Source organism: Pristiophorus japonicus, chromosome 26 (genome assembly GCF_044704955.1).
Source record: "Pristiophorus japonicus isolate sPriJap1 chromosome 26, sPriJap1.hap1, whole genome shotgun sequence".
Classification (NCBI taxonomy): domain Eukaryota; kingdom Metazoa; phylum Chordata; class Chondrichthyes; family Pristiophoridae; genus Pristiophorus; species Pristiophorus japonicus.
In genome coordinates this window covers 22436735-22566073 of record NC_092002.1, presented here as the reverse complement: position 1 = coordinate 22566073, position 129339 = coordinate 22436735, and the positions used below count along the sequence as shown (strand labels likewise).

The window sequence follows — 129339 nt, the reverse complement described above, 5'->3', positions numbered from 1 at the left end:
AACGACTCAGCATCCACATCCCTTTGGGGCAGAGAATTCCAAAGATTTTCAACCCTCTGATTGAAGAAATTCCTCCTCATCTCAGTCTTAAATGGCCGACTCCTTATCCTGAGTCTATGACCCCCCCAGTTCTAGACTCTCCAGCCAGGGGAAACACCTCTCAGCATCTACCCTGTCAATCCCCCTCAGTATCTGATATGTTTCAATGAAATCGCCTCTCATTCTTCTAAGCTCCAGAGAGTATAGACCCAATCTACTCAATAAGTCCTGTGCATCACTATTGCTATGTATGTAAATGTTGTAACTGTGTAAGACTTGCCACCAGAGGGCGCACCTGTTGGAGGCCCACGGGTCACCTGCACACCTCATGCAAGCGAGTATAAAAGGTTGTCTGCCATGCTGCTTTGGCACTCTGGAGTTTTATTAAAGAGACTAAGATCACATCAGTTTAAGCTTACAGTACTCAGTCTTGTGGAGTTATTCTAAACATAACAACTATAATCCTGGTTTAAAATGAGCTTTACTTTAGTGTCAGCCGTGGCTCAGTGGGTCGCACTCTCACCTTTGAGTCAGAAGGTTATGGGTTCAATTTCCACTCCAGAGACTTGAGCACAAAAATCTAGGCTGACACTCCAGTGCAGTGCTGAGGGAGCGCTGCACTGTTGGAGGTGTCATATTTCGGATGAGATGTTAAACTGAGGCCTTGTTGGCTCTCTCAGGTACATATAATAGATCCTTAAAAGGACTTCTACTCATCTGATGTCTACCTTCCAGCAGGCGTCACAAGTCAGCGATTGGGAGCCTGAGTGTTACCAGGAGGAATGGCCGCTTTTTCTTGTTCCTTGCCTAAGGACCCCGAGGTTAATTGTCACACCCCAACTGTGATGCCAGCTGAGGAGCCCAGCCAGCAAAGACCAGGTGGCACCCTGACCGAGGAGACCATCAATGGAGAACACATATCATTTTTAATTGGCTCATAGCTATAAGTTTGAAGAATATACAGAGGAAATTAATACTGAACGCTGTAGATTTTTTATAGTTTCTGTTTATCAAGTTGGGTCAGTGTGAGTGTAAGTTTCACTATTGACTCAGAGTCAGCACCAAATACTCCAGGTCAGAAATAGCAGAGCATGGACGTAACAAGAAAGACTTGCATTTCTGTAGCGCCTGTCACAACCTCAGGATGTCCCAAAGCGCTTTACAGCCAGTGAAGTACTTTTTAAAGTGCGGTCACTGTTGTAATGTAGGAAACACGGCAGCCAGTTTGCGCACAGCAAGCTCCCACAAACAGCAATGTGATTCTTCGAATCATATTTACCTCCATACATAGAGTAGATTGGGTCTGTATTCTCTGGAGTTTAGAAAAATGAGAGGTGATCACATTGAAACGTACAAGATTCTGAGGGAGATTCTGAGAGGTTATTTCCCCCGGGCTGGAGAGACCAGAACCAGGGGGCACAGTCTCAGGATAAGGGGTCGGCCATTTAGGACTGAGACGAGGAGGAATTTCTTCACTGAGGGTGGTGAATCTTTGGAATTCGCTGCCCCAGAGGGCTGTGGAGGCTCAGTCGTTGAGCATATTCAAGGCTGAGATCACTAGATTTGTGGACTCTAGGGGAATCAAGGGATATGGAGATCGGGCAGGAAAATGGAGTTGAGGTTGAAGATCAGCCATTATCTTACTGAAAGGGGCGCATGCTCAAGTGACCATATGCCAACTCCTGCTCCTAATTCTTATGTTCTTATGTTTTCTGCTTGCTAACTAGTTGGTGTAAACATAAAGCGGGGAAACCTACCTTATACTCACGATGAATTTTTCATGAACATTGGCAAACAGGAAAGTACATCCCTCGCTGCCAGGAGAGGAGATTTACAACCAACAAGTTCTGACGAAAGGTCATCGACCTAAAACATTAACTCTGCTTCTCTCTCCACAGATGTTGCCTGACCTGCTGAGTATTTCCAGCATTTTCTGTTGTTATTTCAGATTTCCAGCATCTGCAATATCGTGCTTTTGTTTACAACCAACTTATCTTCAGTGGATCCTAGATGCAAACGATTCCAGTGCATTGCCAAGTTCCCGGGGCACTATTAAGCTATTTGACAAAAGCAAATCAATAATTCATTCAGAAAATACTAGCACATCTCCAGTGGCATTGCTCATGGTAAACAGTAGACGCCTCAAATCGCTGAAGAAACACCACCAACGATGTCTCCGCAAGATCCTGCAAATGCCCTGGGAGGACAGATGCACCAACGTCAATGTTCTCGATCAGGCCAACATCCCCAGCATCGAAGCACTCACCACACTCGACCAGCTCCGTGCCACATTGTTCGCATGCCTGACACAAGACTCCCAAAGTAAGCGCTCTACTCGGAACGCCTACACGGCAAGCGAGCCCCAGGTGGGCAGAGGGAACATTACAAGAACACCCTAAAAGCCTCCCTGATAAAGTGCAACATCCCCACTGACACCTGGGAGTGCCTGGCCAAAAACAGCCCTAAATGGACGAAGTGCATCTGGGAGGGCGCTGAGCACCTCGAGTCTCGTCGCCGAGAGCATGCAGAAAACAAACGCAGGCAGCGGAAGGAGCGTGCGGCAAAACAGACTCCTCACCCACCCTTTCCTTCAACCACGGGGTCTGTCCCACCTGTGACAGAGACTGCGATTCCCATATTGGACTGTTCAGTCACTTAAGGACTCACTTTTAGAGTGGAAGCAAGTCTTCCTCGATTTCGAGGGACTGCCTATGATGATGATGATCATGGTAAGTCAGAGGATGTGCTGTTTTATAGTGACGGGCATTATACCATGTAACGCACAATGTATCATAGGTGGAACTGTGTGTAACTGCATACTCCTCTAAAGCCACAAGCTTGTCGTCAATTCGAGGCGAATGCTGTGAAGTGCATTCTGTGGTCAAGTTGAGCCTAATTGCTGTTGCTCAGGAAGTTTCTCGATAGAATGGCAGTTGCTTGTAAATTCCCTGCTCATCCCAATGTCAGAAGAAGCAAGCAGAAAATGATTGGCTTTGCATTTCTTTCAGTACAATGCAGAAATTTGCAGGTGTGATGGACAAATGCAATGAATGTATACTGAACATGAGACTTTATAAAAAAAAAATGACTTGCATTTATATAGTGCCTTTCACGACCACCACACATCTCAAAGTGCTTTACAGCCAATGAAGTACTTTTGGAGAGTAGTCACTGTTTTAATGTAGGGAATGAGGCAGCCAGTTGGTGCACAGCAAGCTCCCATAATGTGATAATGACCAGATCATCTGTTTTAGTGATGTTGATTGAGGAATAAATATTGGCCTTTTATCCCCCTGGCGATAATTCTCATGCTCTGCTTTGAAATAGTGCCACTGGATCTTTTGCGTCGCCTGAGTGAGCAGGCTGGGTCTCGGTTTAATGTCTCATCTGAAAGATGGCACCTCCAACAGTGCAGCGCTCCCTCAGCACTGCACTGGGAGTGTCAGCCTAGATTTATGTGCTCAAGTCCCTGGAGTGGGACTTGAACCCACAACCTTCTAACCCAGAGGTGAGAGTGCTGCCCACTGAGCCACAACCTTCTTCATATACACATCTCCCCCATGGTATTGGTCACAGATAAAAATACGTGAAAAAATAAAATGAGTAATTAACTTCCTTACTCACGGCAGATAGATAAAGAAATAAATATATTTCCTTCACAATTACATAAATCAATCAACCTGTGCGCACAAGAAGATGTTGTTGAACAGACAAATATCGCCTCAAATGTAGTGAGTTGCATAATTTGTTCCAGGTTTGAACCAATCAGATACATTTCAAGTTTTAGTTTGTTTTGATGTTTTCATATTCATCTTCACGGTTGTAATAATAGCTTCCAGGGTTCAATTAGTGTTGCCAAACCCATAATATTGAAGAATGATCTCCAGGGCACTGTGGTGAGTGATCCTGGAGAGAAATCAGGTGACAAAGCCTCCGGGAATACAACTAACCAGAGTATGCAACCCACCTTTCAATACTTTCACTCCTCAGATTATCGATTGCTGAGGTGGTGGGCGTGTGTGGGGGTGTGTGGAGGGGCGGGGGAGTGTGTGGGGGTGGGGGAGTGTGTGGGGGCGTGTGGGAGCGGGGGAGTGTGTGGGGGCGGTGGGAAGTTTGTGGGGCGTGTGTGGGGGGGGCGTGTGGGGGCGGTGGGAAGTTTGTGGGGCGTGTGTGGGGGGGGCGTGTGGGGGTGTGTGGAGGCAGGGCCGCGTGTGGGGGGGTGTAGGAGCTGGGGGGGGCGTGTGGGGTGTGTGGCAGTGTGTGTGGGTCGGGGAGGTGGTTGGGGTGTGTGGGGGTGGGGGGGGTGTGTGGGGGCGGGGAGGGGTGTGGGGGCGGGGGGGGTGTGTGTGGGGGGTTGGGCGCGGGTGGGGGGGGTGGGACGGGGAGGGGATTGGGGTAGTACAAACAGCAAATCTCAAAATACTCTATGAAACATTAATACAATTGTGATGGGTTTCACACTCATCATCATAGGCAATCCCTCAGAATTGAGGAAGACTTGCTTCCACTCTTAAAATGAGTCCTTAGGTGAATGGACAGTCCAATACAGGAACCACAGTCCCTGTCACAGGTGGGACAGACAGTGGTTGAAGGAAAGGGTGGGTGGGACTGGTTTGCCGCACGCTCCTTCCGCTGCCTGTGCTTGGTTTCTGCACACTCTCGGCGACGAGACTCGAGGTGCTCAGCGCCCTCCCGGATGCTCTCCCTCCACTGAGGGCGTTCTTTGGCCAGGGACTCCCAGGTGTCAGTGGGGATGTTGCACTTGTAACGTTGTAACGTTTCCTCTGCCCATCTTTGGTTCATTTGCCGTGAAGGGATTCCGAGTAGAGTGCTATAGTATAGTTACACACTATCCCTCCCTCACCTCACCCTCCCCCGCCCCCCCGGCCCTGTCCAAAACGTGGGGCCCAAGTTTCCACATGATTCGCGCCTGATTTTTAGGAGCAACTGGTGGAGAACGGACTATTTTAGAAATCGCAATTCTCCACATTTTTTTTTCTGCAGTTCTAGTCAGGTAGAACAGTTCTAGTTTGGAACAGAATTTTTTCTTCAAAAGGGGGTGTGTCCGGCCACTGACGCCTGATTTGAAAGTTTCCACAGTGAAAACGTACTCCAAACTAAAGTAGAATGGAGCCAGTGAAGATTTTTGTAGAACTGAAAAAACCTGTTCTACACATTAAAAAATCAGGCGCAGGTTACAAATTAGGCGCCCAGAACGAGGTGGGGGGAGAGGGGGGGGAAGGGAACTCATTAAATTCGACAATAAATCCTTATTTATACTTCTACAAATATTATACAAATAAATCCAACCTGAATAAACATTTATAAGCCAAGAAAAGATTAAATAAGCCATCTTCCTACCTGTGTGAAAGTGCTTCAGCCAGGGAGAATTTTGCAGCCATTCGTGCCGCTGAACGGGAGGGGGGGGAGAGAGAGAGAGAGGGGAGAGAGAGAGGGGGAGGAGGGAGAGAGAGAGAGGGGGAGGAGGGAGAGAGAGAGAGGGGGAGGAGGGAGAGAAAGAGAGGGGAGGGAGGGAGAGAGAGGGGGGGAGGGAGGGGGAGAGAGAGAGAGAGAGAGGGAGGGAGAGAGAGAAAGGGGGGGAGGGAGAGAGAGAGAGAGGGGGGGAGGGAGGGAGAGAGAGGGGGGAGGGAGGGAGAGAGAGAGAGAGGGGAGGGAGGGAGAGATGGGGGGGGAGGGAGGGGGAGAGAGAGAGATAGAGAGAGGGAGGGGGAGGGAGAGAGAGAGAGAGGGAGGGAGGGAGAGAGAGGGGGAGGGAGGGAGAGAGAGAGAGAGAGAGGGAGGGAGGGAGAGAGAGGGGGGAGGGAGGGAGAGAGAGAGAGGGGAGGGAGGGAGAGAGAGGGGGAGGGAGGGAGAGAGAGAGAGGGGAGGGAGGGAGAGAGGGAGAGGGGGAGGGAGGGAGAGAGAGAGAGAGGGGGAGGGAGGGAGAGAGGGGAGGGAGGGAGAGAGAGAGAGGGGAGGGAGGGAGAGAGAGAGAGAGCGGGGGTGGGGGAGAGAGAGCGGGGGGGGCGGAGAGAGGGGGGGGCGGGTCGGGTCGGGTCAGTCGGTCGGGGGGGGAGCGGGTGTCGGGGCGGGTCTGGTCGGCGGGGGGTGGGGGGAGCAGGTGTCGGGTCTGGTCGGGGGGGGAGCAGGAGCTGGCCGTGGGAGGAGCCTCATTCACACAGCCCCAGTGAGGCCATTCAGCCAGGGCTAGGGGCTGCGTGCTTTGGGCCCCTCCCACACAGTTCGGCGCCTGGAGCTACTGCACTTGCGTGCCGACTGTAGCGCGCATGAGCAGAGGTCCCGGCTCCGCCCCCACCACAGCTCGTGCTGGCTACGCCGAGGGCCAGAGGACCTGTAAGTAGGTGGAGAATACCGAGGATTTTTTTAGGCGCCGTTTCAGGCGCTGGGCGCCTGTTTTTTTTCTTGTGGAAACTTGGGCCCGTGGTTGCTCAGTAGAAAAAGCCATAAGCGCATTCTGGGAGACTTGTTCCATGGTCCATTCAGCTGGCAATGATAGCTGTGGGAAAGCAGAGGAATCCAAGTGCAGTTTTCTCAGGCCACCAAAGGAAAACATTTTTGGAGGTATTTTGAACGCACAATATGCAACAGTTTCGGTGAGCTCAATTAATTTTGTGTGAATTTTCAATTAAAAAAAGTTTCGAGAACCATGGTGAGAAACAAAACTGGCACAATTTTCAAAGTACATTTTGAACAATTTCGTTGGTTCCTTTGTGATTTGGAGCTATTTTTTAAATGGCAATTCTGATTGGTGATTTTTATTCCCACAACTTGTTGATTAGCACAATTCATTCTGATTCACTTGCGATTTGTTCGTGTTTTATGAAAACAATATTTAAATACAACCTACCGTTTCAGCTCCCCATCCCGAGATGTCTGTGCTCCTCTAATTCTGCCCTCCTGAGCATCCCTGATTATAATCGCTCCACCATTGGTGGCCGTGCCTTCTGTTGCCTAGGCCCCAAGCTGAAGAATTCTCTCCCTAAACCTCTCCACCTCTCGACCTCTCCTTCCTCCTTTAAGACGCTCCTTAGAACCTACCTCTTTGACCAAGTTTTTGGTCACCTGCCCTAATTTCTCCTTGTGTGGCTCAATGTCAAATTTCTTGTCTTGTAACACTCCTGTGAAGCGCCTTGGGATGTTTTACTACGTTAAAGGCGCTATATAAATACATGTTGTTGTTGTTGAGAGAAACTTTGAAGTTTGATGGTTGTGAGCATGTCTTGATGTCCCAGGGCATTGTTCACAGTGAGTCGGAGGGTCCATTGTTTTATGCTTTGGTGATGAAATAATTAAAATTGCATTTTTTATTTCAAAATATTATAGGAGTATTCACAATGTTTTAATGCTCAAACAATGTGATTCCCACAATTTCATGCAAATTATAAGTGGCTTTGACTATAATTACATATTTGTTTTTATCCATATGATAAGAATATAACATAAGAATTAGGAGCAGGAGTAGGCCATTCGGCCCTTCAAGCCTGCACCACCATTCAATAAGATCATGGCTGATCATTCACCTCAGTATTCCTTTCCTGCTTTCTCTCCATACCCCTGCATCCCTTTAGCCATAAGGGCCATATCTAACTCCCTCTTGAATATATCCAATGAACTGGCATCAACAACTCTCTGCGGTAGGGAATTCCACAGGTTAACAACTCTGAGTGAAGAAGTTTCTCCTCATCTCAGTCCTAAATGGCTTACCCCTTATCCTTCGACTTTGTCCCCTGGTTCTGGACTTCCCCAACATCGGGAACATTCTTCCTGCATCTAACCTGTCCAATCCCATCAGAATTTTATATGTTTCTATGCGATCCCCTCTCATTCTTCTAAATTCCAGTGGATACAGGCCCAGTCGATCCAGTCGCTCTTCTTATGTCAGTCCTGCCATCCCGGGGATCAGTCTGGTGAACCTTTGCTGCACTCCCTCAATAGCAAGAACGTCCTTCCTCAGATTAGGAGACCAAAACTGAACACAATATTCCAGGTGAGGCCTCACCAAGGCCCTGTACAACTGCAGTAAGACCTCCCTGCTCCTATACTCAAATCCCCCAGCTATGAAGGCCAACATGCCATTTGCATTCTTCACCACCTGCTGCACCTGCACCTTTCAATGACTGATGTACCATGACACTCAGGTCTCGTTGCACCTCCCCTTTTCCTAATCTGCCGCCATTCAGATAATATTCTGCCTTCGTGTTTTTGCCACCAAAATGGATAACCTCACATTTATCCACATTATACTGCATCTGCCATACGTTTGCCCACTCACCTAACCTGTCCAAGTCACCCTGCAGCCTCTTGGCGTGCTCCGCACAGCTCACACCGCCACCCAGCTTAGTGTCATCTGTAAACTTGGAGATATTACACTCAATTCCTTTATCTAAATTATTAATGTATATTGTAAATAGCTGGGGTCCCAGCACTGAGCCCTGCGGCACCCCACTAGTCACTGCCTGCCATTCTGAAAAGGACCCGTTTATCCCAACTCTCTGCTTCCTGTCTGCCAACCAGTTCTCTATCCACATCAGTACATTACCCCCAATACCATGTGCTTTAATTTTGCACACCAATCTCTTGTGTGGGACCTTATCAAAAGCCTTTTGAAAGTCCAAATACACCACATCCACTGGTTCTCCTTTGTCCACTCTATCAGTTAGAGCCTCAAAGATTTCTAGAAAATTTGTCAAGCAGGATTTCCCTTTCATAAATCCATGCTGACTTGGATCAATCCCGTCACTGCTTTCCAAAAGCGCTGCTATTTCATCTTTAATAATTGATTCAACATTTTCCCCACTGCTGATGTCAGGCTAACCAGTCTATAATTACCCGTTTTCTCTCTCCCTCCTTTCTTAAAAAGTGGTGTTTCTCCTCCAGTCCATAGGAACTGATCCAGAGTCGATAGACTGTTGGAAAATGATCACCAATACATCCACTATTTCTAGGGCTACTTCCTTAAGTACTCTGGGATACAGACTATCAGGCCCCAGGGATTTATCGGCCTTCAATCCCATCAATTTCCCTAACCCAATTTCCCGCCAATAAGGATTTCCTTCAGTTCCGCCTTCTCACGAGACCCTCGGTCCCCTAGTATTTCCAGAAGGTTATTTGGATCTTCTTTCGTGAAGACAGAACCAAAGTATTTGTTTAACTGGACCGCCATTTCTTTGATCCCCATTATAAATTCACCTGAATCTGACTGCAAGGGACCTACGTTTGTCTTGACTAATCTTTTTCTCTTCACATATCTATAGAAGCTTTTGCAATCAGTTTTTATGTTCCCAGCAAGCTTCCTCTCATATTCTATTTTCCCCCTCCTAATTAAATCCTTTGTCCTCCTCTGCTGTATTATAAAGTTCTTCCAGTCCTCAGGTTTGCCGCTTTTTCTGGCCAATTTATATGCCTCTTCCTTGGATTTAACACTATCCTTAATTTCCCTTGTTAGCCATGATTGAGCCACCTTCCCTGTTTTATTTTTACTCCAGACAGGGATGTAGAATTGTTGAAGTTCATCCATGTGATCTATAAATGTTTGCCATTGTCTATCTCCCGTCAACCCTTTAAGTATCACTTGCCAGTCTATTCTAGCCAATTCACATCACATACCAACGAAGTTACCTTTCCTTAAGTTCAGGACCCTAGTCTCTGAATCAACTGTGTCACTCTCCATCTTAATAAAGAATTCTACCATATTATGGTCATTCTTCCCCAAGGGGCCTCACACAACAAGATTGCCAATTAGTCCTTTCTCATTACACATCACTCAGTCTAGGATGGCCAGCCCACTAGTTGGTTCCTCAACATATTGGTCTAGAAAACCATTCCTAATACACTCCAGGAAATCCTCCTCTACCGCATTGCTAGCAGTTTGGTTAGCCCAATCAATATGTAGATTAAAGTCGGCCATGATAACTGCTGTACTTTTATTGCACGCATCCCTAATTTCTTGTTTGATGCTGTCCCCAACCTCACTACTACTGTTCGGTGGTCTGTACACAACTCCCACTGGCGTTTTCTACCCTTTGGTATTCCGTAACTCCAGCCATACAGATTCCACCTCATCCAAGCTAATGTCCTTCCTTACTATTGCATTAATTTCGTCTTTAACCAGTGTTGGAGTGGATTTTCGGACATAGCAAAGCATGGGGTAAGCCAACTATCTGCCTTTTCACTAAATGAACTTTGTACCAAGAAGCCAAATGAACTCTGCAGCAACAAGTGACTCATGGCCAGGTGCAGGCCACTGTTTCATAGAAAGCTTTGCAACAGAATAACTAACCACAAAAGAAGATACAGAGGAAGGGCCCCCAAACTCGCGCCATGCTATCAGGTTTCACTCGGACTAAAAAGTTGTGCAACAATATGATTGGTTGTATGTAAATGAATTGCGTTGCCATATCGATTGATTGGTTGTATGTAAATGAATTGCGTTGCCATATGGATTGATTAGTTGTATGTAAATGAATTTAAATGATTGTATTCCGCCTTCTGTATCACTTGCCAGTCTATTCTAGCCAATTCATATCACATACCATCGAAGTTACCTTTCCTTAAGTTCAGGACCCTAGTCTCTGAATCAACTGTGTCACTCTCCATCTTAATAAAGAATTCTACCATATTATGGTCACTCTTCCCCAAGGGGCCTCACACAACAAGATTGCCAATTAGTCCTTTCTCATTACACATCACTCAGTCTAGGATGTCCAGCCCACTAGTTGGTTCCTCAACATATTGGTCTAGAAAACTATTCCTAATACACTCCAGGAAATCCTGGGTGGAGATTAGAGATCGTAAGGGGAAAAAGTCACTGGTCGGCGTATTTTATAGGCCCCAAATAATAACTTCATGGTGGGGCGGGCAATAATCAAGGGAATAATGGAGGCATGTGAAAAAGGAACGGCAGTAGTTATGGGGGATTTTAACCTACATATCGATTGGTCAAATCAAATCGCAGGGGGTAGCCTGGAGGAGGAATTCATAGAATGCATACGGGATTGTTTCTTAGAACAGTATGTAACAGAGCCTACAAGGGAGCAAGCCATTTTGGATCTGGTCCTGTGTAACGAGATAGGAAAAATAAACGATCTCCTCGTAAAAGATCCTCTCGGAATGAGTGATCACAATATGGTTGAATTTGTAATACAGATTGAGGATGAGGAAGTTGTGTCAGAAACGAGCGTACTATGCTTAAACAAAGGGGACTACAGTGGGATGAGGGCAGAGTTGGCTAAAGTAGACTGGAAACAAGGACTAAACGGTGGCACAATTGAGGAACAGTGGAGGACTTTTAAGGAGATCTTTCATAATGCGCAACAAAAATATGTTCCAGTGAAAAAGAAGGGCGGCAAGAGAAGAGATAACCAGCCATGGATAACCAAGGAAATAAAGGAAAGTATCAAATCAAAGACCAATGCGTATAAGGTGGCCAAGGTTAGTGGGAAACTAGAGGATTGGGAAGATTTTAAGCAACAGCAAAGAATGACAAAAAAAGCAATAAAGAAAGGGAAGATAGATTACGAAGGTAAACTTGCGCAAAACATAAAAACAGATAGTAAAAGCTTCTACAGATATATAAAACGGAAAAGAGTGACTAAAGTAAATGTTGGTCCCTTAGAAGATGAAAAGGGGGATTTAATAATGGGAAATGTGGAAATGGCTGAGACCTTAAACAATTATTTTGCTTCCGTCTTCACAGTGGAAGACACAAAAACCATGCCAAAAATTGCTGGTCATAGGAATGTGGGAAGGGAGGACCTTGAGATGATCACTATCACTAGGGAGGTAGTGCTGGACAGACTAATGGGACTGAAGGTAGACAAGTCCCCTGGTCCTGATGAAATGCATCCCAGGGTATTAAAAGAGATGGCAGAAGTTATAGCAGATGCATTTGTTATAATCTACCAAAATTCTCTGGACTCTGGGGAGGTACCAGCGGATTGGAGAGCAGCTAATGAAACGCCTCTGTTTAAAAAAGGGGGCAGGCCAAAAGGCAGGTAACTATAGGCCGGTTAGTTTAACATCTGTAGTGGGGAAAATGCTCGAAACTATCATTAAGGAAGAAATAGCGGGATATCTGGATAGGAATAGTGCAATCAAGCAGACGCAGCATGGATTCATGAAAGGGAAATCATGTTTAACTAACTTACTGGAATTCTTTGAGGATATAACGAGCATGGTGGATAGAGGTGTACCGATGGATGTGGTGTATTTAGATTTCCAAAAGGCATTCGATAAGGTGCCACACAAAAGGTTACTGCAGAAGATAAAGGTATGCGGAGTCAGAGGAAATGTATTAGCATGGACAGAGAATTGGCTGGCGAACAGAAAGCAGAGAGTCGGGATAAATGGGTCCTTTTCCGGTTGGAAATCAGTGGTTAGTGGTGTGCCACAGGGATCAGTGCTGGGACCACAACTGTTTACAATATACATAGATGACCTAGAAGAGGGGACAGAGTGTAGTGCAACAAAATTTGCAGATGACACTAAGATTAGTGGGAAAGCGGGTTGTGTAGAGGACTCAGAGAGGCTGCAAGGAGATTTGGATAGGTTAAGCGAATGGGCTAAGGTTTGGCAGATGGAATACAATGTCGGAAAGTGTGAGGTCATCCACCTTGGGAAAAAAAACAGTAAAAGGGAATATTATTTGAATGGGGAGAAATTACAATATGCTGTGGTGCAGAGGGACCTGGGGGTCCTTGTACATGAATCCCAAAAGGTTAGTTTGCAGGTGCAGCAAGTAATCAGGAAGGCAAATGGAATGTTGGCCTTCATTGCGAAAGGGATGGAGTACAAAAGCAGGGAGGTGTTGCTGCAACTGTACAGGGTATTGGTGAGGCCGCACCTGGAGTACTGCATGCAGTTTTGGTCACCTTACTTAAGGAAGGATATACTAGCTTTTGAAGGGGTACAGAGACGATTCACTAGGCTGATTCGAGAAATGAGGGGGTTACCTTCTGATGATAGATTGAGTAGACTGGGTCTTTACTCCTTGGAGTTCAGAAGGATGAGGGGTGATCTTATAGAAACATTTAAAATCATGAAAGGGATAGACAAGATAGAGGCAGAGAGGTTGTTTCCATTGGTGGGGGAGACTAGAACGAGGGGGCACAGCCTCAAAATACGGAGGAGCCAATTTAAAACCGAGTTGAGAAAGAATTTCTTCTCCCAGAGGGTTGTGAATCTGTGGAATTCTCTGCCCAAGGAAGCAGTTGAGGCTAGCTCATTGAATGTTTTCAAGTCAAAGACAGATAGATTTTTAAGCAATAAGGGAATTAAGGGTTACGGGGAGAGGGCGGGTAAGCGGAGCTGAGTCCACAACCAGATCTGTCATGATCTTATTGAATGGCGGAGCAGGCTCGAGGGGCTAGATGGCCTACTCCTGTTCCTAATTCTTATGTTCTTATGTTCTTATGTTCTGTAAACTGCTTATAACCCCACGGCACCAGGCACTCGGGGAGAAGGTGCTTCGCAGGTCGCGGGACCTCAACTCTTCTCCCAGAGCTCTGTTAGCAATAAAGTTGTCTCTCTTACTTTACCAGAGTCTATGTGAATTTATTTTCACTAACAAATTGGCGTCACGATCAGGATACTGCGGAGCTGGATAGTCGTATGACCCAGTAGAACGGGACAGTGGTCAATTTCTGACCACCCAGAAATTATACTGGGGGAAACGGATGGCCGGCGAAGTGGTATCAAACGAATAAAATAGATTAAGTGAGGAAAGAGACATAACTTGATAGTATGTGATAGTATGTGATAAGAGTTAAGAAATTCAGACTGTAGTGGCGTACAACGCAGACTGAAAGTAAAGTAATTAGTGATGCGGGGGTTGATTATTTTAGTCCAATGTTCATAGAAGGTGATATAGAAATCGGTGCGGAAGGAAGCTGATCACTCCAACCAAGAGCCGGACTCCGGTGGTAAGGAAACACGTTAATCTTCGCGAGCAAGACAAGAGGTCTCTGCGAGGTGAATCGTGGCCGTGAGTATTTAAGTTCGGAAATTCCATAAGCTAAAGGGGAATACAGGAACATAGAATAAACATCTTCAATGGCAGGTAAGGAAACGGACGTAAAATGTGGTCCGCCCGGGTCCCTAATTAACTCTTACATGACCGATCGACAAGTCTTAATTAAAAAATGCAGAAAGACGGCTGGGATGTATCCCAGACATTAGAACAACAACGAAATTGGATGGCAAAATAAAAGAAAGATAAAACCAAAAAGGCCGGAGTATTACTAGTACATCAGTTAGCAGGACTAATTGAGCAAGTAAAGGACGGACTATCCGCTGCACACCAGACCATTATAAAACTGGGAGTAATTGTAACCCAGGATTATGATGAACTGGTCGAGTGGGCTAGTGGCGTCCAGGGAGGGGGCGATGAAAAATCCCAAACAAAGATAAAACAAGAAAGGATTTTTGCAGCAGGGACGGGGGGAGGACAGAAAAAGGGGACATGCCATAACTGCGGGTAGGTGGGTCACTTTGCCAAAGAATGTAAGAGGAAACGCATGGAAAAACAATGCACATATTGCGGCAAAAAGGGACATTTAGTAAAAATGGCTATCCTAATAAGGCAAGGACCCTGTCAGAACAAGAATACCAGCAGTGGCAGGAGTACAAAGCCACCCTGTGATGCCCGGTGGCCCCTGTACAAAGTAAAAAGGAGGGAAGGACATATGTGTCTGCATTAGTCGGGGGCCGACAGTGTGAGATGCTAGTGGACACTGGAGCCTCAATATCCATGACCAATCTACCCCTTCCCGTAACCGACAAAGAGGCTTTAATAAACGGAATAGATGGACGGCCAACACCGGCCTACCTGAGCACCACTCAAGTGGTGGAAATTGATAATTTATGTATACCCATGAGATTTTACGTATGCAAGAATCGTGAGGGAACAATATTGGGGAATGACGTAATGAAGGAATTTCAGGCCCTGATTGATTGTGGCGAGGGGAAATTAACATGGCCAAAGACAGATGGCAGTAAGGGAGATTTGGGACCGATAGCTCACCATATGGAAAGTTTAGGTGTAGCAACAGCCACAAAAACCAACTGGCATACCCAGACTGGAGGGTATGGCGGCATTTGTGCCTCTGTGCCCGGGGTTTGGGCACAGACAAAATTGGATACTGGAAAGGCGGACATGGACTCTATTAAGGTCCCTGGACCACCTCATAAACCACACCAGCAATACCCTATAAGACCCGAAGCCAGAACAGCAGTTGTAGAAATAGTAAAGGGACTAGTGGAAAAAGGTATCTTAAGAGAAACTGTTAGCACCACTAACTCCCCAACATGGCCAGTAGGGAAGCCAGATGGGAGTTATAGACTAACCATTGACTACACCACCCTTAATAAGGTCACCCCCAAACTATACCCGATAGTGGCCAGTCCCTCCACAATCCTTAATGGATTATCCCCTGAACATAAAATCTTTACAGTCCTGGACATAGCCAATGGCTTCTGGGCACTTCCCCTCGACCCAGAATCACAAGAGAAATTCGTCTTCACGGTGGAGGATAAACAATATACTTGGACCCAATTACCACAAGGGTTCCATAATAGTCCTGCCATATTCCACCGAGTCATGAGCGACGTACTAAAACAAATAGAAGTACCGGCAGGAAATAGTATTTTACAATCTGTCGACGACATATTAATAGCTTCAGAAACCAAGGAGGGACATCAGGCAACCCTATACCTGGTGTTACGAGCTTTGGAGATGGCAGGCCTTAAGGTCAACCCCAAGAAAGCTCAGGTAGGGAAAACCCAAGTCCTGTACCTAGGGTACTGCCTTTCAAAGGGGTTGAAAGAAATGCCCTCGGATAGGAAAAAGCTGTCAAGGACTTGCCTAGACCAGTAACGGTAAGGGGGGGGGGGAGTGAGGAAGGTACTGGGTCTCTTTAATTACAGCCGGAACTTTATCCCTGAGTTTGCAAAGATTGCCGAGCCTATACAAAGACTCGTAAAGGGAGGAAAACCGGCCCTAGACCTTATAGAGTGGGGCCCTGAACAAGAACAGGCGTATAGTAAACTCAAGTCAGAGCTAGTCTCCGCACCTGGATTGGGACTGCCTGACATGGGTAAAGATTTCCACATCCACTGTACCAATGAAGATGGGTTCTATACAGCCGTGGTCACCCAAGATCACGGGGATAAAAGGAGACCTATAGCCTATTACTCCACCGCCGAAGGTCCGGTGGTGACCAGATTATCCAGAAGTATAGCTGTACTGGACTGCACAGCTTGGACAGTAAAAATAAGCGAGCCTGTGGTAATGACCAGAAACATCATTCTCCACACCAAACACACGTTGGTAGAAATGTTAAACACAGGAAAACTGAGAACTGTTTCTAATATGAGACGGGCAAAGTGGGAAGCAGTCCTCTTGCCACCCAACAAAGCAGTAACTATAATTAGAGATGTCGGGGAAAACCCCGCGGAGGGCATAGTGCAAGAGGGAGAGCCCCACGATTGCGGGGACATGGATATGGACATGGAAGAGGATAGAATAAAAGACATGCCCCTTCAAACCACAGAACAAACCTTGTTTGTGGACGGCTCGCGAAAATACGTAGAGGGACTACCTCGTACCAGATGGGCCGTAGTTAACCAGGATCTAGAGACAGTCGAATCAGGGCGAATTAGTGGGGGGTCGTCAGCTCAGGTGGCAGAACTGGTAGCCCTCACCTGGGCACTGGAACTATCAGAGGGTAAGATCGTTAATATCTATACGGACAGTAGATATGCATTCGGGGTAGTACACGATTATATGACAGCATGGGGGAGGAGGGGTTTTATCATAACCAGCGGACATCCCATAAAACACCAGCTGAGAATAGAAGCTCTCTTAGCAGCCAGTAATAAACCAAAACAGGTCGCGGTCATTAAAATTAAAGCCCACCAAAGGGAACCGGAACGAACCAGTCCAGATTGGCTGAGTCACCTGGGAAATCAAGCTGTGGACTTAGCTGCACAAGAGGCATTAGAACAAGAGGAGTGTGAGGAAGCCTCAGTCAGCGCCGCTGGAGTCCGAGACGAACAGATAAGTATCGAGAAACTACACCAGGACACTTCTGAGGAAGAAAGGGGTATGTGGACAAAGCAGGGCGCAACGCAAGGGAAGGATAACGTTTGGAGACGAAACGACAAGGTAATGGCGCCTGAATGCATACAGAATACCTTATTGGAGTTGCACCATGGCCTGTCCCATTCGGGACGAGAGGCCATGACCGGGAGTCTTGGAAGAGATTGGTGGTGGAAGGGGATGGGGAGAGATATTGCCAAACATTGCCATCAATGCATTACGTGCGCACAAAATAATCCAGGCAGGCCCATTAAAATTAAAATGGGACACTAGCCCCGTCCACGGAGGCCATGGGAACATTTACAAATTGATTTCACAGGTCCTTTGCCCCCATCCCATGGAAAAAGATATTGCCGAGTGATTATAGATCAATTTACCCGGTGGGTGGAAGCTTTCCCCACACGTGATTGCACTGCCTCAACAGTGGCAAGGATATTGACCGAGCCGGTGATTCCCCGATGGGGAGTGCCTCAACAGTGGCGAGGATATTGACCGAGCCGGTGATTCCCCGATGGGGAGTGCCTCAACAGTGGCAAGGATATTGACCGAGCAGGTGATTCCCCGATGGGGAGTGCCTCAACAGTGGCAAGGATATTGACCGAGCAGGTGATTCCCCGATGGGGAGTGCCTCAACAGTGGCGAGGATATTGACCGAGCCGGTGATTCCCCAATGGGGAGTGCCTCAACAGTGGCGAGGATATTGACCGAGCCGGTGATTCCCCGATGGGGAGTGCCTCAACAGTGGCAAGGATATTGACCGAGCAGGTGATTCCCCGATGGGGAGTGCCTCAACAGTGGCAAGGATATTGACCGAGCAGGTGATTCCCCGATGGGGAGTGCCTCAACAGTGGCGAGGATATTGACCGAGCAGGTGATTCCCCGATGGGGAGTGCCTCAACAGTGGCGAGGATATTGACCGAGCAGGTGATTCCCCGATGGGGAGTGCCTCAACAGTGGCGAGGATATTGACCGAGCCGGTGATTCCCCGATGGGGAGTGCCTCTTCAGATAGATTCCAACCAAGGCACCCACTTCACCGGGAAGATTGTAAAAACAATATGCCAGCTGATGGGCATAAAACAAAAATTCCACATCCCCTACCACCCGCTGAGTTCTGGAATGGTAGAACGCATGAACCGTACCCTTAAGAATGCCCTGGCCAAGGCCATGCAAACGTCAGGAAGAACGTGGACAGAAGTATTACCTATTATATTAATGAAGTTAAGAGCCACGGTAAACCAGACAACCGGATTAACCCCTTATGAACTAATGACAGGAAGGGCGATGCAATTACCAGAAAGCATCATAACAGGTGGGGCCGACGTAGGTCCATTAAAAGACAAAATTAAACGGTATGTTTTGGAACAAGCACTCAACTCAAAGGGATGCGTAAATTAGTAAGGGACGTCACGTCATGGTAAAAACATTACCTGAAAAACCAGGGTTTGCACCAAAATGGAATGGTCCATATGAGGTCATAATCAATGGAGACACCTGTGCCTGTCTGGACATAAGAGGGAAGAGTGTATGGAAACATTGGACCCAGTTGAAATTGTACAAAGAAACTAATGAGTAAACATAAGACATGTGATTCACGATAATGTAACCAGGATACTTGTTTATGCACCCCGAACAGGTGACGACTGCAAGCAAGTCCAAATTACGGCTACTGCTAATGTGTAAATATTGTATTGTTTGAGCGTAACAAACATGTCTAAGATAGCGTATATAATCGCGTTACTCTATGTTGTCTAATAGGATTAGAAGACCTATATACGTTTACATGGCAATTGAACCGTGTGTTACCCACTAGCCCAATCAGTAGAGGCCCTGTTCGTGGCCACCCCTGGGTGGACCCCCTGTGACTTATATACGGCGGATACCTCGGACGCACCCTGTGAGGGACAAACGGGCGAAGATGGAAGGGGTATACAGGGAAGATGCGTGGAATTAATAAATCCCACAGATCCTGTGTGCAGGGGGTCCTGGGGAAAGGACGAAACAGTATGCTCAGACAATGCAAGCTACCTGCTTTGCTTCTCGGGGCAAGGATGGGGGTGTGCATATGCCCTGGTCCCCGAGAACGCCACCTGTGTGCAGACGCAGTGTGCCCGTCAGCACTGTCGAGTGCATAGAGGCCAGTTTACTTGCACCTGTAACAAGCAAAGATGCCTGAACGTGACCGCAGGGAGGCAAGTTATCTGCGGTCAGTGCAACGGAACTCATGTCAGCTCAGAAACATGGGCATACCCGTTTGATGCTTACCAATTGGTAGGATCGGGCTCAAATTTAAGGGAACCGAGCAATTGGTGGTATAAGCAGTTCACGAGTGTTAGCAACACCGACGTAAAGTGTTATAGAGCTAAGGAGGGATTCGTGTTCCTCCTCAACGGCACCTTCAAGACCACAACACCGACCCTCCCGGTCCTCTTTGCAGTAGGAACTATAGGACCACTCACTATTCCATGCCCCCAAAGGGGGCATACCCGGAGAAGGATAGTAACACGGGCCATCAGCAAGGAATAGTGCCGGTTGCCAGCGTAATCACCGGAAAAGAACATCTGATGGGAACACCCGGAGACGCCGAGGAAGACGGAGCGGACGACGCAGGCATAGACCACTACCAATGAAGGTTAGGCTAGAGCTACAGGCAAGGTGTACATACGAAATGTCAGGGAAGTAACTTGCCTCGAAGGCCGCATATTAGGCACTGAGCCACCTTCATTGTGGTCATCTGGATTTCGTGAACATCCTCCAGGACCAACAGGGGGAACTGTTGGAGTGGATTTTCGGACATAGCAAAGCATGATGGGGTCAGCCAACTATCTGCCTTTTCACTAAATGAACTTTGTACCAAGAAGCCTAATGAACTCTGCAGCAACGAGTGACTCATGACCAGGTGCAGGCCACTGTTTCATAGAAAGCTTTGCAACAGAATAACTAACCACAAAAGAAGATACAGAGGAAGGGCTCCCAAACTCGCTCCATGCTATCAGGTTTCACTAGGACTAAAAAGTTGTGCAACAATATGATTGGTTGTATGTAAATGAATTGCGTTGTCATATGAATTGATTGGTTGTATGTAAATGAATTTAAATGATTGTATTCCGCCCTCTGTAAACTGCTTATAACCCCGCGGCACCAGGCACTCGGGGAGAAGGTGCTTCGCAGGTCGCGGGACCTCAACTCTTCTCCCAGAGCTCTGTTAGCAATAAAGGTGAGTCTCTTACCTTTCCAGGGTCTATGTGAATTTATTTTCACTAACAACCAGCAATGCCACCCCACCTCCTTTTCCTTTCTGTCTATCCTTCCTGAATGTTGAATACCCCTGGATGTTGAGTTCCCAGCCTTGGTCACCCTGGAGCCATGTCTCCGTGATGCCAATTACATCATATCCGTTAACTGCTATCTGCGCAGTTAATTCGTCCACCTTATTACGAATGTTCCTCGCATTGAGGCACAGAGACTTCAGGCTTGTCTTTTTAACACACTTTGCCCCTTTAGAATTTTGCTGCATTGTGGCCCTTTTGGCCTTTTGCCTCAGGTTTCTCTGCCCTCCACTTTTATTTTTCTTCTTTCTATCTTTTGCTTCTGCCCCCATTCTACTTCCCTCTGTCTCCCTGCATAGGTTTCTATCCCCCTGCCATATTAGTTTAACCCCCTCCCCAACAGCACTAGCAAACATTCCCCCTAGGACATTGGTTCCGGTCCTGCCCAGGTACTGGTCCCACCTGCCCCAGAACCGGTTCCAATGTCCCAGGAATTTGAATCCCTCCCTCTTGCACCACTCCTCAAGCCATGTATTCATCTGATCTATCCTGCGATTCCTACTCTGACTAGCACGTGGCACTGGTAGCAATCCTGAGATGAGATTCTGGCTGATCTTCTACCTCAACTCCACTTTCCCGCACTATCCCCATATCCCTTGATTCCCTTAAAGTACAAAAATCTCTCTATCTCAGACTTGAATATACTCAACGACTCAGCATCCACAACCCTCTGGGGCAGAGAATTCCAAAGATTCACCACCCTCTGAGTGAAGGAAATTCTCCTCACCTCAGTCCTAAATTTTAAATCTTACTATTTTTTAAAGCCTTGGATCTAGAAGGAAACGGTTCTTGCGGCAGGCAGCTAAGAGACGGGTAGAAGTACTGAGGAATGCGGTTGTAGTCATTTTGATCTAGTGTTGTGGGAACTCTGGGAGGGAGTGGTCTGTGTGGGGGAGAGCAGAGGAATTGGGAGTATTAGTGAGGGGGATCCTTGGATGTAGGAGTACTAGGAATGGCGTGTTGAGTGTGTGGAAATGGTGCTACTGGGGTATAGCAATGTTTGGAGAGTCTTTGTAGGAAGTTGCAGCATTGTGGTTGGGCGTGGGAGCACAATGTCAATAATGGATGCTGAACTATGTGATCCAGATCTCTCTCTTATAAGGTTACTGGTGGCACAAATTCTCCCCCTTTCAGCAATTACTCACCAAGTAGTAATTATGTGGCAGGAAATTACAATTTTGCAATTCCTTCTCAGTTTATTTTAAATTCAATTCAGAACGTTGATGATTCATGCAAGAATTTATAAGAACATAAGAATTAGGAGCAGGAGCTGGCCATTCGGCCCCTCAAGCATGCGCCGCCATTCAATAAGATCATGGCTGATCTTCGACCTCAACTCCACTTTCCTGCCCGATCTTCATATCCCTTGATTCCCCTAGAGTCCAAAAATCTAGCGATCTCTGTCTATTTCTGTCTTAAATTTATTCAATGACCCAGCTTCCACAGCTCTCTGAGGCAGCGAATTCCACAGATCCACAACCCTCTGAGAGAAGAAATTTCTCCTCATCTCAGTTTTAAATGGGTGGCCCCTTATTCTAAGATCATGCCCTCTAGTTCTAGTCTCCCCTATCAGTGGAAACATCCTCTCTGCATCCACCTTGTCAAGCCCCCTCATAATCTTATATGTTTCAATAAGATTATCTCCCATTCCTCTGAATTCCAATGAGTAGAGGCCCAACCTACTCAACCTTTCCTCATAAGTCAACCCCCTCATCACTGGAATCAACCTAGTGAACCTTCTCTGAGCTGCCATCAAAGCAAGTATATCCTTTTGTAAATATGGAAACCAAAACTGCACGCAGTACTCCAGGTGTGGCCTCACCAATACCCTGTACAACTGTAGCAAGACATCCCTGTTTTTATACTCCATCCTCTTTGCAATAAAGGCCAAGATTCCATTGGCCTTCCTGATCACTTGCTGTACCTGATGAATTACGGCTGCCTCCGATGCCAAGCCAGTTTGCTGGTAGCTCCTCGGAGGTGGGGGAGGAGATGCAATGAGGAGCAAGCCTGGCCTGGCGCAGCCCGCAGCATGTTTAGTGGCCAGTTTTTGTGAGGCCTCCCATGGTCCCTTTAAGAAGTGAGGGTTAAGCCACTCAAGGCCTGATACAGCTAAGCGGAGCTTGCTCCGAGCGTGCACCGCCCATTTCATCGAAGTTTACAGCACGGAAGGAGGCCAATTTTTCGCCCATCGTGTCCATGCCGGCCAACAAGAGGCTATCTAGCCTAATCCCACTTTACAGTTTGTACCCTAATTTTGCATCGGAGTACATCGACTGGTGGTAGGACGGCGATTTGTACATGCAAGGCGCCTAAAACCTGGTTCAGGGGGTCGCCCTGTACAGTTTGCAGGGACCCGCTTCCAATATGACAATTGGCTCTGTTGCAGAGCGAATCAGACATGGGTTCATCCCCGTATCATTCATTTTACACCCAAATAATAGCAGAAACGAAGATACTTTCACTTTTTTTATTCATTGGCTGTGAGCGTCGCTGGCAAGGCTGGTATTTATTGGCCATCCCTAATTGCCCTTGAAGAGGTGGTGGTGAGTCACCTTCTTGAACCGCTGCAGTCCGTGTGGTGAAGGTACTCCCACAGTCCCCTATCGGTTTGGTACAACTGAGACACTTGCATGGCCACTTCAGAGGCAACCACCTTGCTGTGGGTCTGGAGTCACATATCGGCCAGAACAGGTAAGGGCGGCAGATTTCCTTCCCTAAAGGTCATCAGTGAACCAGATGGGTTTTTAACAACAATCCGGTATTAACATGGTCACCATTACTGATACTAGCTTATTCCAAATTTGTTTAACTGAATTTAAATTCCCCGGCTGCCGTGGTGGGATTTGAAGTCATGTCTCCGGATCATTAGTCCAGGCCTCTGGATTAGCTAGTCTAGTAACAGAACCATCATGTTACCATTTCCGCTTGTGGGTAGACCAAAACTAGGGGCCATAATTATGAGTCACTAATTAATCCAATAGGGAATTCAGGAGAAACCTCTTTACCCAGAGAGTGCTGAGAATGTGGAACCCGCCACCACAAGGAGTGGTTGAGGCAAATAGTATTGATGCATTTAAGGGGAAGCTGGATAAACACATGAGGGAGAAAGGAATAGAGGATATACAGATATGGTGAGATGAATGTCGGATGGGAGGAGCATAAACACCGGCATAGACCAGCTGAGGCCTGTTTCTGTGCTTACATTCGATGTAACTCTGTGGAGGTACATATTGTTGTAGATGCTTTCTAACAATCCATGGTAACACATAGGGTAATAGGAACAGGAGCAATGTTCCCTCCAATAGTTATTTTTGGGTGCACGGCCCATTCATACTTCTGCGTATGCGCGGTTTTTCCATTGAGAAACTGGCAAGTGGCCTGTGCGGGAGCTTCAGACAGCTGTGTGGCGCGCGGCTAAGCAGGAATATTGAACAGGAATACATAAGAACATAAGAAATAAGAGCAGGAGTCAACCATTAGGCCCCTCGAGCCTGCTCCACCATTCAATAAGATCATGGTTGATCATCGACCTCCATTCCACCTTCCCTCCATATCCCCATTATCCACTGATTTCCTTAGTGTGCAAAAATCTATCCACCTCAGTCTTGAATATACTTAATGACTGAGGATCCTCAGCCCTCTGGGGTAGAAAATTCCAAAGATTCACAAAAGATTTGCATTTATATAGCGCCTTTCATGGCAACCAGACGTCTCAAAGTGCTTTACTGCCAATGAAGTAATTTTTGGAGTGTAGTCACTGTTGTGATGGAGGGAATTTGCCGGCAGCCAATCTGCGCACAGCAAGATCCCACACACAGCAATGTGATAGTGACCAAATCATCTGGACTTAATCGCATCATTCTGAAACTCGATATAAAAATCTATATTATGATCTCTCTTCCCCAGATGATCCTTTACTGCAGTGTAGTATCATGGGACTCAAGTTTCGGCCTGAGTTGCTCCTATTTTTTTGGAGCAACTAGTTGAGAATGGAGCATCTTAGAAATTGCAATTCTCGCCATTTAGTTTGCTCCAGTTCTAGTGAATTGGAATAGCTTCATTGTAGAACAGATTTTTTTTTCAAAAGGGGGCTTGTCCGGCCACTTACGCCTGTTTTGCAAGTTTAGGCAGCGAAAACTTACTCCAAACTAACTTAGAATGGAGTAAGTGTAGATTTTTGTACACTCAGAAAAACCTTGCATACACTTATAAATCAGGCGCAGGGAATGAGAGATGGGGGGGTGGAGGAAGGGGGGTTTACAAGCATTAAACACTTCACTTTTACAAATAAAGAGCCATCATCAATAATAAATGATAAATAAATCAACAAATCAACCAATAAAATAAAAAAAATAAAAAAATAATAAAATATCAATCAATAAATAAAAAATTAAGTTTCTACTCACCGACTGCAGCACCGGGAGCCCTCCAACAGCATGCTGGGACAACCCACCCCCCCCCCCCAGTGTCTCTCTCTCTGTCTGTCAGTGTCTCTCTCTCTCTGTCAGTGTCTCTCTCTCTCTCTGTCTGTCAGTGTCTCTCTCTCTCTGTCTCTGTCAGTGTCTCTCTCTCTCTGTCTCTGTCAGTGTCTCTCTCTCTCTGTCTCTGTCAGTGTCTCTCTCTCTCTCTGTCTCTGTCAGTGTCTCTCTCTCTCTGTCAGTGTCTCTCTCTCTCTGTCTCTGTCAGTGTCTCTCTCTTTCTCTGTCTCTGTCAGTGTCTCTCTCTCTCTGTCAGTGTCTCTCTCTCTCTGTCTCTGTCAGTGTCTCTCTCTCTCTCTCTGTCAGTGTCTCTCTCTCTGTCTCTGTCAGTGTCTCTATCTCTCTGTCTCTGTCAGTCTCTCTCTCTCTCTCTGTCTCTGTCAGTGTCTCTCTCTCTCTGTCAGTGTCTCTCTCTCTCTGTCTCTGTCAGTGTTTCTCTCTCTCTCTCTGTCAGTGTCTCTCTCTCTGTCTCTGTCAGTGTCTCTCTCTCTCTGTCTCTGTCAGTGTCTCTCTCTCTGTCAGTGTCTCTCTCTCTCTCTCTGTCAGTGTCTCTCTCTCTCTGTCTCTGTCAGTGACTCTCTCTCTCTCTCTGTCAGTGTCTCTCTGTGTTTCTGACAGCAAGGGGAAGGGGAGGGAGGTGGAGGAGAGGAGGGGGAGAGAGAGGAGGGGGAGAGAGAGGAGGGGGAGAGAAGGGGGAGGGGGGAGGGAGAGGAGGGGAAGAGGAGAGGGGGAAGAGGAGGGGTAGGAGAGGGGGAAGAGGAGGGGGGGGAGAGGGAGGCTGAACGGGCCGCGCTGAAGATTTCGGGTGGGGCGGGCGGGACCCGCAGAGGACGTAGAAGCCGGGCCGAGCCGCCGAAGACTTTGGGCGGGGCCTGCCCCCAGCAAGATGCCAGGCGGGCGGGCCCTGCCGCCGACAACGTGGAGGGGGGGCGGGGAGAGGAGGGGTGGGTGAGCGGGAGCTAAACGGGAGGGAGGGAAGGAGGCCCGAGTCTGATCTTTGCCCTGGCAGCCCACTCGGTCAGGGCTAGGGGTGGCGTGCTTCGGGCCCCTCCCACACAGCCTCGGGGGCGTGGAGCTACTGCACATGTGCGCACACTCTAGCGTGCATATGCAGAGGTCTCGGCACTGTTTTCAGCGCCGGGACCTAGCTCCGCCCGCCACGCGTTGTGCTGCGCTGCGCCAAGGGCCTGGATCGACCAGACGGAGGGGAGAATACCAAGATAAATAATAGGCGCCATTTCTGTTCTAAAAAGTCGGTGCACCACACGGAGATGTGCCGTTCTAACCCTGGGGGCAAACTTGGGCCCATGGTCATCATTCATGATGGTAGCGTTTTATTTAATTAATTAACTGAATTTAAATTCCCCAGCTGCCGTGGTAGGATTTGAACTCATGTCTCCAGATCATTAGTCCAGGCCTCTGGATTACTAGCCCAGTAACATTACCACTATAATATTGTAACCCTGATAGGGCGACTTGTGGTGGGAGGGAGATTGGGGGAGAGAAGAATGAAGGATGGCCAGGGGGAAGTTTGTTCAGGGGGAGCTCCCTTGGGAGCTGCCATCCCGTCCGCCATCTTGGTCTTGCACTGCAGTTAAGTCCCCCTACAGTCCAAGCACTCAAGGCCCTACACCACCGCTGGCCAAGAATGGGGAGGCACTCCTTAAGGACACCGAGGCAGTCAGGACCCGCTGGAAGGAGCACTTCGAAGATCTCCTTAACCGAGACTCTACCTTCGACACGAGTGTCCTCGACTCCATCCCGCAGCATGCTACCCTCCACCAGTCTCATTACACAATATTAGACCTATAATAACTTGTTCCCTAGTTGGTTCCTTGAAAATTGTTCTAGATAACTGTCTCAAAAGCATTCCATGAACACACTCTCCAAGCTACTTTTGCTAATTTGGTTTTCCCAGTCTATATGAAGATTTAAGTTCCCCATGATTATTGCATTACCCTTGTTACATGCTCTCCCAATTTGCTGATTAATACGCTGTCCAACACTGTAACTACCGTTCGCTGGCCTATAAACGACTCCCACCAGTGTCACCTGCCGTTTACTCTTTCTTATCTCCAGCCACACTGATTCTACATTCTGATTTTCTGAGCAATGATCCTTTCTCACTGCTGTCCTTATCTTATCCTTCATTATCCTGGCTACCCCATCTCCTTTTCCATTTTGCCTGTCTTTTCTAAAAGACAAGTACCCTGAAATATTTAGATCCCAACCTTTGTTACCCTGCAATCACATCTCAGTAATGGCTTGTAGAGTTGCAGCATTCATGGGCGAACCCCCCAGTGTTTGGACTCATTGGAAAGGAAATTTAATTTGGAACTATCTACCAGAAAGTTTGGGATCCTAAAATGCTTATGGAAGAAATCTACGAGTTTTAACCAAGTTTAGGATTTTTAAAAGGTGAATGTTGGATCTGCAAGAAAAGGGGTGGGGTCAATCTCTAAAAGGCCAGTTTGGACATTGGAGCTAATCAAATTGTCTGGGAACTGTTTACCCCCGAAACCTGCCCCAAGAAAACATTAGCATTTAAACAATCGACCACGGAAGAAACATTATCACCCCACCCAGAGGACCCAAATGTCATATACATATTCCAACACCTTTTCAACAGGCATAGAAACATCTGTCTCAGGCCAGACTTCCGGAAGCAAAAAAAACAGCGCTATCACAATGGACAAGAGCTCATCAACTCAGAAAAGTCTATTAATGCCAGGTTAAAACTTAATCAAGTTTCAGTTAGCTGGGCTGCAAAACCTAAACAAAGAGCCAAGGTTGATTTGGGGACAGATAAGGGAGTCTCTCAAAGTATAATTAAGGCCTGTTTTTACAGCCAGGACTGCACTTGGCTTCTACACCAGCTTCGTATGCTTCAGACCTGGCAGACTTCAAGACCAGCACAGCAGCTTCGTTAACCTGGTTCTTCAGAACATCAACCAAGACAGCATTGCAAACGACCAGGACACCAAACACGCCGCGGCAGCAAGAGGCTCACAAAGCAACCACCAAGTTATTACCAGCAACCAAATTGGTAATATTGAGCCACCGCGACCAACAATTTCCAAACCGAAGTCAACTCGACGATGACCCAAAGATTCGCAAGATGTTTCCACTCTACAAACTACCCCTGAGCTACCAATGGGTAAAACATTACCTAAAAGAACTTTAAAACCTACTGCTGAAGGAAGAAAGTGGGTACTTACCCCACAGATCCAATACACGCCCTACCGCATCAGCGGACACCACCCAACTGAGGAACACGCAGCAAGAGGTCCTCTCCTACATTCAGGGTATGGCTAACAGAATCGACAAAATCCAACTCACCCCGAAACTGTGACCCATTAACGACTGTCAAGGAAGGATTGGTGAGCATAGTCCCTGAAGCCCCAGAGCCAAACCTAATTAGGTAAGGGGAATTAGGAGGTGGGAGGTGTTGTACTGCTGTGTATTCTCTTGTGTTTGAGTAAAGGATTCCCCATTAGAGTGATAAGTTTTCTTTCATTTAAAGTGATAAGTTTTCTCAGTTTTAATAAAAGGTGTATTCATTCTATTTGAATAAAAACCATAAATTTTTTTGTACAAAACAGTTGTCTGCTGTACTTTATCACACCCTGATTAATAAATCCAGGCTTGAGAACCAGAGAGTGGGAGCTCTGGGTCAGGGTAGGCAAGCTGACCCCACTGACACCACCCCCTACAGGCTACTAGATCAAACCCAATTTTTTTTATTCGTTCATGGTCCGCATGCCAGACACGAGACTCCCAAAGCAAGTGCTCCTTCACGGCAAACGAGCCAAAGGTGGGCAGAGGAAACGTTACAAGGACTCCCTCAAAGCCTCCCTGATAAAGTGTGATATTATCACTGACACCTGGGAGTCCCTGGCCAAAGACCACACTAAGTGGAGAAAGTGCATCCGGGAGAGCGCTGAGCACCTCGCGTCTCGTCGCCGAGAGCATGCAGAAACCAAGCGCATGGGTGTCGCTGGCAAGGCCAGCATTTATTGCCCATGCCTAATTGCTCTTAAGAAGATGGTGGTGAGCCTCCTTCTTGAACCGCTGCAGTCCGTGGTGGGGTGAAGATACTGCTTCGAAGACGGGCAGGGGCGTTCTCCCTGGTGTCCTGGGACCAATATTTATCTTTCAACCAACATCATTAAAAAAACAGATTATCTGGTCACTGATCACATTGCTGTTTGTGGGAGCTTGCAGGGTCTACACTTTAAAAAGTGCTTCATTGGCTGTAAAGCACTTTGGGACGTCCATAGGTCGTGAAAGCAAAGAATCATAGGATGGCTAGAGCTGAGAAGGTGGCCATTCAGCCCGTCGAACCCATGTAAAAGCACCTCAGCTAGTCCTCCTCCCCCGCCCTATACCCGTAGCCCTGCGAATTCTTGTCCTCCAGTTACTTACCCAATTCCTTTTTGAAAGCTATGATTGAGTCTGCCTCCATCACCCTCTCGGGCACTGCATTTCAGATCCTAACCGCTCGTTGCGTAAAAAAAAAATGTTTCCTCGTGTCACCGTTGGTTCTTTTGCCAATCACCTTAAATCTGTGTCCTCTGATTCTCCACCCTACCACCAATAGGAACGGTTTCTCTCTATCAGCTGTGGCTCAGTGGGTAGCACTCTCGCCTCTGAGTCAGAAGATTGTGGGTTCAAGTCCCACTCCAGAGACTTGAACACAAAAAAAAAACATTGAGGCTGACATTCCAATGCAGTGCTGAGCGAGTCATCATCATCATCGGCAGTCCCTCAGAATCGAGGAAGACTTACTTCCATTCCTGAAGTGCGTTCTTAGGTGGCTGAACAGCTCAATACGAGAGCCACGGACTCTGTCACAGGTGGGACAGATAGTTGTTGAGGGAAGGGGTGGGTGGGACTGGTTTGCCGCACGCTCTTTCTGCTGCCTGCGCTTGGTTTCTGCATGCTCTCAGCGATGAGACTCGAGGTGCTCAGCGCCCTCCCGGATGCTCTCCCTCCACTTAGGGCGGTCTTTGGCCAGGGACTTCCAGGTGTCAGTTGTGATGTCGCACTTTATCAGGTAGGCTTTGAGGGTGTCCTTGTAATGTTTCCGTTGCCCTCGTTTGCAGTGAAGGAGCTCCGCATTGCTTTGGGAGTCTCGTGTTTGGCATGCGGACAATGTGGCCCGCCCAGCGAAGCTGATTAAATGTGGTCAGTGCTTCAATGCTGGGGATGTTGGCCTGGACGAGGACACTGGTATTGGTGCGTCTGTCCTCCCAGGGGATTTGTAGGATCTTGCGGAGACATCGTTGGTGGTATTTCTCCAGCGACTTGAGGTGTCTACTGTACATCGCCCATGCCTCTGAGCCATACAGGAGGGCGGGTATTACTACAGCTCTGTAGACCATGAGCTTGGTGGTAGATTTGAGGGCCTGGTCTTTGAACACTCTTTTTCTCAGGCGGCCGAAGGCTGCACTGTTGAATCTCCGCATCAATGTTTGCTTTGGTTGATAAGAGGCTCCCGACATATGGGAAATGGTGTCGAGAGCCGGGCTGTGGATTTTGATGACTGGGGGGGCAGTGCTGTGCGGCGAGGACAGGTTGGTGGAGGACCTTTGTCTTACGGATGTTTAGCGTAAGGCCCATGCTTTTGTATGCCTCAGTAAATCGAGGCTGACACTTCCAGTGCAGTGCTGAGGGAGTGCTGCACTGTCGGAGATGCTGTCTTTCAGATGAGACGTTAAACTGAGGCCCCGTCTGCTCTCTCAGGCAGATGTAAAAGATCCCATGGCACTATTTTGAAGAAGAGCAGGGGAGTTATCCCCGGTGTCCTGGTCAATATTTATCCCTCAATCAACTTAACAAAAAAACCCAGATTATCTGGGTCATTATCACATTGCTGTTTGTGGGAGCTTGCTGTGCGAAATTTGCTGCCGCATTTCCCACATTACAACAGTGACTACACTGCATTGGCTGGTGAGTGCTTTGAGACGTCCGGTGGTCGTCGAACTGCAGTGCGCGGACGACGCCTGCGTCTGTGCGCACGCAGCGGCGGAACTCCAGGACATGGTTGACGGATTTGCCGGGGCGTATGGAAGCGTGGGCCTTGTGCTCGGCATCGGTGGGACAGGCGTCCTCCGCCGACCTGTCCTCGCCGCATGGCGCTGCCCCCCAGACATCGAGATCCACGGCATGGCCTTGGACAGCATGGACCACTTCCTCCTGTCAACGGGGGAGGGCATTGACGACGAGGTCCAACACCGCCTCCAGTGCGCCAGTGCAGCCTTCGGCCGCCTGAGGAAAAGAGTGTTTGAAGATCAGGCCCTCAAAACTGTCACCAAGCTCATGGTCTACAGGGCTGTAGTAATACCTGCCCTCCTGTATGGCTCAGAGACATGGACCATGTACAGTAGACACCTCAAGTCGCTGGAGAAATACCACCAGCGATGTCTCCGCAAGATCCTACAAATCCCCTGGGAGGACAGATGCACAAACATTAGCGTCCTCGTCCAGGCCAACATCCCCAGCATTGAAGCACTGACCACACTTGATCAGCTCCGCTGGGCAGGCCACATAGTTCGCATGCCAGACACGAGACTCCCAAAGCAAGCGCTCTACTCGGAGTTCCTTCATGGCAAACGAGTTAAAGATGGGCAGAGGAAACGTTACAGGGACACCCTCAAAACCTCCCTGATAAAGTGCAACATCCCCGCTGACACCTGGGAGTCCCTGGCCATAGACCGCCCTAAGTGGAGGAAGAGCATCTGGGAGGGCGCTGAGCACCTTGAGGCTCGTCGCCGAGAGCGTGCAGAAACCAAACGCAGGCAGCGGAAGGAGCGTGCGGCAAACCAGTCCCACCCACCCCTTCCCTCAATGACTATCTGTCCCACCTGTGACAGGGACTGTGGTTCTCGTATTGGACTGTTCAGCCACCTAAGGACTCATGCTAAGAATGGAAGCAAGTCTTCCTCGATTCCAAGGGACTGCCTATGATGTTGAGATATAAATGCAAGTCTTTCTTTCTATCTACTCTACCCCAGATCCCTCTCTGAGGCTTTCAGCACAGTTTCTGTGTGTGTGTGTGTGTGTGTCTGGAGCCCCCCTCTCTGTGCAGAAACACCATTGTGTTTGTGTGTGTGTGTCTGGAGCCCCCCTCTCTGTGCAGAAACACCATTGTGTTTGTGTGTGTGTGTCTGGAGCCCCCCTCTCTGTGCAGAAACACCATTGTGTTTGTGTGTGTGTGTCTGGAGCCCCCCTCTCTGTGCAGAAACACCAGTGTGTGTGTGTGTCTGGAGCCCCCCTCTCTGTGCAGAAACACCAGTGTGTGTGCGTGTGTGTGTTTGTGTATTTGCAGCCTGAGGGAGAGCAGACAGGACACACAGCCGTCAATCACAAGGGAGGCGACGTGCGCGCGGCCGCGAGCCCACCTAGCGTCGGGGAGCGTCACGCACGCACATGCCCACGCCCTCTGAGGCAGACCGAGCGGCGCGGCGACCCTGCACACACACGCGCGCACGACCCCGGGCACGCTCACGCCGGCTGACGCAGAGCGCGGGGGCGCGCCCGCAGCAGCTCTGCCCGCTGTTGGCGTGAGAGAGAGGGAGAGGGAGAGCGAGAGCGAGAGCGAGTGGCCGGGCCGGAGCCTGAGCCGAGCCGTCCTGTGGTTGGCGGTGAGTGTGAGCCCGCGGGACGGGGCGGGGAAGCCACGGACTCCCCGCCGGCGGCGTGACCGACCCGTCCATCGGTTGTTGTTTTTAAAATAAAAATAACTGCGTTGGTTCGGTGGGGGGCCGCCGCCACCCATTGCGCCTCAAACTCGACGGCAGGCTGGCAGTGCGCAGCTAGGCCGTGCCCGGGGGCTGGGGGGAACCCCAGCCTCTCCTCTCCTCGGCTCCTGCTCCTGCTCCCGCCCGGGGAGGGGCTTTGTTCACATTCCCCAAAGTGCCAGGAGACACGCACGGTCCCTGTGGGCAGCTGCGCTCCTGCTGCATGGAACTCAAAAAGTTAGTCTGCAGGTCCAGCAAGTGATCAGGAAGGCCAATGGTATGTTAGTCTTCATTGCAAAGGGGGATGGAGTATAAGAACATAAGCAATAGGACCTGGAGTTGGCTATACGGCCCCTTGGGCCTACTCCGCCATTCAATAAGATCATGGTCTGATCATGGACTCAGCTCCACTTCCCCGCCCGCTCCCCATAACCCCTTATCCCCTTATTGGTTAAGAAACTGTCCATTTCTATCTTAAATTTATTCAATGACCCAGCTTCCACAACTCTCTGAGGCAGCGAATTCCTCAGACCCTCTGAGTGAAGAATTTTCTCCACATCTCAGTTCTAACTGGGTGGCCCCTTATTCTAAGAAACATAGAAAATAGGTGCAGGAGCAGGCCATTCGGCCCTTCGAACCAACACCGCCATTCAATATGATCAAGGCTGATCATTCAACCTCAGTACCCCACCCCAGTCTAAGTCTAAAAGCAGGGAGGCCACACCTGAAATATTGTGTTGAGTTTTAGTCTCCTAATCTTGAGGAAGGACGTTCTTGCTATTGAGGGAGTGCAGCGAAGGTTCACCAGACTGATTCCTGGGATGGCAGGACTGACATATGAAGAAAGACTGGATCGACTCGGCTTATATTCACTGGAATTTAGAAAACATAGAAACATAGAAAATAGGTGCAGGAGTAGGCCATTCGGCCCTTCTAGCCTGCACCGCCATTCAATGAGTTCATGGCTGAACATGCAACTTCAGTACCCCATTCCTGCTTTCTCACCATACCCCTTGATTCCCCTAGTAGTAAGGACTTCATCTAACTCCTTTTTGAATATATTTAGTGAATGAGAGGGGATCTCATAGAAAAATTCTGATGGGATTGGACAGGTTAAATGCAGGAAGAATGTTCCCGATGTTAGGGAAGTCCAGAACCAGGGGTCACATAAGGGGTAAGCCATTTAGGATCGAGATGAAGAGAAACTTCTTCACTGAGTTGTGAACCTGTGGAATTCTCTACCACAGAAAGTTGTTGAGGCCAGTTCGTTAGATATATTCAAAAGGGAGTTAGATGTGGCCATTATGCCTAAAGGGATCAAGGGGTATAGAGATAAAGCAGGAATGGGTACTGAAGTTGCATGGTCAGCTATGATATTGAATGGTGGTGCAGGGTCGAATGGCTTACTCCTGCATCTATTTTCTATGTTTCTATGAAATCCTGCTACAACTGTACAGAGTATTGGTGAGGCCACCCCTGGAGTACTGTGCACAGTTCTGGTCTCGGTGTATAAGGAAGAATATATTTGCATTGGAGGCTGTTCAGAGAAGGTTCACTAGCTTGATTCTGGAGATGAGGGCGTTGTCTTAAGAAAGGTTGAGTCGGTTGGGCTACTCATTGGAATTCAGAAGAATGGGAGGTGATCTTATTGAAACATATAAGATACCGAGGGGGCTCGACAGCGTCGATGCAGAGAGGATGTTTCCCCTCGTGGGGGAATCTAGAAGTAGGGGGCATAGTTTCAAAATAAAGGTCCGTCCATTTAAAATGGAAGTGAGGAGGAATTTCTTCTCAGAGGGTTTTGGAATTCGTCACCTCAGAGAGCTGTGGAGGCTGGATCATTGAATATATTTAAGGTGGAGATTTTTGAACGATAAGGGAGTGAAGGGTTATGGGTCAGAGACCATGATCAGATCAGCCATGATCTTATTGGATGGCGGAGTAGGCTCGGGGGGCCAAATAGCTTGCTCCTATTCAGGCTATGTTTCTTATGTCTGCCTGGGCGGTTTTGGTATTATGTTTTTTATCTACAGGCTGAACTTTTATTTCGGAGGCATTGACTTATTAAGGGATACAGGCGCTTTACTCTCGACAGGTACTTTCCTCCCCAAGTATTTCTGTGTGTATGTGCTTTGTCAGTGAGTGCCAGCAGCTGTTCAATTACATGGGCAGCACACTGAACCCAGTATTTCTCCTCCACCCAATGTCAACATGTCTGCACTTTAGGCAAGGTTTCTGACTATCAAATTCGAAAGAACGTGCATTGATATAGCATCTTTCGCGACCACCGGATGTCCCAAAATGCTTTACAGCCAATGAAGTACTTTTTGAAGTGTAGTCACTGTTGTAATGTAGAAAACACGGCAGCCAATTTGGCCTTAGCATGCTCCGACACACATAGAAATTTACAGCGCAGAAGGAGGCCATTCCGGCCCATCGTGTCCACGCCGGCCGACAAAGAGCCACACGGCCCTCGGTCAGCAGCCCTGAAGGTTACATATAAACCAATGAACAACGGCGGAAAGGTAAAGAGCATCCAACCCAACCAGCCCGCACCACAACTGCGACGCCCCTTGCACCGAAACATTCTACACTCCACCCGGAGCCATGCGATCTCCTGGGAAAGGCAAAAACCTAGGCCAATTGGGGGAAAAAAAAATCTGGGAAAATTCCTCTCCGACTCATCCAGGCGATCGAAACTAATCTTGGAGCTCACCCTGGCCGTATTCTATTCCCTGCAGTACTTACCATCGTATCTACACCAGCCAACAAGAGGTTATCCAGTCTAATCCCATTTACCAGCTCCAGGTCTGTAACCCTGCAGATTACAGCACTTTAAGTGCCCATCCAAGCAACTTTTATATGTGGTAAGGGTTTCTGCATCCACCACCCTTCCAGGTAGTGAGTTTCAGACCCCCACAATCCTCTGCGTGAAGAAGCCTCCCCTCAAATCCCCTCTGAACCTTCCACCATCCACCTTAAAATTATGACCCCTCCACCAAGCGAAATATGTCCTTGCTATCCACTATATCCAGGCCCTTCAAAATGTTGTACACCTCAATGAGGTCTCCTCTCAGCCTCCTCTGTTCCAATGAGAACAAACCTAGCCTATTCAATCTTTCCTCATAGCTAAGATTCTCCATTCCAGGCGGCAGCCAAGTAAATCTCCTCTGCACCCTCTCTAGTGCAATCACGTCCTTCCTATAATACGGCGACTAGAACTGCATGCAGTACTCCAGCTGTGACCTAACCAAAGTATTATACAATTTAAGCATAACCTCCCTGCTCTCATATTCTATGCCTCGGCCAGTAAAGGCAAGCATTCCATTAGCCTTCTTAACCACTTTATCCACCTGGCCTGCTACTTTCAGGGATCTGTGGACAAGCTCCCTATGTTCATCTGCCACAATAGTCTGTGGACAAGCTCCCTTTGTTCATCGACACTTTTAAGTGGCCTATCGCTTAATGTGTATCCCCTTTTCTTATTAGCTCTCCCAAAAAGCAGTGTGATAGTGACCAGATAAGCGAAATAGTATAATGGGATCTTTTACATCTACCTGAGAGAGCAGGTTAATGTCTCATTCGAAAGACGGCACCTCTGACAGTGCAGCACTCCCTCAGCACTGGACTTTTTGTGCTCAAGTCTCTGGATTGGGACTTGAACCCACAAGCTTCTGACAGCGAGAGTGCTACCAACAGCTGACACTGGGATGTTGTAAACTGAAGATAGCAAAATGTACTAGTTATATTGTGTGGCCCATTTGGAGAATCATTTTTAATTTCTTGGTTTTTGTGAGATGTACATAACACAAACATGAAGGTTTAGTCTGAACTGTGTGCTGACAACCTGATTTCATTTTGACAATCTTAAACTGCGCAATCTGAACTATTTTGACACTTTTGTGCATATAGTGATTGTTTTTGATAATGGTTTCCCATCATAGTATTTCTGTACTTAATTCCCTAAATTCAGTCTTAATTTTATCACTGCCTGGAAATAAGGGGCTTGGGTGGTTTTGCAATGCTGACCTGTGTCCGACTTGTATTCAGGTGGTCCTGATTTCAAGTCCCAACCAATCATTCAAATTTTATTACCGGCTCTGAGTTTTGGAGGAAAATGGGGATTAGACTGGATAACCTCTTGTTGGCTTTGGATTTACGGTTCCTGAAGCTCTCAAACTGTTGTTTTCCTTGTGTCTGTCTGCTGTAGACGAATTGGAGTTTGATTGCTGTGATTAGTCAATAACACCATTATCGTTGTATCATACGACTACCAGGATGGCAGAAGGCGATCTCCGAGTAAAAGATCCTCTCGGAATGAGTGATCACAGTATGGTTGAATTTGTAATACAGATTGAGGGTGAGGAAGTAGTGTCTCAAGCGAGCATACTATGCTTAAACAAAGGGGACTACAATGGGATGAGGGCAGAGTTGGCTAAAGTAGACTGGGAACACAGACTAAACGGTGGCACAATTGAGGAACAGTGGAGGACTTTTAAGTAGCTCTTTCATAGTGCTCAACAAAAATATATTCCAGTGGAAAAGAAGGGCGGTAAGATAAGGGATAACCAGCCGTGGATAACCAAGGAAATAAAGGAGAGTATCAAATTAAAAACCAATGCGTATAAGGTGGCCAAGGTTAGTGGGAAACTAGAAGATTGGGAAAATTTTAAATGACAGCAAAGAATGAAAGCAATAAAGAAAAGAAAGATAGATTACGAAAGTAAACTTGCGCAAAACATAAAAACAGATAGTAAAAGCTTTTACCGATATATAAAATGGAAAAGAGTGACTAAAGTAAATGTTGGTCCTTTAGAAGATGAGAAGGGGGATTTAATAATGGGAAATGTGGAAATGGCTGAGACCTTAAACAATTATTTTGCTTCGGTCTTCACAGTGGAAGGCACAAAAACCATGCCAAAAATTGCTGGTCACGGGAATGTGGGAAGGGAGGACCTTGAGACAATCACTATCACTAGGGGGGTAGTGCTGGACAGGCGAATGGATCTCAAGGTAGACAAGTCCCCTGGTCCTGATGAAATGCATCCCAGGGTATTAAAAGAGATGCCGGAAGTTATAGCAGATGCATTGGTTATAATCTACCAAACTTCTCTGGACTCTGGGGAGGTACCATCGGATTGGAAAGCAGCTAATGTAACGCTTCTGTTTAAAAAAAGGGGGCAAACAAAAGGCAGGTAACTATAGGCCGGTTAGTTTAACATCTGTAGTGGGGAAAATGCTTGAAGCTATCATTAAGGAAGAAATAGCGGGACATTTAGATAGGAATAGTGCAATCAAGCAGACGCAACATGGATTCATGAAGGGGAAATCATGTTTAACTAATTTACTGGAATTCTTTGAGGATATAACGAGCATGGTGGATAGAGGTGTACCGATGGATGTGGTGTATTTAGATTTTCAAAAGGCATTCGATAAGGTGCCACACAAAAGGTTACTGCAGAAGATAAAGGTATGCGGAGTCAGAGGAAATGTATTAGCATGGATCGAGAATTGGCATGCTAACAGAAAGCAGAGAGTCGGGATAAATGGGTCCTTTTCGGGTTGGAAATCGGTGATTAGTGGTGTGCCACAGGGATCGGTGCTGGAATCACAACTGTTTACAATATACATAGATGACCTGGAAGAGGGGACAGAGTGTAGTGTAACAAGATTTGCAGATGACACAAAGATTAGTGGGAAAGCGGGTTGTGTAGAGGACAGAGAGAGGCTGCAAAGAGATTTAGATAGGTTAAGCGAATGGGCTAAGGTTTGGCAGATGGAATACAATGTCGGAAAATGTGAGGTCATCCACCTTGGGGGGAAAAAAAACAGTAAAAGGGAATATTATTTGAATGGGGAGAAATTACAACATGCTGTGGTGCAGAGGACCTGGGGGTCCTTGTGCATGAAAAGTTAGTTTGCAGGTGCAGCAGGTAATCAGGAAGGCGAATGGAATGTTGGCCTTCATTGCGAGAGGGATGGAGTACAAAAGCAGGGAGATCCTGCTGCAACTGTACAGGGTATTGGTGAGGCCGCACCTGGAGTACTGCGTGCAGTTTTGGTCACCTTACTTAAGGAAGGATATACTAGCTTTGGAGGGGGTACAGAGACGATTCACTAGGCTGATTCCGGAGATGAGGGGGTTACCTTATGATAGAAACATAGAAAATAAGTGCAGGAGTAGGTCATTCGGCCCTTCTAGCCTGCACCGCCATTCAATGAGTTCATGGCTGAACATGCAAATTCAGTACCCCCTTCCTGCTTTCTCGCCATACCTCTTGATCCCCCTAGTAGTAAGGACTTCATCTAACTCCCTTTTGAATATATTTAGTGAATTGGCCTCAACTACTTTCTGTGGTAGAGAATTCCACAAGTTCATCACTCTCTGGGTGAAGAGGTCCTAAATGGCTTACCCCTTATCCTTAGACTGTGACCCCTGGTTCTGGACTTCCCCAACATTGGGAACATTCTTCCTGCATCCAACCTGTCTAAACCCGTCAGAATTTTAAACGTTTCTATGAGGTCCCCTCTCATTCTTCTGAACTCCAGTGAATACAAGCCCAGTTGATCCAGTCTATCTTGATAGGTCAGTCTCACCATCCCGGTAATCAGTCTGATGAATCTTCACTGCACTCCCTCAATAGCAAGAATGTCCTTCCTCAAGTTAGGAGACCAAAACTGTACACAATACTCTAGGTGTGGCCTCACCAAGGCCCTGTACAACTGTAGCAACACCTCCGTGCCCCTGTACTCAAATCCCCTCGTTATGAAGGCCAACATGCCATTTGCTTTCTTAACCGCCTACTGTACCTGTATGCCAACCTTCAATTACTGATGTACCATGACACCCAGGTCTCGTTGCACCTCTCCTTTTCCTAATGATAGATTGAGTAGACTGGGTCTTTACTTGTTGGAGTTCAGAAGGATGAGGGGTGATCTTATAGAAACATTTAAAATAATGAAAGGGATAGACAGGATAGAGGCAGAGGGATAGACAGGATAGAGGCAGAGAGGTTGTTTCCACTGGTTGGGGAGACTAGAACTAGGGGGCACAGTCTCAAAATATGGGGGAGCCAATTTAAAACCGAGTTGAGAAGGAATTTCTTCTTCCAGAGGGTTGTGAATCTGTGGAATTCTCTGCCCAGGGAAGCAGTTGAGGCTAGCTCATTGAATGTATTCAAATCACAGATAGATAGATAGATTTTTAACCATTAAGGGTTATGGGGAGCGGGCGGGTAAATGGAGCTGAGTCCACGGCCAGATCAGCCATGATCTTGTTGAGGGGCTAGATGGCCTCCTACTGTTCCTAATTCTTATGTTCTTATGAACTAGACGAACCGTGGTCGTTTTGTGTCTAGCAATTCCGATCTAATTTCAGGATCCTGGATGGAATATGGCCCTACTGTGGGGCAGGAGAGCAAGATCTTGTGTCCTTTGCTTCCTTGTAGGCCCTCTTCAAACGGAATGCAATCGCAGAGCTCATCATATACCATTGACAATGGTCCAGTCAGTCCAGACTGGACAACATAGTTACGTTGCGAGGTATGGGGCACGAGTTGGATTAATGTGAAACGAGAGATAAAAGGGTAGAAAAATACTCTCCTGATGACTCAGTTGGCAAAACCATTAAAGCAAAGAAAGAGTTGCCTATGTATAGTTGCTTTCACGATGTCACGGCATCTCAAAGTGCTTTACAGCCAGTACTTTTGAAGTGTGGTCGCTGTTGTAATGTTGGAAACTTGGGGAAAAACAAACTCCCACAAACAGCAATAAGAACATAAGAAATATGAGCAGGAGTAAGCCATATGGTCCCTTGCGCCTGCTCCGCCATTTAATACGATCGTGGTGATCCGATCATGGACTCGGGTCCACTTCCCTGCCCGCTCCCCATAACCCCTTATCCCCTTATTGGTTTACAAACTGTCTATTTCTGTCTTAAATTTATTCAATATCCCAGCTTCCACAGCTCTCTGAGGCAGTGAATTCTACAGATTTACAACCTTCTGAGAGAAGAAATTCCTCCTCATCTCTGTTTTATATGGGCAGCCCCTTATTCTAAGATTATGCCCCCTAGTTCTAGTCTCCCCCATCAGCGGAAACATCCTCTCTACATCCACCTTGTCAAGCCCCCTCATAATCTTACACGTTTCGATAAGATCACCTCTCATTCTTCTGAATTCCAATGAGTTGAGGCCCAACCTACTCAACCTTTCCTCATAAGTCAACCCTCTCATGTGATAATGACAGATAATCTATTTTTGTGATGTTGGTTGATGGATAAATATTGGCCACTGGGGAGAGGTTTCCTGCTGTTCTTCGAAGTAGTGTCATGGGATCTTTTATGTCCACCTGAGAGGGCCTTAGATAAATGGTAACCTGGATTTTATGCTCAAGCCCCTGGTGTAGGACTTGAGCACACAAAACAACTCATATGCCATATGCAGCGGTTCAGGTACAGAACGAATCACGAGCTGGTGGATCAGTATTGTTGAAGCATGTATTTTGCCAGGAGGAGGCTCCTGCGTGTCCCTTGTCACTCTGCACACATTCCCTGTTTGCAGAAAGCGCTGAGTGTCTCTGTCACACAGTGTAACAAATAAACCATGCAAGAATGCACTGCCTGAAAGAGTGATTGAAGCAGATGCAATTCCTTTTAAAAAGGAATTGAATATTTACTGGGAAAGGAAAACAATGCCATCATCATTATCACAGGCAGTCCCTCAAAATCGAGGAAGATTTGCTTCCACTCAAAGTGAGTTCTCAGGTGACTGTACAGTCCAATACGGGAATCACAGGTGGGACAGACAGTGGTTGGAGGAAGGGGTGGGCGGGGAGTCTGGTTTGCCGCACGCTCATTCCGCTGCCTGCGCTTGTTTTCTGCATGCTTTTGGCGACGAGACTCGATGAAAACAATGCAGGGCTATGGTGAAAGAGCAGGGGAGTGGGACTAATCGTACAGCTCTTACACAGAGCCGGCACAGGCATGATGGGCCAAATGGCCATCTGTGCTTTGATTCTATAAGTACTGTGCATTCTTTTGGATAAATAATCGTACTGCAATCCTTGATGGAGGAATTTTAGTATAAATTATTCCGAGGCATAACACAGATTTTCACTTTCCAGTGCAATATTGCCGTGCATTATGTAAGGCTGGTAAATGTAATTTGTTCCATTTGTTGATTTATTTTCAATTCCTGTTTTATTATATTTTTCCCAATTATTTTTCATCCGATTGTTTCCTATTACTCTTTGTGTTAACTTCAGATTTAAATTTGATTCCTGTGCATGTGCTGAGATTCTGACTCTCCGCAGTAGCGGGGCAACACTTGGTTCCATCAGCCTTCAGCAAGGGAGGGGAAAAATCTGACAACAACATCTGGCATTTATAACACCTTTAATGTAGTAAAACATTCCAAGGCGCTTCACAGGAGCGTTATCAAAACAAAATTTGACCTTGACCACGAGATATTAGGACAGATGACAAGCTTCGTCCAAGAAAGGTAGGTTTTAAGGAGCGCTTTAAAGGAGGATAGAGGTGGAGAAATTTAGGGAGGGAATTCCAGAGCTTGGGGCACAGGCAACTGAAGGCACGGCTGCCACTGGTGAAGCGATTAAAATCAGGGATGCGTGAGAGGCCAGAATTGGAGGAGCACAGATATCTGTGGGTTGTAGGGCTGCAGGAGGTTACAGAGATATGGAGGGGCGAGGCTATGAAGGGATTTTAAAACAAGGATGAAAATTAAAAAAAACGAGGCGTTGCCTATTTCGGTCCGTGAGCACAGGGGTGTTAGGACACTGACATAGAGTTTTGGATGAGCTCAAGTTTATGGAAGGTGGAAGATGGGAGAGTGTTGGAATAGTCAAGCCTCAAAGTGATAAACGCATGGCTGCGGGTTTCAGCCGCAGGTGAACTGAGGCAGGAGTGGAGATGGGCTATGTTACGGACGTTGAAGTAAGCGATCTTGGTGATGGCGCGGATACGTGGCCGGAAGTTCACCTCGGGGGTCAAACACGTCCCGAGGTTCGGCCTCTGGATTCCCACTTATGATTGCTATCCAGTCATCCCAACTGAAAAACCATATGCATGGATGCTGGGTGAGGATGGTAACCGGCTCTGCTGTGATATTTCCATGGCCGAGTAGCCCGTCAATGCTCCCTCCTGAGGCTCACGTGAAGAATGACCGCACAGTAAGGTGATTGGCATCTGTGGAACTGTACTTAAACAAGAGGCAGCGACTGCCGAAAAAGAGTTGGTTTCTTATCTGGGTTGTTGGTGTTGTCCTGTCAGCATTTTGCTGCTGTTATTTTGGAAGATTTTGTTGCTACTTGTCCTCCATTAGAAATGTTGTGATTTCTCTCCCATTGCAAAGGTGCAAACAAATTGATAGTCTTGGGATAAGCATGCTGAACTGCAGCCCCCTTTTACATGGTGGTTTGTTTTGTGATGGGACCTTTTTGCTTCTTCCTATCCTGGGTACTTTTAAAAGTTTTACAAAGAAGCAGGGAATGTGAAATACATTTGTGTGTGCTTTTAGTACTATTTTTTGTACTCATTAAAATGAGGGATGTTTGTGCCGGGAAAGGAAATGTTTCCCTAGTTTGGGCCAGATTCACATGGGGGAAGAGTGAAACCGTGCCACAGAGAGCTGCACTCCGAAGCATTCCCACATTGTTGTCCGCTACTCCAACAATACATCTCAACCCCAACCTTGCAGCAGCAATGTGACATTTTTCCACTTATGCCGCCATGATGCTTGAGTGAGATTACCAATTTAGGGTCACTATATTTCTGGAACTGTACTTGTGAAGAGCTGTGATGCGACTGCTGAACATTTTGTGTTGCCAGGGGAGAAAGGATAAATTATTCCCATCAATTTTGGCTGGATATAAACCCATTTCTGAGGTCAGGGGAATGCTAACACCGATTGCACCAGCCAGCCTCAACGCTTGCAGACACTTCTGTTTCGAGCTCATCGATTGACACTTTCACGTCGATTTTTCCACAAAAGTCCTGATCTAATTTAAAATAACATCATATAAAATTCTGAAACCATAGCTAAAGACTAGCATCTGAGTGATTCATAAAATGCAAGAGACCGCAAATTCTGGAATGTGAAGTGACTTGCTGGAAATACACAGCAGGCCAGTCAGCATCTGAGCAAGGAAGATGGGTTAACGGTTGGGTGTGACCCTTCTTCGGCTCATCACTGCTGGTGAAGGACTGTTAATTCATCCATCTCGCCATCAGTTGCCGACTGATGTATATTCGCAGCAATGCCTGATTATTGTGTTAATGTTTCATAAGGTGCCGCATAGTAGACTTGTCGGGGACAAGTCGCAGAATGGATAGCAAGCTGGCTACAGAACAGTAAACCAAGGGAAGGGGTTAAGGGTAGCTGCTCAGACTGGTAAAAGGTGGGAAATGCTGTGCCACAAGGATCGGTGCTGGGACCACAGTTTGCTTAAAGGATTTGGACTCTGGAGTCGGATGTTCAATTTCAAAATTTGTGGTCGACACCAAATTGGGGGAAGGCATAGTTAATACTGAGGAAAACTGACAAAATACAAGAGGACATTAATAAACTTGCAGAATGAGGATGTAATCGGCAAGTTAAATACAATATAAATAATTGTGAGACGTTATATTTTGGTAGGAAGAATAAGGAGACTACATACTTCTTGGGGGGTGGGGGGGGGGGGGGGGGGTGGTGGTGAAGGGATAGAGAAAAAGTAAGAAAATAGGGTATGGTAGCAAAGTGGTTGTGTTACTGGACTAGTAATCCAGAGCCTGGACTAATGATCCGCGGTCTTAGTTACTTATTTAAATCTGGAATAAAAAGCTAGCATCGGTAATGGTAACCATGAAACTAATAGATTGTTGTAAAAACCCATCTGGTTCACTAATGTCCTTTTTAGGGAAGGAAATCTGCCGTCCTTACCCGGCCTGGCCTGTATGTGACTCCAAACCCACAGCAATGTGGATGAGTCTGACCTGCCCTCTGAAATGGACAGACCACCTGGCATCGACCTATGCACCTGACACGACAAAGGCACACGCAGCCCAGACGACCCTGCAACATCCTTCTCACTAACATCTGGGGACTTGTATCATAATTGGGAGACTCATCAAGTAATAGCCTGACACAGTCGTACTCCGAATCATACCTTTCAGCCAACGTCCCAGACTCCTCCATCAGCATCCCTGGGTGTGTACCGTCCCACTGGCAGGACAGACTGACCAGAGGTGGTTGCACTGTGGTGCACAGTCGGGAGGGATGGGGCCTGGTAGCAATGTTCCCTGTAACTTTTTCCAGCGCTGGTAGCCCCTTCAAAATATTGTGCGTGCACGATTTTTGCATTGAAAAGTTGGCTGGGTGTGATCCCTTGAGCAGTGTGTGGCCGCAAAGCTTAAAGGGAACTTAGCCTGGGAGTCCTCAACATTGACACCAGACCCCATGAAGTCTCGTGGCTTCAAGTCTAACATAGGCAAGGAAACCTCCTGCTGATTACCACCTACCACCCTCCCTCAGCTGATGAATCAATACCCCTCCATGTTGAACACCACTTGGAAGAAGCACTGAGAGTAGCAAGGGCACAGAATGTACTCTGGGTGGGGGACTTCAATGTCCATCACCAAAAGTGGCTCGGTAACACCACTACTGACTGAGTTGGCGAGTCCTGAAGGACCTAGCTGCCAGACTGGGCCTGTGGCAGGTCGTGAGAGAACCAACACGAGGAAAAAAATTTGCTTGACCTCGTTCTCACCAATCTACCTGTTGCAGATGCATCTGTCCACGACAGTATTGAAAGGTGTGACCACCACACAGTCCTTGTGGAGGCGAAGTCACATTTTCACACTTCGTGTTGTGCGGCACTACCACATGCTGAATGGGAGAGATTCAGAACAGATCTAGCAGCTCAAAACTGGGCATCCATGAGGTGCCATGGGTCATCAGTAGCAGCAGAATTGTATTCTACCAAAATCTGTAACCTCGTGGCCCAGCATATCCCTCACTCGACCATTACCATCAAGCCAGGGGACCAACCCTGGTTCAATGAGGAGTGTAGTAGAGCATGCCAGGAGCAGCACCAGGCGTACCTAAAAATGACGCCAACCTGGGAGACCTGCAAAACAACTACATGCATGCTAAACAGCGGAAGCAGCATGCTCTTGACAGAGCTAAGCGATCCCACAATGAACGGATCCGATCAAAGTTCTGCATTCTTGCCACATTCAGTCGTGAATGGTGGTGGACAGTCAAACAACTAACAGGAGGAGGACTCTCCACGCACATCCCCATCCTCAATGGTGGCAGAGCCCAGCATGTGAGAGCAAAAGACAAGGCTGAAACTTTTTGGTCTTCAGCCAAAAGTGCTGAGTGATTTATTCATCTCTGCCTCCTTCTGAGATCCCCACCATCACAGAATATGATCGTTAGCCAATGCGATTCGCTCCACGTGATATTGAGAAAACAGTTGAATGTACTGGATGCAGCAAAGGCTATGATCCCCAACAACATCACAGCTGTCGTCCTGAAGATTTGTTTTCCAGAACTAGCTGCGCTTCATTCATCAGCAAAGTGCTATCAAGCAGCACTTACCAATAACCTGCTCACCGATGTTCAGTTTGGGTTCCGCCAGGACCACTCTGCTCCAGACCTCATTACAGCCTTGGTCCAAACAAGGACTAAAGAGCTGAATTCTGGAGGTGAGGTGAGAGTGACTGCCCTTGACATCAAGGCAGCATTTGACCGAGTGTGGCATCAAAGAGCCCCAGTAAATTGAAGTCAATGGGACTCTGAGGGGAAAAACTCTCCACTGGCTGGAGTCATTACTAGCGCAAAGGAAGGTGGTTGCTGGAGGCCAATTATCACAGCCCCAGGACATTGCTGCAGGAGTTTCTCAGGGCAATGTCCTAGGCCCAACCATTTTCAGCTGCTTCATCAATGATCTTCCCTCCATCATAAAGTCAGAAGTGGGGATGTTCGCTGATGATGAACAGTGTTCAGTTCCATTCGCCGCTCCTCGGATAATGAAAATCCAATTTGTTTAGGAAAATGTGGAACTCGCTACCACATAGAGTAGTTGCATCACAACAGGGATCATACAGCAAGTTTCAGTCCTTCACAAGCTGAACATTAGATCATACAGTCGGTCCCAGTACACTACGCAGCGAACATCAGAGCAGGGAAGCATGCAGCAGGTCTGGCATGCCCTGCCTGAAAAGGTGTTGGTAGCAGATTCAGTGGTAAATTTCAAAAAGAAATTGGATATAGCCTTAAAGAGAAATCATTTGTAGGGCTATGTGGAAAGAGCAGGGGGGGACTACTTGGAGAACTCTTTCAAAAATCCAGCACAGCTACGATGGGCCAAATGGCGGCCTCCTGTGCTGTCAGATTTTGAAGCCCATAAAGAAAAAATTTGTTGGGGCGGCTTGGTTCTTCCCAACACAGTGATGGTAGTTGTCCCAGGCCATATTCTTGCATTTTCTAATGGTCGGTGGCAAAGATGGGAAAAACAAATTTTGTTGAGAAAAACTTTGGTTTTCCTCATTGGCACTGTAGTTCAGGAATGAGCCATAAAAAGAGTGCAACAAAGGTTCACCAGACTGATTCCTGGGATGGAGGGATTGTCCTATGAGGAGAGATTGAGTAGACTAGGCATATATACAGTTTAGAAGAATGAGAGATGATCTCATTGAAACATACAACATTCTTACAGGGTAGCTGCAGGGAGGGCGTTTCCCTCAGACGGTGGGGAATCTTTGGAATTTACCCCAGAGGGCTGTGGAGGCTCAGTCGTCCAGTATATTCAAGACACAGATCGATAGATTTTTGAATATTAAGGGAGTCAGGGATATGGGGATAGTGTAGGAAAGTGGAGTTGAGGTAGAAGATCAGCCATGATCTTATTGAATAGCGGAGCAGGCTCGAGGGGCCGAATGGCCGCCGACTCCTAATTCTAATATTATAAATATCTACTTTCATCCCATAGTGGGTGGGAGTTTGCAGTTGCTCTCAATGTTTCTAGGTTGAGATGTTAAGATCTGCCACTGCCTCTATTCTTGATTTGCTCTCCAGCTTCCTCGTCCTCAGTGTGCAGCTGCTGGATGTGGGTGAGGATAGGATTGCTTGTAATGCTCCCTATGGTTGAACAGGCCCCCAAAGGTCATTATCTAGGCTTGCACATGGGAAATGGTCACTTGAGCAAAGTTTAGAAATGGGGGGGGCAACACACGGAGCTACGCCTTAACCTGAGTCAAGGACTTCAGAAATGGAGGAGAGAAACTTTGGTGGGGAAGAGTACGGTTCTTGACGTTCAGGACCAGAAGGCCAAACTTTCAAAACTTGACAACCAGAAATAAATTATATTTTGGCAGCCATACATTTTGGATATATCTGTACTACAAAATAAGGTGACATTTTTACTAACTCCAATAATTAAGCCAAGCAACAATTTTTGGAACCGAGCCGAGTCAATCCGTGTGAGCTCTTGCTTATTTGTTTCTGACTACTTTAAATGTTCTAATTTTATTACTTCTTTTCTTCACTCTGATTCTCTCATTTATTCTGTCTCAATCTTTCTCTCCCTATGTCTCTGGCATTCCCTCACTGCTTCCTTGTTTTCTGCATTTCCCCAGTCCCTCACTTGCTTTCTAATAACATAAGAAATAGGAGCAGGGGTCGGCCATTTGGCCCCTGGAGCCTGCTCCGCCATTCAATAAGATCATGGCTGATCTGATCATGGACTCAGTTCCATTTCCCTGCCTACTCCCACTCCAGAGCACAAAAATCCAGCTGACACTCCAGTGCAGTACTGAGGGAGTGCTGCACTGTAGGCGGTGCTGTCTTTTGGATGAGACATTAAACCTCAGGTGGATGTAAAAGATCCCTTGGCACTATTTCCAAGAAGAACAGGGGAGTTATCCCCGGTGTCCTAGGCCATTATTTATCCCTCAATCGACATCACTAAAAATAGATTATCTGGTTATTATCACATTGCTGTTTGTGGGAGCTTGCAGTGCGCAAATTGGCTGCTGCGTTTCCTACATTACAATGGCGACTGCATTTCAAAAATACTTCATCAGTTGTAAAGTGCTTTAGGATTTCCGGCAGTCATGAAAAGTGCTAAATAAATTCAAGTCTTTTTTTCTTTTCTATGTATTAATGTTGTACTGCAAGTTGGCAACATTTTGTTAGCAACAAGGCGTTAAACCCATGTAATACAATTTTATCCTGGTCTGCATTTGGGATGGTCAATTTTTCCGGTGAAATTTATTTCTACTCATTTCAGTGCATTAGTCCTGTGTTGTATTGATGGGATGCCTTGATCACAACACAGATTTTATTCTACCTAAATTAGTTTGAAATATACCCTTACTAGTGGATTATTTTGTATTGTGTCCTCGAATACTGCTTGTTGAAACTTATTTGTGTGGGTCCAAAGTCGATATTTCATATACAGGCAACCCTCGATTATCCGGGTCCCTCGGGGATTGGGCTCTGCCGGGTAAACGATTTCTCCGTTAGAGCAATTGACATTCTAAAGTTAAAACCCGATCCCTTCCCGGGCTGAAAGGACTCCGAGCGCACCGGCCCGATCCCTTCACGGGCTGAAAGGAGGGAGAGAGAAAACGGGTAATTATAGACCGGTTAGCCTGACATCAGTAATGGGGAAAATGTTGGAATCAATTATTGAGGATGAAATAGCAGCGCATTTGGAAAGTAGTGACAGGATGGATTTATGAAAGGGAAATCATGCTTGACAAATCTTCTGGAATTTTTTGAGGATGTAACTAGTAGAGTGGATAGGGGAGAACCAGTGGATGTGTATTTGGACTTTCAGAAGGCCTTTGACAAGGTCCCACACAAGAAATTGGTGTGCAAAATCAAAGCACATGGTATTGGGGGTAATGTACTGACGTGGATAGAGAACTGGTTGGCAGACAGGAAGCAGAGAGTCGGGATAAACGGGTCCTTTTCGGAAAGGGAGGCAGTGACTAGTGGGGTGTCGTAGGGCTCAGTGCTGGGACCCCAGCTCTTTACAATATACATTAATGATTTGGATGAAGGAATTGAATGTAATATCTCCAAGTTTGCAGATGACACTAAACTGGGTGGCGGTGTGAGCTGTGAGGAGGATGCTAAGAGGCTGCAGGGTGATTTGGACAGGTTAGGTGAGTGGGCAAATGCATGGCAGATGCAGCATAATGTGGATAAATGTGAGGTTATCCACTTTGGCGGCCAGAACACAAAGGCAGAATATTATCTGAATGGTGGCAGATTAGGAAAAGGAGAGGTGCAATGAGACCTGGGTGTCATGGTTCATCAGTCATTGAAAGTTGACATGTAGGTACAGCAGGCGGTGAAGAAGGCAAATGGCATGTTGGCCTTCAAAGCTAGGGGATTTGAGTATAGGAGCAGGGAGTTCTTACTGCAGTTGTATTGGGCCTTGGTGAGGCCTCACCTGGAATATTGTGTTCAGTTTTGGTCTCCTAATCTGAGGAAGGACGTTCTTGCTATTGAGGGAGTGCAGCGAAGGTTCACCAGACTGACGTATGAGGAGAGACTGGATCAACTGGGCCTTTATACACTGGAGTTAAGAAGGATGAGAGGGGATCTCATAGAAACGTATAAGATTCTGACGGGACGGGACAGGTTAGATGCGGGAAGAATGTTCCCAATGTTGGGCAAGTCCAGAACCAGGAGACACAGTCTTAGGATAAGGGGTAGGCCATTTAGGACCGAGATGAGGAGATACTTCTTCACTCAGAGTTGTTAACCTGTGGAATTCCCTACCACAGAGAGTTGTTGATGCCAGTTCATTGGATATATTCAAGAGGGAGTTAGATATGGCCCTTACGGCTAAAAGGATCAAGGGGTATGGAGAGAAAGCAGGAAAGGGGTACTGAGGTGAATGGTCAGCCATGATCTTATTGAATGGTGGTGAAGGCTCGAAGGGACGAATGGCCTACTGCTGCACCTATTTTCTATGTTTCTATGAAAGGACCCCGATGTCAGCGGCCCGATGCCTTCCCGGTCCGAAATTTAAAATCCCGTTACAATAGTTTCCCGTTGGATCCATGTGCGGATAATCGAGAATTGCCTATATAATCAAATGTATGCTTATCGGGTGTTCTACTAGGGTAGGGTAGCATAGTAGTTATGTTACAGAACTAGTAATCCAGAGGCCTGGGCTGATGACCTGCAGATGTGAGTTCAAATCCCACCACGGCAATAAATCTGCAATAAAAAGTTAGTGTCAGTAATGGTGACCATGAAACTACTGGATTGTTGTAAAACCCATCTGGTTCACTAATGTCCTTTTGGGGGAGGAAATTTTCCGCCCTTACCCAGTCTGACCCGTATGCAACTCCAGACGCACAGCAATGTGGTTGACTATCAGCTGCCCTCTGAAATGGCCCAGCGAGCCACTCAATTGTATCAAACCGCTACAAAGAAATATACTCACTGTGGGAGTACCTTCACTACACGGCGGCTCACCACCGCCTTCTCGAGGGCAATTAGGGATGGGCAATAAATGCTCGCCTTGCCAGCGACACCCACCTGTAATGAATTAAAAAAAACTTCATAAACTTGTAATTTTTAAACCTGATATTTTGTCCACCCAGGCTCAAGTGAAATACTGCATATAAAGCCACAGAGACCTCTAAATAAAAAGTTCCATATACCCTGTGTCTTATTTTAATTCTCCTTTCCACTTCAGGCTTTCACTGAATCCACAGGATGTCGGACAGCGATGGCAGCAACTTCACCGATGATGAGAGCTCCCGCAGCAGCGAGGCAGAGGAGCAAGAGGAAAATGAGGTATTTGAGACTGCGCAAATCTCCACAGGACCGGAACCAATGTCCTAGGGGGAGTGTTTGCTAGTGCTGTTGGGGAGGAGTTAAACTAATATGGCAGGGGGATGGGAACCAATGCAGGGAGACAGAGGGAGACAAAAGGGAGGCAGAGGCAGGAGACGGGGGGGGGGGGTGGGGGGGCAGAGAGGCCCGGGGCGGGGAACAGGAAGGGCCACTGTGCGGCAGAATTCTAAAAGGACAAAGGGTGTTAAAAAAACAAGCCTGAAGGCTTTGTGTCTTAATGCAAGGAGTATTCGCAATAAGGTGGATGAATTAACTGTGCAAATAGATGTTAACAAATATGATGTGATTGGGATTACAGAGACGTGGCTCCAGGATGATCAGGGCTGGGAACTCAACATCCAGGGGTATTCAACATTCAGGAAGGATAGAATAAAAGGAAAAGGAGGTGGGGTAGCATTGCTGGTTAAAGAGGAGATTAATGCAATAGTTAGGAAAGACATTAGCTTGGATGATGTGGAATCTATATGGGTAGAGCTGCAGAACATCAAAGGGCAAAAAACATTAGTGGGAGTTGTGTACAGACCTCCAAACAGTAGTAGGGATGTTGGGGAGGGCATCAAACAGGAAATTAGGGGTGCATGCAATAAAGGTGCAGCAGTTATAATGGGTGACTTTAATATGCACACAGATTGGGCTAGCCAAACTGGAAGCAATACGGTGGAGGAGGATTTCCTGGAGTGCATAAGGGATGGTTTTCTAGACCAATATGTCGAGGAACCAACTAGGGGGGAGGCCATCTTAGACTGGGTGTGGTGTAATGAGAGAGGACTAATTAGCAATCTCATTGTGCGAGGCCCCTTGGGGAAGAGTGACCATAATATGGTGGAATTCTGCATTAGGATGGAGAATGATAGTTAATTCAGAGACCATGGTCCAGAACTTAACGAAGGGTAACTTTGAAGGTATGAGGCGTGAATTGGCTAGGATAGATTGGCGAATGATACTTAAGGGGTTGACTATGGATGGGCAATGGCAGATATTTAGAGACCGCATGGATGAATTACAACAATTGTACATTCCTGTCTGGCGTAAAAATAAAAAAGGGAAGGTGGCTCAACCGTGGCTATCTAGGGAAATCAGGGATAGTATTAAAGCCAAGGAAGTGGCATACAAATTGGCCAGAAATATCAGCGAACCTGGGGACTGGGAGAAATTTAGAACTCAGCAGAGGAGGACAAAGGGTTTGATTAGGGCAGGGAAAATGGAGTACGAGAAGAAGCTTGCAGGTAACATTAAGGCGGATTGCAAAAGTTTCTATAGGTATGTAAAGAGAAAAGGTTAGTAAAGACAAACGTAGGTCCCCTGCAGTCAGAATCAGGGGAAGTCATAATGGGGAACAAAGAAATGGCAGACCAATTGAACAAGTACTTTGGTTCAGTATTCACCTAAGGAGGACACAAACAACCTTCCGGATATAAAAGGGGTCAGAGGGTCTAGTAAGGAGGAGGAACTGAGGGAAATCTTTATTAGTCGGGAAATTGTGTTGGGGAAATTGATGGGATTGAAGGCCGATAAATCCCCAGGGCCTGATGGACTGCATCCCAGAGTACTTAAGGAGGTGGCCTTGGAAATAGCGGATGCATTGACAGTCATTTTCCAACATTCCATTGACTCTGGATCAGTTCCTATCGAGTGGAGGGTAGCCAATGTAACCCCACTTTTTAAAAAAAAAGGAGGGAGAGAGAAAACAGGGAGTTATAGACCGGTCAGCCTGACCTCAGTAGTGGGTAAAATGATGGAATCAATTATTAAGGATGTCATAGCAGCGCATTTGGAAAATGGTGACATGATAGGTCCAAGTCAGCATGGATTTGTGAAGGGGAAATCATGCTTGACAAATCTTCTGGAATTTTTTGAGGATGTTTCCAGTAAAGTGGACAAAGGAGAACCAGTTGATGTGGTATATTTGGACTTTCAGAAGGCTTTCGACAAGGTCCCACACAGGAGATTAATGTGCAAAGTTAAAGCACATGGGATTGGGGGTAGTGTGCTGACGTGGATTGAGAACTGGTTGTCAGACAGGAAGCAAAGAGTAGGAGTAAATGGGTACTTTTCAGAATGGCAGGCAGTGACTAGTGGGGTACCTTATTGTACATTGTACATTAATGATTTAGACGAGGGGATTAAATGTAGTATCTCCAAATTTGCGGATGACACTAAGTTGGGTGGCAGTGTGAGCTGCGAGGAGGATGCTATGAGGCTGCAGAGTGACTTGGATAGGTTAGGTGAGTGGGCAAATGCATGGCAGATGAAGTATAATGTGGATAAATGTGAGGTTATCCACTTTGGTGGTAAAAACAGAGAGACAGACTATTATCTGAATGGTGACAGATTAGGAAAAGGGAAGGTGCAACGAGACCTGGGTGTCATGGTACATCAGTCATTGAAGGTTGGCATGCAGGTACAGCAGGCGGTTAAGAAAGCAAATGGCATGTTGGCCTTCATAGCGAGGGGATTTGAGTACAGGGGCAGGGAGGTGTTGCTACAGTTGTACAGGGCCTTGGTGAGGCCACACCTGGAGTATTGTGTACAATTTTGGTCTCCTAACTTGAGGAAGGACATTCTTGCTATTGAGGGAGTGCAGCGAAGATTCACCAGACTGATTCCCGGGACTGACATATCAAGAAAGACTGGATCAACTGGGCTTGTATTCACTGGAGTTCAGAAGAATGAGAGGAGACCTCATAGAAACGTTTAAAATTCTGACGGGTTTAGACAGATTGGATGCAGGAAGAATGTTCCCAATGTTGGGGAAGTCCAGAACCAGGGGTCACAGTCTAAGGATAAGGAGTAAGCCATTTAGGACCGAGATGAGGAGAGACTTCTTCACCCAGAGAGTGGTGAACCTGTGGAATTCTCTGCCACAGAAAGTGGTTGGGGCCAATTCACTAAATATATTCAAAAGGGAGTTAGATGAAGTCCTTACTACTCGGGGGATCAAGGGGTGTGGCGAGAAAGCAGGAAGGGGGTACTGAAGTTTCATGTTCAGCCATGAACTCATTGAATGGCGGTGCAGGCTAGAAGGGCTGAATGGCCTGCTCCTGCACCTATTTTCTATGTTTCTATTGGGTTTATTTGTATTTGGGGAAAGTGCGATTGTTACTATTCTTGACTAAATATGCCCCCACTCCCCTCCCCGCCCCCCCCCCCCCCAGCGGTCGTATGTGTAACTGGAGTTGAACTCTGGTTTATGAACCTTTGGGGCGCACACATGCTGCTGTATTGGTTAGCATCCTCCACAGACTAGCAGAATTCATGGATTATCTCTGGTCTCAAGTACGGGTGTAATGTTTAGCTGCTAACCTTTGATGTGTCACTTTAAGGTTAATACTGGAAGACTCCGACAGCTATTTCAGTTGATAGCTACTTATAAATTGCTCACATCAATTTGAGGTCAACAAATTACTTGCGTTTCAGGCTCCAAGTAAATGTTTTGCTCTTTTGTAAGTGTGTTTTTGCACCGGTTGCAAAGTATAATGTGTGATTGACAGGAGCTCGACAAAATAATTATGTAAAGGGTGCCATTATATACAAACAAATTCAATGAAAAGTTATTTTAACTTGTGACATTGGAGCTTGTAGTCGCCTAAATCCACTCATCCTCTTCCCCTCCCCCCCCTCCCCTCCCCTAAATTCCATGATATGCAGTATTTGGTGGAGTGTTGTGGATTGTGATTTGGCCTCGGCAACCTGTGCATGTTGATGCATTTTCATCGTGGAGAGTCTAACCTGCCTCCAGTTCAACATCAGCAAAATCAGAGCTGTCCATTTTAGCTCCAGTCACCTCCCTCACGCTCCCAAGTTGATTTTGTGAGTTGCAGCATTCCATCCTGAGCTTAGCTCCCGTGTCTCATATGTTGCCAAGGCTTCATTCTTCTGCTTCTGAGACATTTCCTACTTACACCCTAACTCTTCCCCATCACTGTGAAATCCTAATCATGTCTACATCATCTCAAGAACAGACATCTCACTGCCTCCGCCCTTCAGAAGCTGCAATTAATTAAGAATTCCGTGTCCTGTCCCACACAAAGTTCTCCATGCTCCTCAATCCGTTGTATTTCCATGATCTGGTTCCCTTTCCCCCAGTGAATGAAAAAAATCTAAAACTCAACTGCCCGTGTCCTAACTTGCACCCAGTCCCGCTCACCCACCATCCCTCGCTGACCTACATTGGCTTCCGGTTAAGTCACGCCTTGATTTCAAAATTCTCATCCTTATTTTCAAATCCCCCCATGGCCTCGCCCCTCCCTATCTCTGTAATCTCCTCCAGCCCCACAACCCCCCGAGATGTCTGTGCTCCTCTAATTCTGTCCTCTTGAGTATCCCTGATTATAATCGCTCAACCATCAGTGGCTGTGCCTTCTGTTACTCTGGAACTCCCTCCCTAAACCTCTCCGCCTCTTTCCTCATTCAAGACACTCCTTAAAACCTACCTCTTCCCTGTGCTAATTTCTCCTTCTTGGTCTCGGTGTCAAATTTTCATTGCGTAATCTCCTGTGAAGCGCCTTGGGATGTTTCACTATGTTAAAGGCGCTTTATAAATACAAGTTGTTTATTCTCACCTTCGAATACCAGAATTGCCTTGTCTCCCCCTGACTGGCGCAATCTTCAGCTTAACATTGGCATCGTCACTCTCTGCTCCCCTGACTGCAGATTACTGCTTTTCCATTGCTATCTCCACTCCATCATCAGAGGTCACTCATGTCCTCTAGAATTCTACCCCTAAACCCCTCCAACTTTCTACCAGCCTCTCTGCCTTCAAAAACCCTCCTTAAAATCCCATCTGCAACTCGAGTCTCTTTCTGTGTTCCACTTTAAAAAAAGAATCTTCCCTTTCCTGCTCTGAAACACTGAGTGCTTTTAGAATAGAATTGGTTATAGTTCGAGTGTAATGCAGCTCAAAATCCCTCTCTAAATATAACTCAAGTTTGGAAGGACAGGATCTACAATTATAGTGTTTATCACACGCACAGAAATCTTAATGGCTGGTTATTCTACTGCAGCATATACATGAGTTTCTCCAGTTTGATTAAGACTGTATGTTAGGGAACTGAATTTCAGAAGGTTTTCAAGGATTGCATCGACTGCAAGCAGAGAAGTAGGTTATTTGAGCCAGCTGGCCTTTGCTGGATTTTATACACCACACGAACCTTCGCCCACTCTAACTACCTCTGCCTACCCTGCCCCTGAATCCTTCTATTCCCTACTCAAGTGTGCATCAAGCCTTCCCTTAAATGCATCAGTACTATCTGCTCGAACCGCATTCTTAACATTCTCTGTGTAAAGAACGTAGGAGCTATAACATTCAGCCCTGTTCTGCCAGTCAATGAGATCATGGCTGATCTGCGACCGAACTCCACATACCTGCTTTGGCACATATCCCTTAATACCAGCATCAATTGACGTTTGTGGAAGAGAGTTCCAAACCTCCACCACCCTTTGAGTGTAGAAGTGTTTCCTAATTTCACTCCTGAAAAGTCTGCCCCCTCGTCTGAGAATCCCCAACCAGCGGAAATAGTTCCTCTCTCTCTACCCTATCTGTTCCTCTTAATACCTTGAAAATTTCGATCAGATCACCCCATAACCATCTAAATTCTAGGAAATACAACCCTGATTGGTGTAATCGCTCCTCGAAATTTAACCCTTGTAAATCTGGTAAACCTACGCTGCACTCCCTCCAAGGCCAATACATCTTTCCTAAGATGTGGTGCCCAGAATTGCTCACAGTACTCCAGGTGTGGTTTATCCAGAGGTTTGTATAGATGCAGTATAACTTCTACCTCTTTGTATTCTAGTCCGCTAGATATAAAGGCCTGCATTCCATTCGTCTTTTTGATTATTTTCTGTACCTGTTCATGATATTTTAATCTATGTACCTGGATCTCCACGGTTTATAACTTTTCACCATTTAGAAAATGCCCTGTTCTATCCATTTTAGGTCCAAAGTGGATGACCTCACCTTTGCCGACATTGAAATCCATATGCCAAAGTTTTGCCCATTCGCTTAATCTATTAATATCCTTTTGTAATTTTATGATTTCATCTACACTACCTACAATGCCACCTATCTTTGTCATCGGCAAATTTAGATATGTGATCCTAAATTCCTCTTAAATTCTTTATTTGGTATGTTAGTGGCTATCTTATATTTATGCGCTCTTGTTCTGGTCCCATCCACAAGTGAAAACAGTTTCTGCACATCCCTCCTATCGGATTCCTTCATAGTTTAATGGACCTCTAGCAGCTCTCCTTCGTCTTTTATTTCCCCCAGAGTGGTCTGCTCATTCTTCCTTGGTAGTTGCTTCCAATGTTCCCTTGCTAACGTTTTTTTACCCACACGGGCCCTTTTATATCTGCTGCGTGCCCGCGGTTGTGCCGCATCTCTTCCAGCGGCTGGTGAGCGGCCTGCAAGGGTCCACGCGATCGAACGGTTGTTGCATCCCCTCGATTCTGATAAAGGAATGTTGACTGATTCCATTTTGACTCTTAATTTGGCCAGGGTTTTGCCCGCCATTAATCTTGTCTGTGTGCTTTGCTGCAGGAGGAAGAGCAAGCCAGTCGGGGTGGCAGCGAGAAAGCGGAGGGCGAAGGCGAGGGCGAGTTAGAGGAAGAGGCAGAAGAAGCTGATGAGGAAGAGGAGGAGGAGGAGGAAGAGGAGGAAGAAGAAGAGTATGACGAGGAAGAAGATGATGACCGACCCAAGAAGAAACCCCGACACGGAGGATTCATCTTGGATGAAGCTGGTACTGAAGTTGATTTATATTTTTATACAGTTCTATCCCTGGATGTGGAGTGTTGATCATCTTGCATCATTATAGAGCCGCGTAAATTCTGATCTGCATGTTTGTAATATTGTAGAATATCTCTTCGGTTTTGTGATCTTTATTTTGTTAAAATATTGCCACATTTTCTTGAGGAAATGCCACGTGTTTTAACAGGTTTTTGCTTCAGGTTAGGGTTATTGTGATGGGACAGAACAGTTTGTTGGTTTTAAATGTCTTGTTTTAAACTTGTTAAACCTTGTGCTTGAGATTTGCTATTTAACTAAACCCCTAGAATTAATTACATGGTATAATAACTCTTCAGAATGCATTCACTAGAATTTGCACCATTTCCCAGTAAGCTTCCTACTGAAATACTGCTGATGTGTAAAAAGATCATCCTTATTTAGAATCCCAGATAGAATCACAGAAATTTACTGCACAGAAGAAGGCTGTTCAGCCCATCATGTCCGTGCCATCCCACTTTCCAGCTCTTGATCCGTAGCCTTGCAGGTTATTTGATTGTTGATGGGGCAGAACATAATTATAGATGAGAAGAGATGCATTTTATTTCAGTGAGCCTGTTATGCTATCAGATTTGTGTCGACTTAAAACTGTTTTGACTTCACGTCAACACACTGCCGTGTGAAGCACAGAGTGCAGTTTGCCCAGCGAGCATTGCCAGGAGCTCATCTTGTGCTGCTTTGGCTTCACACCAACTGCAGTCTGACTGCAGTTAAGAATATAAGAAATAGGAGCAGGAGTCGGCCATTTGGCCCCTCGAGCCTGCTCCGCCATTCAATAAGATCATGGCTGATCTAATCTTGGCCTCAATTCCATCCCCATAACCTTTTCGTTCAAAAATCTGTCTATCTCCACCTTAAATATATTCAGTGACCAGCCTCCACAGCTCTCTGGGGCAGAGAATTCCACAGGTTCATGACCCTCTGGAAGAATAAATTCCTCCTCATCTCCGTTTTAAATGGGCGACCCTTTATTCTGAAACTATGCCCCCGAGTTCTAGATTCCCCCATGAGGGGAAACATCCTCTCTGCATTTACTATATCCAGCCCCCTCAGAATCTTATATGTTTCAAGTTGTGTGCAAAGTGAAATTTCAACGGTTCTCACAGCCCATTCAAATCTTTTTAATGTTAAGGCGTTGACAAGGCAGTCCATGCTCTTCTAGCATTAAATTTCAGCTACCATTTGGATGGCTGTGAGCAGAGCTCCGTATCTGCGTGAAAGCGCACAGCGTTGCTGTAGAATTTGCTGACAGAACTTCAGTCGCCGCCCCCCCGACGCAATGCTCCATTGGCAGATGTGATTTGGAAGTGAGACCGATATTTTTACTTTTAAAACTGCGTGGCTTAAAATGGTTACTCTCCAATGATCCGTGCAACGGATACCACTGCCGTGCCCATGAGAAATGCCCACGAGAATCATTCTCGGTGATGACGTTGATCACCAACATTATTAAGGTTATTAATATTAAGGCTTGAACATTTGCTTTTGAAAGGTAATTAATGGCCAATTGAATATCAAACAAATTGAACTCTTTCTTTTTAAAGATGTGGACGATGAGTATGAGGATGAAGATCAGTGGGAGGATGGAGCAGAGGACATCCTTGAGAAAGGTTTGTCGAGTGCTAACATTACCTACTTTGCAATGGCAATATATATAACTTGGTGCAAATGTGGCTTTAGCCATCTCTTCTGGATTGTTCCTTGTTGGAACACTGCAAGTTATTTAACAAAATGTGTCAGATGATTGCTCTTTCACCTTGTGTTCCCACTACATATAGTACTGAAAATGTAATAATTGGGGAGATTGTCTCTTTCATCACTTGGTCAAATAATAGGTTCACAAGTTAGACCTTGATTTCATTAATAATGTTGCTGGTATCCATATATTAATAACCTACATAGTTATACGTATGTTAAAAATATACAGGTAGAAGTGTTTGTCAGAATCCAGTTAATCACATTATTCACAGGCACAGTAACTCAATTCATGTGCTAGTGTTTCTGGGTTAGGCTCACCAGCTATGACTTTAGATGGCAACCAGTTGATCTCCGCAAGCATCGTTCATGGGCAAGAATTTTTTTTAAAGTTCTTCACCTGTGCCTCTGCTTCTATCCCACTCCCTCTCTGTGTCTCTGCCTCCCTCTTTGTCTTCCACACTTGCGCTCTCTTTCTCTCTCTCTCTCTCTCTCTTTCTCTCTCTCTCTTCCCCACCCCCCCTCTCTCCCCTCTCTCCCTTTGCCTTTCACCTACTTTCTCTCATTTCTTTCTCTCTCTCTCTACGTCTCTCCTTCCATCTATCTACTCTGTCCAAGTCTCCCATTCTCTGTGCCACTCCTGCGTTTCTTTTTGCTAGTTATTCCATGAGCTGCTGTAAAATGTGGGTGTGAGAGAAAATGGGGGCTGGCAATAGGAGGGAACCAGTGGACTCGACTGAGCCAGGTCGTCTGTCTGGCACTGTCATGGTGAATTAAGAGTCGTGGCATTTTTCCGTACTAGCATATTTGGGAGTTGCTACAGTACTCGTGGGAGAGAAACGAGAAGTCTGAGTGGTGATGCTATTTGCAGATGATGAATATTGGGGTCGGGAGAGCGGCGATGCTTTCTTTCAGATGAAACATTCAACTGAGGTCCTGTCTGCCTGTTCCGGTGAATGCAAAAGCTGTAGTGGGGCAGTGATTGGATTGCTAATCTGCAAGGATATGATCAAACGGAGCGAAAGGGATCCATACCTATCCTGTGAAAAATTATATATAAACCTAACTAGCTGTGTAATTATTCTCAATTGTGCAACACCGCAGTCAGCTTGAGGTCAGCAAGCAGATTAGTCTGGTTTTAAGGATCACGAGTTGGTGAGTTGACCGTATTGAGCTGGATTAAAGGACTGAATCATGTTGGCTTCATCTGTGGTCTTGCATGTTATTACATCCTGTCAAATTATTGGTTTAACATTTATGTTTGCTTCCTTTTTGTTATTGTGTAAGGGACAACTGAACCCAAGAACAACACACTTCAAAAGAAGTGTCTCCCCTTTTATTAATTTCTGTACACTCATTTATATAATGAGCCTGTATTTGTTCCGACATGTGTTACTAGTGTAATGTGCGTATAAATATTTTATCTTGGTATCTAAGGCCAGGCCTAAATTAGCCAGTACAGTGAAAGTACCCCTTTTTTTAAAAATCAACATTTTTGATTCTGAAGTTTTTATTAAAAAAAAACAAATCCAAGTTGCCACTTTTGCTAACTTATTGCAAGTACCAAATTAAGATACCAGCAAAATTTCCACTAATGTGGTACATTCTACATTATCTATACAATGTGTACACCCATCTCCCCTGTGCTCTCTGACCTACATTGGTTCCCAGTTAAGAAAGGCCTCGATTTTAAAGTTCTCATCTTTGTTTTCAATCCCCCCATGGCCTCGCCCCTCCCTATCTCTGCAATCTCGCTAGACCTCTGCGCTCCACCTGTTCTGGCCTTTTGAATACCCCCGATTTTAATCGCTCCACCATCGGTGGCCATGTCTTCAGCTGCCAAGGTCCTAAGCTCTGGAATTCCCTCCCTAAATAGCTCTACCTCCACTTCTCGTTCCTCCTTTAAGACGTTCCTTAAAACCTTCCCCTTCGACCAAGATTTTGGCCGTCAGCCCTAACATCTTGTATGGCTCGGTCAAATTGTGTTTTTTTTTTATAACACTCCTGTGAAGCGTCTTGGGCCTTTTTTTAATATTAAAGGTGCTTTATAAATATAAGTTGTTGCATAGAATTAGAGAATTTACAGCACAAGAACAGGCCACTTGGCCCAAAAAGTCTCTGTGGTGTTTATTCTTCCCACCCTATCACCATATCCTTTTATTCATCGATGGCAATATATTAAGTTTCCTTGCAATGTAAAATGGCATAAAATTCAGGACTGTAGAAGCAACTTCATCGCAATTTGTTTTCTGCAAAAAGAAAAGCCATTGCCTCCGCATTCCTTTGTTTCTCTCGCAGTGACTGTGGGAAGCAGTCGTGTGTGCAGAAATAAAAACATAAAATGCTGGAAATACTCAGCAGATAAGGCAGTATCTGTGGAGAGAGAAACAGAGTTAACGTTTCAGTTCGATGATCCTTGTGCCGAAATCTGGCTCCAACCAATCCTGCAGTGTTCTGTTTCCCTACTAACCTCGATGGCTAGGGACCAAGCAGCGCAGCACTCCAGGGGTCTTGAACAGCCGGCTTGCTGGCTTTTCAATACAAAAACTGCGCATGTACGGTATTTTGAATGGCCTGCACAGCCCCTTAAAAGGGTCGTGCGGCACCAAAAGAAATCAGAGGGAATACTTGCTCTGAAAGTCTAGCTTTTGATCCTGCTTAATTCCTGGTAGAAAATGTCCGAGTGCGGACAGGATCAGTCTCAGCTATGCAATCCAAAACTCTGCTGCCCGTATCCTCGCACCAATTCCCGTTCACCCGTCATCGCTGACCTACATTGGCTCCCTGTCCAGCAACGCCTTGAATTTAACATCCTCATCCTTGTGTTCGAATCCTTTTATGGCCTCGCCCCACCTTGTCGCTGTAACCTCCTCCAACCCTCCAAGAACTCTGCATTCCTCCAATGTGCATCTTCTGCCATGTCCCAACATTGGCAGCCTTGCCTTCAGCCATCTAGGCCCTAAGCTCTGGAATTCCCTCCCCAAAACTCTCTGCCTCTCTCCTCCTTTAAGATGCTTCTTAAAACCTACCTCTTTCACCTGTCTGTCTGTGGCTTGGTGTCAAATTTTGTTTGTTGCCGCTCCGGTGAAGCACCTTGGGACATTTTACTCGGATAAAAGGGGCTATATAAATTCAGGTTGCTGCACTCATGGTCAGTTAGCACACTGACACATGCGGTGCTGATTTGGATATGAAGGATGACCACTTGGTTGAGTTAGCAGATGGCTCTTAGAACTTGTTGGACCAAACCCCAACTAGAGTACGCACCTTCAGGGAAGGAGGGGAGAAACGTGGGGCAGGGCAGAAAGCCGTACTACTTTCCCTAATGATCTCAGTGATTTTCAACTTAGAAAAATGATTTTTCTATCACCTTGTGTTTGATCGAAGATATTTTCGATGAGTTGAATGGGTCCAGTGAGCCACGGAGGAACAAATACAGGCATGTAAATAAGAATCAAACATGCAGAGAAACTGAAAGCAAGATTAAAAGTTTAGGATTTTTTGAAATAGTTTTAAAAAAATTAATAATTTTCCTTGCCCTTCTGCTTCTATGCCTTATTTTCTAAATTGTTGTCCTTGCCGTATAAGCTTACCACAATGAGAGGAACACTCAGAATATATCCCCACTCCTTTCATAATTGACTTCAGCTTCTATATTTTGAGCTGTCTTGCACTAACAATAATTCTGTACAATAATTTTTTTTTCTGTCAGGCAGGAATAAGAATTGCAGTAATACACCGCAATTATCCCATACATGGGCTGTTCAGATGCATGCAAATGAAAATATTTGGTACTACTGGTAGTGTGTATTTTTTTAAAAACACAAATATTCATGGAACAATATGTAGGACCTGGTCTGATCCTATTCTAAGGAGGTAGTTGTGGTGATCTCCGGATATCTGATGAACACCCAATGCAAGATAATTCAGTTGGAGCATCAAAAGCTGCCTTTTTTTAAAGTGTACCTTCGCAGGAAATGATGAACTTGAAACATCACTGTGTGATATCCACTGTTCAAAAAACTTAACACAGTCACATAAAATCCCTGTCTTTGCTATTTTAATATCATTTAAAATGAACAGATTATAATAGCAGGCAAAGAAACCACATGGTAACTGATACTACACAGTGCAATTTCAAGGCATAAAATGGATGACATCTTTTCCACTTGTATTGGTGTACTTTTGCAGTTGAATTTCTTGCTATACATTTAGTTATATAGGCCTAAAACTAGACAGCTTTCATATTTCTAGTCCAAAAAAACATATATCCTATAAATTGTATTTCTCAATCTCGCACTCTAGTACCTTTTATGTCTCCATGTGTGGGTCAGCAATTTGGAGTCAAGTTGGTGCAGAGACATACCATGCAAAGCTGCTCGGAGGCAGGCTCTACCAAATGACCCTGTCAGAGCCGTTACCAAATCAGTGCGTAAAATAGTTATATTTCCATTAAAAAAATCTTACAAACACCATGCACTTGCTCCTGTGTGCAAACCCCACTGTTAGCTCGATTTTTGGTCCCCCTGTTCTGTCAACGTTTGCCGTTGCTAATTGCTACGTCAGTGTTTCCAATTCAGTTTTGCTGCGTCAGCTGCAGGCTTTGGCCAGTAGGTGGCTCTGGGTCAAGTCTTTGAAAACACTTCCCGACTCTGGAGCCGTCTTGTGTGTGTGTATATATTATATATTTAAAAAAAGCTAATGTTAATCAACTAATTGGTCATTGCCATGTGCTGGAAAAAATTATATTCCATGTCAGGAAGGCACAAAGGCTTGCACTTGTTGATAAAACCACCAGAGACTACACGTTGATGTGTGTTGGTGGAGTACCAGGTGTTCTCACTGGGTAACACTGCAGCTATCGATCCAAGTAGAACAAGATTCCAATCACCATGCTCAAGCAGATTCATTGGGGATGTTTTTTGAAAACCAAGTACGTTTTGTTTTAATCGGGCCTGGGTTTAATCAAAGTGAAAGAGTGAGAGAGCGCTCTCTCTTTGAAAACATACCGTTTTGCCTGTGAGAATTTTTTTCATTTTGGTTTTAATACATCATACATACCTGCATATGTGCCATGTTTTAATTTTTATCCTTACATTTTTTTTTGTTCCCCATTCATCATGTGATTGATTTTGGTGGTATTGTTTGGCTCTTTACTGTGTTGCCTTGTGAACAGAAGAAATTGAAGGTACGTGCACGATTCTGCATATTGTTTTAGAGCTTAGTATATATTGGTCTGTGGGTCATAATTATTCAGGGCTTTGAAATTGCACTGTGTGAATATTAGCAAAAATTCCTCTTTTTCATTAATGGGTGAGTTGCTGAGTAAACATTACTGTTTAAATCGCAACAGGAGCATCATTCGAGTATGTTGAGCATTTATTTGGGCCAACACCCATACGCTGTTTAAAAAGCATGCACACTTATGAAATAATTCAACACTAATATTTGCACAGGGTAATTTCAAGGCCCAAGTGTGCTTACTTACGCAATCTTTGGGTTGATTTACATAGGCTGTAATTTAAAATAATGTACTACATTAAACCATCTGGCAATATACATCGCTTCCCTACCAGCAATGTGTTGTCTATCTTTTAATTTCTTTTGCTCGGTGGGCTGTTAAGGTAATGGTTCAAGATCCACTATTGCCTGATATTCAGACTGAGTAAGATGAACTGTGCGTGTTCATCTTCCTCAAAGATTAGGTGTGATGGGCAGGGATTGGAATTGCTGGTTAAGCTCTTTGGCCCACACATCAGCTGATCTGTCTTTCAGTACCATTTTCATAGGAGGCATCTGAATCATTTCAGTCAGAATCTTTAGCTTCCCCACTAAAGAAATTGCTTTTTAAAATCAAATACCAGAAAAGAATAGAAAGCTAAGATGGGAGGACATCCAGCAATTGACTTTTAGTATGAGTTGATAAGAACATAAGAAATAAGAGCAGGAGTAGGCCCTCGAGCCTGCTCCACCATTCAATAAGACCATGGCTGATCAGCGACCTCAACTCTACTTTCCTGCCCGATCTCCATATCCCTCGATTCCCCAAGAGTTCAAACATCTATTGATCTCAACCTTGAATATAATCAGAGACTCAGTATCCACAGCCCTCTGGGGCAGAGAATTCCAGAGATTCACAACCCTCTGAGTGAAGAAATTCCCCCTCATCTCAGTCTTAAATGGTCGAGCCCTTATCCCGAGAATATGCCCCCTGGTTCTAGACTCTCTAGCCAGGGGAAGCAACCTCTCAGCATCTACCCTGTCAATGCCCCTCAGAATCTTATGTTACAATGAGATCACACCTCATTTTTCTAAACTCCAGAAAGTACAGGCCCCTTCTACACAATCTCTCATCATGAGACAGCCCTCTCACCCAGGAATCAATCGAGTGATGGTTGCAAGTGTTTCATACATGCAGCTTCCTTCCGATCTTAATGATCCTCCTTGCACCATTCTCTGCTCGAAAAGGTGGTGGACAACCTGCTCCAAGATCTCCACCAGTCCCACTCTCGATCTGAGAGCAGCCTGGGATTACTTGTCGATCACTTCTGCTTCCTTTGATGAAGCTCTCGGCATTGACTTTGTAACAGGAATTTGCCGCATGGGGAATTGCTTGCTGCATTGCCCATGTTCCTTGAACAGGCGATTGCTACACGCTGGTCGATTCATGAATGACCATGCAGAAAAGGTTGTGAGGAAAAAAAAATACAATGTCTGAATACGGCCTGTGTAAATATCTCCAAATTGGAAATCTGAAAGTTTTTTTTTAAAAGTTTAATGGGCTGACAAACACAACAGACTTGAAGATTTTTATTGCTTTGTGATAATCGATTGACGCACTGAAGAAGCATTGACTAACTGATTTGCGAACAAGGGCAAATCTTAAATACAGATGGTGACATCCATGCTCTTCATGGATAAGTCGACTTTGTATTTTTTCACTCTTTCCCTCTCTCTCCCCCCCCCCCCCCCCCCCACCCTTTCCAGTCTATTTCCATTCTTGGAGTTTCCCGCCACTATTTGCTGCTTCTGAAAAGGGTGACATGCTGGAGGCTTGCTTCTGAGTCTTTGCCAGTGCTGTTTTATAGCTAGTTCCGAAGAGACGGATAACTAGCTCGGAGACTGCCTCCTTGTCTCCACCTCTTTTGTGGACAAGTACTTATTTTCGGCTAGGCACCTCCCTGAGGTCGGGCGTACAGAGTGGGGAATTGTGAAGCTGTAGTGTTCCATTGAGGATTGATGCTGGGCTGTGCGGCTGTGCATTTCTTTTTAACCTTTGCTGCATGCCTGCTGAATTGTACTTCCAGCTAATTGTGCTCTTCTGACTTCATGGAGAACTGATTTAATTGGCTGGACATAGCGCTCAAGCCCATCAAGACGGATGCAGACTGAAGATGTTAATTGCTGTAGTTGCAGGGCTTGGCATTAATAGCAGGCTTTACATGGTGGCAAATGGGACAAAGTATTGGCTCGCCTAGTTTTGCCGCATTGGATCAAATATGGCGGGATTAATTAACTGCCAAGTTCAAAATAGATTGCTTCTGTGTAGATTGAGTTGACATAAATTATAAAATGGGGTTCAAGTCCCATGGCTACCTATTACTTCGAAGTGCTTGCCGTCGATGTTTTATGAGTTATTGCTTGGGATACAGAATGCCTATCTTGTGGGAAATGTGTCCTTATCCATGATACTACAGCACAAGTGTGTCCTGTTTCCTGATGGCATTTACAAAGAAGCTTGTAGCTTTAGCTCTCTGCAAGCAGCGATCACAATTAGATCAGCAACTCCCAGCCTCTGCTAAAAAGCATGGAGTAAGTATAATGACTGAGCTCTAGTGTGTCAAGTAACATTCGCGCCGCACACATGCACAGCAATGACTTTCTCCAATAAGAGAAAGTTTAACCATCTCCCCTTGACATTCAACGGCATTACCATAGCCAAATCCCCCACCATCAACATCCTGGGGGTCACAATTGACCAGAAAGTTAACTGGACCAACCACATAAATACTGTGGCTACAAGAGTAGGTCAGAGGCTGGGTAATCTGTGTCGAGTGTCTCACCTCCTGACTCCCCAAAGCCTTTCCATCATCTACAAGGTATAAGTCAGGAGTGTGATGGAAAACTCTCCACTTGCCTGGCTGAGTGCAGTTCCAACAACACTGAAGAAGCACGACACTATCAAGAACAAAGCAGCCTGCTTGATTGGCACCCCATCCCACTACCTTTAACATTCACTCCCTCCACCACCGGCACACTATGCAGTGCGTACCATCTACAAGATGCATTGCAGCAACTAGACAGCACCCCCCAAAACTGCGACATCTACCTCGAAGAACAAAGGCAGCCGGTGCATGGGAGCACTACTACCTCCAAGTCACACACCTTCTGACTTGGAAGCATATCGCCATTCCTTCATTGCTGGGTCAAAATCATGGAACTCCCTCCCTAACAGCACTGTGCCTTCACCACATGGACTGCAGCTGTTCAAGAAGGCGTCTCACCATCACCATCTCGAGGGGAATAAGGGGTGGGCAATAAATGCTGGCTTTGCCAGCGAAGCCCACATCCTGTGAAATAATTTTTTTTAAATTGCAGTTGTTTAAGTCACTTCTATTCTGTGGATACAATTTCAAATAAAATCCTTACAAATTTTCAAGTTGCTTGTCACTAAAATAAAATCTAGGGATGTAGCTTTACATTAGGCTTTCCTGAAGTAATTTAGGGTTAGCACTGTGTTTCTATCTCATTTAACAATGCTTTCTAATTGAGCAAATAGTGGGATTCATTCCTGAATCTTGATTTGAGCCTGAGTTTATGCTTGGTTGCTGGGACATGAGTTGATCTGTCTGTCTTTATAGATATTCAACCCTTGTCTTGTTAAGGGAACTGCTACTTTGAAGAGGCAAAAAATGAAAGTCCAGCCATGCAATGATATCTAATTATCGGTGGACGAGTGGGGTTTAATTTGGCTGCCGATACGTTGCCTCTTCATCCTCTTTATTATACTCTGTAGCCTCCAACATTGACAACCTGGTCCTTGATGAAGATCACTCTGGAGCAAGAAGACTGCTGAATCACTGGAGGTAACCTTTTTTTTTGTCCTTCCTTCCTCTTAAGTTTTAGGGATAACACCTCTTTGCCACCTCCTCCCCCCCCCCCCCCCTCCCCCCAGCCTAATGTTGTCACCTTTGGCCCAGAAAGTGGACAACCTACTGCAAGGCTTCCAACAATACTGGCCAAAAGGAGGTACTTGAGAGCAATGTTCCCTCTAATTTGCGGTCTAAGTGCACGGTCCCTTTAAATTAGTGGCCGCGCATGCGCAGTAACTTCCAGCGGTAGCGGCTTGTGAGCGACCTGCGCGGGACCTCCCGATTGGTGCCTCGCTCTGCACCTTGCGGGGGGGGGGGAACATTGCGTGAGTGAATCCTTGCTTTGCCTCCCTTTGATACCTTCTCACGGTGACAAAGCTGAGGTGGGAATTCATGTTCACATGTATATGGGAGATTAAATATATTCTACAAATCCTTGTAGTACACTCTGAATTTATTCTTTCCCATAAAACTGCAGATTAATCTATAACTGATATGTTATGGTCATTGGACATGTATTGCAACACCGATTATAACCATGATGTAAAGTTTCCCCATTTAGTTGACAGCATGTTTCACGATTGTTCATTAAATATATTTGGAAATGTACTGTGTTAGCAGAATTTCCCCTGCTGATCAGTAATCGGCACCCCTTGTTGGAAAGTGGGTGTGGAGTTGTGGTGAGGCCAGGATCGCTCTCCTTTCGTAGAATAGCACAGCACAGAAGGAGGTCATTCGGCCTGTCGAGTCTATACTGGCTCTTTTGAAGAGCATTTCAGTTAGTCCCACTCCCTACTCTTTCCCCACATCCCTGCATTCTTTCTCTTTCAAGTATTTATCCAATTCCCTATTGAATCTGTTTCCAACACCCACCATCAGGCAGTGCATTTCAAACCCTAACCACTCGTCGCACAAAATAGGTTTTCCCTCCTGCTGCCTCTGGTTCTTTTGCTAATCACCTTGAATCTGTGCCCTCTGGTTATTGACCCATTTCTCTTTATTTACTTTATCGAAATCGTTCATGATGTTAAACACTTCTATCAAATCTTCTCTCGGCCTTCTGTGCTCCAAGGAGAACAACCCCAGCTTCTCCAGTTTATCCACGTAACTGTAATCCCTCGTCCCTGGAACCATTCTAGTAAATCCTGTACCCTCTCCAAAGCCCTCATGTCCTTCCTAAAGTGTATTGCCAGAATTGGACACAATACTGCAGCTGGGGCCCAAGTAGTGTTTAATGTAGGTTTAGTATGACTTCCTGGCTTTTGTGCTCGATGCCTCTATAAAGTCCAGGATTCCATCGGATTTATTAACTGCTTTGTTAACCTTTCCTGCCACCTTCAAAGGTTTATGCAGAAACACCCCCAGGTCTTTGTTCTAGCACCCTCTTTAAAATTGCATTATCGAGCTTGAATTGTCTCTCCTCATTCTTCCTACCAAAGCATGTCACCTCACACCTTTTTGTGTTGAATTTCATCTGCCCCGTGTCCATCCATTCCACCAGCCTGTCTGTCTTCCTGAACTCTATCACTATCCTCCTCACCGTTTACTGCACTTCCAAATTTTGTCATCTGCAAATTGTGAAATTGTGCTCTGTACCCCCATCAAAGTCATTAATGTATATCAACAACAGCAGTGTCCAAGTATTGATCCCTGGGGAACACCACTGTGCACCTCCCTCCAGTCTGAAAACAGCCAATCACCACAACTCTGTTTTCTATTTTGTAGCCATGCTGCTTAACTACCCTTTTTATCTCAATTTTGCTAACAAGCCTATTATGTGGTAGTTTATCAAACGCCTTTTGAAAATACACATCAACTGCAATGCCCTCATCCACCCTATGTTACCTTATTAAAAACCTCAGTCAATTTAGTCAAACAAGATTTTCCCGTATCAAATCTGTGCTGGCTCTCCTTTATTAGCCCACACTTGTTCAATAGTTGTGAATTTTCTCATGAATTATTGTTTCTGAAAGCTTTCCCCACCACCAACATTAAACTGACTGGTCTGCAGTGGCCAGGTTTATCCTTCTCCCCTTTTTTGAACAAAGGTGTAACATTGGCAATCTTCTGTGCCTAAGAAGGATTGGAAGATTGTGGCCAGCACCTCCGCAATTTCTTACTTCCCTCAACCAACTGCGCATGCATCCCACCCGGACCGGGTGACATATCCATTCAAGTACTGCCAGCCTTTCTTGTACCTCTTAATCTATTTTCATCTCATGCAGTATCCTGACAACCTCCTCATTTACCGTAGCTTTGGCAAAGTCCTTTTCTTTGGTAACCACCGATACATAACACTCATTTAGTACCTGCCTTCTGCCTCCACCAATAGTTCTCCGTTTTGGTCCCTAATTGGCCCCACTGTCGCTTTTGCTGTTAATATGCCTATAGCAGGCCTTTGGATTCCCTTTTATGGTTCCACAGTCAGGTAGCATGCTGAGACTCACTGTCCCAGATGACGGACGGGGTCCTGGTCACTTGGGCGGTGTATTGGAAGGTGCCTTGCACCTGCGGCACTGCAGCACTGTGAAACACTGCAACGTTAGGTGATTTTAGAAACTTGCTTTAATGAATGCTAAAAGTTTTTTTTACACAAAATAGCAACTAACTTGGCTTCCATCACTGCAAAAAACAAACCCCTTCTGAATGAAGACCACTCAATGCTGTTGCTTTTTCCTGCACTATCTTACCAGCACTTCAATGTTAATATTTATATTTTGCAGTCGTTGTGCTTCACTCTTGCACAGAATCGTTGTAGAGAACAGGTACAGGCCAGGGCTCTGACCATCCCTCCTTTTGTTTTAAGTTTGGTGTTTGCAGTTAATGTGGACAGCTCACCAAGCATTGGGAACTGATGACAAAAGAACATAAGAAATAGGCGCAGGAGTTGGCCATAAGGCCCTTCGAGCCTGCTCTGCCATTCAGTAAGATCATGGCTGATCTGATCATGGACTCCGCTCCACTTCCCTGCCCGCTCCCCATAACCCCTTATCCCCTTATCGTTTAAGAGACTGTCTATTTCTGCCTTAAATGTATTTAATGTCCCAGCTTCCACAGCTGTCTGAGGCAGCGAATTCCACAGATTTATAACCCTCAGAGAAGAAATTCCTCCTCATATCTGTTTTAAATGAGTGGCCCCTTATTCTAAGATTATGCCCTCTCGTTCTAGTCTCCCCCACCAGTGGAAACATCCTCCCTGCATCCACCTTGTCAAGCCCCCTCTTAATCTTATACGTTTCGATAAGATCACCTCTCATTTTTCTGAATTCCAATGCGTAGAGGCCCAACCTACTCGACCTTTCCTCAAAAGTCAACCCTCTCATCTCCGGGATCAACCTAGTGAACCTTCTCTGAACTGCCTCCACAGCAAGTATATTCTTTTATGAATATGGAAACCAAAACTGCGCACAGAATTCCAAGTGTGGCCTCACCAATGTCCTGTACAGTTATAACCAGACTTCCCTGGTTTTATACTCCATCCCCTTTGCAATAAAGGCCAAGATACCATTGGCCTTCCTGATCACTTGCTGTACCTGCATACTCTCCTTTTGTGTTTCATGCACAAGTACCCCCAGGTCCCGCTGTACTGCAGCACTTTGCAATCTTTCTCCATTTAAATAATAGCTTGCTCTTTGATTTTTTTTCTGCCAAAGTGCATGACCTCACACTTTCCAACATTATACTCCATCTGCCAAATTCTTGCCCACTCACTTAGCCTGACGAAAGGGGCCATGATTCTTGGGGAGGGTGGGGGGCGGGTGGGGGGGAGGGTGGTGCCACCTTTAAAGTTCTGCACAGTCCCAGCTATAGTGAGATTTACTGATGAATGTAACTGAACATGTTGAAATAACCATGTCATACATTTGTGTTATTGCCCATGTTTGGATGCTGCAGCTGATAATTAAATGCATTTTACAGAGACAAAAGAGAAGAGGAACTGGGTGAATATTATATGAATAAATATGCCAAGCCAACTTCAGGAGACCAGTAAGTATTCTGTTTCTTAGACATGTGTTTTTTAAATTTAGTAAATCGTATGATTCTATACCCATTGTATTGTAGACGTTGATGGCACATATAAAGGTTTTACTGCTGTGGTATTGATTTCTCAAGAAAGGGGATTGAGGATTTATAAATGGTAATTGATTTGTTCGATTCACACAGCACGGGAGGAGGGTGCGGGAGATTGGGGGAGTTGCCTGGCTCCGTGATTGAGGTAGTTGTGCATGGACAGTGGAAAGAGTGGGCTGGATGGGACCAACGCCTTTCTCTTATTCCAAGCTTCCTTGAGTTTTAACCAACTTATCATCTGTCCTGGGGGAGTCTTATCATACATAGATGAGCCCAGGAGTCTGTAGCTTTGAACACACTCCCAAGCAGGATTTTGTACAAAAATATTACACCGCATTCAATCTGGTAAGCTGAACCTGAGTGTATCTTTCATGGCTGAAGGCTTTTTTCACAACTCCCTGTCATACAAGACCAGGCAATATCAGCTGACGGGAATACGGAACTGTAGAGAGACACTGTAATCTTTGTTGGAGATTTGAATTTGAATTTTACGCGATTGTATTGTATCAATTCTTTTTCACCGGTGCTTAGCTTGCTCTGATCCAGTTCAGTGCACCTTTCTACAAATAAGGCTCTTTGTGTCAACGGTGATGTCTGTGCTCTGAGCAGTTTTGTGGCGGCCAACTTCTCCCTCTTGTACTTTTAGTTTCTACGGTGCGTCGGATGAACTCTCGGATGACATTACGCAGCAGCAGTTACTGCCTGGTGTAAAGTAAGTGAATCTGCACTCAACGCAAATTAAACTTTTCAAAATTTGAAGTCCATGTAATTATATTGGCCAAAATCGGCATGCATTCTCTGGTCTCATTTTGTTTCATTTTTTCCCCTCTATTTACACAGGGATCCCAATTTGTGGACCGTGAAATGTAAGGTATGGCTGTTCACTTGCTTGTACTTGTGAGGCTTGTGCATTTTTGGGGAGTTGGGAAATAACCTTTCAAAAAAACCAACATAGTTCAGGAAAGACTTCTACAACAATTTTCTAAATATCTAGCAACGTGATTGCTGTTTTAGTCATCAAACTATTGCCATTATTCCAGGCTGTTGTGCCACAGATAGTTCAACCTTTGAAAAGATAACTTTTGCTGCAGACTTCAAATGCTGGATCTTCAATCAAAGTAGTAGTGATGCATCCTCTCTTCCTGCCCGTTTTCTCATATCCTGGAGGTGTTGATTCCTTGCTCTGGGGTATGGTTCCACAGACCTGTGCACACTCCAGCACCTTGCTCAAGTGCCCATTCTGTTTGTGTGAACCCTGCAATTCAACAGTGGGAGCATCGTGAATGTCCACAATGTGCAGTTTGCAGCCAAGGTTGCTGCTTCGTGATCAGGAGCAGCACTCCTGACCGATTATTCTCCTCCCTCGGAGGGGCATCCTATTGCATTTTTTCATTAGCTACCGGAATTTAGTGGGAAGGATACCTGTTACAAAAATGGAATTTATTTGGTAACTGGTTGTTTAATTATTTGAATTCAACTGGAACATGTATTTGGTTGTGTCACAACAGTTTGCACTATGCACTCACTGATGTCATAGCAGGATGGTGAGTCCTTACCAACGTTGATCCTTACCAACGGATCCATTACAGACCCAATCCACGTCCAGACCGGTGTCAAACAGGGCTGCGTCATCGCCCCAACCCTCTTCTCAATCTTCTTCGCTGCCATGCTCCACCTCACAGTCAACAAGCTCACCGCTGGAGTGGAACTAAACTACAGGACCAGTGGGAAGTTGTTCAACCTTTGTCGTCTCCAGGCCAGGTCCAAGACCACACAAAACTCTCTCGTCGAGCTACAGTATGCGGAGGACGCCTGCGTCTGCGCACATTCAGAGGCTGAACTCCAGGACATGGTCGAGGTATTAACTAAGGCGTACGAAAGCATGGGCCTTACGCTAAACATCCGGAAGACAAAGTCTTCCTCCAGCCTGTCCTCGCCGCACAGCACTGCCCCCCAGTCATCACGATCCACAGCGCAGCCCTGGACAACGTGGACCATTTCCCATACCTCGGGAGCCTCTTATCAACAAAAGCAGACATTGATGAGATTCAACACTGCCTCCAATGCACCGCCTTCGGCCGCCTGAGGAAAAGAGTGTTCAAAGACCAGTCCCTCAAATCTACCACCAAGCTCATGGTCTACAGGGCTGTAGTAATACCCGCCCTGCTGTATGGCTCAGAGACATGGACCATGTACAGTAGACACCAAGTCGTTGGGGAACTACCACCAATGATGCCTCCGCAAGATCCTACAAATTCCTTGGGAGGACAGGAGCACCGACATTAGTGTCCTCGACCAGGCCAACATCCCCAGTATTGAAGCACCGACCACACTTGATCAGCTCCGCTGAGCAGGCCACATTGTTCGCATGCCAGACACGAGACTCCCAAAGCAAGCGCTCTACTCAGAACTCCTTCATGGCAAACGAGCCAAAGGTGGGCAGAGGAAACGTTACAAGGACACCCTCAAAGCCTCCCTGATAAAGTGCAACATCCCCACTGACACCTGGGAGTCCCTGGCCAAAGACCGCCCTAAGTGGAGAAAGTGCATCCGGGAGGGCGCTGAGCTCCTCGAGTATCGTCGCCGAGAGCATGCAGAAAACAAGCGCAGGCAGCGGAAGGAGCATGCGGCACACCAGACTCCCCACCCATCCTTTCCCTCAACGACTGTTCCACCTGTGGCTCTTGTATTGGACTGTTCAGCCACCTAAGGACGTATTCTAAGAGTGGAAGCAAGTCTTCCTCGATTCCGAGGATCTGCCTATGATGATAATGATGAGCCCAGTTCAAATCCCCCAAATAACCGGGAATATATAATTTCTACTAAATCAAATGAGGTGTTTGTCCTGTGAGGAGAGAGTGGGCCTGTACTCTGGCGTTTAGAAAAAGGAAAGGTGATCTCATTGAAACATATAGGAAAAGCCAAATACTGCGGATACTAGAAACATAGAAACATAGAAAATAGGTGCAGGAGCAGGCCATTCAGCCCTTCTAGCCTGCACCGCCATTCAATGAGTTCATGGCTGAACATGAAACTTCAGTACCCCCTTCCTGCTTTCTCGCCATAACCCTTGATCCCCCGAGTAGTAAGGACTTCATCTAACTCCCTTTTGAAATAAAAGCAGAAAATGCTGGAAATACTCGGCAGGTCAGGCAGCATCTGTGGAAAGAGAAACAGAGTTAACGTTTCAGGTCTGTGACCTTTCGTCAGAACTCTCAAAAGGTCATGGACCTGAAACATTAACTTGAAGTTTCTCTCTCCACAGGTGCTGCCTGAGCGGCTGAAGATTGTAGGGGGGTTGACAGGGTAGATGCTGAGAGGCTGTTGCCCCTGACTGGAGCGTCTCGAACCAGGAGGCATAGTCTCTGGATAAGGGGTCGGCCATTTAAGGTTGAGATGAAGAGGAATTTCTTCACTCGGAGGGTGGTGAATCTCTGGAATTCTCTGCCCAGAGGGCTGTGGAGGCTCAGTCGATGAGTATATTCAATGCTGTGAGAGATAGATTTTTGGACACTAGGCGAATATAGAGATAGGGGGACTGGGTGGGAACGTGAGGTTGAAGTCGAAGATTAACCGTGATATTGAATGGCAGAGCTGGCTCGAGGGGCCGTATGGACTGCTCCTAATTCTTATAACATAAAAAAAATACATATTAGAAGCACAATCTAAGGATCTAGGTGGCTTGATTGATGCAGTCTGGCTTCCCACACTTTCGCTGCTAGTTGTTATGCTAGCTTTGTTGTGTTGCTACCCTGTAACTAGCTACCTGTTGCAATTAAACTTGCTGCTTTACTTATATTGGTAACTATCATTTAAGCTGTGGCCAGTGCTGAGGCATTAGTTAAAATCTGTGCTCAAGTCTTTCAAAATTCAATATTTTTAATCTGGAAATGCAACTTTGCAACTCTGCCAGTATTAACGATGACTCTCTGTCTCTAAGATTACTGGCTATTCAGGGAATTAAGGGTTACGGGGAGCGGGCGGGTAAGTGGAGCTGAGTCCACGGCCAGATCAGCCATGATCTTGTTGAATGGCGGAGCAGGCTCGAGGGGCTAGATGGCCTACTCCTGTTCCTAATTCTTATGTTCTTATGTTTTATTACGATGATTTCACAGAATCACGAGGCAGGTTGTAGAGCTGCTGATGGGTCCAGGCGATATTGGAGTAGGACCTCAGTCCTTTGGGGCGAGGTTGGAGAGTGGAGATTATCTTTTGCAGTCCTCTGAAGCCCTGTGTCCCGAGGACATTGGGACGTATCGGGACAGGGGTCGTTAAAGTCCATCCATTGGTGCGCCATGGGTAATCAGGAGCTTGTTTCATTGCCTGAGGGTGACGGGATGAATTTTGCAGCATTTTTCCTGAAGTTGGCCACATTAAAATTCACACTTTTTTTTTGATGCCTTACGTGGAATTGGCATCACTAGCAATAGGGGAGTACAGTGCTCCATCTAACGGATATCATGGGCATCGCTGGGCTCAATTGGTCATTCTATACCTTTTTTATGTTTGTAGTTGAATTTGATAGAGAGGAAGGAACAAGTTCAGGTTTATTTTATAGGGAATTATCAGCTTGAAACTGGTTTTGAAAAAAAATCTGCAGTCCAAAGAATTTTCAGCATGCCATACCTTGAGTTATGGCCCTAATTTAACAGCAACATGTTATTCCTGTCGTTGAACTGTGCTAAATGGGCCTAGATAGAGTGGACAGGAAGGACCTATTTCCCTCAGCAGAGAGGTCAATAACCAGGGGGCGTAGATTTAAAGTAATTCGTAGAAGGATTCGGGAGGAGTTGAGGGGAGCATTTTTCACCCAGAGGGTGGTAGGAGTCTGGAGCTCTTTGCCTGAAAAGGTAATGGAGGCAGAAATCCTCATTATGTTTAAAAGTACTTGGATGTACTTGAAGTGCAGTAACCTGCAGGGCTGCTGACCAAGAGCTGGAAAGTGGGATTAGGGTGGATCGTCTTTTTTTTGTCCGGCACTGACAACGATGGGCCAAATGGGCCCCTGTGCCATTAGTTTCTATGATTCTAAATGTCTTTCAAAACAGTGACTGAAGGATCCAATCAGTGCAGTGATTGATGGTGGTGCATTGTGTCTCCGGGCAGATTAGCATTTTCTTGGGATTCTGGCAAATTCATAGATTGCTTGAACTTGGCATCTCGAGAAACCCATGTGCCCCACCAGCACAGAACACACTCCCATTCATGTTTGGTACCACATGTATGATCAGCGGTCAGCACTAGTTATTGCAACGCCAGGAAAAGTCTCCTGTTTTTTTTTAAAAAAAGATGATGTAAAATTCTGGATTTGTAGTTGGTGAAATTCAGGATTGCAACTTTATGTACTTTTCCTTTTTGCAGATTGGTGAGGAACGTGCCACTGCTATTTCGCTGATGAGGAAGTTTGTCGCCTATCAGTTTACAGATTCAGTAGGTACCTTTTCATCATTCTCTCGCAGCAAGTTTACTCTCGGTCTCTGTTTATTGTTGATGGAGCTAGCTATAGACACGTGAGAATTCTGGGGTGAATTTTCCATACTGCTGCTTTTGTTAAGGATTAGACTGTTTTGTGTTTTTCTTCCCAGAAATCCCCATTGTTCAGTTGAGTAGTAAAATATTCAGTCTTATGGTTATGATCAATATTTTTTCTACTTTAACGAAAAAAACAATGTATACATTCTTCAGAATAAAGCAGTTTACAGGCAGTTTTGTCAGCAGTTTTGAATGAAGGCATGCGCTCAATTCTTGTAGGTTTCTCTCTCCAACTTAACACAAAAGCCTTTTTTTGTTACACTATTTTCTATCAAACTCGAAGTGGCTTTGCCTTATTTGGTGGTCTCTCGTCAACGCACCATCCTTCAGCCGATTCTTATGCACACAAGTTTACATTTTTCTACAAAATTTGTATATCAACATCCTTATGCGTAGGTTGCAGGAACATGCTATTTGCAGGAATCGCAGTCTCAGTCCCATGGTCCTGAACCTGGTCACTTGAACAAAGTGAAATCCGTATCTCTTTCTCCCTTCAATGATGCCAATCACTTTTTTTTGCCCTATATTGAATGAGCTAAACATGACACTTTTCAGAAGCCAAATTAGCTGAGTTCCATGTACCAACATCATTATCCAAAATAGTTTTTAAATGACCTGTGATATGGAAATACCTCAAAAGTTCTGAACAATGAATTATTGCACACCAAGAAAGTAGCCGCTGTGATGTCCTCGTGCCATGTGTTATTCAGCATGAAGAATGTGGGTTGCCGGTGCCAGGCCTCTCCCGAAGGTGTAGTGAAACCAACTGTGAGAAGGTGTGGGAGGGGGATAGGAGATGACTTTGTCCTATTAAACGCACCCTCCGTGGCCTAGCCTTTACTTGGTGTTGATCACACCAATACAGTCGAGATGAGTTCACCATGTCGGGCAAGTCATGGGTTCAAGCACATCAGCACATGTCTTGCCGTTCCATTTTTTTCTCTCCAATTTTCTCCTCATTTCTCTCAAAGGCACTGACTAATAGTGGGATACATTTCAGGAGTGCCAGCAGCCTTATTTCAGGTACCCGTTCTGCCTGTCAGCCCATATCTCGCCTCAGAGCCAGAGGGTTGTAGGTTCAAGTCCCGCTCCAGAGACGAGCACAAAATCTCGGCTGACATTCCAGTGCTGTGTTGAGGAAGCATGCCACTGTCGGAGGTACCGTCTTTCGGATGAGAATTTAAACCGAGGTCGCGTCTGCCCACTCAGGTGGCCGTATAAGGTCCCATGGCACTAATTGAATAAGAGCAAGGGTGTTCTCCTACTGTCCTGGCCAATGTTTATACCTCAATTAACACCTTTTTTAAAAAAAACAGATTATCTGGTCATTTATCTCATTGTTCTTTGTGGGACCTTTCTGTGTGCACATTTGCATCCATGATCCAACATTACACAACACTTCTAAATGTACTTCATTGATGTAAAGCACTTTGGAACATTGGGGTTGTGAAAGACGGCATATAAATGCTAGTCTTTTCCTTTATCAGCAGGCTATTCGATTGTCAAGATCATAGTCAAGCTCCGTCTTGTCCAGTTATGTCCGCTCTCTCACTTTTCAGCAGAATAGAGAGTGGCAACCCTGGCTGTTCTCCCCCCCCCACCCCCGTCCCCTGTCCCTCCCGTCCCCCTCATGACCCAGGCATGCTGAGGTATTGCTGCAAATGCCTGCACCATCAACCCACTCGGCAAGCAACAGAATTGAGCAGACCACCTTGTCTCTGTGGCCTAATACCACATGCAACGCCCCTTTTTTTTAAAAAAGAAAGAATTCTTCGCTAGCTTTTGTTTCTTTTGGCGCCTTTCCCCTGCTTCCCCAAATTATGTTTACCACCTTCAAAATGTGGGGAATTTTAATTTCTTGTTTTTCCTGCTTATCCATCTAAATCATAAACTTGTGCAGATACTTGAAATGAGGGAGAACATGTTCAGTAGTGAACATATTTCTTGGTACCATTGGAATTCTCACTTTTGTCCCAAAAAAGTCACGCTTGCTTAACTCTTGTACTCGTAAGGAAATAGAAACAGCGTGAGCACGAGGTGCTGCGATTCGTTGATTATGATGTGCATTTGCTGCTCAAGGTTTCTTTTGAAAGGTTGATTCTGAAATTTTAGATTTTTTTTTTCTCTCTCCCCGTAGCCCCTCCAGATCAAGTCTGTCGTTTCCCCCGAGCACGTGAAGGGGTACATTTACGTTGAGGCGTACAAACAGACTCATGTTAAGCAGGCCATTGAAGGTGTGGGGAACCTCCGGATCGGGTTCTGGAACCAGCAGATGGTCCCCATCAAGGAAATGACGGATGTGCTGAAGGTGGTGAAGGAGGTGACCAACCTGAAACCCAAATCCTGGGTTCGGCTAAAGAGAGGCCTGTACAAGGATGACATCGCACAGGTAAAGCTTTCTCTCTCGCCGTTTGTGCAACTTCAGCGGTCTTACAATCATTGTGTTGTGTTCCGAAAATGAAAGGGTTCATTCTGAAATCATTGCATTCCCCTTTGGGCTTAGATTCCCCCCGCCGCCCCCCCCCCCAGCCCCCCCAAAAAAAACTGGTCTCCCTTTCTAGAATGCTGTCAGCAGTTTCAGTTCCTGGGCACCATCGGGTGATTATGTATTGGTGGAGTTAAAGGGGATGGGATAAATCTAAGCATCGTGGCTCGTGGCATGAGGACGATGGAGATCATTGCCCAAGTGTCTTGCAGTGGGACTTGGAATAAAGTGCAGCCTGTGCACCTCGGTTTTGGCCCCGATTTTTGTTAGTTTTGCATTCTGCCAACTTGAATCCTTCGTTCGTCACGTGCCCCAAATTGAAAAGAATATTTTTCATATTGCTTGCCTCGAAGGATTCTTAAGTCTTTCTAATGTATTTAATCTTGCCAATGCTGGATGTCTTTGTAAACCGTTGTCACCAGCTGGGGTAACCTCGTTGGGAGGGGAGGTTGGGGTAAGTAAGTCTTTGTGGTTGACTTGACTAAGGTGACAAGTCTGGTGATGGAAGACTGGAAACACACCAGCCCTTGATGGCAGCTTGGTAATTCAATACATGAGGCAAGCAGGTCTGCATTATTCCAGGGGACTGTGAAAGATAGCTAGCTTCCTGGTATATTTAATGCAAACAGCGCAGATCTGTCACTTGGGCGCTGCAATTCTTCCCACACGGCTTCTAATGACCCTGGAAAGCAAATAAGCCAATGGACTAATGGGGTCTCATATGGTTAGAAATGGGAAGCTTACTGGTGATCTGTGCTGGGAGTTGCACAGTTTTAGCTGATTACATTTCAGCAGTACCTTTTTTGAGAGGGAGGCGCATCCTTAAATTTTGGCTCTTAGAACTTGCGCACAAGTTCATGTGGCGAGCTAAGTATGGTGCACCTTTGTGGTGCTAGAGAGTAACCCTGTGTATACTAGTGTAGCGGTTATACAGAGCTTGAAGGTTCAAATCCCACTGTGGTTATTTGTGAAATTGATGATCTGGTCATGTGTGAGCTGACTCCAGAACAAGTGACCATGACAGCTGCTGGATGGTTATAAGAACTGATTGATGCACGCATGTCCTTCAGGGAAGGAAAGCTGTCCCCTTACCTGGTACTACAACAACAACAACAACTTGTATTTATATAGCGCCTTTAATGTAGTAAAACATTAAAAGCACTTCACAGGAGCGTTATCAAACAAAATTTGACACCGAGCCGCGTAAGGAGATATTGGGACACATGACCATAAGCTTGGTGGAAGAGGTAGGTTTAAAGCAGCGTCTTAAAGGAGGAAAGAGAGGTAGAGAGCCGTAGAGGTTTAGGAAGTGAATTCCAGAGCTTGGGGCCTTGGCAACAGAAGGCACGGTCACCAAGGGTTGAGTGATTAAAATCATGGATGCTCGTGAGGCCAAAATTAAAGGAGCGCAGAGGGTTGTAGAGCTGGAGGAGATTACAGAGTTAAGGAGTACGAGGCCATGGAGGATTTGAAAACAAGAATTTTAAAATCGAGGTGTTGCTTAACCGGGAGCCAGCATAGGTCAGCGAGCACGGGTGTGATGGGTGCGAGTTCGGATACAGGCAGCAGAGTTTGGGATGGCCTCAGGTTTACGGAGGGTAGAAGGTGGGTGACCAGCCAGGAAGAGTCAAGTCTGGAGGTATGGCCTACATGTGACTCCTGTTCTATGTGGTTGACTCTTGACGCTCTCAGGGATACAAGTTACAGGCAATATGTCGTCCATGTCCCAGGAGTAATTAGATACTCCAGATTAGGTTAACAAACACTACTGGTGTGGTTTTCTCAATAGATTGGTTTCTGTACAATGTGTCACCATGTGGGAAGTGTTGATGTTTAGTCTCGTTTGCATGAATCCAAACTATATTTTGATTTGTGAAAGTTTTTGAAAGAAAAGCTTTTTAAAAAGGATAGGCAAGGGTTTGTTTTTGTCAAGCAAAACGAATTGTTTTCTCATTTCCAGCTCAATCCACCTGTGGTTGGCCAGTGTTAGCGTTGCACTGCCTTTGAACCGGGGCCAGTTATGTCTAGGATGTGATGATTGAGCACACTTGTTCAGTAATGGCAGTGTAGTATAGGAAGCTATAAACCACAATTGATGCTTTCTACAGATCAAAAATCAATGTGTCAAACTGTTAAAAACCTAAAGTTTGTTTAGTGGCCACAATTGTTCATTAAAACATTTCCTGAAAGGCTGAAAGCATAAATGTTGCTGTTTATCTTGGATTATCGTGGTGCCCTACCTCACCTAAATGACCTTCACAAACACATGACTTGTTTTTTCAGGTGGACTACGTTGAGCCAAGCCAGAACACCATTTCTCTCAAATTGATCCCAAGAATCGATTATGAACGCATCAAAGCTCGAATGAGTTTGGTAAGAGCTCGCCTTCAGATACTACTTGATATTCCCTGTCGATGATAGACTGAGGCTGTCTCCAAGTACGCTGACATGCACTTGGTGTCATTGTTGCTATAAAAATGTCCACCTGTGTTTGGCACTAACAAACACCTTTTTTAAACAGAGGCGTTACGGAAAGCAGCTAATGTAACGCCTCTGTTTAAACAAAGGGGGCAGACAAAAGGCAGGTAACTATAGGCCGGTTAGTTTAACATCTGTAGTGGGGAAAATGCTTGAAGCTATCATTAAGGAAGAAATAGCGGGACATCTAGATAGGAATAGTGCAATCAAGCAGACGCAACATGGATCCATGAAGGGGAAATCATGTTTAACTAATTTACTGGAATTCTTTGAGGATATAACGAGCATGGTGGATAGAGGTGTACCGATGGATGTGGTGTATTTAGATTTCCAAAAGGCATTCGATAAGATGCCACACAAAAGGAGTCAGAGGAAATGTGTTAGCATGGATAGAGAATTGGCTAGCTAACAGAAAGCAGAGTTGGGATAAATGGGTCCTTTTCGGGTTGGAAATTGGTGGTTAGTGGTGTGCCACAAGGATCGGTGCTGGGACCACAACTGTTTACAATATACATAGATGACCTGGAAGAGGGGACAGAGTGTAGTGTAACAAAATTTGCAGATGACACAAAGATTAGTAGGAAAGCGGGTTGTGTAGAGGACACAGAGAGGCTGCAAAGAGATTTAGATAGGTTAAGCGAATGGGCTAAGGTTTGGCAGATGGAATACAATGCCGGAAAATGTGAGGTCATCCACCTTGGGGAAAAAAAACAGTAAAAGGGAATATTATTTGAATGGGGAGAAATTACAACATGCTGCGGTGCAGAGGGACCTGGGGTTGCATGAATCCCAAAAAGTTAGTTTGCAGGTAATCAGGAAGGCGAATGGAAGCAGGGAGGTCCTGCTGCAACTGTACCGGGTATTGTTGAGGCCGCACGTGGAGTATTGCGTGCAGTTTTGGTCACCTTACTTAAGGAAGGATAAACTAGCTTTGGAGGGGGTACAGAGACGATTCGCTAGGCTGATTCCGGAGATGAGGGGGTTACCTTATGATGATAGATTGAGTAGACTGGGTCTTTACTCGTTGGAGTTCAGAAGGATGAGGGGTGATCTTATAGAAACATTTAAAATAATGAAAGGGATAGACAAGATAGAGGCAGAGAGGTTGTTTCCACTGGTCGGGGAGACTAGAACTAGGGGGCACAGCCTCAAAATACGGGGGAGCAAATTTAAAACCGAGTTGAGAAGGAATTTCTTCTCCCAGAGGGTTGTGAATCTGTGGAATTCTCTGCCCAAGGAAGCAGTTGAGGCTAGCTCATTGAATGTATTCAAGTCACAGATAGATAGATTTTTAACCAATAAAGGGAATTAAGGGTTATGGGGAGCGGGCGGGTAAGTGGAGCTGAGTCCACGGCCAGATCAGACATGATCTTGTTGAATGGCGGAGCAGGCTCGAGGGGCTAGATGGCCTACTCCTGTTCCTAATTCTTATGTTCTTATGTTCTTAATTGCAAAGTAGGGGAACTGTGTTGAAGGTAAGATTGGCTCCAGCCTGGAACCTCCTGATCCTCTGTGGTCACCTGCCACTGGAGACTTGTTGCTTACTGTTGTTTATTTGGTATCTGATTTTCAAATGAAGTTCAAGATTTTAATCTAATAGTTTAAGAGTCTGAGTATGTCAATTTACATTTTTTTTAACCTTTCAATCCACAGAAAGACTGGTTTGCTAAAAGGAAGAGATTCAAGAGGCCACTCCAGCGACTTTTTGATGCAGAAAAAATCAGGTATGACAAACTTAACTAGGGGATTGTCCTATGAGGAGAGATTGAGTAGACTAGGCCTTTTTCTCGAGTTTAGAAGAATGAAAGATGATCTCATTGAAACATACAAAATTCTTACAGGGCTTGACAGTAGATGCAGGGAGGATGTTTCCCCCTGGCAGGGGCATTTCGAACCAAGGGGTCACAGTCTCAGAATAAGGGGTCGATCATTTAGGACTGAGATGAGGGGAAATGTCTTCACTCAGAGGGTGGTGAATTTTTGGAATTCTCTACCCCAGAAAGTTGTTGAGTATATTCAAGACAGAGGTCGAACATTAAGGGAATCAAGAAATATGGGGACAGTGCAGGAAAGTGGAGTTGAGGTGGATGTTCAGCTGTGATCTCATTGAATGGTGGAGCAGGCTTGAGGGGCCGAATGGCCTACACCTCCTAAATTCTTATGTTCTAAGCTGCACCTGCTTTAGAGTGATACAGTACAACTGCTCCAGATATTTGTATCCTGAATGCTGAGTACTGAACTCAGTAAACAGTCGATTGTCAAATTGGGTCCCCTCGACAAATTCCTGGGAATACCAGGAAAGGTTCGTCAAGGAAAGGTTCCAAGTGGTCTCCGATTTCCGACTTTTTCTGTATTCATTTCAGTTGCAGAGTACTATTTCTACAATGATGGCACTCCTTTCTTTATGTTGGCTGTTGAGGCTGGGATCCCCTGGGTTTTGTGTCAATATTTGGATAGGGCGGTGGCAACTAAAATAGAAGAATTTGAAGACTCCCAAAATAAACTGAAAACTAGCCACATAACTTTTAAAAAAAAGTCTTGCAGAAATACAGCTGCAGCTCTAGATATATAGTACTAGTTCTAAAATATTACAAATATCATGACGGTTCTCTTTAGGGAGAAAAATTCCCCAACTTCAAAATGGATACTATGAGAATTAGTTGGTGATAAACTTACTCAGACATATCCACCTTTTAGTGATCTATAGGAAACCTATTATCTGATTTGGTTAATAGGACTATAATAAAACTGCACTTGTAGAAGATTTAGCTACACTGCCTCCAGAGTGACGGCAAGCTTTCATTCTATTAATTTGTTTGAATTGAAATGTTTCTACAACTGCACAGATCACTGGGTGGCGATGTTACCACAGATGGAGACTTTCTCATATTCGAGGGCAATCGCTACAGCAGGAAAGGATTCTTGTTCAAAAGTTTTGCCATGTCTGCAGTTGTAAGTGATGCTGCCTACAGAATTTTCTCTGTGCCAGTGTGGTTTGAAATTTTGTTTGTAAAGACCGTTCTCCAAGCGTCGCCAAGCCTCTTGCTGGCTGTGGTGACTTGGTCAGCACATCTCAGGATTGGAGTTATACTGCTGCTTCTGCACTGATGCAAAAGTAGCAGTGCAATTGAGAAAGAGCACTTATAGCCATCGTGACGGCCACTCCAGGATGCCATGTTGAGCTGAATGCGGTTTATCACTGATCTTTGGATGTTGGTTCTGTTCTGTAGCAATTTTTAATGTATTAAGAATAGTCTCGGGTTTAGCACACGCTTCCTATAAATGTCACACTTACTTCCTGTCGCAGGTTACCCCATTTGTTGCACTTTGTAGTTACAAAACAATATATCCTAAGACTCTCCCTGAACAACGCCAACATTTCCCAATCTCTCACCATTTAAAAAATACTCTGTTTTTCTATTTTTCCTACCAAAGTGGATAACTTCACATTTGTACGGAGCAGTGGAGCCCAGGGAATTGCCTGTGAACTGCCACACACTGGGTTTTACTCTGGGTCTTCCCGTTCTTCCCTCCCCATCTTCCAATATTAAGAATTCGACAAAATTCTACCCGCCAAATAAAACTTCAAACAAGTTCTGTCATTGTACAATTTGCTCTTTTTCATGGCCAAGCGGTTGGTGAATGTGTTCCAAGGCTTCCACCAATCCCAGCCTGATTTAGCTGCTGGGATGTGTGCGAGAGGTGCTGGATACCCTCCTCTTTGATTTTTAATGTCTGCAAAGCACCATGCTTCTATGTAAAACCCAGAGTAAAACCCAGTGTGTGGCGGTTCACAGGCAATACCCTGGACTCCACTACTCTACAAATGTGAAGTTGTCCACTTTGGTAGGAAAAATAGAAAAGCAGAGTATTTTTTTTAAATGGAGAGAGATGAGGAAATGTTGGTGTCAGAGGGACCTGCGTGTCCTTGTACACGAATCACTGAAAGTTAACAAGCAGGTACAGCAAGCAATTAAGAAAGCAAATGGCCTTTATTACAAGAGGATTTGCGTATAAGAGTAAAGATGTCTTACTACAATTATATAGGGCCCTGGTGAGACCACACCTGGAGTATTGTGTATAGTTTTGGTCTCCTTACCTAAGCAAGGATATACTTGCCATTGAGGGGGTGCAACAACGGTTCACCAGACTGATTCCTGGGATAGGGGGGATTGCCCTATGAGGAGAGATTGAGTACCCGGCCTTCGAAGAATGAGAGGTGATCTCATTGAAACGTACAAAATTCTTATAGGGCTTGATGGTCGATGCAGGGAGGATGTTTCCCCGGGCTGGGGAGTCTAGAACCAGGGGTCACAGTCTCAGAATAAGGGGTCGGCCATTTTGGACTGAGATGAGGAGAAATTTCTTCACTCAGAGGTTGGTGAATCTTTGGAATTCTCTACCCCAGATGCCTGTGGAGGCTCAGTATTTGAGTATATTCAAGGCAGAGATCGATAGATTTTTGGATATTAAGGGAATCAAGGGATATGGGGACAGCAGGAAAGAGGAGTTGAGATCGCAGATCAGCCATAATCTCATTGAATGGTGGGGTAGGCTCAAGGGGACGAAGGGCGTACTCTTAATTCTTATGTAGTGCTGTGCAATAAAGCACCAGTGCATCTTGAGCCTCCTGTTTCATTTTTTTCCTACAGCTCATACTTTTTGTAATAACTGGAGTGACTCTTTGTTACAGATTACTGAAGGAGTCAAGCCGACACTTTCTGAGCTGGAGAAGTATGAGGATCAGCCAGAGGGCATTGATCTGGAGGTTGTGACCGAATCAACAGGTACGTGCTTTGATTCCAAGAAAGAAAATGCAGAGCTGCACGATAGAGGGCTTTGCCTCCTATATGCATATTGGTGTTTTCATTGCCTCAGATTAATTTTTAATTTAGTACACCCCCCGCCCCCCCCCCCCAATCCAGTATCTATGTTGGTAAATGCCTTGTACAGTTGAGCCCCACACATCAGCAGGCTGTTCCTTTCCTGATGTGGCTGAGCTTGTGAAACGTGTGCCACTGTTATCCTTGGTGCCCTGGGGTGAGGGAGGAGGAAAATTGGGCAGAGGTCCCTCTCCCGACTGCGAAGCCACTGGCCCTGGCTGACAAGTGCGGCAACAAAACTGGGCACTGCAATGTAACAATCTGGCTGGCAGTCAAAGAGCCCGCGGACATACACGGAGAGCGGCCACTTTAGAAAAGTACTTGAGGGCACTTAGTGCCCACGGGAATGTACCCCGCCAACGTGATCCTTGAAGAGAATGGGGAGGAAATGGGAAGGCGGAGGGAAATCTAACTGCAGCTATCTCTTTAAAAACCTGCATTGCCTATAGCATTTCCGCAAGTGCCTTGAAGGATATGTCGCTGTCCATGTAGAACCTTCCACCAGACATTTGAGAAGGTTTTAATTGTGTATAAAAGTGTCAGATGGGTACATTTTTTACATGCCTTGGTGTTTTTGGGTCCGATGCTCAATGTAATTGATACATTTGTCATTCCTTTTCAGGCAGTGCCGGGGGCAGGGTGGGTGGGGTTTGGGGGCGGGGTGCTGAGTATTTAGTGCTAAAATCAGTGGTGACTATCTAATAATGTCGCCCACAAAGGTAACCTGAAAAAGACTCTACAATGTTCTGGTCAGCCACAATTTGGAGTGCTGTGTTCAATTCTGGTCCCCATTCCAACACAATCTGAACGTGTAGTGGTGTGGGCGCAGAGAAGAGCAACAAAACTGATACCAAGCCTCAAGGCAAAAAAATGTTTGGAGAAGAAAAGAAAGACTTGCATTTATATAGCGCCTTTCACGACCTCGGGACATCCCAAAGAGCCTTACAGTCAATGAAGAACTTTTTGAGGTGTGGTCACTGTTGTAATGTAAGAAACACGGCAGCCAATTTGCACACAGCACACTCCCACAAACAGCAATGTGATAATGACCAGACAACTGGTTTTAATAATGATTGAGGGATAAATATTGGCCAGAAGCTGGAAAGACTGGTGAAGGAGAGACCCCCATTGATATAAAATAATTTAGATGAGGCAAACCCAGCATATTACAGAAAAGTAGGACAAGTTTAAATTTGTGAAAAGTAAATTGGAAACCGCGATTAGAAATGTTTGGAATAATCAGCCAGGCCGGTTATTGGAGCCAACAGCCACGGGGATGTTCGAGAGGGAGTTGGATCTTCTCACACTTCGGGTAATGCTATAGGAGTTGGATGCTGCAGTGGAAGAGTTGGGGAATGGAAATGATCAGCTTTGATGGGCTGATTGCCCTTTTGTGATGTTCGACTTTTCTCGTGTTCTTGATTGAATCTTAAGTTGGACATTTTGGCTTTTTTCAGGCAAAGAACGAGAACACAACTTGCAACCTGGCGACAATGTGGAAGTTTGCGAGGGTGAATTGATAAACCTGCAGGGTAAAATTTTGAGTGTGGAGGGCCACAAGATCACCATTCTGCCCAAACACGAGGATCTGAAGGTACTGAGGAATGTGACTTGAGATTCAATTCATCTCCACAGGTCAACGAGCAGTGGCTTTTTTGTTTTAATCAACAGCTGATGATTCTGCATGTGTCCATCTGGCTTCTGTTCACTTGCTGTAGCAACCGAAGCCTATTTAAACTGAGCCAGCCTGTCGAAGGAAATGTCTGGTCTAATCTCCACATCAGCTGAAACCAGTAATAAAATAGACTATGTTCTTATCATTTGCAAATCCGATGGAGGGGAAATCCACTCCTTTGGGGGGGGATCTAATCAACTGTTGATTAGCAAACCAAGTCAAACAGATGGGCCAGAGTGGATCACACAGCAACTCCTGCTGGAAGTGCGACTGTGCACGTCAAGTGAGACCAGATTTGGGCTCAGCTGAAATGCTCCCTTTCCGTCCAACGAGTTGCTGACGTTCACTGCCAAGGTTCATGCATGGATCCTGGCCGCTTCGGGCCTGGTATCTTAGCTGGGAGCCAAAGCACTGGGAAGGGGAAAACATTGATAAGAGGAAACTATAAGTAGATGTCGGCTCTGTTTGACCTCGGAGGCGTCATTTCATCTATTGCAATGGTGTGGTTTTTATAAAGGATTTATAATCAGGCCATTGACTGTCAAACCGGGTATTGGAATACGCACATGCACTCTCCAGTTTTAACATTTGTTTATTTGCAGGATCCTTTAGAGTTTCCAGCCCATGAATTGCACAAATACTTCAAAATGGGAGACCACGTGAAGGTGATAGCGGGGCGTTACGAGGGAGATACGGGACTGATTGTGCGAGTGGAGGAGAACTTTGTCATTCTTTTTTCGGACCTGACGATGCATGAGGTAATGTTCTGAAGACTACATATTCTAAAATGACGCACATACTTTGAAGTAATGGTGGCAAGAGGGCTGTCCATTTGAGTTTAGGGCAACAAGAGTTTGCATTTATATAGTACCTATAACGTAGGAAGATGTCCCAAGGCGCTTTACAGGAGTGTTAAACAAATATTAACACCGAGCCAAAGAAGGACAGGTGACTTAAAAACTTGGTCAAAGAGGTAAGTTTTAAGGAAGGTCTAAAAGGAGGAGTGAGCGGTGGAGACATGGAGAGGTTTAAGGAGACAATTCTGGAGTTTGGGGCCTAGACAGCAGAAGGCACAGCCACCAGTGGTGGGGTGAAGGGAATGGGGGATGCTCACGAGACCAGAGTTGGAGGAGCACAGAGTTCTTTGAGATTGTAGGGCGGGAGGAGGTTACAGAGATGGGAAGAGTTGATGCCATGGGCAGGACTAAAACAGGAGAATGAGAATTTACAAATTGAGGCGTTGGTAGACGGGTAGCCAATGTAGGTCAGCGAGGTTGCAAACGCTCTAGTTCAGCCTGGTACAATGACCGGGGAGGCAGATGGAATCCATGGCCGAGGTTTGTGACAAGGGTCGAAGACAAGGTTTTGATCTTTTCACTGTTTAATTGGAGGAAATTGAAGCTAATTCAGGACTGGATGTTGGATAAAGCAGGCTGATGACACAGGAAGTGGAGGGGTCGAGAGAAATGGTGGCGAGGTAGAGCTGGGTGCAGTCAGCGTTTGTGTGGAACCTAATGTGTCATCTGACGATGTCTCTGAGGGGCAGCAGGTAGATGAGAAATAGCAGCGGGCCAACAATCGATCCTTGGGGGACTTCGAACAGTGCCGGAGTGGGAAGAGAAGCCATTGCTGATTCTCTGGCTACGACTGGACAGGTTAGAGTGCAAACAAGCGAGCAATCAAATCAGCTGGGTAGCAGAGGAGAGGCATTGGAAGCGATGGTGTGGTCAACCATGTCGGTCTGCAGACAGGCCGAGAAGGGTGGGGGGTGGGGGGCGGGGGGGAAACAGTGCACCACGGTCACAGGATATTATCAGTGACTGATTCGGGCTGTTGTAATTCTGTGGCAGGTGTGCAAGCCTGATTGGAGAGGTTCAGACTTGGAGTTGTGGGAAACATGGATATTGGAGGCGACAACACGTTGAAGGACTTTGGGGAGGTTGGAGATGGGGCAGTAGTTTTCAAGAATCGAGGGGTCAAGTATAGGGGATGATTGATAATGGCAGATGCGAAGGGGACAGTACCTGAGGGAGCCAGTGGAGACATTAATATATAATCGCAGTCCCTCCTGGCTGATTGTGATTTGTAGGATTAAGGAACCATGAGAGAACCTCCCTCATCCGGAACCCTTGGGACCTGGCCTGTTCTGGATAAGGGATTTTTCCGGACGAGGGGTGGTCACGTAAAATTAGATGGTACAGGTACTAAGCAAGGGGATATCGGGGCTGGCTGGCTTGGGACTGGGAGTGTGGCAGAGAGATCATGGGTGGGGGGGTGGGTGGCGATTGCAGGAGTCGGCAGCGAGGAAGGACTTCAATTTGTTCATGTCGGAGTTCTGCGCATGCGCCACCCGGTGGCCGGGAATGGTTCTGGTCGAGTGATGGTTCTGGATAAGGGAAGTTTAACTGTAGTAACAGACGGTGGTAGAAAGGCAAGTATTTCAGATTTGTCTTTACCCTAATTATTAAAAGAGCTGACATCAGTAATCATCTAGTTTATATGGTGAGATTATTGTTATTCCAAACTAGTCCAGAGTGCTGAAGGTTAAGGAGCGACCTCACTGGATTATATCAAGGTTAACTTGCACGGATGAGTTGGACCTGGAATATTGTGTTGTCAGTCAGGCCAGAAAGGAAAGATTTTCATTTATATAGCGCCTTACAGCAATTAAGTACTTTTGGAGTGTAGTCACTGTTGTAATGTAGGAAACGCAGCAGCCAATTTGCGCACAGCAAGTTCCCACAAACAGCAATGTGATAATGACCAGATAATCTGTTTTAGATGTTGATTGAGGTATAAGTACTACCTAGGACACTGGGAATAACTGCTCTTCTTGGAAATAGTGGGATCTTTTACGTCCACCTGAGAGAGCAGACGGGGCCTCATCCAAAAGACGGCATCTCTGACAATGCAGCACTCCTTCCGTGCTGCACTGGGGTGTCAGCCTAGATTGATGTACTCGAGTGTCTGGAGCAGGATTTTGAGCCCAGAACCTTCTGACTCAGGCGAGAGTGCTGCCCACTGAGACACAGGCCAGGGAACAAAAATACATAAAAATATTAGTGAAAAATAAATTTAAAACAGATCTTTCGAAAAAAATGTCTTTACTTGAAGAGTGATAACTGGAATAACTTGCTAGGTAAGGAGGCAGATTTCAAGCTGAGCGGGGAGTTCAGGATGCAGTTTGGATGCTAGGCTAGGTGAGTTCTCCGCACCTTCTTGGAGTCATAGTACTCTTCCTGAGGTTGTGGGGGGCTGGAATCAACCAATCAATAAAGTGGGACACACTGCTTTAATGGGCTCAATACTTCAGTACTTCATTGGCTGTAAAGCGCTTTGAGGTCGTGAAAGGCGCGATTTATATGCAAGTCTTTTTCAAACGAGGCCTTGCCAAAGCTTTATATAACCCTATTACTGTGGTCCTTATTTGTAATGAATGGTGTGGGCAATAAAGCCTGGGACTCTGCAGTGTGGGGGGCAGGGAATAATGGATAGTTGGGAATGATTTAAAAGTGACAATAAATCTTGTAGTTCGGGTAATGTTCTAAAAGTTTGTAATAACTATTTTGAAGTTAAAGAATATCACATTGAAGTAAGTAACACCAGAGAGAATAAGGGCAATTCAAGTTAATCAAGAGTAAATTTCAAACAGTTTTCAGGAAGTATTTCTGTATTCAAAGGGTGATATCTATTTGGAAACTCTCCCAGGGTTTGGGATAGTAAAGAAAAAGTATTTGGGTCATTCAGAGTTGTGTGTTGACTGAGGATCATTAAAGGAGGGATGTGCTTCGATGGGACCAAAGTGATATTTTCTCCTCATTGATTTAGCTTGTGTTTATCTCTGATTGCTGTTTTGAATATTCTCCCTTTTTCACTATTTGAGAATTGCACTCTGCCTTTGATTTATTTTTGTATTGTCTCTGGGACTTCCTGCAGATGCTGGCAGTATGCCTCATGGCACTGTTCACTGACTCTCATTGTTGTAGCTTTGTTGAGCAATCTCTGGTTGTTCACTGAGAATTTCCATACTCTGTATAGGTCTGCGTCTTTTATTGCTCGCATGGTAAGAATACAGTAAGTTTAGTCGATTCTTTTTTCTTGTCCCACCTTTAAGAACATAAGAGTTAGGAACAGGAGTAGTCCATATGGCCGCCTCGAGCCTGCTCTGCCATTCAATAAGATCACGGCTGATCTTTGACCACCAATCCACTTTCCCACACTGTCCCCATATCCTTTAATGTCCAAAAATCTATCGATCTCAGACTTGAATATATTCAACGATTCAGCATCCACAGTCTTTTGGGGTAGAAAATGCCAAAGATTCACAACCCTCTGAGTGAAGAAATTCCTCCTCATCTCAGTCTTAAATGACCGACCCCTTATCCTGAGACTGTGCCCCCTGGTTCTAGACACTCCAGCCCGGGGGAAACAACCTCTCAGCATCTACCCTGTCAATCCCCCTCAGTATCTTGAATGTTTCAATGAGATCACCTCTCATTCTTCTGAACTCCAAAGAGTATAGGTTCAATCTCTCTTCATAGGACCACCTTCTCATCCCACGGACCACTCTAGGGAACTGTTGTTGCATGGAGCGTCCTCTTTCCTGAAGCTGCCCGCTGTTGCTGGGGTTCAATTGCAATGGGGCTCCAGCCACCCAATAGTATCCAGGTGACCACTCTTCGCAGTGTAAGCTTAAACAGTGAGTGTCGGGCAGGCATTGTATCCAAGGCTGGTCCTGTCCATATCTTGCACTTCCCAGCAGGACTCAGCAGATCACCATCAGGAGCAGGGATCCTGTTGATTTTATTTCCATTCCCTAGCGAGAGGCACCGAGGCGAATTCTAGTGCCTCATCTGTTGGCTCTGGCTACAGCCAACGAGTTACTTATTCAGTTTTATTTTATTCTGTTCTGTGATGTACATCTTATGCCGTCGGGGAGCGCTCATGGTGAGACAGTTTTGCGGGACGCTTATTGTTTTGAGGCTTACCCTGAACCCTTCTGTATTTCAGCTGAAAGTGCTTCCAAGGGATTTGCAACTGTGTTCAGAGACTGCATCTGGAGTCGATGCAGGGGGTCAGCATGAATGGGGCGAACTGGTACAGCTCGATCCACAGACGATGGGAGTCATTGTCCGGCTGGAGAGAGAGACATTCCAGGTGCGATATTTGGTTCTGAACTAAAGAAGTTAGCCTCTTGTGATGTATGATCTGAAAATATTGTCAATTCGCAGAGATTGCATTTGGTTTAAAACAGTTTGTTGTAACCTACACAGGCAATGCATTCAATGTCATTTTTTTCTCCCAAGTATTTTTCCAATTCCCTTTTGAAGGCTACTATTGAATCTGTATCCACCACTCCATCAGGCTGTGCATTCCAGATCCAAACCACGCCTTGCGTAAAAGTTTTCCTTATGTCGCCTCTGGTTCTTTTGCCAATTATCTCGTATTGAAGTCAGTAAGATTCCTCAAGTAGTTTGAAATACTGGCTTTGAAAAGTATATATAATCCAGTGAATTTTGTACTGGGGACTGCAATACTTTTAATATTGTTTCCACCTGTCACCTATGCCAGCACCAAACATTGCTAGCTTGGCCCTGGGACAACCAGCTGTGAATGTGCCTTAACTCTGACAATAGCACCCTTGCCACCCCCGACATCCAGTTTGAATTTTACTACTTTGCGGAAAAATCATCCAAGCAAGGTTGCCAAATTAGGAGCAGCAGTTACTGTAGACCCACGCCAACTGGGAACCGGTTTGAGATGATGCAGTCTCATTTCAGCGGCCAGCACAGGGGCATTACTTTCAGGAGCGCGCGGCACATCAGCCCCACCCACCCCTTCCCTCAACGACTATCTGTCTCACCTGTAACAGGGTTTGTGGCTCTCATATTGGACTGTTCAGCCATCAAAGAACTCACTTTGGGAGTGGAAGCAAGTCCTCCTCGATTCCGAGGGACTGCCTATGATGATTACTTTCATCTCAAGTCAGTCTGCATTGGATTCAAATTCAAGTTTGAGGCCAGAGCCCAACAACTTGCATTTATACAGCACCTTTAATGTAGTAAAATGTCCCAAGGCACTTCACAGGAGCGTTATCAGACAAAATTTGACATCGAGGCACATGGGAAGATATCAGGACAGGTGGCTAAAAGCTTAGTCGAAGGTTTTAAGGAGCGTCTTGAAGGAGGAGAGAGAGGCGGAGAGGTTTGGGGAGGGAATTCCAGAGCTTGGGGCCGAGATAGCTGGTGGAGCGATAACCGGCTGTACTACCTTGAAGTATAAGCTTATTGTTTAGCTTATTAGTGACAACTTTCACTCCCAATTTCGTTCAATTCCTCTTATTCGCACTTGCTTAGGATCTCGAGTCTCATTTAAAACTAATTTATGCAGCCAGATGAGTGGAAATGTCCTTTTTGTCCAAGTTGCCAGCTCTACAAAGTCATTAATTGGGTACTTGTATGGGTTTGAGAACTACAGACACACGTGCTCTCTTTCCTCTCACCATACTTGGCAGGTGTGGTGGGAGTCTACAGTTGAGAACTGGGGAAACAACGAACAGAAGGGGGGAAATAATTTGTCTGCTGGTCTGGGAGCTCCAGGTTGCTCCTCCATGGCAAAATCACACTGACTGTCCGGACTGCAGCTGTGATAATCTGGATTACGTAGTTGGAACTCTTTGGGTGGTTTGTAGAATCATAGAAACCGTAGAATGGTTACAGCACAGAAGGAGGCCATTCGGCCCCTTGAGCCCATGCAAGAGCACTTCAGCTAGTTCTCCCCCCCTTCGCCCTTTCCCCATAGCCTTAAATCTGTGTCCTCTGGTTCTCGACCCTTCCACCAATGGGAACAGTATCTCTCTGTCTATTCTGTCCAGACCCCTCATGATTTTAAATACCTCGATTGAATCTCCTCTCAACCTTCTCTGCTCCAAGGAGAGCAGCCCCAGCTTCTCCAGTCTATCCACATGACTGACGTCCCTCATCCCTGGAACCATTCTCGTAAATCTTTCCTGCACCCTCTCTAAGGCCTTCACATCCTTCCCAAAGTGCGGTGCACAGAATTGGACACAATACTCCAGTTGAGGCCAAAACAGTGTTTTATACAGGTTCATCATAACCTCCTTGCTTTTGTACTCTATGCCTCTATTTATGAAGCCCAGGATCCCGTATGCTTTTTTAACCTCTTTCTCAACCTGCTCTGCCACCTTCAATGATTTATGCCCATATACCCCCAGGTCTCTCTCTTCCTGCACCCCCTTTAGGATTGTACCCTTTAGTTTATATTGCCTCTCCTCGTTCTTAACATAAGAATTAGGAACAGGAGTAGGCCATCTAGCCCCTCGAGCCTGCTCCGCCATTCAATAAGATCATGGCTGATCTGGCCATGGACTCGGCTCCACTTACCCGCCCGCTCCCCATAACCCTTAATTCCCTTATTGGTTAAAAATCTATCTATCTGTGACTTGAATACATTCAGTGAGCTAGCCTCAACTGCTTCCTTGGGCAGAGAATTCCACAGATTCACAACCCTCTGGGAGAAGAAATTCCTTCTCAACTCGGTTTTAAATTGGCTCCCTCGAATTTTGAGGCTGTGCCCCCTAGTTCTAGTCTCCCCGACCAGTGGAAACAACCTCTCTGCCTCTATCTTGTCTATCCCTTTCATTATTTTAAATGTTTCTATAAGATCTTCCGACCAAAATGTATCACTTCGCATTTTTCTACGTTAAATTTTATCTGCCCCGTGTCCGTCCATTCCACCAGTCTGTCTATGTCCTCTGAAGTCTTATTACTATCCTCCTTACTACATTTCTATGATTCCACATCTCCCCCCCCCCCCACTACATTTCCATACTCGTCTGCAAATTTTAAAATTGTGTCTTGTGCATCCAAGTCTTTAATATGTATCAAGAAAAGCAGTGGTCCTAGTATCTTCATCTATGGCCGCTCCTCTGGCCCTCCTGCAGGTCCGCTCTTGGGCCTATTAACTTGGGTCCTTGAGTTCTGTGGCTCCACTCCTCCTTTTCAGTTAGACATCGAAACCACCTTCCTCCTTTGCACCGAATTCCTGATCTCACCAAATTCTTGCACTCTGCTTGCGATCCACTGCGATTGTGTTCTCCCAGCTCTGTCTCCAAGCTCTGATATTGGATTTAGAAATGAATGCAATGTGCATTTGTTACTATACCTGGAGTAATAGTAAAGGAACTGAAGAAATAAATGTCGAATCCAATTCTTGTAATGTATGCTCCTTTTGAAGAAGTAACCAGGTAGCGCGTGGCTGCATTACAATTGGGTTTGGGTTGGAGCCTGCTTTTTGACGGGAAGAATGGAGAGGAAACAAATCAAGCACGCTCCAGACCAAATTCCCTCAGGCTATAGACCTTGTGTGGACTATTTCTATCTTGCACCTCCCTTGCAGATTTGCTTATTTTTCAATAAGGCGTTTGCTGAAGGCATGTACTCTATCCTTTGCCAGTAGGAAGCTGGTCCTCTTGTACTTGGGCTGAAAGTTGCAGGCTCTTTGGTCATATGTTTGTCTTTTGCAGGTGCTGAACATGTACGGGAAGGTCATTACTGTGCGGCATCAGGCAATAACCCGGAAAAAGGACAATCGATTTGCTGTGGCCCTCGACTCTGAGCAAAACAATATTCACGTGAAAGACATTGTCAAAGTTATTGATGGACCGCACTCGGTAAGGCTTCTCGACAAGGCAGTGTTTGAAGCGGCAAGTTAATCCGGCACAGCATCAAATTCTAATTATCTTAAATAAAAACAATTCTTGTGTAATTATAGAAACATTTAATTGGCACATTAAATTCAAATATGACAGTAGAACAAGGAGCACAAGTTCAAATTAGCAAAAGACCTTTTTGGAACTGATACCCGGAAGGTTGTTGTCACGTAGAATGACATAGTGCAAGGAATAGACTTCTGGATAGGGTCGTGGCAGCAATAAGCCTGGAATCATTTAAGAAACATGGCTGCTGAAATGGGGAGGAGGATGGGGGAGTTTACATGTTCTTTCTTGGGGGATGGATTTGAATGCCTTTCCTCATTAATAGCTTGTGATATCACTGCACCACATACCAGCCTAGGAGACTGGGTGAGCATCAGCAAAGCCACTGTTTAGCTTATTGCTAACCGTTGTAAACATGGAATAGCCTGGGGTGGTGTTTAGTCATCAGATTCCCAACTCTTTGAAGGAGCACCTCGTTTTGGTTGCTGAAGGGACTGAGAACTTGACTGGAACATTGTGTGGAGCCCACCTCCATACCTCTGGCTTTGTTGGATCTCCGAAGTGGGACGCTACTGTACTGTTCCAACAAAAGCTTTTTCTGAAAAGTCTGAAGTATGTCGTATTCTCTGACTCGGGAATAATAACCGTTGTCAGTTACTGTAAAGCATAATGTCAGCCGTGGCTCAGTGGGCAGCACTCTCGCCTCTGAGTCAGAAGGTTGTGGGTTCAAGTCCCACTCCAGGGATTTGAGCACAAAAATCTAGGCTGACACTCCAGAGCAAAAAGAAAGACTTGCATTTATATAGCACCTTTCACGACCACCCGACATCCCAGAGCACTTTACAGCCAATGAAGTACTTTTGAAGTGTAGTCACTCTTGTAATGTGGGAAACACAGCAGCCTAATTTGTGCACTGAGAGCTCCAACAAACAGCAATGTGATAATCTGTTTAAAGATGTTGATTGAGGGATAAATATTGGCCAGGACACTGGGGATAACTCCCCTGCTCTTCTTCGAAATAGTGCAGTGCTGAGGGAGTGCATCACTGTTGTACGTGCCATCTTTCGGCCCCGTCTGCCCCCTCAGGTGGACGTAAAAGATCATATTTTGAAGAGTAGCAGGGGAGTTGTCCCCGGCGTCCTGGCTAATATTTATCCCTCAATAAAGATCACATTATCTGGGTCATTATCACATTGCTGTTTGTGGGATCTTTCTGTGCACAATTTGGCTGCAGCGTTTCCGACATTACAGCAGTCACTACACTTCATTGCTTCATTGGCTGTATTGCACTTTGGGATGTCCTGAGGTCGTGAAAGGCGCTATATAAATGAAAGTCTTTTTTCAGAGTGTTCTAATTACTAAAATGAAAACACAAAATGCTGAAATTGCACTGCAGATCCGTGAAAATCTGAAACACGGTTAACATCTCGTTTTAAAGGTTTCTCTTCCCAAAATATTCGTCAGTATTTTCCTTTTCCTCAGATTTTGGTGGGTCTAGTGCCCATTTTATGCTTTTTATTACAGCTTGTTCTTTTCGTATCTTCTTTGTACTCCAAGTCCTACTGCTCCAATCGCCACACAATATTCATATTGTCGCACCCCATTTCTGTACTTAGTTGAAATGTTGTGTAGCTTTTGCCTTAATGTGCAGACAAACAGCGCTCAACTGAATTTGTGTAAACCTGCGCAAACATTTTTAATCGTCAGGGTCGTGAGGGTGAGATTAGACACTTGTATCGTGGCTTCGCGTTCCTACACTGCAAGAAGTTGGTGGAAAATGGCGGTATGTTCGTTTGCAAAACTCGGCACCTGGTACTTGCTGGCGGTGCAAAGGTAAGGAATGTGAAGCTATCAAGCCGTCATAAAATCCCAGCATTGCTGACTTTAAAAACGAACTGCATGTCTTATTTTAAAATAAAACTAGTAAATTGCCTGTGATGTCGCCCATGGTCGTTTTAAAAATTAGTTCAAGGGATGTGGGCATCACTGGCGAGGTCGGCATTTATTGCCCATCCCTAATTGCCCCTTGAGAAGGTGGTGGTGAGCCGCTTTCTGGAACTGCTGCAGTCCCGTGTGGTGAAGGTGTTCGCACAGTGCTGTTAGGGAGGGAGTTCCAGGATTTTGACCCAGTGACAATGAAGGAACGGCCGATATATTTCCAAGTCAGGATGGTGTGTGATTTGGAGGGGAACGTGGAGGTGGTGGTGTTCCCATGCGCCTTCTAGGTGGTGGAGGTCGCGGGTTTGGGAGGTGTTGCCGAAGAAGCCTTGGCGAGTTGCTGCTGTGCATCTTGTAGATGGTACACACTGCAGCCATGGTGCGCCGGTGGTGGAGGGAGGGAGTGTTTAAGGTGTGTAAGGGTTGCTAATCAAGTGGGATGCTTTGTTCTGGATGGTATCGAGCTTCTCGAGCTGCACTCATCCAGGCAAGTGGAGCGTATTCCATCACACTGCTTGTGCCTTGTAGATGCTGGAAAAGCTTTGGGGAGTCAGGAGGTGAGTCACTTGCCGCAGAATACCCAGCCTCTGACCTCTTGTGGCCACAGTAATTATGTGGCTGGTCCAGTTAAGATTCTGGTGACCCCTTGGATATTGGTGGTTGATTCGGCAATTGGTTCATCTTTGGGCTGGGATTCTTCAGCAGAACTCTCAGGTTCCATCTGAACATTGAGTCGATTGGGCCGATGCCCTCAGGAGTTTAGAAGCATGAGAAGTGATCTCATTGAAACACAAGATTCTGAAGGAGATTAACAGTACATGCCGAGAGGTTTTCCATCGCTGGAGAGCCTAGAGCGAGGGAACGTAGTCTCAGGATAAGGGGTCGGCCATTTAAGTCTGAGGTGAGGAGGAATTTCTTCACTAAGGGTTGTGAATCTTTGGAATTCTTTACCCCACAGGGCTGTGGATGCTGAATCTTTAAGGCTGAGATAGAAAGATTTTTGGACTCTAGGGGATCAAGGGATATGGGGATCGGGCAGGAAAGTGGAGTTGAGGTTGAAGATCAGCCATGATCTTATTGAATGGCGGAGCAGACTCGAGGGGCCGAATGGCCTACTCCTGCTCCTAATTCTTATGTTCTAACAACCCTGCTGTGCATTTCCAACACGGAAATGAATTTATTGTGTGAGATTTGGTCAGTGAGACCTGCCCTGTTTCAGTCAGTAGCTGACCATCTCTGACCAGGAAAGCTTCAGGTTTGGTGTTGGCCTGTGCTGAGTGAGCTAACCTCAGGCAGGGATGTGGTTGGCATGTATAATGTGCCTTTGGGCACAGGAATGGGAGTTTACAATCCAGCTGGAAAGTAAGTGGACAACAGGGTTTGAATCGGCTGAAGTCTATCTTCCCCCTTCACTGTCGCAGCTCACTCATTAATAATGGCTACTTGTCCAAGTTCTTGGTGTTAGCCTGATACCGGTAGAACTATACTGCAACTCATTGCCTCGGTGAGGAGGAGGACAAGAGTAGTCGAGATAACTGCATGACAATTAACACAGACTGATTATTCTTCATTTACTTATTTATTTCACTTATTGCAGCCTAGGGACGTTACAAATTTCACGGTGAGCGGTTTTGCCCCGATGAGCCCCCGGATCAGCAGTCCGATGCACCCCAGTGGTGGAGGTGAGTGAACTCTCAAGACGCTATGAGATCTGCAGCTTCTGCTTTGGTGGAACATGTGCTTTTGAAAACCAGTAGTGAGCACACATGGGCTGACATGGCATTGTGATATTGATATGATTGGATGATCTGTTGCTGTCTGATCTAAGCCGTCTACTACTTTAATATCATACAATGCAGTTTTTGCCCTTTGGTCTGTTAAGTGTAAAGCTTTTTTTCCCCGTTTCCTTAGCTTTGCACGGGTAGCTACAATGTTTTTAATGGGAGGCTCTGCTGATTGCTACAGTGATACCGAACTGCAAGTCATTGGTCCTGTGTTTCCTGTGACTTTTATGGGTGAACTCCCCTCCCGTTTTAGAAATGGTAGTTTTATGGATCCACGTAGCAGACCTTTATTAATGTTTGTTGTCTCATCATCCAACTTTTCTTCAACAAAAAATACCAAGTTGGTTTAGCCATTTATTGAACTTGCAATTCACAACTTGAAGCCTGTTACAAGAGAGTGTCAAATGGTTCTGAGGAAAGCCTTTGCAATAAGCTGGTGTACAATCAGGGTAGATTAAGACTTCTTGATGTTTACCCAGTTATAACAACTTGCATTTATAGTGTGTCTTTAACATATCAAAACAGGAGAGTTATCAAACAAAAATTGGCTCCAAGCCAATGAAGGGGACATTAGTGACCAGGATGGTGTGCAACTTGGAGGGAAACTTGTAGGTGGTGGTGTTCCCATGCGCCTGCTGCCCTCGTCCTTCTCAGTGGTGGCGGTCACGGGTTTGGGAGGTGCTGCCGAAGAAGCCTTGGCGAGTTGCTGCAGTGCATCTTGTAGATGGTACAAACTGCAGCCAGGGGGCGCCGGTGGTGGAGGGAGTGAATGTTTAACTCCAATCCCATTTCGTGATTTGTAGAATCATATGCTGAAGGTTAGAATGTGTCTACACCCTTGTATAGAAACATAGAAAATAGGTGCAGGAGTAGGCCATTCGGCCCTTCGAGCCTGCACCACCATTCAATAAGATCATGGCTGATCATTCCCTCAGTACCCCTTTCCTGCTTTCTCTCCATACCCCTTGATCCCTTTAGCCGTAAGGGCCATATCTAACTCCCTCTTGAATATATCCAACGAACTGGCATCAGCAACTCTCTGCGGTAGGGAATTCCACAGGTTAACAACTCTCTGAGTGAAGAAGTTTCTCCTCATCGCAGTCCTAAATGGCTTACCCTTTATCCTTAGACTGTGTCCCCTGGTTCTGGACTTCCCCAACATTGGGAACATTCTTCCTGCATCTTAACCTGTCCAGTCCCGTCAGTATTTTATATGTTTCTATGAGATCCCGTCTCATCCTTCAAAACTCCAATGAATACAGGCCCAGTCGATCCAGTCTCTCCTCATATGTCAGTCCTGCCATCCCGGGAATCAGTCTGGTGAACTTTCGCTGAACTCCCTCAATAGCATATGTATGGTACATTTATAGAGATTTTATTGATAACTGTGCAGAGTTAAGATATTGATTTGATCTTGCAGCTCCTCGAGGCGGTGGGTTTGGAGGACAAGGGGGAATGGGCCGTGGTCGAGGGCGTCGAGATAACGATCTGATTGGACAGACGGTCCGCATTTCACAAGGACCATATAAAGGTACTGTGGAATCCTTTCTACCATCAAAGAGAGACATTTCTTTTTTAAAATAACACCAACTTGTGTAGGCTGTCTGTTCAAGGCAATGTACACCACAAAACCTCACCAAGCTGCCTCATCTATGGATGTTCCTGATGTACAATACTGTGGTTACTGTCTCTTCAGTGCCAGCTTATAATTACATGTTTTGGTTTCATTTTTTTTTAAAGCTTCAGAAATATAACATTAACATCAAACAACTGATTAATTGCAGTGTAAAGATCCCGGTAATTTTTAGGTAATATTTTTATTGATGATTGAAGATCATATTCGCCCCTCTCATTTACATTGCGTGCTAATCACTGGCACCGTCATTTTGTTTCCTTTTAACTCTTGTCGTGAATTAACATTGTCTGTGTGGCTCAGTACCAGACCAGGCAATCATCAGGGGAAGCATAGGAACAGGAGGTGGCCATTCAGCCCCTTGAGTCCAGTTCACCGTTCAAGTAGATCATGGCTGATCTGTATCTTAACTCCATTATTTACCTGCTGTCATTCTGTAACCCTTAGTTCTCTTACCCAATAAAAATCTATCAAGTTCAGTTTTGATATTTTCAATTGAATCCCAGCCTCAACAGCTTTTTGTGGGGGGGGGGGTTCCAGATTTCCACGACCCTTTGTGTGAAGGGCAGGGAGAACTCCACTTCAGGTTGCGATGTTAATGTATCTAAAATTCAAGTTGAGAATTATTCTCGCTGAATTGCATCTATTTCAGCTGCAAACCTCATTTCTCAGTCTGTCTGAAATGATACTGAATGCCCCAGGATTTGTAACATTATAGTTACCAATTAGCGAACCAGTTAGTCTAGAAGTTCAGGACAGTAGCATTTAGTTGTGGAAGATGAAATACTGTACATTAGATATACTGTTGTAAATGCAATACACTGTTTCTGTCTAGTGTCATAGAAACATAAAAAATAGGTGCAGGAGCAGGCCATTCAGCCCTTCTAGCCTGCACCGCCATTCAATGAGTTCATGGCTGAACATGAAACTTCAGTACCCCCTTCCTGCTTTCTCGCCATACCCCTTGATCCCCCGAGTAGTAAGGACTTCATCTAACTCCCTTTTGAATATATTTAGTGAATTGGCCCCAACCACTTTCTGTGGCAGAGAATTCCACAGGTTCACCACTCTCTGGGTGAAGAAGTCTCTCCTCATCTCGGTCCTAAATGGCTTACCCCTTATCCTTAGACTGTGACCCCTGGTTCTGGACTTCCCCAACATTGGGAACATTCTTCCTGCATCTAACCTGTCTAAACCGTCAGGATTTTAAACGTTTCAATGAGGTCCCCTCTCATTCTTCTGAACTCCAGTGAATACAAGCCCAGTTGATCCAGTCTTTCTTGATAGGTCAGTCCCACCGTCCCGGGAATCAGTCTGGTGAATCTTCGCTGCACTCCCTCAATAGCAAGAATGTCCTTCCTCAAGTTAGGAGACCAAAATTGTACACAATACTCCAGGTGTGGCCTCACCAAGGCCCTGTACAACTGTAGCAACACCTCCCTGCCCCTGTACTCAAATCCCCTCGCTATGAAGGCCAACATGCCATTTGCTTTCTTAACCGCCTGCTGTACCTGCATGCCAACCTTCAATGACTGATGTACCATGACACCCAGGTCTCTTTGCACCTCCCCTTTTCCTAATCTGTCACCATTCAGATAATAGTCTGTCTCTCTGTTTTTACCACCAAAGTGGATAACCTCACATTTATCCACATTATACTTCATCTGCCATGCATTTGCCCACTCACCTAACCTATCCAAGTCACTCTGCAGCCTCATAGCATCCTCCTCACAGCTCACACTGCCACTACAGGAGAATATTTCCTTCCTTTATGAGCAATATGTAGCAAAACCATAGTCACTTTTATAAATAACTCAATAGGATTTTGCTATTTGTAATTTGCAGGGGAAATCTTTGCTCCTCAGTGCCTGAAATTGGGTATTACAAGAGAAAGACAGACGTACATAGGATTACTTAGGATATACGGCACAGAAACAGGCCATTCGGCCCAACCAGTCCATGCCGGCATTTATGCTCCACTCGAGCCTCCTCCCATCTTTCCTCATCTAAATCTATCAGTGTAACCCTCCATTCCCTTCTTCCTCATATACTTGTCTCGCCTCCCTTTAAATACATCGATACTATTTCAACACTCCCTGTGGTAGCCAGTTCCACATTCTCTCCACACGGTTTAAAAAAAAAGTTTTTTCTGAATTCCCGATTGGATTTCTTGGTGACTATCTTGTATTGATGGTCTCTAGACTTGCATTTATATAGCGCCTTTCACGACCACCGGACATCCCAAAGCGCTTTACAGCCAGTGAAGTACTTTTTGAAGTGTGGTCACTATTGTAATATAGGAAACGCGGCTAATTTGTGCACAGCAAGCTCCCACAAACAGCAATGCGATAATGATCGGATAATCTGTTTTTGTTATGTTGATTGAGGGATAAATATTGGCCCCAGGACACCGGGGATGGCTCCCCTGCTCTTCTTCGAATAGTGCCGTGGGATCTTTTACGTCCACCTGAGAGAGCAGACGTCTCATCCGAAGTGCAGCGCTCCCTCAGCACTGCACTGGGAGTGTCAGCCTAGATTTATGTGCTCAAGTCCCTGGAGTGGGACTTGAAGCCACAACCTTCTGACTCCGAGGCGAGAGTGCTGCTCACTGAGCCACGGCTGACACAAGAGAAATAATTCCATCCAGTATTACCATGCTCCGGTCGCACTCAGTGCCTGTAATTATTTCCGCAGGTTACATTGGCGTTGTAAAGGATGCGACAGAATCCACCGCTCGCGTTGAACTTCATTCCACCTGCCAGACCATTTCTGTCGATCGCCAGCGCCTCACTACAGTGTAAGTATCGAGCTTCGGTGAAAGAGGAACTGAATGTTGAGGGCGAGGAGTGTGTCTGATACCAGGACTGAATGAATGAAATCGAATGAACTGGGTCCTACTCTTTATGCTCACAGTGCCCTGCTGGGTATCTGCCACGGTGAGAATGTGAAGGAGAAGCTGACTGTGGTTGTGGATGGAGATATATTTCCAGCATGGAGCTTAGCCCACGATCGTAGCATAGCCTGCCTACGCTCACTGTCGAGGCTCACTGACGAATAATAATGTACTGGTGGGTGCCTGACAACTGTGAGCTGAACCCAGACAAGGAGTCAACATTTTCGGGGGGCGGGGTGGGGGGGCACTGGCAAAGGAAAGGGGCAGGGGAGGAACTGGATTTTCTTCAGGCTGATCCTGGCAATTCTCAATATTTTGGCTCTTTTACATTGACCTCTGGAAAGTGTTGGAGTTTTTACTATACATACATATTTTATTTAATTGATATTTATATATTTAATACATATTTATGCATTATATTTTTCTACCTGGAGGTAGCGTGAGCTAAATGGTTCCTCGTGGTTTGTAGGAGGAAAATACTAAATGATTTAACGCTTGAATTCCAGGGACTCGAAGAAGAAGGGCGGCTTGACATCTGCTTACAGTCGTACCCCAATGTACGGCTCCCAAACCCCGATGTATGGCTCAGGGTCTCGGACACCCATGTACGGCTCCCAGACACCTTTACACGATGGTAAGTTCACTCATCTCGATACAGTATATATTTTTTTCCTTTTCACAGCTCATTTACCCACCGATCATTTTAATTAAATTCTTGGGTTAAAATAACATTGTGCCCCAGGAGCTGAGGTCCTCAGAGTGCCTGTGGATGAAGCACCGTACGCAAAACTTACTGAGCTGTGCAATCAAGAAAATCAAAGACAGTAACCGAACAATTAATTCATGATCTAACGATCTACATTTATCTGGGCTTTAAAACAACAGGGGCTTTGTGCCTCAGCAGTTATTGCGTGCAAACCCGTGACAAGTCCACACACTCCCAGTGTGGCCAAATGAGCTCTGTAATCGGAATTACCAAGCACGTCCGTCATTTATGCAGATCTGATCAAAAGTATATTTATTCCTCTGACTGTTTATCTTCGAACTGTGTAGTCTGTCCCAAAGTACCTGCACATCAGACTTAAATGTCCATCAAAGCAAAAGATGCCTGTGTATATAAAGAGATTCTAAAGGCAGAATAGGTTCCAGGAGGTGAGGCAAGTGGTTGAATGTTTTATCTCGGACCTGAAACCCAAGTCTGTTGTGAGAGTGAGATGGTGCAGCTCGCGTTTAGCAGCTCGGGGCTAAAAGTGAAAGATTCAGGCCATTTTCAGCCACTTTAAAGAGATTAATTGGTTGTGAAGTGGAAAGATAGTTGAATGTTCAAAGTTAACAACAACGCGTATTTATATAGCGCATTTAACGTAGTAAAACATTCCAAGGTGCCTCACAGGAGTGTTCTAAGACAAAAAAAAATTAATTTGACACCGAACCACATAAGAAATTATGGCTGATCTTGGTCAAAGAGGTAGGTTTTAAGGAGCATCTTGAAGGAGGTAGAGAGGTTTCGGGAGGGAGTTCCAGAACTTGGGGCCTAAACAGTTTAAGGTACGGCCACCGATGGCTGAGCGATTAATAGCGGGGATGCTCAGGAGGGCAGAATTAGAGGAGCGCAGATATCTCGGGGGTGGGGGGGGTGTTTGTGAGGCTGAAGGAGATTCATCATCATCACAGGCAGTCCCTTGAACGAGGATGACTTGCTTCCACGCCAAAAAGGGAGGAGTTCGCAGGTGTTTCAATGAAGGACCTAATATTCCAGGTCCTGAACTACATCCTGAAGGGTGGAAGATGCCTGTGCGTGGATTTTTTTTAACGTGGGGTGACCGTTGCACACCAGCCGCCACACGGGCTTGACAGAGCTAGGTATTGGTCCAGTGGCAAGGGTTAACCAAGATGACTGGAGACCAGCTCTGCTGCACGGACCTAGTGCGCACACATATCGCAGTGTGGGCTGGCCCGTGCTGTCCCTGGGCCCTCGGCTCTTCTGGGCCCCAGACTCTCACGCCTCTCCTAGGCCCCGGTCACTTCCTTCTACACACACTTGCCGCTCCTTCGCCTCTCCTGCTGTGCCTGCCCGCACTGCAATCAGCGACCTGACTTCGCAGCCATCGCTCTCCTGCAGCAGCACGCGCTGCTCCCTGCAGTGGCCGGAGCCATTGGAGGGAGCAGCGTGTGGCAGTCCAGTCCAGACATCTGCCCGATCCCCGCCTGGAAATCGTCCCGATCCCGGCCTGCAAGACCCATCAGCAGGCCAGGGCCATTGGAGGGAAGGAGATTACGGAGATAGGGAGTGGCGAGGCCATGTAAATAAGGAATGAAAACTTAGTGAGTTCGGAACTTTCTCTCCTTCTCTGCTGAAGGCATCAATTGTTTGGGTTTGGTTCTGCTGGTGCTGGCCAGTCTCCGAGACCTTGTGCAGCGGTTGTGTCAAAGCTGAGCTCCAGCCTTTCCTCTCCTGACCTACACACACAGGTACCTCTCACTGGGACCAGTAGATAGCGAGCAGGAGCAGGAACCGAGGTTGCTTCTATTTGTACTGGCTGAGGTCTAACCTGGCAGTGAATGAGAATTAAAGCTGGGCCTTTTTCGTGTGCATGGCCAGCACTACGGCAGGCATTGCTGTTACCCAGTACACCGTTAGGAAAGCGTTGTGACAATTTAAAAACTGAAGTAATGAGTCGATACTGTGGGACTATTTTGATGTAGACCAAAGAGTGGCACTGGGAACCAAAACCGAAAAACCCCACCACAAGTACTCCCTTTTGAGGGGAGGGCACCACTACAGCAATATTCTCTCATGGCCTATTCAAACTGATACATTTATAAAATAAAGTGAAACTAAATCATGAATTGGTTCACCTCATTATTAATATAGCTAACATCCTACAGTGCCAAATGGTCGCAGAAGGCCTCCAGAGTACCGGTGGACAATGTTCCCACTAGGTTTTTTGGGTGCACGGCCCCTTTAACGGGCTGCGCGGCTCATTCAAATTTCTGCGCATGCATGGTTTTTCTATTCAAAATCCACTAAGCGGCCTGCACGGGACCTCCAGACCATCGCGCGGCCAAGCAGCTTAACGGGAACATTGCTAGTAAACCCCCGCGTAATCCCTCCAAGACCACGGAAGAGAGACAGGACAGTCAGCGTGATCCTCTCGATGCGGATCCCACACATCCTGGCCCCTGTGGACGTCCGCTTTGTGTCGGCCCCGAGGAGGTCCTCCGACACCCCCCCGAACCCCATCACCAACGGCCACGGATTCGGAGTATCGGGCTGCAGTGAAGCCAGAAGTTGAGGAGCAGCCCCCTTAACTAATGGAACAGGGGTTGAAAGCTCTCGCGCTCCTGGCTGCAGAAATGACGTGCAGCCTGGATATCCATGAAATGGCACAAAAAGGGGCGAGTTGCCACAGCTCCATGCAGCATGCTCCACCCCAGGTCCCGAGTGGGGAGATTTCCGGGTGGGCCTCCGGCCGCTGAATGAGAACAAGGAGAGTGTGCAGGAGCTCCACATCTTGCAGAATCTCCAAAGCAATTTAATCTAAAAATAATTAAGTGTTGAGTGCATCCTTATTCTGCCCTGCAACTGAAATGACGGTGAAGATCAGTGTGTTTCACACTTGTTTCCATGTTTCTAGGAAGTCGAACCCCTCATTACGGTTCCCAGACGCCAGTTCATGATGGGAGCAGGACGCCAGGACAGAGCGGTGCTTGGGACCCTAACAATCCCAACACTCCCTCCAGGTTAGTAGCACTGAAACCAGAGCTGTACAGTTTGGCTTGCAGCAATGGCTAGTGTTAAAACTGTACCAATCATATATTAAATAATTAATTTTTTCGCGAGATCCTTGTGCATTTTTGTTCTTTGCAAGTGTATTTTATTTTCCCTCTCCCACCTCTCACAAAAACCTTTCTTCCCTTTGATTGATAGGAATGATGATGAGTATGATTTCCCTTACGATGATGAGCCCACCCCATCTCCGCAGGCGTACGGTGGAACACCCAACCCACAGACCCCGGGCTATACGGATGTACCGTCTCCGCAGGTTAACCCCCAATATAACCCTCAAACGCCTGGAACACCAGCAATGTAAGTACTTGTAAATTCTTCTGTTGGGTAATTATACCATCGGACATGCATTCGCCAAAGACATTACCTTTTTTCCATTGAAGTACTTTGCTGTGTCTGTAGGTGCATTGGTGGAAGGTACATTGGTGGAATGCTGAGACCAGCAGACCTGATCTCCAGTTGTCCTGGTTAATCCTTGCCCCGGACCAAGACCTAGCTCTGTCAAGCCCGTGTGGTGGCTGATGTGCAACGGCCACCACACGTTAAAAAAATCCACGCACAGGCATCTTCCACCCTTCAATATGCAGTTCGGGACCTGGAATATTAGGTCCTTCGTTGAAATACCTGTGAACTCATCGAACTCCTCCCTTTTTTGCGTGGAAGCAAGTCATTTTCGATTCGAGGGACTGCCTAAGAAGAAGACATTGGTGGAATTTGCACCATGTAGAGGCAGACACTAATTTTCTAGTAACTGCTGTTCACTGGCATATAATTTACAGCACAGAAACAGGCCATTCAGCCCTACGGATCTTTGCCGGTCTTTATGCTCCACAGGAGCCTCCTCCCACCTTATTTCATCTCACACTAACAGTATATCCTTCTCCCTTTCTCCCTCATGTACTTATCTACTTTCCCCTAAAATGCATCTACGGTATTCACCTCAACCACTTCACGTGGTAGCAAGTTCCACATTCTCCTGAATTTCTTAGTTACTAATAAATTAAATATCATATACTAGGAGATGTATTGTCTTTATGTGCATTCACAGTACACGTTTAATGTTGGTACAAAAGTGGTTTCTGCTCATATTGACGCTAAATTTGCGTAGTGAAAACATGGAGTTAAGGCCCATCCTGACACCGGTGTGAAACATAGAAACATAGACATAGAAAATAGGTGCAGGAGCAGGCCATTCAGCCCTTCTAGCCTGCACCGCCATTCAATGAGTTCATGGCTGAACATGAAACTTCAGTACCCCCTTCCTGCTTTCTCGCCATAACCCTTGATCCCCCGAGTAGTAAGGACTTCATCTAACTCCCTTTTGAATATATTTAGTGAATTGGCCTCGACTACTTTCTGTGGTAGAGAATTCCACAGGTTCACCACTCTCAGGGTGAAGAAGTTTCTCCTCATCTCGGTCCTAAATGGCTTACCCCTTATCCTCAGACTGTGACCCCTGGTTCTGGACTTCCCCAACATTGGGAACATTCTTCCTGCATCTAACCTGTCTAAACCCGTCAGAATTTTAAACGTTTCTATGAGGTCCCCTCTCATTCTTCTGAACTCCAGTGAATACAAGCCCAGTTGATCCAGTCTTGATAGGTCAGTCCCGCCATCCCGGGAATCAGTCTGGTGAATCTTCGCTACACTCCCTCAATAGCAGGAATGTCCTTCCTCAAGTTAGGAGACCAAAACTGTACACAATACTCCAGGTGTGGCCTCACCAAGGCCCTGTACAACTGTAGCAACACCTCCCTGCCCCTGTATTCAAATCCCCTCGCTATGAAGGCCAACATGCCATTTGCTTTCTTAACCGCCTGCTGTACCTGCATGCTAACCTTCAATGACTGATGTACCATGACACCCAGGTCTCGTTGCACCTTCCCTTTTCCTAATCTGTCACCATTCAGATAATAGTCTGTCTCTCTGTTTTTACCACCAAAGTGGATAACCTCACACTGAAGCAGAGTGAGACTCCCACCTCCAGGGGGCGCGCCTCCACGTGGATCCGATGTCCGGTCAGGCTGAATTCAGGCTACGCTTGCAGTCTCTCAACAGTGTAAATGTACCCTTGGAAGAATATAATATAAGGCTTCAAGAGCCATCATGAAGGGTTTAGATAGAGTAAGTAAAGAGAAACTCTTTTCCAATGGCTGAGAGGGTGAATAACCAGAGGGCACAGATTTAAGGTGATTGGCAAAAGAACCAGAGGCGACATGAGGAAAAGGTTTTGTACGCAACGAGTCGTTCGGATTTGGAATACGCTGCCTACAGATTCAGTCGTAGCCTTCGAAAGGGAACTGGATAAATACCTGAAGGAGAAAACTTTCATGGATAGAGTGGGACTAACTGGATTGCTCTTTGAAAGAGCCGCGGAGACTCGATGGGCTGAATAGTCTCCTGCTGTGCTGTTCTATGATTAGGGGAGAGGAGGATTCATTCTGTAAACTAACCACATTAGTAGTCTGTTAATTGGGCTGTGTGCATCAGTGTTGATGTCTCCTTTTCTCTTCTCGTCTCTCTCTTCCCACTCCCCATATTACTATGTTGCTTATTAAATTGTTCAAGTTACCTATCCAGCTGTTGGGATTTATTTTTAGTGTATATGAGAAAGTGTCACGGCGGCTGTGTCAGAATTCCTTTCTTGCTGCGGTCTGATTTGACAGAAAAGATTTTGTGTGATGTGTCAATCATCAATCAATCAATCATAGACAGCCCCTCGGAATTGAGGAAGACTTGCTTCCACTCTTAACGAGTTCTTGGGTGACTGAACAGTCCAATACGGGAACCACCGTCTCTGTCACAGGTGGGACAGACAGAGGTTGAGGGAAGGGGTGGGTGGGACTGGTTTGCCGCACGCTCCTTCCGCTGCCTGCGCTTGTTTTCTGCACGCTCTCGGCGATGAGACTCGAGGTGCTCAGTGCCCTCCCAGATGCACTTCCTCCACGCCTTTGACCAGGGACTCCCAGGTGTCAGTGGGGATGTTGCACTTTATCAGGGAGGCTTTGAGGGTGTCCTTGTAACGATGTGTAGGGTGAATTAGAATAGTAACAGAACCCACAAAATTTACCAAAAGCGGAAAATATACCCAATGTTACAGTCACAGAACCAGGTTGCACTGAGCAATCTAGTTCAAATACTCACAAGATCTCACTGCTTCACATGTGTGTTCCTCATAAACCCCCCAAAAAAGGAATTGCCCAAGTCACTCCAGGCAACCTTCAATTGAGCCAGCTTGCAAAATGGGTGTAAACAGGTGGACCATTTTAGTAAGCATTGGAACTGTAAATTCCTTCTAACATTATAAGGAGTCTTCGTTCACTTTACTCTCGAGTTCCCTCCCCCACTCCCAGAATTAAAAAGTTTTAAAAAAAAACTTATACTCTCCCACCCCAAAGCTTGCTCATTAGGTCTTCTGTGAGTGCACTACCACACTTGGTCCTGGATCAACATATACTGGGGTGGGGGGAACCTCAAGTGAATTGCTATGGGTTCAGCTGCATTTGCATAGAGCAAAGGTAGCTCAGATGTGACGAATGGGGTCCTATCACCATTTAACCGTTGCCATTTGTCTTTCAGGTACAACACTGACCAGTTTTCTCCGTATGCAGCTCCATCCCCTCAAGGATCTTACCAGCCCAGCCCAAGCCCACAGAGCTATCACCAGGTCGCACCAAGTCCTGTGGGCTATCAGAATACTCACTCACCTGCCAGCTACCACCCCACACCTTCACCCATGGCGTACCAGGTAGGTCTTGAGGGAGAACTTTTATGAATTTACATTGACCAAGCTAGACGTTCCTTACCTGTGCTCAGTTAGCTGATCCTGGACTTGGCAGTAATTGGAATGTGGTAATGTTTTTGGTGGCTCTGGGTCAGGGTTCACACACAAAGAAAGGCTACTTGGGAGAGGCAATGGAGTCCTACTGGTGCCTTTTTAAGAATGTGTTCACAGGGTATGGGAACGGATCGAGCAGCTCAAACTGGACACCCGCGAGGCGCTGCATGCAATGTTCGCTTTTAGCTGCGCTCCGTAGGTCCCACACATCCGGCGAGCCGGCTTTTACATTGAATAACCACGTAAGCGTGTAACTTTGAATGGGCCATGTAGCCCGTTAAAGGGGCCATGTGGCCCCCAAAAAATTACAGGGACAATTGGCTGTGGGCCAGCAGCAGCAGAATTGTATACCACCACAATCTGTAACCACATGGCCTGGCAGATCCCTCACTCTACCATTACCATCAACAGTGGAGCAACCCTGGTTCAATGAGGGGTGCAGGAGAGCATGCCCAGGGCAGCACTGGGCGAACCTAAAAATAAGGTTTAAAGCTGCAACACAGGATGACATGCTTGCCAAGCAGTGGAAACAGCATGCAATAGACAGAACTAAGCGATCCCACAACCAACGGATCAGATGAAAGCTCCGCAGTCCTACCACATCCAGTTGTGAACGGTGGTGGACAATTAAACAACTAATGGGAGGAGGATCCTCAGTGATGGCGGAGCTCAGCACATGAGTGCAAAGGTCAAGACTGAAGTGGTTGCAGCCATCTTCAGTCAAAAGTGCCAAGTGGATGATCCTTCTCAGCCTCCTCCTGCAGTCCCCACCATCACAGAAGCCAGTCTTCAGCCAATTTGTTGTGATATCAAGAAACAGTTGAGCACACTGGATGTAGCAAAGGCTATGGGCCCTGAAAGCATCGAGCTGTCGTGCAAAAGACTTGCGCTCCAGAACTAGCCGTGCTTCTAGCTAAGCTGTTCCAGTACAGCTACAATACTGGCGTCTATCTGACAATGTGGAAAATTGCCCAGGTATGCTTGGTCCACAAAAAGCAGGACAAGTCCAATCAGGCCAATTATCACCCCATCAATCTACTCTCAATCATCAGCAAAGTGATAGAAGGTGTCGTCAACAGTGTTATCAAGCGGCACTTACCAACACCGCTGCTCAGGTTGGATTCCGTCAGGATCACTTGGCTCCAGACCTCATTACAGCCTTAGTCCAAAAATGGAGCTGAATTCCAGAGGTGAGAATGACTGCCCTTGACTTCAAGGCAGCATTTGGCCGAGTGTGACATCAAGGAGCCCGAGTAAAACTAAAGTCAATGAGAACCAGGGGGAAAACTCTCCACTGGCTGGAGTCATACCGAGCACAAAGGAAGATGGTTGTGATTGTTGGAGGTCAATCATCTCCGCCCAAGGATATCACTGCAGAGTCCTAGGCCCAACCATCTTCAGCTGCTTCATCAATGACCTTCCCTCCATCATAAGGTCAGAAGTGGGAATATTTGTTCATGATTGCACAGTGTTCAGTTCAATTTGCAATTCCTCAGATAATGAAGCAGTCCGTGCCCACATGTAGCAAGATCTCGATAACATTCAGTCTTGGGTTGATAAGTGGCGAGTAATATTTGCGCCACACAAGTGCCAGGAAATGACCATCTCCAACAAGAGAGAGTCTAACCAACTCCCCCTGACATCCAGTTGCATTATCATCGCCGAATCCCCCCACCATCAACATCCTGAGGGTCACCATTGATCAGAAACTTAACTGGACCAACCACATAAATACTGTGGCTACAATAGTAGGTCAGAGGCTGGGTAATCTGTGTCGAGTGTCTCACCACCTGACTCCGTAAAGCCTTTCCACCATCTACATGATACAAGTCAGGAGTGTGATGGAATACTCTCCACTTGTCTGGATGAGTGCAGCTCCAACAACACGCAAGAAGCTCGACACCATCTGGGACAAAACAGCCTGCTTGATTAGCACCCATTCCACTCCCTCCACCACCGGCGCACCGTGGCTGCAGTGTGTACCATCTACAAGATGCACTGCAACAACTTGCCAAGGTTTCTTTGACAGTAACTCCCAAGTCCACCTAGAAAGATAAAGGTAGGCACATGGGAATATCATCACCTTCAAGTTCCCCTCCAAAATCACCATCCTGACTTGGAAATGTATCAGCCGTTCCTTCATCGTCACTGGGTCACAATCCTGGAACTCCCTCCCTAACAGCACTGTGGGAGCACCTTCACCACACGGGCTGCAGCGGTTCAAAAAGGCGGCTCACCACCACCTTCCCAAGGGGCAATTAGGAATGGGCAATAAATGCCGGCCTTGCCAGCGACGCCCACATCCCAGAAACAAATGAAAATAAACGTGGGTAAGGCCCCAATTATTGCCCATTGCTAGTTGCCAGAGGAAAGTTTTCTTGATGGTGCTCCCACGGTTTTGAGATAGGGAAGTTCAGAATTTTGACTGAGGACCCATGAAGGAACAGTGGTAAATCTTCAAGTCCCACAAACAGCAGTCAGGTAAATGACCAGATAATCTATTTCTTCAGTGAGGTTGCTTGATAGCTAAATGTTGGCCAGACACTAGACGAACTCCTCTGCTCCTCTTCAAATAGTGCCGAGGGATATTTTGCATCCTCAGTTTACGGTCTCATTAGAAAGATGGCGCCTCTGACAGTGCAGCACTCCCTCAGCACAACCTTGTTTCAATTAGTTTAGGATGTTTTTTAAAGATAGTTTTGCTTTGAGGGGGACCACTCTGTGACCCTGACTACCTTTCTGGTTGAAGGAGCAAAGTGACCCTTTTTTGGGGGGAAATGATGGGGAATGGATTGTACATGGACAATGCTGTGTGTTCTCCTCTTCCCTTGCTGCCCCACTCATGGCATATTTTGTGTTTCAGGCAAGCCCAAGCCCAAGCCCCGTTGGTTACAGTCCAATGACGCCTGGCGCCCCGTCTCCTGGTGCCTACAATCCTCACACGCCAGGGTCCAACATTGATCAGGGTTCCAACGACTGGGTAACGACAGACATCATGGTTAAAGTGCGGGACACCTACCTGGACGCGCAGATCATCGGGCAATCTGGAGTGATCCGCAGCGTATCGGTACGTGACGTCGTCACCACTGCACTGAAGTCTTGGGACAGAATTTAAATGCATTTTAAATACAAACAGCAAATATTTGTTTCAGTAGCTTGGCTTCTAAAGTGAATCAGGAATCATAAATGAGAAGAGCCACCCTAAAGGATTTATAATCTCTTGATTACCATTAATCTCGGCAAGATGTTGTCTTCAGTTACAAGTAAGTTAAGATTCTGAGAGGGCTGGACAGGGTAGATGCAGAAAGGATGTTTCCCCTTGCGGGGGAAATCTAGAACTAGGGGGCATAGTTTCAGAATAAGGGGTCACCCATTTAAAACGGAAATGAGGAATTTCTTCTCTGAGGGTGGTGAATCTTTGGAATTCTCTGCCCCAGAGCACTGTGGAGGCTGGGTCATTGAGTATATTTAAGATGGAGATCGACAGATTTTTGAGCAATAAGGGAGTTGAGGGTTATGGGGAGCGGGCAGGGAAGTGGAGTTCAGGCCAAGATCAGATCAGCCATGATCTTATTGAATGGCGGAGCAGGCTCGAGGGGCCCAAATGGCCGACTCCTGCTCCTATTCCTTATGTTTTTATGTAATGTAGCAATTACCTGAGAGCATCCTGGAAACAGTAGAGCTGTATGCACGCAGGTTTAAAACAGCCCTATAGGCTGTAAGATGAAATCACTTCCTGTCTGATGTAGGTAGCACTGAATTCCCACCCTCCCAAGGTGGTTTTAAAAGTCAACTCGCATGCTGAATCCCCATGCGGGGTATGGCAGGTTATGTTACTGGACCAGTAATCCAGAGGCCTGGACTGATGATCCCGTGATATTACTTCAAATCCCACCATGGCAGCTGGGGAATTTAAATTCAGTTAAATCGAAACATAGAAAATAAGTGCAGGAGTAGGCCATTCGGCCCTTCGAGCCTGCACCACCGTTCAATAAGATCATGGCTGATCATTCTCTCAGTACCCCTTTCCTGCTTTCTCTCCATACCCCTTGATCCCTCTTGAATATATCCAATGAACTGGCATCAACAACTCTCTGCGGCGGGGAATTCCACAGGTTAACAACTCTGAGTGAAGAAGTTTCTCCTCATCTCAGTCCTAAATGGCCTGCCCCTTATCCTAAGACTGTGACCCCTGGTTCTGGACTTCCCCAACATTGGGAACATTCATCCCGCATCTAACCTGTCCAGTCCCATCAGAATCTTATATGTTTCTATGAGATCCTCTCTCATCCTTCTAAACTCCAGTGTATAAAGGCCCAGTTGATCCAGTCTCTCCTCATATGTCAGTCCAGCCATCCCTGGAATCAGTCTGGTGAACCTTCGCTGCACTCCCTCAATAGCAAGAACGTCCTTCCTCAGATTAGGAGACCAAAACTGAACACAATATTCCAGGTGAGGCCTCACCAAGGCCCTGTACAACTGCAGTAAGACCTCCCTGCTCCTATACTCAAATACCCTCGCTATGAAGGCCAACATACCATTTGCCGCCTTCACCGCCTGCTGTACCTGCATACCATCTTTCAATGACTGATGAACCATGACACCCAGGTCTCACTGCACCTCCCCTTTTCCTAATCTGCCGCCATTCAGATAATCTGCCTTCATGTTTTTGCCCCAAAGTGGATAAGCTCACATTTATCCACATTATACTGCATCCGCCATGTATTTGCCCACTCGCCTAACCTGTCCAAGTCACCCTGCAGCCTCTTAGCATCCTCCTCACCACTCAGACGCCACCCAGTTTAGTGTCATCTGCAAACTTGGAGATATTACACTCAATTCCTTCATCTAAATCGTTAATGTATATTGTAAAGAGCTGTGGTCCCAGCACTGAGCCCTGCAGCACTCCACTAGTCACTGCCTGCCATTCTGAAAAGGACCCGTTTATCCCGACTCTCTGCTTCCTGTCTGCCAACCAGTTCTCTATCCATGTCTGTACATTACCCCCAATACCATGTGCTTTGATTTTGCACACCAATCTCTTGTGTGGGACCTTGTCAAAAGCCTTTTGAAAGTCCAAATACACCATATTCACTGGTTCTCCCTTGTCCACTCTACTAGTTACATTCTCAAAAAATGCCAGAAGATTTGTCAAGCATGATTTCCCTTTCATAAATCCATGCTGACTGGGACCGATCCTGTCACTGCTTTCCAAATGCGCTGCTATTTCATCCTTAATGATTGATTCCAACATTTTCCCCACTACTGATGTCAGGCTAACCGGTCAATAATTACCTGTTTTCTCTCCCTCCTTTTTTAAAAAGTGGTGTTACATTAACTACCCTCCAGTCCAAAGGAACCGATCCAGAGTCGATAAACTTGGAAAATGATCACCAACGCATCCACTATTTCTAGGGCCACTTAGTCTACATCCCAGAGTACTTATCAGGCTCCGGGGATTTATCGGCCCTCAATCCCATCAATTTACTTAACACAATTTCCCGCCTAATAAGGATATCCTTCAGTTCCTCCTTCTCACTCGATCCTCCGTCCCCTAGTACATCCGGAAGGTTATTTGTGTCTTCCTTCGTGAAGACAGAACCAAAGTATTTGTTCAGTTGGTCTGCCATTTCTTTGTTCCCCATAAATAAATCTGGAGTTTTAAAAAAAAAAGAGGTAGTTATCAGGAATGGTGATTGTGGTAAAAAAAACTATCTGGTTCACTAATGTCCTTTCGGGAAGGAAATTACCCACAGCAATGTGGACTCTTAACTGCCCTCTGAAATGGTGGCTCACCACCATCTTCTCCAGGGCAATTGGGGATGGGCAATAAATGCCAGTCTTGTCAGCGATCCCATGAATGAATTTAAAAAAATAAATGCTTGGGTTACGTAGGATATTCACCGTAGGGTCACGTCATCTTGTGAGAAAAGTATGTTTTTGATTTTACAGGGACAACTTTTGGCGCTTGCCTAAAATAAGTGGCACAGAGTGATGTGTTTGGCATTATATCTCAAAAGATCGTCATCATCACAGGCAGTCCCTCGGAATCGAGGAAGACTTGCTTCCACTCTTAAAATGAGTCCTTAGGTGGCTGAACAGTCCAATACGAGAGCCACAGTCCTTGTCACAGGTGGGACAGGTATCTGGCCCGTCGCTGTTGGGGTTGTCCATGAGGGTCCTGACGTTCCAGGTCCCAAACTTTCATGTTAACGGAGTGGAAGATGCCTGTGCATGAGTTCTTTTAACGTGGGGTGGCCATTGCACACCGGCTGCTACACGGGCTTAGCTGAGCACGGTCTTGGTCCAGTGGCAAGGGGGTCCGAGACGACTGGAGACCGGGCACTGCTGTATGGGCCTAGTTACCTACGGCCAGATGTTGGCCGCAAGCTCGGCACTGAGTAGCGCCTTTGATGGTAGGTGGCCCGAGGTAGAGGACTGCAGAATCCCCCTTACTATTGGGAATCTTTACTGCCTTGTTTAGTTATACGATGGGGTGAGGAGAGATTTCTAAACTGACCGCAGCTTCAGTTCCACCAAGTATTTACTGAATGAGATAACCTTTTCGTTTAGCTGTTGAAACTCTTTATTTTTGCCCTCATTCTCGGCTCTACCTGACAGTGTCAGCTGTAGGTACATCTGAGGGGCCTGTTGGAGAGAAGCAGTTTTGTATTTCTTCATTCCCCAGTGAGTAGCGCAGAAATATTAAAAAAGCCATTTTATCGCACCTTCTCCAATCCCTCGAGGCACTGTGATCCCATGAGTGACCTTGAACGGCGCTGACTGTGACGTCGGCAAACTTGTCGAGAAAACGGCAACACTTGAATGCCACGTGAGGGGAAATGTGAACTTTTAATGTTGTGTGTTTGCTTAAGTAAGAAATGTTGCTCCTTTCTCCCCTGCAGGGCGGCCTATGTTCCGTGTATCTGTCAGACACCGACAAAGTGGTCAGCATCTCGAGCGAGCACCTCGAACCCGTCACCCCCGTGAAAAACGATAAGGTACGAGCCAACCAATGTTTCCCTGTAATTTTTTTCCCAGTGCGTGGGCCCTTTAACTGGCTGCGTGGCCCATTCAAATCTTCACGTGTGCGCAGTTATTCTCATTGAAAAGCCTGCGTGGGATCTCCAGGCTGCTGTGCGCCGCGCGGCCTAACGGAAGCTTGCCCACCTGCTGCCAGACATGTAGCAGGAATGCCTATTGATCTGTCACAGTGTATACCATTGTGTGTTCTCCCCGTTACCTCGCCCCTCCTGCAGCTCAACACACAAATCCCAATTAGTCAACAAAGAACTAACCAACGTCCCAATAAAAGTTTGCTATGATGAAAATACATTTGCAATACCAGACAAAAATACTCAATTGGCAATACGGTATTATGAGTTATTTTTTAATTTCCTTTTTTTATATAATGATGGGTGCTTAACATTTTTTTGAAGAGCCTTCTTAATGAAGATACATTGGATGATGCTGTGGATTTTGGCACTGGCCTGTCCCCTCTGGTGCTGTACTCAAATATAGCTCAGACCGATGGGGATGAAAGCCGCCTCTGTAAGGGTTGGACATGAAATCAGATTAGCCTGTCTCTGTCCCGGTGGGTGCATGTCACCAGCACAGGCAATCAATCTGAGAAGCCACAGGTTGATTGCTGTGGGAAATGAGAGAGACTTTTTAAGCTCGATGTTAAAGCACAATTGAGGGAACTTTATTCTGCATGTAACCCCATTACACCAGACCTGGGGGTGTTTGAAATGGTGAAGTATTCCACTGCCCAGTGCTCACATTCCTCAACGTGATGACCAGAAAATTCATAAAAATAGTGCAAAAAACAATAGTGTGGGTGAACACGACAGACTGATATTTTACTTTGGTAACAAGTAAAATTAGATACTTCTGTGTAAAAGTAACCCATTTGCTGACTTGCTCCAGAGGCTTTTGGCTTCACTAACCTAAGCGTACTGATTTGAGAATAGTTTATGCTGCTGTCCAATGTTCCCGTTAATTTTGGGGGGCATGTGCGGCCCATTCAAAATACCCTGCATGTGCGGTTTGCCCATTTAAAAGCTGGTGAGCTGGCTGCATGGGAGTTCCAGGGCACTGCGTGGCACAAAGAGAACTTTGCTGCTGTCTAATCCTGGAGTCAGCCTTTTTTTTTTAAAGAACTGTTTGTTTGGCGTGTGCTGCATCAGCAGGATATGTATGTGTTGTTTAATGGGTTGGGGGGGCAGCTGATGTAAGGCAGACTTCTTAACCTCCGAATGAGCAGGAAAAAACCTTCACAACCGACTCTTCAATTAAAAATTTGAAACATTACCTTTTATTGCTCGACATAACGATGGCTTCCTTCCTTTGCTCTGCAATATACTCGTTTTGTAACCTGCAAAGGGTTTAAAACACTCCCGTCTTCTTGAAACGACAACACTTTTGTGCAAAGCAGAGTGAGGGTTAACAATAACAAATTCACAGGAGCGCTATCAGACACAGTTTGGCACTGAGCCACAAGATATTAGGGCTGGTTACTAAAAGCCCTTGGTCAAAGAGGTAGGTTTTAAGGAGCGTCTTAAAGGCGGGTAGAGAGATGGAGAGGTTTAGGGAGGGAATTCCAGAGCTTGGGGCCCAGGCAGCTGAAGGCACGGCCACCGATGGTTGAGCGATTAAAATCAGCGATGCTCAAGAGGCCAGAATTGGAGGAGCACAGAGGTCATTTGGGGGGGGGGGGGCCATGGAGGGATTTGAAAACCAGGATAAGAATTGTAAAATCGAGGTGTTGCTTGACCGGGAGTGAAGTGTCAAATAACAAATGAATGAAGAGACAATCTGTTGGTGATAGTCGCGAGCGACTGAGTCATTGAGAACATGAGCTTGATTGGCGAGGCCTGCTTTGTCTTGGTCCGACCTGCGGTAATGAGTGGATTGCGCGTTTGCGTTGCATCACAGTGCAGACTGTACGTGTACTTTGCTGTATGTGGAATTGCAGCAGTAAAATTGGAACTAGAATCTTGCCTTGTATCCCAGTATGATCCCATAAAGCTTTTTCTTTGTTCATTTATTAACTCTGTAGTTACAGGAAAACCCTTTGCCCAAAAGGATAATTTCAAAAAAGGAGTCTAAAAGAACTTGCATTCAAATAGCACTTTTTACATCCTCAGGATGCCCCAAAGTGCTTTATGACTAACGGAATATTCTTAATGTTTTATGTACACTGACACTGCAGCCAAATATTAACACAGCAAGGTCCCACAAATAGCAAATTAATTTGCTGCCTCAGAGAGCTGTGGAAGCCATTGAATAAATTTAAGACAGATAGTAAGTTTCTTAACCGCTAAGGGGATAAGGGGTTATGAGGAGTGGGTGGGGAAGTGGACCCGAGACAATGATCGTATTAAATGGCGGAGCAGGCTCGAGGGGGCGTATGGCCTACTCCTGCTCCTATTTCTTATGTTCTTATGAATGATCAGCCAATCTGTTGGTGACATTTGTTTAAAGAGGAATATTAGCCAGGACACTGAAAACTCCCTGCATTCCTTTTTCAAAGAGCATAGTTGCAAGTGTTGGGCGTTCCACAAAGGAAGTTAGAGAGGAGAATTAATGTATAACAGTGTACTTTATTAATTTATGAATAAAGTAATTCAGAATCTTAATGGAACCTTGCAGTAAGTCACTGAGCCGAACAGTGTCCACATGAGGGGAGTGTATTCTTGACTCCCTCTCCCAGCAGCTCCTCATAGATTTCGAGATGCTGTAGATCAGGTCTCTGAGCTGGGGCAGTCTGCGTGTCACGCGGCAGGATTTTAAAAAAAAGCAACTTTTCAGAAAGGAGAGCTTGCTTGGCAGCTCACGTGTTTGCATTTTTACACCCGTAGGTGAAGGTGATTCTGGGTGAAGATCGGGAAGCCACGGGCATGCTACTCAGTATTGACGGCGAGGACGGAATTGTCCGTATGGAACTGGATGACCAGCTGAAGATTCTCAACCTGAGGTTTCTCGGGATCCTCAGTGAAGAGGGAACGTCGAGCACAGCATCATCTGGCAAAGATGTATATAGTCGGAAATAATAAAACTCTCTTCTGTGAAGTTTTTGTGTTCAGGATTTTAGGTTTCCCTCTCCCCCTTGTGTTTTTGCTTTGATAATGTCTTGCTTATTGTAGCCAGATATTAGCAGTGGTTCATACAAAAGACTGAAAACAGCAGCAACCAGTTGTTTGAGCAAATGGATGAATGTAAATGAATTTGACATCGAAATGCAAACCTGGCTGTTCCTTTTCTTTTTTAAAAGAAACCCTGTTTGAGATGTGAAATGGGTAAATAGTACATTTTTGTTTCTTTACGCAACACCGACTCAGATCTATTTGTGCGTGAACAGGTAACTGAGTCCGTGCGTGTGAGGCCGAGAGTGAAAGTAGACACTTTTTGTAGCAATCGAATGGTGCTCCTTCGGGAAGATACTGAAGGCTATTTTTGTAACAATTAGGAGCACGTGTACAGGTGTAAGAAGTCACATGAAGGAATAATAAGTTGACAAAAAATTACTGCAACTATTTTTTAACAAGCGAATTCAAAAAACTTACATTGTGTAAATTTCTATTATTGAAAGCTTTTTACGTTGGCGCTCGTTTTGAAAGTATTTGCAGGATGCTTTGAAAATTAACTTAGTACAGGATATTTCATTTCCAAGTTACAAGGGGTTTGGAGCAGCATTGGGAATAAGACTAGTTTATTCCTCGTAGTCCTAGGTGCCCTGTTCCTCCTTCCAGATCCCTAATGATTGCATTCTGTTTCAGTCAGGATGTCCAGTTTCAAAGTTTAAGCCAAGGGCTGCCCCAGAGTATATTTAAGCACTGCAAGGCACAGAATAATCTATCCAATGAGAATCAGATTTAAACTAACTCAAAACCAAGAGTTCGGTTCGAATCCTCTGCTTTTCAGTCTCTCAGAAATCGAAGGGGAAGAATTGTTTTCTCCGTAGTTTGGCCGGTGTGTGCTGTTTCACGCTCTTTGTAATTCTCTGAGATTTGCTGGAGATATGCAGCAGGCTGAGAGCGAATGGAGTACAGTGTGGCCAGGGTACGTGATCTGAAAGCATTGGTTGTATTGCTCTGCGTCTGATACACTGGACGTTTGTTTGCACAAATATTTAGAAAGTCGAGATGATTTGTTTCTGAGGCGACTGCAGAATTTGCAGGTGACAGAAGTTTCACTCTGGCCCCTGCGGCCACACACACAATGGAAAAGATACGAAGAAGATTTTTTTCTTACGAGATGTATAGCTGTACGATGTTTTCCTCTCTGAATGGTGGGCAGCGAGTGCCTGCACCCCATGGACGCTCTTGATCGTATATCCTCCTTCAGCTCGGAGGCTGAGGACCTGATTGTAGTTGTCTTTCTTGTGTTGGACACCAGCACAGCCTCTGAGCTGGCATGGCCATCTGTGTCAGTCGTCCCTCCTCTCCCCCGCCCCCCCCCCCCCCCCCGCCCCATCTTGAGGTTGCCTATTCATGGAACCCTGCAGAAGCTTATGCCGCTATGATGAATGCTGGTTGTGAGAGTGCTCTAACCATTGTACGATTGGGTTACCAGACTCTTGGTGTATGTTAGTTTTGTTGCTCATCCAGCAATGCAGTAGAAATGTCTGTGGTCTAAACATGACCTTGACGTGTGCTGTGGTCTAAACATGTCCTTTGAAGTGTGCTGTTTACCTATCATTCATCCGAGGGATTCAGTGTTTAAGTAAAAGTTAAAATGCAACGGCATGTCGAAGTACCAGCATTGCCCGTGGAGCGTGATGATCTGGTTCTGGATGCTTGATCTTGACCACACCACCTCCCTGAGCCAGATTCTCCGCTGCCAGGAGGTTACTGCTGAGCTGCTCGTGCATCTCCGGAGCTGTACGACGTGTTGCCGACACTGGGTGGGGGGGTTGCAGCCATACGTGGCATGGAAGAAAATATTGGAGTCTTGCCCTCAGATTGGAAAAAGTATGGGCAGATTTAAAATTTTGATGCAACCTAATGAAATGTCGACAGTCACCCAAAAAAAGAGAATCTGAGTGACTTGTTCTCGAAAGCACTGAATCTATTTGAGATTTCTCAAATCAACTGTGTGATTAAGGTTTCTGGATCGCAAATTCATAAGTACATGTACATTTGCAAGTTCAATCCCCACATCAGCACTCGGAAGCATCCGCTGTGTCGGGCTCAAACCCAATGTCAATTAACCAGTTAGCATCATGGGAGCAAATCACTTGTAAAAGTTGTCCAAAGTATCAGAGGAGACACTTCAACCGAATTTTATTACGTAGACTATAAATATATGGTTTTAAAAATACCAAAAATAATTTTAGAAATTGGGGCTGATGTTTTACTACTTGGGCTGGTGTGTTAGTTTAAAACAAACTTGTGAAACTGGACAATCTGCAAATGCTCAGTCTATTCAACGAAGAGAAAGTGTTGAGGACATCGTTGGTTTACAATGACCACTGCTAGGATCTGTTTCTGCTAACTTGTTTGCTAAATGTCTCCTCATGTAAAGTGTATTTCTGTGGTTTGGAAATACCACTGTATGGCCAATATTTGAGCTTGTAAACCCATTTTTTTGTTCTGATTGGAGTCAATAAAAAGACTTGCAGATCTTAAATAGTGTGTTGTACTTGTGTGCAAGATGTCGCTCGTTCGTTCAGATGTCCCCTCACTCTTCCTTTTCAAAACCATTCATTCTCATTTGGGTACAGTTCTCTGCACTGGTAGCCCTCTGGTACTGCACTCAAAAATGGTCTGTCTTCCAGGATGGGTCTAGACGTAGTGTGCTGGCGAATTATTAAAACATGGAGGTGCCACATAAAAGGTTGCTGCACAAGATAAAAGTTCACGGGGTTGAGGGTAATATATTAGTGTAAAGTCCTGTCCCCTCAGTACAGATTCACACGAGGCATGTAGTGAAGTCAAGGTCACTCTCTGGACCTGCACCTTTATTTCACAGCTCTGCACTTGCCTGAGACCTGTCCTTATATACCTGTCTCTTGCAAGTGCACCCCTGGTGGTAAGGTATTTTAGTGGTTACAGGTCATTTAGACGAGGGGATTAAATGCAGTATCTCCAAATTTGCGGATGATACTAAGTTGGGTGGCAGTGTGAGCTGCGAGGAGGATGCTATTAGGCTGCAGAGTGACTTGGATAGGTTAGGTGAGTGGGCAAATGCATGGCAGATGAAGTATAATGTGGATAAATGTGAGGTTATCCACTTTGGTGGTAAAAACAGAGAGACAGACTATTATCTGAATGGTGACAGATTAGGAAAAGGGAAGGTGCAACGAGACCTGGGTGTCATGGTACATCAGTCATTGAAGGTTGGCATGCAGGTACAGCAGGCGGTTAAGAAAGCAAATGGCATGTTGGCCTTCATAGCGAGGGGATTTGAATACAGGGGCAGGGAGGTGTTGCTACAGTTGTACAGGGCCTTGGTGAGGCCACACCTGGAGTATTGTGTACAGTTTTGGTCTCCTAACTTGAGGAAGGACATTCTTGCTATTGAGGGAGTGCAGCGAAGGTTCACCAGACTGATTCCCGGGATGGCGGGACTGACCTATCAAGAAAGATTGGATCAATTGGGCTTGTATTCACTGGAGTTCAGAAGAATGAGAGGGGACCTCATAGAAACGTTTAAAATTCTGACGGGTTTAGACAGGTTAGATGCAGAAAGAATGTTCCCAATGTTGGGGAAGTCCAGAACCAGGGGTCACAGTCTGAGGATAAGGGGTAAGCCATTTAGGACCGAGATGAGGAGAAACTTCTTCACCCAGAGAGTGGTGAACCTGTGGAATTCTCTACCACAGAAAGTAGTTGAGGCCAATTCACTAAATATATTCAAAAGGGAGTTAGATGAAGTCCTTACTACTCGGGGGATCAAGGGTTATGGCGAGAAAGCAGGAAGGGGGTACTGAAGTTTCATGTTCAGCCATGAACTCATTGAATGGCGGTGCAGGCTAGAAGGGCTGAATGGCCTGCTCCTGCACCTATTTTCTATGTTTCTATATCTTATTACAGTCATGTATAGCATGTTAGGATACAGTTATATATAATAATGTAAGATACATGACATCACCCTTCCCCCAAGGTCTTATTGTCTTTGTAGGTTCAGTCTCTCAGGTGGTTACGCTCTCGCGTGGAGCGTCTGAGTTGTGGTTCAGTTGTTTGCCTTGGTGTCTGTTTTTCTTTGGGTGTGGTTGCTGGTATCTCGCCTGGGCTGTCTGTTTCGATTGGTGTGATTGTTGACTCGCCTGGGTTGTCTGTTGGGATTGCCCTTTCCTCAGGTTGTTCCCTCTGTCTGTCCACCAGGTGTGGTGCGAGTTCCACATTGTAGTCTGCCTCTGGTTCCGCAGTGTTGTTGGTAAATCTGCTTTTTGACTTGGTCTACATGCCTCCGGTAGATTTTGCCATTGT

At 45.9% G+C, this 129339-nt stretch overlaps 1 protein-coding gene across 2 annotated transcripts; it reads left to right on the top strand.

Annotated features, from left to right (window-relative positions):
• The first annotated feature begins 32504 nt into the window (after positions 1–32504).
• Positions 32505–127537, top strand: supt5h (SPT5 homolog, DSIF elongation factor subunit). Of its 2 annotated transcripts, XM_070867934.1 has the most exons (30): positions 32505–32610; positions 51433–51533; positions 58135–58336; positions 59925–59990; positions 65252–65263; positions 69092–69161; positions 73086–73154; positions 73885–73950; positions 74079–74109; positions 78600–78668; positions 80908–81159; positions 83539–83628; positions 85387–85457; positions 86580–86685; positions 88427–88520; positions 90074–90210; positions 90894–91049; positions 95302–95448; positions 98837–98983; positions 100736–100861; positions 102564–102648; positions 104171–104281; positions 107078–107180; positions 107783–107910; positions 110915–111020; positions 111208–111366; positions 114646–114814; positions 117768–117971; positions 121810–121905; positions 124768–127537. In XM_070867934.1, exons 2-30 carry the CDS (start codon positions 51453–51455, stop codon positions 124957–124959), a joined length of 3345 nt encoding a protein of 1114 aa, XP_070724035.1. In that variant the 5' UTR covers positions 32505–32610; positions 51433–51452; the 3' UTR covers positions 124960–127537. The 2 variants fall into 2 exon arrangements, with proteins under 2 accessions (XP_070724035.1, XP_070724036.1); XM_070867935.1 differs by lacking the exon at positions 65252–65263.
• Positions 127538–129339: the final 1802 nt, after the last annotated feature.

What these genes read in the sequence shown, in the direction of transcription:
- supt5h (XM_070867934.1), top strand. Translation starts at nt 51,453, where the DNA reads ATGTCGGACAGCGATGGCAGCAACTTCACCGATGATGAGAGCTCCCGC. An exon ending in TTTGATGCAGAAAAAATCAG is followed by an intron (nt 85,458 to 86,579) that starts GTATGACAAACT and finishes ACAACTGCACAG; the next exon opens with ATCACTGGGTGGCGATGTTA. An exon ending in TACTTGCTGGCGGTGCAAAG is followed by an intron (nt 100,862 to 102,563) that starts GTAAGGAATGTG and finishes CACTTATTGCAG; the next exon opens with CCTAGGGACGTTACAAATTT.